The sequence below is a fragment of the Talpa europaea genome (genome assembly GCF_964194135.1).
Source record: "Talpa europaea genome assembly, chromosome: 11".
NCBI classification, from domain to species: domain Eukaryota; kingdom Metazoa; phylum Chordata; class Mammalia; order Eulipotyphla; family Talpidae; genus Talpa; species Talpa europaea.
Genome location: NC_140078.1, coordinates 81,638,450 through 81,773,057, shown reverse-complemented (window position 1 = coordinate 81,773,057; position 134,608 = coordinate 81,638,450). Strand labels below are relative to the sequence as shown.

Genomic DNA, 134,608 nt, shown 5'->3' with positions numbered 1-134,608 from the left:
GGTGCCCATGTACAAAGGGATCATCAGTTTTCCCACTAATTATAATCTAAGAGCCTTTTACTTACATGTGTACTATATTTGTTTATAGACTTTAAATGGATATAATTTAAAAGCTTGATTTAATAAACATTTATTCCCCCTAACCGGTGCTACTGAGTCTTTTTTTCTTTTTGTAATCAGCTTAGTTAATAGTTTTATTTATTTAAGTCAGCTCTTTTTCCCCTGAATCATTTCATATTAAGAATAATAAAAGGTTACCAAAAGAAGGACTTATTCTCTAATCCTACACCTCAAACACGTCTGTTTTCATCTGTCTGTGTTCCTTTTCATTATTTACTGATATTTTTATATAATTGCAATTGTAGGATGGAGATCTTTTCATTCCAACAATCAGTGGACTAATGAACTTGAAATCTCTCTCGCTTCTAGAAAATCCAGGAAAATATAACTGCTGTCCTTTTCTATCCAAGGTTGATATCATAAAAATGTGAGGGAAATCCGCAAGAGCCTGAAACAAATAGGGTCTGAGAGTCAGAATAAGGCTATAAGGCAGGTTGTTCTATGGCCACCAGGGGAGGGGTAGGAATGCCCTCCATTATCTAAAGGTTTCGTTGTAAATCTTATACTGGAACTAGAAGCCCTGAGGACTACACTGAGGGAATAGGGAAAATGGGCTAAGGAGGTCCATGCATAGGTACAAACAAACTGGGCTCCAGGTGGAGAAAAATGTCTCTGCTGAAAAATTGTAATTATGAGGCAAGCAGTATAAACAGGTTAAGGGTTTGAATTTTTATACCCATGAAACCACTAGCAAAATATCATCATAAAAATAATAATGTGAGCTAGTGATGCCAATGGATAATAGGTAGAAGCAAGCTCAAAGACCCTGCAGAAATCCACTCTAGATCCAGGCTAGCCAGTCTTCCCATAATTAAAGCTCCACTGAAAAATGCACTTTAAAAAAGTATAAAATATTTACAAAGGAATATATTGAGTGAAAGGCAACAGAAAATTTTAGATAGAAGAATGTGATGTCCTAGGCTTCAAATAATTAATTGAGCACTATTGGTTTTGCAGGTTATTTTTTAAAATAAAGACATGAGAGGAGGACTAAAGCATTAAGGAGAAAATAATATGAAAAAATCCAACTAGACGTGAAAACAAATATATTAGAACATCTGGAAATTAATTCAAAGCAAGTCATTGGACAATTGGACACAATAAGGAGTCGATGTGACTGAGCTGTAAATGGAATTAGCAAGCTAGAAAATAAATCCATAGATATTAACAGATTAGCAAGGAAAATATTTGAGAATTTAAGAGGTAAGTAGAGGATAGGGCATGAAAATTCAACATACATCTGATAGGAGTTCGGAAGAGGAACAGTGTCAGGTTTTGAAAAACTAAAACCTGGAATTTGTTCAGAATTAAATGCACCAATTTTATGCTATTTTTCATAATAAAGTTCTATTAAAATTTGATCCCATAGTCTAACTTTTTATGACTGCATATAAATTAAGTCAATAGTGAATGTTTTGGGTTTTTTAGGAAAGTAAGTTGTGTAAGGAGTCTTGTTATATTTTATTGAAGGTATGATTAAAGTTATTGAATCTTTGCTTTGAATAGGAGGTATAACACTGTGGCATGAACTGGGTTCTAACTTTTGCCCTGTTGTTTTAGTATCTATTTGGTCAACCCAGCTATAACTCCTCTTTGACATTCGTTCTCATTGGTAAGTGGCAATAATATCTATGCTGTCTGTTTCATAGGATTACAGTAAAGGACAGTGAAAAGCAGAACATCTTATCAACATATTAAAGGAGAAAAATCAGAGAATCAGGCTTGTAGCAGAGACAATGCTGTGTGTTCATTAAATTATTTTTTTCTGAGAAACGTAGTTAAACTACATTTCTTCACCTCCCCAACAAGTGATTGAGTTAAGGAAAAAATGCCACATCCAAGGGTTATGATTTATATGATTCCTCATACTTTCTTCTATGTGCCAACTGGGTATCAAATTTCAGCATGACCTGAAAGCCATATTTTGAAGATGGTAAAATCTCTTCAGCCTGGATACCTTCATATCTATGGAGAAAGTCCACTTCAGACTGTGATAGCTATAAAAAAGAAATCCTTGTTGCATTATACCACTGAGATTTAGGGGTTGTTACAGCAGCTAGTATAACTTACCCTAAGACATTGCTAAAAATATCTCTGAAAAGCTAAGAGATAGACTGTGCAAGGGATTTGAAAGAACTAGCCCTTTGATATACATCATAGTGTTTGTTAGGGTATCCCTTGTTTGGGCACAGGAGGCTGTGTTGGAATGTGGGTATGTATTCCTGTGGGTATGTCTGTGCCTCTCCTCCCTAGGAATAACTCTAGTGGAGTCTAGACTTTATGTATATAATTGTGCTTCCATTTCCAGAGTTAATGCCAGCCAAGTCCCAGGATTTATAATATATGCTTCTTAATAACACCAGAGTGTCATTTAGATGACTTCCTCATTTCAAAAGCTTTTAATTAAAAATGTTACTAAATTTTAGGTAAGTCAGCATACCAGCTGTCATCTTTGAAAAACATGTTTCTGGCGGAAGCTAAAAGGGGTGACTTTTCAGCTCCCTCTAAGAAATTAAGGAATGTAACATCTCTGAGTTTTACACATTGTGAATGAAATAGAGCCATTGGAAAAATACCTTTTCATTGGACTTAATGTAATTTGTCAAGTTGGTGCTATTTGTCTTGTTGCAATGGTAATCTTTTTATGCTATGATGGAAGTTATTTGTGGTTCTTTTTTGTTATAGCTCTTATTTTAAAATAATTTTTGAATGGATAACAGTTACTTAGGTCAAATAATAAAGTCCATTTTGTATATCCCAATTAGCCAGTTAGTTGTTTTTAATGTGCTCTTCTAGAATTTAATTTCACAAAAGCAAATATACATTCTCATTCTCTTCCCCATTTTCTATACAAAATATAACTTAGTATATACTCATTATTCTGCATCCTGCTTTTGTTAACATGTCTTGGTCTTTCATATCAGTTGCTTATTTTTAATAATTGTGTGGTTTTTAAAAATATTTTGAAATAGTTACGAGTCACCGGAAGTTGCAAAGATAGAGCTGAAGGTTCTGTGTCTCCTTCGCCCAATTTCCCTGAATAGGTCAATACCTACTTTTTAAAATTGTAAGTTATTAGTAGCAGAGCACTTTAAGCACTATCATATTGTTGTTCATATTTGATTTTATTTAATCCTTAAAATTTATCATCCACAGGGCCTCCCCAGTAGCGCAGCAGTTGAGCGCTGGGTTGCGAAGCTGCCCCTGGCCTCTGTGGCGCCGGTTCGATCCCCGGCTGCTCCCCAGCCACCAGAGGAGGGTCCCACATGGCGCGCAGACCTCTCCTGCCGCCCACTGCTCCCCTCAGCAGTGTACTTCGATCCTTCTGCCTGCTCTGCTCCCCGCTCTGGCTCTGGTGAATTCTCTCACCCTCCCGCGCTTCTGACTGTACCCAGTGCATGTACAAACAAACAAACAAATAAATAAAAATACATGCCTCTTTAAAAAAATAAAATAAAATAAAAATTATCATCCCCATATTGAGATGGTAAAACTAAAGCACAATCTAAAGAATGTGCCCAAATCAATTACTATCAATTTTAGTAATTGGTAAAATCAGGATTTGAACTCAGACAGTCTAGTTGAGAGTCTGTTCACGTTTAGGCTATATTACCTCTGAGTAATGTCTGCTCACAGTCAAGTGAAATCAAACGATGATTAGAAATATCGAAGGTGGGGCTTCCCTGGTGGCACAAGGGGTTAAGCACAGGACTATGAGAAATCCGCAGCCTCTGCAGCACGAGTTCAATACCAGGCCAGGCAGGGAGCAACCCACATGGAGCAACAGACCTCTCCTGGCTCGCCTGCTGCTCCCCTCAGCAGTGTATTTCAGTGGATCTGCCTTTTCTGTTCCCCACTCTGTCTCTGATGAATCCTCTCACCCCCCACACCTCTGGCCTACACCCCAGTTTTTGTGTGCATAAATAAATGAATCTTAAAAAAAAAAGTCAAAGGTGCAATCATTCTTTCTGCATGCTTGAATACATGTATTAGATTTTAAGACAATACTGTTCTAAAATTTTTCTGTCTACCTAGAAATCTGACTGTGGAATTGAGGCTGCAAGATGGAGAGGGGAAAAGGGAAAACAAAGTGGGAGGTGCACATGGACGATGATGGAGGGTTGAAGGATCCTTAGTGAGAGGTGTGGTGTGACAGGCATCTGAGGAGGTGTGATCCTAAAGCTTTGAGTCAAATATAGTGTTGTAAACCAATGTTATCTCAATTAAAAATATAATTTTCCATCAGAATATTAAACTTTCATAATACATACTGTCTCCTTTAAATGTCCTTTTAAATAATGTATCATATATGAATGTTCCATAATTTATTATGGATGAATATTTAGGTTTTCTGTATTTCTCTTTATATAACAACTATTGCAGGAAACATCTTCACTCTATATGAGCAGAGATACATGAGTCAATCTAGAAAGTAAAATCCCAGAAGTGGAATTGCTGGTTCAATGGCATGTGTGTTTTATATTTTAACAGACACTGCGAAATTAACCTTCTAAAGGATGACTGCAATTTACACTTCTGTTCCCACTCTCTTTTCCTAATTACACCTTTAACCTCTATTAGAGATTCTTTTCTAATTATCAGAGACAAAAACGTGAACCATTATATCCAAGAAATGTGCAATTTTGTACATATCAAGAAACTTAGATATCTACTGATTTCACTGTAAAAAGTAAACTTTTGTCATTCAAAACTAGAATTTTGTTACTAATCATTTTAACAGTTGGTAGTGCTGAAAGTTCATATAGGTATGGAATGGATCATGTAAGTAAGTGACCTGTTTAAAAGGAATGTTGAATTAAGAAACATTCCTTTAAAACCTACTACAAATTCACCATTTAAGTATAACTCCAGAAAACTCTTATTTAAAAAAAAAAAAAGCTAATAGAGCGGCAAGATGCTGTTCTGAGGAAACTCCAGGTTCCAGTGAACCATGAACCTCCTGACCACTAGAGGTCACTCTTTAGGAATGACCCCTTTCCCCAAGCAGTGGGCAACCTGTGAGCAGTGTCTTATATGTGTTTTTTTTTTTTTTTTACTGAAGTGAGGTGACATTGTTTTATAATACTATGTGATTCCTAGATATAGATTCATACCAAAATAGATCATTTTCCCTGTGACTTTTTGTTTAGTTTTTAAAAGGACAACACTTCTTATGAACTAAGCTGTGTTTGTGCTAGGCAGGAGTCCAGTGTCTTAGTTTCATTTTGACTTTAAAACTCAAAAACAACCACAAAACAAGTACAGCAGTTTTACTTTCACCCTGGCCTGTGTCCACTTATGCATCTGATTGGATTGTGTTGCTTTGGAGGTCTTTCTTTTCCTTAATGTTGGACATCAACTTATATCTGTGTGTTAATTTTTTGTCTTCATTCTCATTCTGATGCTGACATTCTGATTTAAAAAAACCACCTGCTTCCTGCTTTATGCTCCCAGGAAAGACATACTTGAGGAAAATACTTCTAAAAGACAGTCTTTGCATACTTAAAAATTTCATTTTCCCAAGGAGAGTGGTAGATATGAAAGAAAAAACCTCTTAGAATCCCAATCTCCCCTCTGGTTTGTCTGCCTGTTATCTTTGGAGATGGTATCATTCTCACACACAGCTTATTTTATGATGAAGCTAATGAAATTTACACTTCAAAACCCTTTCTTGTCTTGTACATGTCCCTTCTGAGACCATGTGACAAACTTCTTCTTAAATTTATAATCTTTTTCTTGAACAGAGTCCCCTCCCCATACACACATGGCAAAAGCTTCTGATCTCCTAAAACAAGTCCACACCTAGTTTCAGGGGTTTGGAGTCAGTTGGGGATTCAAATTTTGGACTCTGTGATTTTGGGCAAGTTACTTAACCTCACCCAAGTTGTCACAAATGACAGGATTTCTTTTTTGTGTCTAATATTCTATTAATTTATCTATTGATGGACACTGCAGCTGTTTGCTTATCTTGGCAATCACGGGCAATGCTAAAATGAACATGGGGTACAGATATGTCTTTGAGATACTGACTTCATTTCCTTTGGACCTATATCCAGAAGTACGATTGCTGGGTCACATGGTGGTTCTGTTTTTCATTTTTTGAGACCCAGCATGCTGTTGTCCATAACAGCTGTACCAATTTACACTCCCACGAACAGTGCATACGGGTTCTCTTTTCACTACATCCTCACTAACACCTGTTATATTTGTCTTCTTGATAATAATCACCCTAACTGGTGTGAGGTGATATCTCACCATGGCTTTGGTTTGCATTTCTCTGATGATTGGTGACGAGAGCACCTTTTCGTGTACCTGTGGGCCCTATTCTCATTTGAGCCTGCAGTCACAAAAGGGTGAAAACCATTAGGCGTCAGTTTAAAAGTCAGCTGGTGCAATGCCCAGAGTAATCACTTGAGGGCAATGCTGCACAAGGGTTGCCAATCAGCAGCATTGATTCAAGAGATGTTCAGTGAGGGAATATAATTGCTAAACCAGTTGTAACTAGGTCCTTGACCTACCTAGCCTGGGAATTCAAAAGAAGCCTTTCCTGAGGAATTTCTCCTGAACCATACATCAAGATGTAGTTGAATTGAACTGGGAAAGAGATATGTCTTCCAAGGAACGGGAACAGCATGTGCCAAGGTCCTGAGGTGACCTAGTGAGAAAGAGACAAGGGACAATGTAATAGGAGCTGAGAATAAAACTGGGATGTGTAGGGATATCAAGGTTTGAGCTAAATTTCAACATTTATTGAGAGGTTACTATGTATTAGGCATTTTCCCTAACTTATTAATTTCAAGACAGGTAGCATTAGTCCTATTTTACAAAGGTACAGAGGCATGGCTACCACCAAGTTTGTTTCAAACCATTTCTCTTTCCCAGAATGTCCTTTGCCCCACTAGCCACAAAGTCTTACTTTCCCTAAATGTGTAGGCCAGTTTTCTCTTCAAGTTAGCTGTGACTCATCTTTTTGTACATCTATCCCATCTTTCTGACTAGACTACCTCCCTGAACCAGAAGGTTTTATTGATACCTCACTGTGTCCCCAGTGTTCAACCCAGAACTGACATTTAAGGGTGCTGTATTCTAATTGGTTCTTATCTAGCACAAACGTTGATAAGCTGGTAGAAAGACAAGGCAATGTGGTAGATTTCCATCGTGGCCCCCATTCTTCACCCTTCCCTTCAGCCCCTCAAATCAGGACTGGAGCTTGTGTCTTGCTTTGCCAATACAATGTGGCAGAAGTTGTGGTGTGCCAGGTCCGTGCAAGAGAGGGACTTGTCAACTTGACGTCCTCTGGTACCTTTGCTCTCTTTGGCCTCATATCTGGGAGGTATTATGAATCATTTTAAACATCTTTATTACAGATAGTAGCTCAAATTAATTTATAGTTAACTACTGATATAGATAACTTTCTATTATATAAACAAAGCCCAATGCGGTTATCCATTTCCCTATTGATGGCATTAGGTTGTCTGGAGTGTCCTACCTATGCAGAAAATAATGGGAAAATATCTCTGTGCAAGCTTCCTGTGTATGTGGGTGAGACGTTCTCACTGGTATGTATAAGCAAGTCATAGGATATACACCTTTCAAAGTTACTAAAATGTTCCTAAATTGCTTTCCAAAGTAAAGACACAGGAGCTTAAGAAGATCCCCAGTTCAATTATATGCCCATTCAAGCTTGAGAAGGTCTCTGCCACAATTTTTTACTCTGTGTCCACATTGAAACCTCCTGGGAGGTTTTTTAAACAATGCAGTTGACCCTACCCACTTTGTGAAGACTCAGATTTCACTGCTGGGTCCCTGATTCCCTAGTTCCACTGAGCTGTCCTAATAAGTTATCTTTCAGGAGTGACCCCAACTTTTTTCTAGAAACTACTTTAACAAAGGAATATTTGTTCTACATGTTATAAGCTGTCAAATCTGCAATTCTGCTCAGCAAAACGAACTGAACAGCTTTTTGAGAAGGACCCATGTGTCCCCTGGCTGAAGAACTGGAGAGGGCCAGTTATACCTCTGCTCTGCGACCACCCCCATAATAGGTGTTCAAGGCTATGCTGACAAAGATGGACTCTGTTCCTAAGAAAACACAGCTGAAGTCCCCAGGAAAGGTATGCTCCCAGGGATGTGCTAGTTTTTATTGGTTCATTTTCAGTATCTAGGCTACAAATTTACTCGTCAAGCAATGACTATTACTTTAGGCAGTATTACCTCAAGATGACTTCTTCCTTGCTCCTGCCAACAGATTAAATATACTAAGAACAAACATTCTGGGTAGACAGCAGGATTGGTCGCTTTTTAAATAACCCCCTGCTGATCTCATCTTTGCTAAGGAAGCTATGGTAGCAACAAGCTGTCAAACTATTTCCCTCCCTTCTCATCTCTCCAAGGATTTCCTTCCATGCACTGACTTCCTGATATATTTATGTCCCTGTCATGTCTTTGGGATCTCATGGTAAGAGCTACAAAAACCACCTCATGGGGTGAGGGGCATAGCCTCCACCTTTCACAAAAGGTTTTACCACTTTCCTGGGGGATTACTACACCTCCTTTTCAAGTGCAATCCTGCCCTCCCTCTGTTTCACATAATGGCACAGCAGTGACCCTGCACGATGGCTGAAGCCATTTTTCTGTGGTAAAGGAAACAGGAGGGAGCGGGAAGGAAGACATGTTTGCTCTGTGCATCCTGCCATTATCCAACTCAGCCCTGCAGAGGCAAGGTCCTTGGAGGCTTCTGTCTACATTATTTCAGCCACCACAGAGTTTGTTCCCCCTTGACTCATTGAAAGGCGTGACCGCACCAAGAATCAAAGGCCCGGAGGTTCCTGAAATCCAAGCCAAAGCAGGGTGCTTACAGGTGTCAGGTAGCTTCTCAGGTTCGCTCCACAGTAGCTGAATCGCTATGCTGTGAACCTGATCTGCTTCTCTCCTGCAGGGCCAAGGAACCCTGCTTTATTTTCCAGACACCAAGTGCTCAATCTCCTGTGTTTGTGCCACTCTCTAATTCCCACTCCCAGGAATGTTCCCTCTTAAAGCAGACTGCTTGAAAGTTTTGAAGCCAGTTGAGAGTTCTCCAAGCTGGTCAATTCAAGGTCTGAGTCTTGGTTTGAGGAAAGGTAGACCTTCCCTGAACCAGCAGTGCAAGGCTCTTTCCATGAGGCCAGTTCTGTATCAGAAGAATCAGACCCACTAGCTCGATGGTGTGGTATCTCAGGCCTGCTGTTGACAGTTACCCCCATTTTTGATCTATGCTAAAGATTTCGGTTTAAATTGCTGGTACACATGGAATATTACTCAGCATTCAAAAAAGATAAACACATGCAATTTGCAGCAACATGGATGGCGCTGGAAGGGATCATGCTCAGCGAAATAAGCCAGAAAGAAAAAGAAAAATTCCGGATGGTCTCACTCATAGCAGGAATCTAGAAAACTTAAATAAGGGACCAGGAGAATGAATATAAGAAAGTGAAAATCAAAATCAACAAAAAACTATGAACCAGAGACACTTTTAGGGGGGCGGGGGCGGGAGGGGTGGGATTGGGGTCAGAATGGGGGGGCTGCAATTGTATGGGGAATATAAAAATAAAATTTATTTTTTTTTTTAAAAAAAATAAATAAATAAAATAAATTGCTGGTACATACACTGCCTCTCTGCTCAGGTTACAGGTCTGCAACTCTGTATGTGTATGTGTGTGAGTGTGCGTGTGCGTGTCCGTTTGTGTAAATAACAGCTTGTCGTTTTCTTTCAGCCAGTCTCCTTGCCTGCTCCTCTATTCTGCCCTTTGAAATTTTGTAAACTGGTTTCATTCTTTTAAATTAGAATACCAATAAATAATTCAGTAACCTGAACCTGATGTCATTGCCTCCTAGAGGTGGGAGCACGTGCACAATGTTTATTGGGGATTCCACAGAGGAGTGTGTTCAGCTATTTGCAACATTTGTTTTTCCTCCAGAACAAGCCAGCTTGTTCCAAGACATCTCTGATGTCCTTTGCAAACCCGCCTGCATGCTCTAGCATGTGCTCTACTGACAAGGACTTGATACAAACATCATTTCTTTCACTTCAGGGCTTGTATCTGCAGAAGATTCTGTGTTCTTGTCACAGAGAGGAGAAGCAACTTCTTTGTTGGTTTCTATTATAGAAACATCATGAACAGCCTCTGTGTGTGTGTGTGTGTGAGAGAGAGAGAGAGAGAGAGAGAGAGAGAAAGAGAGAGAGAGAAAGAGAGAGAGAGAGAGAGGGAGAGAACAGCATCTCACAGATCGATTTCACTGGATCTTTCAACCATTTCTAGGTCTGTCCTTCCCCCTTCCTGGCTCCCCTATACTATGCCACCTTTTTTTCCCCTTCTTGCTTCCTTTTTTTAATTTTTATTTTAGATATTTTACATCATTTTTCATTTTTGTATAATGTATGCATTTTCATCTTGGTTATGGTCCCCATAAATCTTGCTTCTCTTTTTCATTTCTTTTTTTTAATTTTATTTATTTATGCATACAAGAGCTGGGGTACAGGCCAGAGATGTGGGGGGTGGAGGGTGAGAGGATTCACCAGAGTGGGGAGAAGAACAGGCAGATTGACTGAAATACACTGCTGAGGGGAGCAGCAGGGGAGATAGGAGAGGTCTGCTGTGCCATGTGGGTAGCTCCCTGGCCGGCTGGCAATTAAACTCGGGTTGCAGAGGTTGCAAATAGTTTCAAAGTGCTGTTCTTAACACCTTGCACCACCAGGGAGGCCCTCTTTTTTTCATTTCTAACTACCACATCTACTTGCACACACCTGAGCTGACCTTAATACATAACATCATATAGAATTCCAAATTAATTGATCTTACTAAGTTTTAGTGTTTTCATTTATTAAATGGCAGCAGAATAGAATGATTTCTCTTTTCCTTAAAGAAAAGGGAAGGCTGGTAATTAAAATGCTCTCCCTTCTCAGTTTTTTAAAGCTCTATATATGGTTTTTGTTGTCAAAATTTTGATCACTGTATGGTCCCATTTTTTTTTTTACTTTACATTAAATCAAGAGCATTGCCCCAAAATATTAAATAGTATTAGAAAATGTATTTACCCTTGTGTAAAATGCAACTGGTGGCATTTTAGTATTTGTCTTTACAAGTTTAAGATATACAAGATAATTATATTCACTAGAATTATAGGATTTGAAAGTTATGTTTTAAAGGCTCTCAGTAAATATAACCAAGTTGCCTACCAGTCATGTTGGTGGCCCCAACTTACTGCGCATCAAGCTGACAATGAGCAAGATCATGGAAAAATTAAAATCCTGCACATTTAGCAGGTGATATGGAACTTGACATTTTAATTTGCATTTCATTGATTACCACTGAATTGAAACCTCAGTGATAACGATATCTAAAAAAGAAGTTTACTTGCAAGAAACACAAGACACTAGAAGGAGCTGCTCATATGAAAAACACAACAGATCATTAAAACCAAGCACTGCAAACTTACCAAGGTGAGGCATTTGTAGTTAGAATGTTCATGACAGAAACTACCAATTTTCTTACAGGGCTATCATTTCTGCAAGAGCTGAGGCCAGTCTTCAGACAGCAGCCTTTGCAAAAGTCAGGAATTAAGTAGTCAGCAGCTTAGGAAACACTTGGGGTTCCATTATTGGGAGAGGAGGGCAGGGAGGGCTAGACTTACACAGAATTTAAAGTGTTTATTTTCCCCTAACCATGGGACCTATGGAGGCAAAGTGCTGGTCTATGTGTCTATGCTCATACCAGTAGCACACTGTCTTGATTACTGTAGTTTTTTTCTTTTTTAAGCTTTGAAATAGAAAGGTGAGTCCTTTAGCTTAGTTCTTCCTTTTAAAGATTATTTTGATTTTTCTGATTCCCTCCCATATGATTTTTAAGATAAGTTTGTTACTTTCTGTTAAAGGGTTAGCTGGGATTTTGATAGGGAGTGCACTGAATTCACAGATCAATTTGGAGAATATTGTCATCATAGTGATATTAAATCTTTTAAGCCATAGATATGGGATAGCTTTCCATCTACTTAGATTGTCATTAAATTTTTCCAGCAATGTTTTAAGGTTGAGTGTACTAGACTTGCACTTCTTATGTTGAATTGATTCCTAAATTATTTTTTTGAGATTAAGAAAAAAATTCCACTGGGCCTCCCCGGTGGCGCAGCGGTTGAGCGCTGGGTTGCGAAGCTGCCCGCAGCGTCTGCGGAGCCGGTTTGATCCCCGGCTGCTCCCCGGCCACCAGAGGAGGGTCCCACATGGCTCGCAGACCTCTCCTGCTGCCCGCTGCTCCCCTCAGCAGTGTACTTCGGTCCTTCTGCCTGCTCTGCTCCCCGCTCTGGCTCTGGTGAATTCTCTCACCCTCCCGCGCTTCTGACTGTACCCAGTGCATGTATAAACAAAACAAACAAACAAACAAACAAACAAATAAATAAAAGCATGCCTCTATAAAAAAAAAAAGAAAAAAATTCCACTTAAAATAATTTCATTTTCATATTGTTCATTGCTACTGTATAGAAATAGAAGTGGTTTTTATATATTAATTTTCTATCTATAACTTGCTGAACTTATTAGTTCTAAAATTTTTAGTGTATCCTTTATGATCTTATATAAATAAGATCATGTTATTTTCAAATAGACTACATATAGTTTACTTTTTTCCAATCATTTTCTTTGGATTGCAGACTAACTGAATGTTGAATTTAAGTCATGAGGACAAATATTCTTATCTTGTTCCTGATCTTAGGAAAAACATATTCTGTATTCCACCATTAAGAATGAAGTTTGGCTTAGATTTGTTTTTATCAGGCTTTGAAGGGCCCCTTCTAGTTCTACTTTGTTGAGTGTGTTGTTTTTAATCATAAAAGAGTGTTCAGTGCTGTCAAATGTCTTTTCTATATCTGCTGAAATGACTGTTTTTTTCCCCTTTATGCTACAAATATTAATTGATTTTTCTATATTGTCAAACCTGCCTTCTTGGGAAAAATCTGACTTGGTCGTGGTATATAATTCTTCTTACCCTTTGACAGATTATGCTTACTAATATTTTGTTGATGATTTTAAACCCTATATTCATTAAGCCTATATTCATAAGATACTGGTCTATAGTTTTTTGTTATCTCTGGGTTTGGTATGAGGATAATATATGCATCACGGAGGCGTTAGGAAGTATTCCCACCTTGTGTATTTTTGGGAAACATTTGTGAAGAGTTGGTATTCATTCTTCTTCAAATGTTTGGTAGAATTAATCAGGGAAGCCCTCTGAGTCTGGGAATTTCTTATGGGTTTTGTTTATTACTATTAATTCAATCTCTTGTTACAGATCTCTTCATGAGCATTGTTTTTGAATGGTTACACAATACTGTATCAGACAGAGTGCCAGTTCTTTCATTTCTTTTGAGAAGACTGGGAACTTAGAAGAGGGAAAGGGGCTAGATTCACTCACTCAAGCAGGTGTTCTTTCAAAACACTCACTGAGCACCTCTGGTTATGTTCTGTGCTTGGCCCTGAGCTTACTAAGACAAACAGGACAACCACAGGAATGACCCTTAGGAACCTGGAATGGGCAAGCCAATTTCAGGTCTGAGCCTGGGTTGTCGCCTCCTGGGTGCAAGAGGAGACCCAGCTGTGCTCACTTGGAGGAGCTCCAAATCTGACACACAGAGAGACAAGGAGTCAGAGAAATGTTACAGGTCCTGGTTGGGCATGTCTACAAGGTGACATGGGGGCAGAGTGGAGGGAGGCTCAGAAAATGTGACCCGTGCGCTGGGACTGGGAGCAACCTAGCCATTATACCAGGAAGTCACAAAAGCCCTTCAGAAAAAAGGTGACCACATGTCCTCACTTTCTCAGAATAGTCCCCTGTACTTCCATCATCCAAGTTTAAATGCCAAGGGCACCGCCTTACTCTCAAAACAGCTGTTTGATGTTTACATCATTTCAAAATGTCTCCCTGTAAAATTATTATAATCACAAAGGAAAAATAGTAATTTTACAGTGGAGAAATTCCAGGCATCCAGGCTCCCATCTTCACGAACAGGACGAATGAATGCCTGTGCCTCCTGCATGTGCTGGAAGGACATGCAGTTCTTCATGGCGTTCTTGCCAAAATACATGAACTAAATCTAATTATTCAGAAGCATCAGGCAATCCCAACATCAGGGAAAATCTACAAAATAACTAGTTATATTCTTGAAAAATGTCATGGTCACAAAAGACAAGAAGAGACCTTTTTTTTTTTTTTTTTTTTATTGAACTAGATCATGTGTTTTTATTTATTTATTTTTTTCTCTAGGACATTCTCTCTGCTTTTCTTTTTTTTTTTAATATTAAATTTTATTTTCATATTCCCCCATACAATTGCAAATGCCCCATTCTGACCCCAATCCTTCCCCTCCCGCCCCCCACCCCCCAAAAAGTGTCTCTGGTTCATAGTTTTTTGTTGATTTTGATTTTCACTTTCTTATATTCATTTTCCTGGTCCCTTATTTAAGTTTTCTAGATTCCTGCTATGAGTGAGACCATCCGGTATTTTTCTTTTTCTTTTTGGCTTATTTCGCTGAGCATGATCCAAGAAGAGACCTTTTATGCTAGATTAAAGGAGACTAAAAAGAAATGACAACTAAATACAGCACCTGGCATGGGACAAGCTCTTGAGTGTAGGGAAAACACAAGTAGGTCACATGGTGAAATTCAATGAAGTCTACAGATTAGACCACAGCTATTGTTATCAATGTGGAATATCCTGGATATTCAAATGGATGATAAATGACATTGTCTCCTTCCCCAGAACTCAGGGAGAGCCCAGAACTCAGGGAGAGCCCAGCTCTCTCCATTGCCAGCCTGTGGACCTGTTACCATCAACCTTCCCAGCTGGCCACTTAACCTTCCACACTAAGGGGACGTCCAGAACAACAGGGTTGGTGGGCCCCTTGCTAGGACAGTGCCAACCTGGGCATCTCTATACCTATGAGCTGATATTCTGGTAACTTCATTGCCAGCTGCTCAAGGGCTCAGCCAAGGACACCAAACTCTGTTTTGCCAACAGTCAGAGTAAGATTCTCAGGCAAATGAGGGGAAAGGGGAAGGAGAAAAGTCAGCCTTTTTGTGGTCATTGTCATTTCAGCTTCCCTGTTTGGTGGTCTGAGGGGTGCACAGACCCAAGTTTCTGACCAGGTCCTATGTGATATGCAGGCTCTGTGGTGATGGGAGAACATGTTTTTTTTTTCTTCCCAATATGTCCTGTTACCCACTTTACCAATCTCCTCTCGGGGCCAGAATAGATTATAGGAACATTTTGGGCAAGCTAATAGTTTGGCATCCCCTCAAACTGATATTCTTTAAATATTTGCTTAGTAGGAGAGGGAGGAAATGATTTTTTAATCATATACAAGTACAAACAATTCAACTTACTGAATATATCTCTGCTGGCTGGAACCTTGGGCTGAAAAAATATGGGGGTAAAAAAGATTTCCCTGTATCAGAAGTGTCTCTTCAGTTTTCCTTTGGGATTTTCTAAACTAGACAAATATTTTCAATCTCAGTTACAGCTCAGTTACTCCTGTTACTCAGTTGCTCACTTATCACCACCTCTCCTCTAGGCATGCCTCACTCTTGTCCCATACTTCTCCCATGAACACACTATAATGTGCAGAATTTTCTTGGCCACAATTTTCTTGGCCTTGAAAAAATAGAGAATCATTTAATGGACATAGGCATGTGAAGTACATGTAATTGGCAACCCAACTTCATGTGCATCAGAATCACCTGGAAACATGATTCCAGGGTCCTGATCTGCAGGTCTGACCTGAGACCTACACATCTAACAGGGGTCCTGGGGATATTGAGCAGCTGACCCACGGATCACACTCCTGACAGAACTGTTTCCATCTCCCTGTGTTGTCTGAGCTGTTATTCATCGTAGCGCCAAGATCTTGTTGTTCCCAGGTAGGGTGCTTGCAATGAATGTGTGAATGTTCATACCCATTTGCCTTCAGGGCCTGAGAATGACTTTCTCTGGGGCTCAGACCCAGAAATAGGGAATGCTGGGGTATCATTACATACTGCACAGCTGATTTCTAGATTTCTGGTATGCTTGCCCTCAAAGGGCATGAAGCCATACCTATCCTCATATACAGAAGTATGTAAGGATACCATAAACTTCTAGGGAGGCATGAAGCTTTTTTAGTTTAGATATTGATAATAAAAGAGACCTATAAATCCCACCAAAGGAGAAGGAGGCTGGAGAGCAAAGAGAGGAGGTGGCCCAAGAAGCTATGGTGGAGGATTATGGGTACTTTGGTGGTGGGGGACATGTGGTAATACACCTCTAAAGAGGTGTGAACCAGGCCTCTCTGGTGGCGTAAGGGGTTAAGCACTGCACTATGAAGCAAACTGCAGCCTCTGCAGGACGAGTTCAATCCCCAGCCAGCCAGGGAGATTCCCACATGGCGAAGCAGACCTCTCCTGTCTCACCTGCTGCTCCCCTCAGCAGTGTACTTCACTCAGTCTGCCTGTTCTATTTCCCACTCTGTCTCTTATGAATACTCTCACCCCCGCATCTCTGGCCTGTACTCCAATTTGTATGCATAAATAAATAAATCTTTAAAAAAAGAGGTATGAACCTATACTCCTAAATCATATACACTGCTGTAAACCAGTGTCACTTCAATTTAAAAACTAATTTTTAAAAAGGAAATCTGTCAGTTCCTCTAGTGGCAAGCTGAGGTATAATATTTGGTTTCAGAATTCTACCTGATCAACACGGTATGCTCCAAGATTACTGGGTGGAAATAGATCTGTGTGCACACTTGTACACACACAGTGCCCCAGGGCACTGCCTGCATCAACACAAACAGAAACTATTTTTATTTCTGCCCCCATCACTCATAAATTAGCTCCTGGCATAAATCAGAGGCTGGTGGAGTACACAGGCCCCTTGTTGTGGCTCTGATGTCTATTCTGTGAAGCACCTGGAACCAGAAGTTGCTCCCGTCTTGCAAGCAGACCCCTCACTCTCTGCAGTTCAGCCAGAAGCCTCAAGGGCAGACAACCATTGTCTGGGACAATCTGATTTCACTCAGTAGAATTGGCTTTCCTGTTGACACCTGATGCTCTCAACAATGAGCATAAAAATAGAATCTTCCTGACTAATCTGGGGCTTTAAAATTACCAACAAAATAGTTTAGCAGATGCCTTTGCTGCCCTTAGACAATTTTTTTTTTTTAGTTTTATTTTTTGCACCACTTACAAATGAAGGTAAATGGGATGCTATAGGGTTAAATTTTCCGTTCTAGAAGGGATGAGATGGGGGTTAGTGGAGGTGTGGTAATTTGGATAATCCTCCAAGCAGGTATTTGGGTTGATGTACATTCATTATTATAGTTCTTTGAATACATTTATGTCATTATCTTTGAGATGATACAACCAGTATAGTTACATTGAAGTGCCAGGACCCAGTGGAAAAGGTAATCAACTGATTTAGAAAATAGAAAAATTAAGAGACTTCAGAAAAGCAGATACTTGAAAATGTCTAAACTACATATTCATTCAATATCTTTTCATATTTTATTGACAGTCTTTAAATTAGTATGGTATTTTATAGCACACTATTGCTTTGTCCATCACATTTTGCAAAATCAACTATTAATTTCAAAACAAAACCTTAAAAGCCATGCTCATCAGCTCTGTTGCTGACAAATATATGGCATTATCAATACTCAAATGACTTCAGGAGACCAGAATACTGTGCTATAACCCCCCAAAAATGAAAACTGTCACTGCATTTAAGTAAGATATAAATAAGCCCACACAGGTATAGGACAGGTGTCTGTCATACACCTGTCACAAGACAACAGGCTATGTCCCAGTTGTACAAGCAGGCTGTGTCCCCTGTACAAGCAGGACAAGGGAGGCATGACCTGAAAATTAAAGCAGAACCCACTACTCTGCACGTCTGTCTCTTCTAGGGAAGCAGGGGTTGGGTCTCCATGCAGTGCTAGATCCCAGCGCCTGATGGTGCTGAGTGCTCAAAGTATAGTTGATGAAGGATTGAAGAATAACTGTATTCAATGCAGGTGCAGCCTGCCAGAGGAGCATTTAAAATGATGATCCATCTAGACGAGGGTAACTTGAGTGGTATCTCCTGGATATAATTAACTTGGAGACAGAAAGTTTGGGCTAAGTGTGTGGGATGAACGTGATAGTGATCTTGAAATATCCAGAGGGCAGTCGTGGGAAGGAGGAAAATCGTGTGTCTTGGTCCACAGCCCAGAACTGCACTCGTGGGTAAGAAAGAGGCAGGTTCCAGTTTAACGTGACAATGTCTCAGTGATAACTGTATGGCAAAGGAGGACGGACAGCTTTGCAGAACAGCCTGTATTCTCCCACTGAAGAGTTTCAGCAGTGCTTGCCAGCTTTGAGAGGATCCCTCTATTGAGGAAAGAATTTTATCTCCCCCAAAACACCATTTATTATGTTCCCTCAAATACTGAAAAATATGGAGGAAAAAAAAACAAAAACTAGGAAGCTGTCAAAGGTAAAAATTACCACCTTTAAAACTACTAGCACACTGAACCACACCTCCCAAGGTCGGATCCCCTTCCAAGTTTGGCCTTGCCTGGCTCATCAGTCCTAGGGGACAACATCCTTTTATCTTATAGTTACTCTTTTGTCATAGTTCATACTCCTTCATGCCCAACTTCTTTTGTTTAACCCATTGTGTGGTTCTGCCTCCAGACTGAACCCATCCCACTGCACACATGACATTAAAATTCATCCCTGCAATGGGAAAATAGCAAGAAAGAGCAGTTAGGGTATGGACATCTGGTGAAGGACAGAAAAAAGTAACTATCATTTTAAAATAGCTTGAAACGCTCTTGCCAGCCAGTTGTGCTAAGTGCTTGTAACAGCAAGCCATTATTTTTAAAGTAATCTCTTATAGCCTGGATTTAGCCTTAAAGTCATTGGTCTGAAAATGGACAAATCTAAATAACATAAGAAATAGAATGTATCAGGTAGGGATATGTGTGTTTCATATGACAAAATCAAAACCAAGAAAACCAACTTTCTCTCCCAATCCCCAAAACACTCAAACTACTTTAACAATAAATGGACTACATTGACTCATAAACAACACACATTATGAGGTTTTGAAGGAAAGGTCCTCCTTCATCTGTCTTGGCACAGGTGTTGGCACCAATCACGGATTTGGAGTGGATGTGAAGTATTTGTTGACCAAACACAAAAGCTATTGCTGTAGGCAAACCTTATTTCACTGCAGCATTATGTAATCTTCCCTGCTAAAGAGAACGGTGCTCCCTTGGCACCTACATTCAGACGTAGGAAGCTAGGATGAAGGATCTCTTAATGGGCCAGAATATTCATTCTCATGAACAATGTCTATTTGACTAACGTCTTTTCAGGAGTATACCTGGAAAGCCAATGGAGTTAAATTGTGTTCTGCTCATCTGGAAATGCAATTATTGCTCTGCAAAACACATGGTGGGAGAGTAAAGGGCATTTTATTTTACATACCGAGGTCACACATTTTCCATTGAATATATTTCCCAAATTATACTAGATGGGCAACTGCATGTTTACAAACTACAAAAAGAGACAACTTTAATCTACGCTGATAGAGGTTTGGACAGTGCTGACCCAGGGGCAGGGGTGACTGGAGGGGGCTTCTGGAGTCCAGAAAGTGCTTTAGCCCTTGATTTTGGTGCTGCCACACAAATGTGTTTGATGTGAACATTCATCAATGTAAGATGTGCATCTTCTGTGTGTATATTCTTAGCTCAAGAAAAAGTATTTCATTATATTAGAAATGGATGGGAAGGTGGGACAAATATATGCATATTTCATTCAATAGGTCCATTACTAAACTACCCTCAAGACAGAGTGACAGACATGATGGAAGTGAGAGGTGGACACCGGTCTAAAAGTGGTGACTCTCCTCACCCCGCTCCACATTTAGACTCTACATGTTGCCATAGTGGAATGTGGGCTCCATGTGCCAGTCCTTCCAAATGACCAACGGAAGCAAGAAATCCACATCTTCATAAGGAATCACCAAAATTTTAAACAGCAGTAACTCATTTTTTTAATGTTTAAAATCACCATCCAAATGAAACACAGCTGGGAGCCAAAATCCTACCTCCTGACCACTTATTTTATGCTTCTATGGTTAAACAGGTAAGGCAGCACATCGTTTATTGTGAGTTCTGTTTCGCAGTAAACACTGTCATGTCCTCAAAACAGGCCTAATGACTAAATGCCACCTGCTCCCAGTATCCCACAGTGAAGTTGTTAGTCAGGAACAATGGACCTCACCTAACACGGTACATTAGGACTCGTCCCTCTGATGATCTTCTCACTGTGCACAGCAAAAGTGCAGTGGACACTATTGCTGCCCCCGCCAGGTCTTCTTTACCTGGCTGATGCACCCGTTCCCTTGCTGATATTAAATTTGGGCTGCTAAGGTGTACAGCTCCCCACCTTCTCCAGAGAACTGCCCTCAGAGCCACCTACCCCTAGATAGAGCCATTAACAGACTGATGTGGGCGTTTGCCAGTTCAACCTCCCAGCTCCAAACTGGACACTCCCTCTTCAGGAGTCCTGTGAGAGCAGGCTGAGGCTGGGCTTCCACTGACTTCACATCGTCCAAGAGCAACAATCCTTGGCTCTCCCACTTTCCCTCCTCTATGAGTGACATCAAGAATGTTATAATTGGGCCTCCCCTGTTGCACAGCAGTTGAGCGCTGGGTTGCGAAGCTGCCTGCAGCCTCTGCAGTGTGGGTTTGATCCCCTGCCACCGGCGAGGGTCCCACTTGTCGTGCAGACCTCTCCTGCCGCCCGCTGCTCCCCTCAGCAGTGTACTTCGGTCCTTCTACCTGTTCTGCTCCCCACTCTGGCTCTGGTGAATTCTCTCACCCTCCCACGTTTCTGACTGTACCCAGTGCTTGTATAAATAAATAAATAAATCTTTAAAAAAAAAAAAAAAAGAATGTTATAATTTCAGGACCTGTCAAGATTGTGCTTCATTATTGTCTTCAGGATATTTTCCTCTGACACCTATCAAGTTTTGGCATTTCTAGATATTCCTGGACAGGTGAATGAAAGATTTTCAGAGAATCTGGACTCATACTCCTTCAATTGCTTTTTAAATGACTTTTAGTAAAATGTTGAAGGCTAGCAGTTAACCTGATTTAGCCAGGAATTATAGCTAAACTCACAAGTGTGCTGACCATGATATCTACATCAAATTGCCATATGGCCAACAGTAATTTTAAGACACCTCTAGCTGCCTTTCTATTTTCTGAAATATCAAAGTTTAGAAAAAATTGTCTAGCCCAGCATCATATATGTAGTGCTCACGTCTGTGGCCACCAGGTCAACTTCAGGATTTCTTGAATATATTTTTTTATTATAAAGACTCCTTTGACCAACTTTTTCACTCTGTGGTAGTTCCAGTCTATAAAAATACATTGTTGTTATGTTTTCCAGACCCAAAACCACCTGTTTAATAGCAGTAAAGCACACTGTGGAAATACCCGCATTACTATATTATTTGTTTTCTTAGGTTTAGCTAAATGTAACCTCAAGGGTGAAGAAAATGATGTATCAATTAAAAGTATTTCCAAAAGAAATTAAGACACAGTGCCTTTGAGGAACTAATGTGCGGCCTCAGGGGCAGGCTTTTATATTATAGCTAAAATATGGGGGACATAGGTTCTGTGATTGTTTACAGATGCTGCTAATTGCTGTTTAAGCAATACTCCAAAGTATATATGAGGCATTTAAATAGTGCTTTAAGAAAGAAATAGTTATTACCAGTCTCATTACTATTAAGTATAAATGTGTTTGGTCTAGCACTATCTGTTACTCTAATATCTACTTAAACTAGAACAGCAGAGAATTTAAACCATTACATGATATAGCAAAGACCATTATCTATTCTGTTGGTCTTCAGATGTGGACATCTAACCAGGCCTGTTACTTGATGTCATGTTACATGTAAAAATAAAATTTGTTAATAATGCCTTCTACTAGATAACTTGTAGAATAATTGTGTTTGGATATAAAGAATCCAAGGGTTTTTTTGTCTACTTATAGCAAGATTTTCTCAAAATTCTTGGTGTTTCAGAAGAAATGACCTTGCCAATTTCCTGTCTTAGAAACTATACAGTATTTATGGCAGATGTTACCATTAGGAGAACTGGGGGAAGGATACCTAGAAATTGTCTATACTATTTTTTCAATTTCTTTTCAGACTTGTCTTCATTCAGGCTGCTATAACAAAGTACCATCAATTGGGTGGCTTATAAACAACAGAAATTTATTTCACACAATTTAGGAGGCTGAAGTCCAAGATCAGGGTGCTGGCTTCACTGGGTGCTGGTGAGTGCACTCCTCTTGGTTGAATTCTCACATGGCAGACAGAGTGCAAGCTAGCTTTCAGGTCTCTTATGAGGTCACTTATCCCATTCAGGAGGGTTCCACCCTCATGACCTAAACTACCTCCAAATGTCATCATAGAGTATTAGGTTTTAACATGTGAACAAATATTCAGCCCACAGCAAGACTATAATCATTTCAAAACAACAATTAAGAAAGACAAATATGAAGAAAAAATGTAAAAAACACTTCAAGTATTATCTGACTCCATTAGAAAAGGCAATATAATATTAATGGGTATTCCAGAAGGGGAAGAGAGGAGGGACCAGAAATTATTCAAAGAAATAGTAGAGGAAAACTTCCCTTATGCGGAGAAGGAACTAATATACAAGCTCTTGAAGCTAAAAGAACACCTGGTTACTTAAATGTAATGAGACCTATGCCAAGATGCATGCTTCTAAGAGGTCAAGACACTGAAAAACTATTAAGGCTGCCGAAGGGGAAGAAGCAGATAACCTATAAAGATACCTTCATCAAGCTTACATCTGACTCTGAGGAAACCCTACAGGCAAGGAACAAATGGAATGGCATATTCAAAATACTTAGAGACAAAAACTGCCAGCCAAGAGTCTGATATCCTTCAAGACTCCAGATTTGAGGCCTTCTCAGACAGACGGAAGCTGAAGGAGTTCACAAACTCTTGACCTCCCCTAAAAGAATGTTGTGAGGACCTCTCATATACAAATCAAAGAAAATAACATTTACGAAAACGGAACAAGGAATCAGGAAAAAAACAGAAACACAAAAGACAAAATGGCACTAGCAGACCCTCATATCGATAATGACTTTATATGTAAATAGATGGAACTCACCAATCAAAAGGCACAGAGTTACTGGTTGGATCAAAAAACAAAATTCAACTTCCTGTTGTCTTCAGGAAATGCACTGATCTCTGAAAGTAACCCAGACTCAAAGGGTTGGAAAATAACCCTGCAAACAAACTGAACCCAATGAAAGGCAGAGACAGCCATATTTATATCACGTAAAATAGATGTTCAGCTACAGAAAGTTAATAAGAGACAGTGATGGACACTATGTAATGATTAAGGTACAAAACATTCATCAATATATATTCACTAAATGAAGGAGCATCAAAATATAAGGTAATTATCAAATTTGAAAGCAGATACTGGCAGTAACACAAGTCCTCACAGAGTAAATTTCTCTTGAACAGCTAGAAGACTCAAATCACCCAATGAAAATGTTCCTGAATGTTATTCATTATCAGAAGAAAATTTATTCCATTTTCAGTGGTTCTGAGATTTATGTTTTGGGAATAACTCCAGCATGGGAATAAATTTATAAATCAAAACTATTCTTTCTATTACTCTGCTAGAAGTAAACTACATGATATTAAAACTGAATATTAGTATATATTTCCCCAAAGGTTCTGATCTTTTCGTAAAGGATTAGTTATAATTTCATAAAGTATCATTTTTATGTTTTCAAGATCAAAATATATTATTCTTTAGCCACAGGCAAGTCATATCCTATAAATAATTTTATCTTTCCAACATGTGATATTACTGTAAATATTGAAAGACCTTAATATTTGACTGCAGGGTAAATTGCATGTTTTAAACTTGTTTTGCAGCAGCCCATTCTATTAAATCAAAAGATTCTGGGGTCATTCTCTTCCTCCTTTGTTTTCCCCTACCTAGTATTGTTTATAACTCTTATTCACTTTTTCCTCTTCCCATCATATCAACGGCCAATTGCTGATTAATTAGTAAGCTCAAGAACAATTCAGTAAGTACAATGAAATCATTAAGGCTAGGCTTAATCAACATATTTAAATAGGAAATATCAGTGCTTTGATAACTGACTATTAATCCTTTAGTAAACACTCTGAGTATCTACTATATGCCATATCCTGTTCTGGGCATTGAACACAAGGATAAAAAGAAAAAAGGCAGGCCTCCCTTTTGTAGGAAACCCGTGACATCTGTAGAGACACAACAGAACTTTGTGCAACCTGCACTTTAATTAGGGTGACAGGTAACTTACAGTTTTGAAAGTCAGAAGGGACACTACTAATATGACACCTTGATAAGACATATAAACCTAAGACTGTTCCTGGTTCTAATGAAAGTTTATACAATGTATTATTGGATCAAAAACATGCTGGGGAAAAAAAACAACTACTGAAATAAAAATTACCTTTCATTTTAGATCCCCTAGCACTTTCAAGCTAAGTTCTAAAAAAGCTTTAGCAATTAAGTTATTTAACCTATGAAGAACTTTTATTTAACAACCATTATACAAAAAGTCATCTTCAAAAGCAAGTTTGCCCAGCATAATTTTTGAAAGTTGTGTGGACATTTGATTACATGAAGAAGGTTATATAGATGATTTGTTCCTGGAACAAGTAAGCCATAAGTATACTCGGTTAATAACAAAAGTTAATAAACCATCTCTAATGGAGTAATTATTTAAAAGCTCCCATCTAAATCTTTCCTTTTCACCCACTGCTATTCCCAGCACTCTTTAAAACTGCAGTCCCAAGTCTCCCCTGGTGACACAGGCAGTTGAGCACCGAGCTGTGAAGCTGTCTGCAGCCTCTGCAGCGCTGGTTCGATCCTGGCTGGCCGGCAAGGGTCCCGCATGGCGCGGCAGACCTCTCCTGTAGCACCCGCTGCTCCCCCCAGCAGTGTATTTCATCAGTCTGCCTGTTCTGTTCCCCGCTCTGTCTCTGGTGAATCCTCTCACCCTCCCGAGCATCTGGCCTATACTCCAGTTCTTGTATAAAATAAATAAATAAATCTTAAAAAAAAAAAAACTGCAGTTCCAACACAGCAGATAATTATATATGCTTGCCTGGCTTAAGGAGTAAATTAATTTTGCATGTAATTCCCCCCCAAAAAATCTATATGACAGCAATTCTATTTTACACATTTTTCCAGAGTGTCAATAAATAGCACAAGATACTAGTATGAGACCACACCTTGCTATGGCTAAAATGTCAAACTATTTAAAACCTGCTTGCTTAGGTATTTCCAGTCCAAAAAGCAGAAGTTTTCCTAGGGGGACTTAGTTTGAACATTGTAAAATAAATGTTCTGAATGTGTCTTTAAAGCTGTGCTTATTGACAAATATGTTTGTTTTCCCAAGTCAGCTGCAAGGTGGGCTGCACACACTGTATACAGAAGCATTCAGAGGGGGCAAAGTCTTGTTTGCCATCCAAATAGGCCACTCCATCAGGGCAGGCTGGAAATTATACTTGCTGGGCCTCCCCGGTGGCGCGCAGTGGTTGAGCGCTGGGTTGCGAAGCTGCCCACAGCCTCTGCAGCGCCGGTTCGATCCCCGGCTGCTCCCCAGCCACAGGAGGAGGGCCCCACATGGCGTGCAGACCTCTCCTGCCGCCCGCTGCTCCCCTCAGCAGTGTACTTCGGTCCTTCTGCCTGCTCTGCTCCCAGCTTTGGCTCCGGGGAATTCTCTCACCCTCCCGCGCTTCTGACTGTGCCCAGTACATGTATAAATAAATAAAAATAAATCTTTAAAAAAATAAATATTAAAAAAAAGAAATTATACTTGCATGTGTGTTGCAGATACCTGAGCACTAGGTGCATTGTGAAAAAAACACCTGGATACACATTACATAACATTTTCACAAATATGGATTGCCCTGGTTTGGATGCTAGATCCAGGCTGCCATAGGAAAGAGGACTGAGTTTAGGCCTTACCTTTGGGTGCCCAACCATCCATAGTGCTTTTATACCTGTGAGTTGAGAGTTTGGGGTTCCTTATTCTCTAAATCCCCTCCCACTAAGAGAATCCTAGCCCAGTTCACAGCCCTCAGAAAATGCATCATTGGGAGCAGCAGATACAAGTAATTTTCTTTTTAAATGACCTTTCAGGCTTAACTACGTGATGCAACATGCTAAAGGGGACAGAGGGAGGTAACAAAAGAGGAAATGCCATGTGTGCTATTTGGATACAGAAGGCTCTACCTGTGAGTCTGGGTCTGGCCTTTTCTGGAATACTTAAAAGCATAAAGATTTAGGGCCTCCCTGGTGTTGCAAGGGGTTAAGATGCAACCTATGAAGCGATTCCCAGCCAGGGAGTTACCCACAGGGGGCAGCAGACCTCTCCTGACTTGCCCGCTGTTCCCCTCAGCAGTGTATTTCAGTCAATCCACCTGTTCTGTTTCCCACTTTGTCTCTGGTGAATCCTCTCACCCGCCACAACTTTGGCCTGTATCCCAATTCTGGTATGTATAAATAAATATCTTTAAAAAATAAATAAATAAAACATTTTACTTTTTAAAAAAGTATAAAGATCCAGGGTAACAATCTAAGACCTCAAAGTCATCTACAGTACCACATTTCCCAACAAATAATAATGGTTGGGATAATTACTATCCCAAAGTATAATTATTATCACTAGTAATAAACTTTAAGAAGGCAGACCCAGCTTCTGTGGGGTCAGGAGCTTTTGTAGTTTTCAGGACCCTCTTTAAGGAGAAGAATACACCATCATGAATATAAAATTAGATAATAAATGTAAAGCCACTAGCAGGGGAATTCAGAGCCCTTGAAAGGACCTGTGCCATTGTGGGCTTATAGTTTGAGTCTCTGTGCAATCCCTGATCAGTGCAGCCCTGATGCCCTGAAAAAAATGTTCAGTGTCTTTCCACTCAAAGGATGGTGATTCCAGGGATCAGGAGAAAATTCCTACTTACACTCACACTCCCCTCACTGCCATCACCCCCACCCCCAAGCTTAGTTCAGCCCCAGGCCCAGCTGCTAAGAAGCTACTTGACATAATGTAATTTAAAAGGAGATTTATGCATACATATTTTGGTTACTTTGCCCTCCACCACCACAATCAGCCAGTAAATAAACAGATCTTGCTCTGATAATACCAAAGAACTTCATATTCACAATGAGAATTGTTATAGGGCAGAGAGAGGGGCACCCCAGACCCCACAAACCTGCCTGTTCTAAATAGGTTCTGCCATTCGCCAAATCAACACAAAACATATGAGACTTTAATAGGAAGGAACTTTAATACAATTAGAAAACAATACAGGAAAGGCAAAGAATATAGTTTCTAAATCAAGTACCCAAAGTTACCCATCCCCTTGTGGGTAAAATTCCACCCAAGCAGGATTGGCCCAGAGCAAGGCCCCAAAGCCTGCCACAAGTCTAAAGCATCTTCCAGTGGGGACCCACAGAAAAGGATCAGAAACAACCAGACAAGTCTGGAAGGAAAAGAGCAAATCAAGACAAAAACCGTCATTGTCACCTTCCCGCGGGTCTCTCACCCACATCTGTGTCACCCAGTCCACAACCAAAAGGCAAGTGTAGATTCTTCACGTGTCTCTCAGCTCCATGTGCCTCCTCCAGGTCTCCTCCTGGCTCTCCATCCTGCTTCCCTCCTTCCTCAGTCTCCTCTGCAGCTTCTCCTCCCTGCTTAGCTCCACCCTCCTTTTGGGTGGGGCAGGAAACCTGGAACCTCCCCCTTTCCTGGGGACCACCCTGTTACAGAATGACTGGGCCATTAATCCAGAGGGTGTAAAACATTTCCTCGCAGCCCCTGTATCCTTAGGAAAGCTACTTAGTCTCTCTTGAGCCTCTGCAGTTTTCCTACTGTCAGTTTCACCAGGATAACGATGCTGGACTTCCAGATTTGTGTTTGCCCCTCTAGGTGTCTCCATCTTGTCTCTTTCCGCTGTAACCTGGCTGCCCTGAGCGGACTGTCCACTAGGGCCCAAGGGGAACCTTAACAGGGGATGCAGGTGGAGGTGGGAATAAGGTCTGGGTATTTATTCTTCCAGCTTCCTCCTCACAATGTTGACTTGGGCTGGCTGCCTCAGCTTTTGTGAGCAAATAGCTCCTCTTACCCCTCCACACCCACACACAAATAGCCTCTCTTATCACCCTTCCTCCAGGTCTAGGAGCAGTAACACCCCACCTGTATTAACCCTGAGGTCCATCCCCCTGCTGTGTAGTTTCCAACCCTTCACACAGCTCCCTAAAGTGTTCCTTTACTCAGCCTCTTAAGCGGACACACGCTGGGAAAGCCATTTGTTTTCAGTGTGGTCCCTGATTAATGACATATCTTACTAACTAGATGAGAATTAGAAAGGGAATTTGGAAGACTTTTTTTCTCCTACTGGAAGCTAAAGTGAGCCAGCTGGGCCTTGGGTGAAGCGGGGAAAGTTGAGGAAGAGAACAGTTACCACAGGCCCCTGCACTTGTGGCGGGTAAAGAGCCAGGCCATTGAGGAATAGGTTTAGAACTAAAACTGCTAACAAGGACCCCAACTGGAAGACAATAGTATTGATGATTAAACAACTCTGCAAATAACAATTGCATCATAAGTTGAGCGACCAGTTAATTTCCATTACCAATGCAAAAATTTATCTCCTTTATTAGATTAGCAGCCTATTACCTAAAATTAAAAATAACATTTTGAAGTAGGCATATAGTAGATGCTCAAGAAATACTTCACTGTAGTTCTAAACTACTATTTTATTATGTCAGGGATTCCAAGGATCAGGAATTCAGACAGGCCAACCCAGAGCTGACTTAGTGTCTATGAAGACTCGGTAGAATAATCTGATAGCTTTGTCACCTGATTGGCATTGGGACTGAGATGATTCAAAGACTAGGCTTACATAGACCAGTAGGCTTACATAGACCAGAGTATGCGCACATGGCCTCTTCATGTGTAGCTTGAGTTTCTTTACAGTATGGAGGCCTCAAGATAGTTGAGTCCTATCCTACATGACAGCTCAGGTCTTCAAAAGTGAATATTCAGAGGAATAAGGCACAAATTGCCTAGCCTTTTATGATCTAGCTTTAGAAATCATATACACCATTTCTACCTACAGTCAAGGGTGGGTCATAGATTAGGGGGTGCAGAACCCAGACTGATGGAAGAATATTAAAGAATTTACAGTTTTAAAACCATCACCAGTGGAACAAAATTCCATTTTGCTGCAAATGGCAACATTTCACCATTCTTTTTAACTGAACTGTATTCTCTTGTGTATATTTACCATATCTTCTTTATCCAATCATCTATCAGTGGGCATTTTAGTTGCTCAGAGATCATAGCTATATATTGTGAAAATGCTGCCATAAACATGGAGGCAGATACAACTCTATGAGTTGATGATTTCCTATTCTTCAGACAGATACCCAATGACATATTTTCATAGTTCCAGGTGGTTACTTGCTTGAGCCACATTTGGGGAAATGATCAAGGTCCTGGCTCATGTAGCCTTCTCTCTCTCTCTTTCATATATCACCAGTGACTGATTGATAAAGGCCACTGATTTTCAACAGATTTAAGTTCTCTGGTATTGCATTTCAACATCTGCCTCAACACATTTTAGGAAACATGATTCTTTCCCAAGAAAAAAGGAGGGAGTTGGGGAGATTGAAAGGTGACACTGAAAAGTCCAGGGCCAGGGTGATGATGGACATTAGGGGACAGCACAGGCCCTTTCCTGTGAGGCTAATTTTGAGGATAATAAAGCAAAGGGGCCCCTCCCCCAGCAAAGTTTGCCTTGTATAAAAGGACAATTGTTCCACAGTAGCTTTCAATTATTTCCCTCTGATGCTATCTGGCTGAAAGAAAACAAGCCTGCTCCCTGGGCTCGGGAGTGCTTTTCAGGTTAGCTGCTTAGAGGAGGGGCAAAGCATAAACTCAGCAACCCAGAAGGATGAGATCTTGAACGTACTGGTAAATTTCCCTAAGTTGAGACATCAAATCAAAAAGAAAATGGCATTTTACACTGTGGACACCAACATGAGGGATCAGGAAGCCTAAACTCTACACCCCTCCCCCTTCCCCTACCTTCAAAGTATGGCTTGGAGAGAGAACTTCTGATTGGCATCTAAGGGTGTGGTCTGGAATGGATTGAGAATTAGGCAAGTATACAGTTCGTGAATCAATTCATATGAAGACTCAAGTGAAATCTTTAGGGTTATGCTTTTTGCCTGGAGCTATCCATATTTACCATCTTCATTTTTTTTAAGATTTATTTATTTATGCATACAAGAGCTGGGGTACAGGCCAGAGACGTGGGGGTGAGAGAATTCACCAGAGACAGAGTGGGGAACAGAACAAGGAGATTGGCTGAAATACACTGCTGAGGGGAGCAGCAGGTGAGACAGGAGAGGTCTGCTGTGCCATGTGGGTTGCTCCCTGGCTGGCCGGGGATCGAATTTATGCTGCAGAGGCTGCGAATTGCTTCATAGTGCGGTGCTTAACACCTTGCGCCACCAGGGAGGTCCCATATTTACCATCTTTAAACCTAAGTCAAATAGCACAAATAGGATAATTGTTTTCTTGGAATTCATTTCCATCGAGGTGAGTTTTTTTTTTTTTTAAGATTTATTTATTTATACAAGCACTGGGTACAGTCAGAAGCGCGGGAGGGCGAGACAATTCACCAGTCAGAACGGGGAGCAGAACAGGCAGACTGACGAAGAAGTACACTGCTGAGGGGAGCAGCGGGCGGCAAGAGAGGTCTGCATGCCATGTGGGACCCTCACCCGGCGGCCGGGGATCGAACTGGCGCTGCAGAGGCTGCGAGCAGCTTCGCAACCCAGCGCTCAACCGCTGCGCCACTGGGGAGGCCCCCGAGGTGAGATTTTTATGCTCACTCCCTAGGTTTTTTTTGTTTTGGTGGTGAGAGGTGAACAGAGAGAGAAAGTGGAGAGTGTGTAAAGACCCTTAGGGTCATAGTTTCTATTTTTGTTGCCAAGTATTGTCATCTAGGGGGCTCTTTAAAATCCCAATACTCAGGCTATACTTTAGACCAATTAAATCAGAATCACTGGGGATGAGACCTGGTCTCAGTAGTTTTATAAACTCCCCCGGGTGATTCCAATGTGCAACCGAGTTTAAAAACCAAGGACTTCAGGCAGTGCTTCTCACATTCTACCCTACACATGAGGTACCTGGGGGAGCTTGTTAGTTTGTAAATTCTGGTTCAGTGGGTCTGGGGTGGAGACTGAAATTCTGCAATATTAATAAGCCAATATAATAATGCTGATGCTGCTGGTCTGTGGACCATTTTTCAAGTTCCAAGACTTTCAGATGTTACTTTAATGAGAAGAGAATAGAGCCATGGAGCTTTTCAGGACACACAACTTCCTACCTAAACCTTTTCTAAAAGGGCTCCTCTGCTGTTAGGATACACTGCAAACACCTCACACATTGCAGACTCGTTGCTATGGCCTGAAAAGAGAGGCCAGAAGAACTTTCCCCAAAACACTGACACTAGAATTTCATCCCATCCAGACTAATTAAATCATAGTCTCTGGGGTGGGGGTAGAGTTTAATCTTTGATATTTTTTCTTAAGCTCCCCAGGTAATACTACGTTTCAGGACCCTGTACTATGATATCTGACCCCTACTATTACTTTGGCAATGACCCTCTCCCCAAATCCATATGGTTACAGTACACCAGCTATTGCTGACTGAATGAAGGAGCAAGCAGTGGGCTTCAGCTACACTATTGAGTCCCTTCCCTGGGAATTTGGGTGGGAGTCACCAATTCTCGTTTGGTCTGACTGTCCTTATTAATCCAGAAAATATGTAGTGGGAAACTTGGCCACTTTTTTCTTCCAAAATAGACTAGAGACAGAGAAAGCTGGTCTCCTGTAAGAAATGAGAAACACAGTGGTACTTAAAACTTGGAGGGCTCCCAGTCTCCGATCTTGAGGTTATCTGTGAGCAGAGTAAGTGAAAATCTAGGTAACCACTGTCTTCATCTCCAAGAGGTCAGCTTCCACCTTTCGGAAATTTAGGCACCCTGGAAGTTCTCAATAATCAAACCGCTCAGGAAAAAACTCAATCAGGTTAAATGCAGCATTTCTGTGTTATCAGGATTGTACCTCCTTGCCTTTCTATCCTCCACCATTAAAATTCATGAAAAATGAGAAGACACTTTGTAATTTCAAGAATAGGAGTTCTGGGTTCTCACACTGGTTCTAATTGTAGAGGAATCATCAGCCTTGAGTTTCTGCAGCTGTGACTTCTAAATCTGTTGACTTTGGGGGTATAATTGCTTATCTTGTCTGTTTTCTCATCTACAAAATGGAACTAAGAGTACCAATCTGATCAGATTGCTTTGAAGAGTAACTAATAAAAGGGTTATGAATCATGATACAGATGCAGAAATGCCTTTTATGAATGAGTCACCTTCTCCCAAGAAACAGCACTGTAAAATGGTGAAAAAAGAGGTCTTTGAAGAAGATTTGTTGAAATAACTATCCCTCTGGCTACAAGATTTTAGGCAAGTTACTTAACCATTCTAGTCTCAGATTCCTCATTGCAGAGACTGGCTAGCAATGTCTATTTGCAGAACTTCTGTGGGAAGTGAATGAGATAATGTGACAAGATACCAGATATATAGTTTCCTTATCTTCCATGATCTCACTCTTTACCTAAGGTAGAGTACTTAGGATATATTCTTTGTTACAGTGTTACTATAACAAAGACTGTTTTCCCTCCCCAAAGAACAACAATTAAAATCAGATTAAGATTTTCTTTTTTCCCTCAAGTACCAACCTGAGCCCCAGGTATCTAGGCTGATAGGATAATTCTATGGTGTTGGACAGCCAAGTTCTTTCTATCTCATTCTACCATCCTCAACATGTGGCTTCCACCTTTTAGTTTCAGATGATGGTTTCCAGAGAGCAAGAAAGAGAGAGGGGTAGAGGAGAAAGATGCTCTCTTCTTGGAGAGGGGTAATGGAGAAAGAACCATCCCAGGCCAGGCAGATTCCCTGTTGACTCAGATAGACAAAAAGAATTTTGGAGACTTTAGTATCTCTAACATGCCTTTCACTCTGAATCAGAGGACTAGACTCTCAGGCAGACCAGCAGGCTGGGAGGCAGCAACTAAGCCCCCACTAATCTCCTCTTTCACCCCTCCCTTCTTGGCCCAGGTGTCTGTATTTACACATGCACACGCCCCATGCTTGCAGGCTTCTATGCCCAGGTGTCCACAATTATAGATGCATGTGCCCTGTGTTTGAGCTCCCAAGCACCCTCTGCAGCAACATGTTATCATGTGTGGGCAATAAAACCAAAGACCCGAGCCCCCCATGTTCCTTACAGAGGGCGTGGCCTGAAAGTTCAACTCACATGCCTTGGGTTGACTGTGAGCTAGAATTCAAACTCTGGGGTCCCACTCCGTGGAATGAAATTCCAACTCTACCACTTATTATCTGAGTGGTCTTGGCCAAGCACATCTGTAGGGTAAAGCAAATATCAGGCTTTTCTGCCCTTCCGCCATCAGGATAGATGATGGATCCTTGTCCTGAATGCATGCCTGATGGCGGGCACCTGGAATAGGGTGTGGGCATAGGTAGATGGGATTCAGCTGAGCTAAGACTGTGCTTATTAAGGGTGGCGTCACGGGGACGCCAGGAGCAGCAGCAGTAGCAGCAGTAGCAGCCGAAGTGGAAGCGGAGAAGCAGCAGAAAGAACGCCAGAGAGCCCAGATAGAGTGAAGACTTGCTGGGGGCTGGGAGGTCTGCCAGCTTCCCAGCCCCCCAGCCAGCACCCCTGCCTGCCATATGCCTGGTGAACCCCAAATAAAAAACCTGCAAAACTACTGAGGACTCTGACTCCTCCTTTACCCGGTCTGCATGGGATCAGAAAACCTGCACTGTGCCCGGTCCTGCCCCTACAACATCTTTGCATCTCTGTTACTGAATACTCCGTGAAGTTACAGTGTAAATTAAATGAGTTAATATATCTAAAACAATTAGAATAGTTAACCTGGAACATATAAGAGTGCAAGCTATTTTATTTTTTTAGCTACATAACCACACCTAACTGCAAGAGAGGCAGGGAAATGTCCTTAAGTAGATAGCTGTGTCAGCTAAAACTTTAGAGTTCTGTTATTAAAGGAAGAAGAGGGGCTATTCAAAGGCAACTGGAGTCTCAGAGGAGTTGCTAAAAATAACTAAAAAGGCTGCTGATGGGAAGTGGCATCTCTAATTTGGGTTTTAAAATACCTATGTAAACTCCTCCTTGTGTAATGGGGTAAACGGGTTCTATTCCTAGAGATGGAGATAATAAAAATTTTTTAAAAATAGTCTGTTGTAGGGTAAGGAAAAATGTCAGGCTTTTCTGCCCTCCCGCCATCAGGATAGATGATGGATCCTAGTGGTCCTGAATGCATGCCTGATGGCGGGCACCTGGAGTAGGGTGTGGGCATAGGTAGATGGGATTCACCTGGGCTGAGACTGGGCTTTTACGGGCGGCGTCACGGGGACAACAGCAGAAGCGGAAAGAGAAGCCGAGAAAGAAGTAGCAGAAGCAGAGAGAGAAGCAGAGAAGGCTGGAGAGCCCAGATAGAGTAAAGACTTTCTGGGGGCTGGGAGGCCTGCCAGCTTCCCGGCCCCCCAGCACCCTTGCCTGCTGTGTACCGGGTAAATCCCACTAAAAGACCTGCAAAAACCACTGAGGACTCTGACTTTCCTTTACCCGGTCTGCATGGGATCAGAAAACCTGCTCAATGGTCATTCCTGACTACATCTGTACAGCTCTGTGCCAAGCTCTGTCTCAGTTGTCCACATGACCCTTTTTTGTGACCTTTTTTAAAGGTGTCACAATATTCTGGTTTTCTGAAAAGTAGCACATCTTTTACCCCATTCTCTCCCAATCTTTTTTGGGTGCTTATCTTCTGCCCACTAGGCCAGGTGTTCATGGTGAATTCCATTCTCACTGACAGTGCTATAATTTTCTTAAATTTATGAAATATATGAGGCTGTCATAGACAAGGCGGCAGGATCCCCTAGTTTGGAGAGCACAGGCTCCAGGAAAGCAGTCTGCCTGCTCCTTTTCCATGTGCCCCCACCTCTAAGCATGCCAAGAGATCTAACTGGCTTTTCTGGTTAGATTTGCCATACTAAGGCAGGGGAGCAACTGGAGTGCAGTTTGTCATCCAATAATTAGCCTGATGCTAACATGAGTTCAGCTTGTATAACCAAGGCTTTGGGGCAGTCTCCCCAACACTCAACACCAAGCACGTACTATGACCAAAGGAATACTTACGTGTGAGCAAAGCAGATTTGAACATTATAACAAACAAGGGGGGATTCTTGGCATCATAAACAGATAAGCAATAAAATTTCTGGAGTAATCTCCTAATGGAGTTTACCTTTTATTTGCCTGTAACTCTTTAAGAATGTATATTTAAGAATATACATTTATATATTTAAGAATATATTAAGAATATATTTAAGAATATATTAAGAATGTATATTTAAGAATCGGTATTTGTTGGTGCTTCTATGATGACTGATGAAAACCTCTGCCACCTTTACATTCCTCAGCACCATCATCTCTCTTCAAATAGTTAATCATCTATAAACAAGGCCTCCAATTAATTCTTTCTAAAGCAGAAACACTTAGCAAGCAAATATCCACTCCCTAAATTGCTTGCTTAATATGCTCCTCTTGGCGAATCTTCTGATGAGACACATTACGGGTATAATTACTCTGTTTTTCATCTCTGCTGTCCAATTTTTTGGTGTGCATCCATTTTCATTTTGGAAGATTCCTGGTGCTTCTTCAGGTGTCATTAGCTTTGGGAAGACAGGTATTTTCTCATCTGGAGGTGAGAAATTCACACATGGGCGCTTAATTAATGCTAATGAATAAAAGTTGTTGGCATTAGGGCCTTCAAGTTCACCTGTTTCAAATCATTATGCAAGCCTAGAAGTTCTTTTCAGTCCTACAAGTAAAGTCTGTATAGGTTTTGGCCCACAGATCGTGGAGGAGGTGGTATTAACAAGCACAAGATATTTTCAGCAGCTGCAGTCTTCCGACTTCCCACCACTTTATGGATCATCTAAGGCAGCTCATCCAAACTCAGCAGGAATCCTGTCTGAAACACCAGTGTCCATGTTACTTGGGCCTCATCCTTAGATACAGAGCATTATGGGTTTCCGTCTGCTTATGATTTATGCTGTCTGTTTCCTTGTTCGCATGTGAAATAGGTCCCTGCAACACATATTGCAGGAAAACTTGCCCTTCCCTTAACCTGTTGTTTTCCATTCTGCAACCTGGCAGGGGTGTGGGGTGAGGGGTGCAGGGTGCAGTCAACTAAGCTGATTTATGGGAGAAAATTCATTGGTGGCCCTCCCACTTCCCAGTCCTCTTACTGGTATTTGTTTTTGTGGAGACACCATGTTCACCATCAATTAATTTTTCTATTGGCTAGTAAAAAGAATTGCTGAAAAAAGTAAAGTCTGTAGACCAAGAGTCTCAAGTATCTGACCCTAATTTGTTTATCCTTCTAAGAAGACTGTGTATACAGACATTAATACACACACACACACACACACACACACACACACACACACCTGTACCTCTCTGTCTCAAACAGAAGCTGATATGACTGAAACCATTATAAATACTCACTGATGGAATGTCTCTGTATCTTCCCCTTTGCCAAGCCCAGTTTATGAACTGTTTGCTAACCCAAAGGCGTTAAGAACACATCCATTGTTTCCTTCGCTGGAAGGCCAGGTGGGCTGAACTCCTTCTAGTCACATCTCTCAGCAAACACACTGGTCCAGGGCTTCCGGAGGGGAGGGGTTATGTCCCTCCTTCTCAGAATTTCCTCCTTTGTTCCCTTGTTCTTTGCTTAGTGATCTCTGAATGGTCCTTGACAGCTGTTTAAATGTTTACTCCTTGAGGAAACTGCCCTGGGCCCCAGGCCTTGCCACCCTCCCCTATGCAGGGCTGACCCTGGGCCCACCTCTGGCTGGGCAGGGATCCCACCATCATTGGTGTGCAGGTCTCTCTCCCACCCTCTTGATGACAAATTCATTAAGAGAAAGGAGAGTGTCTTTACAGCTGTGAAGTACATCAGTGCATGGCACATCATAGGTATTAAATAAATGTTTCTTGGGCCACTGAATGCATATAAGAAGTTTGGGGACTCCACCCTTCTCACTGTGATTAAGACTCCTAAGAAGACTTAAAAGATCAATAACTTAATAGAATTATTCAAAGGTCAGGCAGTGCTTGACACAAAAACTGACCAATAATAAATTAGTTACTATTTACTCACTATCATTATTACTGTTGTTACATCTTCCAAGAACCCCTACTTCTAAATAAGCTGATTCTTATTAATGTCCCTCTATAATTTTGCAATCTTAAACTTCCTTGTTTTCAGAAAACTCTCTTGGACTCTCAACACATTCTGTTTATTTTACCTTTTTCTTTCCACACTCCTCTATATTCCTTCCAGCTACTTTGCTCTTAGTCAGCCTCTCTATCTAAACTCTGAGTCCTCCCAATCTCTAGGGGGCCTCCGAGGGGAGGTCGAGAGACTGAAGGGGCTGGTGAGGGAGAAGAGGGCGTTCTCCCTTTGCCTAAACCAGAGGGTACCAACTGATCATTTTCAGATATGTTTTGTTCAATCCACAAAGGTGACACAAAAATACTGGATTCTTGTTGCCAATACTGAAAAATCAGGATTTCTAGCAATATTAAACCCAAATTCTTACAAGGTAACAATCAGGTAGAACAGAAACTCAGTTGGGCCCTTTAGAGCTTTGTATTCTTTTTTATTTTATTTTATTTTATTTTTAAATAGAGGCATGTTTTTTTTAAATTTATTTATTTGTTTGTTTGTTTATACATGCACTGGGTACAGTCAGAAGCGCGGGAGGGTGAGAGAATTCACCAGAGCCAGAGCGGGGAGCAGAGCAGGCAGAAGGACCCAAGTACACTGCTGAGGGGAGCAGCGGGCGGCAGGAGAGGTCTGCGCGCCATGTGGGACCCTCCTCTGGTGGCCGGGGAGCAGCCGGGGATCGAACCCGCGCCGCAGAGGCCACGGGCAGCTTCTCAACCCAGCGCTCAACCGCTGCGCCACCGGGGAGGCCCTGTATTCTTATTTATCACAGATCTCACCATTCCCTACAGTCCTCCTCAGCTGAATTTGCATATAGAGTATAGTTTCATTGTATTCACAGATTCCCAAATATTGGGATCCCAGTGTCTCAAAGCAGAAAAAATGAAAATATAACCCAAGAGGTCATCTGTTTCAAGAAGTAATGGAATGAATGTGCTCCTTTGCATGAGTGACAAACTTTCTACAAAGTTAATATTTAGGCCCAACTGTGTATTGTTCAGTAGAATACAATTCAAGGATCGATTCTAAAACAAATCTGAACCAATTCACTAACTTGTCTTACCTTATCTGCCTAACCGCAGAGTACTTAGGACCTCTAGCCAAACTGAAAAGGAGCTTCTTGGAACCCAAATAAATCCCAGACCATGAGGTTCATTGATGAATGGATTTGGGCCCCATTTCTACCTGTTTTCAAATTGAGACAGACCAGACTGATAGCTTTCAGGACTGGAGTGGGAAGTATATTCTTTCTTCTCAGCAAAGCTCCCTTGTTTCCCTAGGAGACAATGTAAATATTAAAAGGAGAGAAGGCAGGCAGTTCTGGAGTGGCTAAACTACAAAATCAAATGTGCTGGGAGAATATGAACTACATTTGGAATTATTTTCAATCAGCCACAAGTCATCATATCCATAACTTTTCTTTTTGAAATAATTTCAGATTAACAAAAATATTCTGCAAAAATTTTCCTTTCAATTTTCACCTGATTCCCCAAATGTTAACATTCTACATAACAATAATACAAGAAACCATAGGACTAACATTGATACAATCTGTTATCTAATATGTAAAATGTATTTAGATCTCAATAAGTACCTCACTAATGTTCTTTGTCTGACCCAGGATCCAATCTAGGATTTCACAATGCATTTAACCTTTGTCTCTTTTAATAAGCACAGTTCCTCAGAGTTTCTTTGTCTTTCATGTCCTTGGCACAATAAAATATCTGTCTATTATTTCCGCGCGATTAATTTTAGGTTATGCATTTTGGCATGAACACCACAAACATGAGATAGCAGTCTTCCAATACATCATATCCAGAAGTACATGCTGTTTGGAGATACTAACTTTGCTGTCTAGTGGTCTCTAACAGGGTTCTCTAGCACAGCGTTATCAATTACAAAGGGAAAATAGTATATTCTTGAGGAGATGCTTTGAAATAACATAAATATCCTTTTTCTTATATTTTCTCACCTACTAGCTCTAACATCCATTGGTGTATTTTTCCTGAAACATGATTAATTTTAAACTAGACTAATGAAGAAAAACATGCAGTAGTCATAGTAGTTGAATCTAAAGTGCTTCTTAATACAAATGAGAATGCTCCTCTATCCTCTTTCTCAGCTGGTGGAAGTCACACGTGTACATACACTGTTTCCTTGAATTATTGATGAGCCGTGGGCCCCTAATGAATGGCCTAGACTCCATAGACCCTTGACAGCACTATGTCATAACTTTTGCTTATTGGGTAACAAGGCCTGTGGAAACCAAATTTCACAGTCTATATAAACCCTCAACCCTACACTCAGTCCATCTCCCATATCCTATATTAACAGAGTTCCTGAGGTCCTTCTGTGTCTATCTGTATCTTGCCTACTTATCTTGCCTCTTGGGGTACCACTTGGGCAGCACCTGTAAGCAGAGGTGATGCCCCACCTATCCACCTTCTCTTCCATTTTTACAAATTATTTCCTCCCCACATGTCTTAGCTCAAACCTCTGTTTTATATGAAGTCTTTCACGGGAGGGTAGGACGTTCTTTTGATATTTTTCTGCACTTAAGAATAAAGTATGGGTCTCAGCATTCATGCAATACCTCCCGAGGCAGGGAGAGACAAAGAAGGGTAATTCTTAGTCTCAAGAAGTGGTAAAAGGAAGTGCATAAAATGTATTAATTCTAAAGCAAAGAACAAGTTTTGTGGAACTCCACAGGAAATCGCAGAAAAGGTGGCACTTGAAATGAGCTTTGAAGAATGTAGATTTTGAGCTGTGGGTGAAGGCAGGATTTCTAAGCTGAGACAAATTAAGGGCATAAAGTGTTCGTACCTACAGGGACACCGAAAAATATATTTGGGGATGGGATAGGAAGCATTCTAGAGCATTTAGGGACAAGAGAAGAAATAATTTTGCACTGCTGTAGAGAGGCTTTCACATTGTACACATGAGATATTAGCCCAGATTTGAGCCTGGGTTTCAGGACAGCAACTCTAGCAAGAAGCTGGCAGGTGGATTGGATAAGGACATCATTGATAACCACTCAGGAGGATTTCAGCAGAAGATGAGCACCTGAACTTAGGCAGCAGTTGGAATGGGGCAGCCAATCTGTCAGAAGCATTGTTTGTATTTTCCCTTCACAATTCTAAAATTGAAAAAGCTGAAAACCAAGAGTTTTTTCAAGTTTGCCCAAAAGTTACCCAATAGAAAACCTGATTTAAACAGACATGCTACTACTTATAATAGTTCTTTATCCTGCTCATGGATTAAAAGATGGCCATAGTTCTTTTCTGTTCTTCCCAGCCATGAACCTAGGCTGCCCTCATCCCTGGGCACTGTCTAATGTTCTTATACAGAAATACCTCTGTGTATTATTCAAGACTAAGCCTAAAGAAACCTGCAGTTTCTGCTTTTGCACCTCCTGCCATGTTCCATCTTGGATGCCAGTTGCTATGGAGAAGCACAATTGAGCCCACCATCCTGTGAGGAAGCCTCAACTTCATGGAAAGAAAGCAGCTTGGTAAAATGGCAATAAAGTGCCAGATTATGAATAAAGTGATGTCCTAGGTCTGCCCAGCCACCACGTAAAAGAGGCTGAGTAAATGATTTCAACCACATGGGGCAAAAGAACCTGCCAGCAACACCTAACTCAAATTTCTAACCCACAGATTCATTGATGTTAAACTACTAAATGTTTGGGAAGCATTTATTGCACGGCAGTAGGTAATCTAAAATAAACTTAGATCATTTATGTAATTTTATTGCAGAAAACTAGACCTCACTGAGGATGTATATGTATGATATATGTACATTTATTTTTCTGAATTAAAACAAAGTCTGAAGTTTAAAATCCATCTGGCCCCAAGGGGTTTTTGAGAAGGAACTGTCCTTTGTATTACAGAAATAGAGTTGTCTGGACTTCCTTCCTGTCTTCCTGCATTCATGTTATGCATGATACTACAGACTCCTCCAGCCATTCCATCTGTATAGCTCTTACTACCCCAACTGCCCTTGCAGTTCTCTTAACAGGTAGCTCTCAAACTTCAGCAAGTACCATCTGAGAGCTAGTTCAGTTTCCTGGGTTCTGCCCTCTGAGTTTCTGATTCATTGGGCTGGAATGGATCTTGAGAATTGCATTTCTTTCTGAATTTCCCAGGAGCAGCTGATGCCACTGGTGCCAGGACTACGAGTTGAGAACTACTGCTCTAGGGAAAAGTGCTGCCTGTTAATTTTTTGTTATATTTACCCACCACCCCAAGATGCTTAGCAGAGGCTCATGGATGACATTTTTCCAAATAGTCATCTTTAGAATGTGCTGGAAGCTTTGACTTTTACTACCTGAGTTCAGTCTTCCAGAGTAGTCCCTAGGCTGAAACTAATTGCTCTTTTTAGTTTGTTTTATTAGATTGTAGTTTTTGCTTTCTTCTGAGCTCAGTTAAGAAGACATTGGGGACAAAATGTCCCTTCTGATCTTTTCAAAACCAGTCTTGGAAGAGAGGGGCTGCCTTAGCATGACACCAAAGCAACTCTCTATTTATAACCATGAATTATTTTTTCCTTACTATGGTTTCCGAATGAAATAGGGTGTTATATGTCTCCCCATCTGTTATCCGACGCAACAAATGGTGAGAGCAAGATCCTGGCCGTTTTTATTGATAGAATAATCATAGAGCATCACCTATCCTTTCACAAAATTGAAGGAGGGACCATCCAGAAGATTCTTTTTGGTGAGAGGCCCATCGATCAAAGCCTGCATTTATTTTTAAAGATTTATTTATTCATGCATACAAGAGCTGGGGTACAGGCCAGAGATGTGGGGGGTGAGAGGATTCACCAGAGACAGAGTGGGGAACAGAACAAGGAGATCGGCTGAAATACACTGCTGAGGGGAGCAGCGGGCAAGTCAGGAGAGGTCTGCCGTGCCATGTGGGTAGCTCCCTGGCTGGCCGGGGATGGAACTCGTGCTGCAAGGGCTGCAGACAGCTTCCTAGGTTGCGTCTTAACCCCTTGCGCCACCAGGGAGGCCCCAAAGCCTGCATTTTACAGATGACGCCGTTGAAACCCCAAGAGGTGGATCCACTCGCTCACGGTCAGACAACTTAGCCCTGCGAGCGCCCCAGCGGGAGCTTAGGTCCAACCTGACCCTGGAACTGGCTGCCTCACTAAATGGGGCGCCCTTATCCGCTCTCCCATCCGGGGTAAGCGCAAGAATTTCACTCTGCACAACTCTCCCTTTTCAGGTTTCCCCCCAAACATTTCCTTCCACGGTTGACGGGACGGTCACCATGATTCATCTTGACCAGGGACCCTAAGTCGCTCCCCGCGCCCCCATGTCCCGCCGGGCGTCGTCACCGAGGCTCCACAGGTCTCCACAGTGTCCCCGCGAGCGCCTGGAAGCGTCTCGCCCTCCAAGCCCAGCGATTAAGTTGGTTCCTCAAATTGTTCCCTGTAGGAGGGGCAGGAAATAGCGCCGGCCTTTGGTGGCGGCCGCGGCGGGAGGGGGGCCGCACGCGCGGGCTCCTGGCAGTCCCCGCGGCCGCGTATCGATCTCGGGTCTAAGGTCCTGCAGGGTCATAATTCCAGCCGCTCTTTCTCCGCTCCAGGTCCCCACCCAGCCGCCCGCCACCCCCCGCCCGGGCCAGAGGCGCCTCCCTGCAGCGGCGGGGCCCCTGCAGGCCGGAGCTCCCCAGGGGCCGGGCGCGCCCGGGGCCCGGCCGCCGCCAGGTGGAGGAGCAGGTCCGCGGGGGCCGCCCGCCCGCGGGAGGCGGAGCCTGGCGGAGGCCCGGGCGCGAGGGGGCGGCGGGCTCCCCGGCTTCCCGCGCCCGGTCCTCCGAGCGGCCTGCCCCGCGCCCCTCCCGGCCGCGCGCTCCCCGCAACAGGTGGGGAGACCGCGGGACCACGGCGCCTCCGCAGGGCGGTCTCTCCGGCGCCCGCCCCTCTCCACAGCCCCTCCCCTGCGCCCGGCCTCCGCCGCCTACCTCGCCCGGCCGGCGGCCTCCCCTCGCCGGGTCTCCTCCTGCTGCGCCCCCGGAGCCCGCGCGCAGAGGCGAGGGGGGCGCTGCGCTCTCGCCGGACTCGCGCAGCGGCAGGTCGGGACCCGGCGGGCGCCCCCCGCCCCCCGCCCGCCGCCCTCCCCGGCACTCGCTGTGTCCCCGGGCGCCGCGCCTCGCGTCCAGCCCGGGGCGCGCTGGGGGGCCCCCCCGGAGCCGCGACGATGGAGGAGACGCAGCGCACCCGCTCGCACACCGTCACCACCACCGCCAGCTCGTTCGCCGAGAACTTCTCCACCGGCAGCAGCAGCTTCGCCTACGACCGGGAGTTCCTGCGCACCCTGCCCGGGGTCCTCATCGTGGCTGAGATCGTGAGTGCCCAGCGGGTTGGGGGGTCGGGGAGGCGGTAGCGGGGGTCGGGAGAACTGGGGAGCCCAGCTCCCGCGCGCTGCTCTTGCTCCTGGGGATGGAGCCCGCTCAGATCTTCTGGCGCATTTGCTAGCCTAGCCTGCCTAAAGTGCAAAACGCGGAGAACCTGTCTCCAAACTAGGAGCAATTGCCGAGGGCTCTCTGGAGGGGGAGAGGTTCGTGATCCTTAAGATATCGATTGCCTGAAAAACTCATTTTGTTCGACCCTCTGGTGGGGTGGCACTTCATGCTGAGGGCCGGATGCTCGGGGCCTTGGAGTTTGTGTTACAGAGGTCAGGAATACCTGGTGCTTCCCCTACCTGGTCTCCACATAGCCTTCCTAAAACCAAGGTTTCCAAAAATAGTCTTCCTTTTATAAATCATCTTCTTGGGTGTTAGCTTGAAGTGAGTCAGGAAAAGCTCACTGAATGAAATAAAAGGGTTTAGATCTCTTTGAGGACCAAAGGAGCTTTTGCCTGGTGCGGTGCACAAGCTGGTTTAGACTCAGGTATGTTCCTGGAGGAGGCGAGACATGTGCTTTCTTCTCTCATTCAGTACATGGAGGCTGAGAAGTCGAGTAATCGCCTCTAAAATCTCAGCCAACCCTTCGTGACTGAGAAGGGACTAGAGCTTTGCTGACAACTAATAGGAGTCATTGTTTATGGAGTCTTCTCTATGTGCCTGGGTCTGATCAAGCCCTTTAGATGCCCTGGTGCCCTCATATAAACCCCACCCTATGAAAGTGGCTTCAATTATTATGTTTCACATGTGAAGAAACTGAGGCATAGAGAAGGGAAGTAAGTCACACCTGTGAGTAATGGCACTGGAATTCAAACCCAAGCCTTTCTTGTCTGGGGCCTTGCTCTTTGCTACTAAGGGGCCTCCCTGCCAACTGCCTTGACAGTGCCCCTTATACCATATCTCACAAACTTCCGTTAAATACAGCGAAACTGAAATCCACCCTACATGAGGGTAGAGAATGGGAGTTGCATGGTGCAAAGGTGACAGAAGTTTTCCTTCCTCTGAGAGTCTTCCCGCAAAACCTGGGTACTTTTTATTTTTTTTTAAGATTTTTTTATTTATTTATACAAGCACACTGGGTTCAGTCAGAAGCATGGGAGAGAATTCACCAGACCCAGAGTGGGGAACAGAACAGGCAGATGGACAGAAATACACTGCTGAGGGGAGCAGTGGGTGCGGCAGGTGAGGTTTGCGTGCCATGTGGGACCCTCGCCATGTGGGACCCTCACCCGTGGCTGGGGATCGAACTGGCACTGAAGAAGCTGCGGGCACCTTCGCAGCCCAGCACTCAACCGCTGCGCCACCAGGGGAGGCCCAAAACCTGGGTACTTTCTATAGCTTATTTTCTCCTCCAGAGTCTCAGACCCTATCCCAGACTTGCTGAATTAACCCTGTTTCCAGTGCACAGAAAGTTTGAGAAGCACTGGCTTAGCCGCCCCCGGCCCCCAGATAAGTCGTTCAGCTGGTACTGAGAACTTTAGGTGACCCAATGAAAAGGTGAAGGTATTGGAATCACCTTGCAGGGCCTGGCTAATAGGAATTCACCAAATATTTGCTGTGTGAATGAAGGTGTTGGCAGGCTCACCTGCCCAGCAGAGCAAACAGAAGCTAAAGTGTCAGAGATGCGTCTCAAGATAGATTTGATCAGGTATAAAGTAAACTGACTCTTGTTTTGTGATTTATGATCATATATGTTCCATACTTTTTCAGAACATAGAAAAGTACAGAAGAAATTGTAAATGGCCTGCAGTTCCATCACTAGAAATAAGCAGTTATTTAATTCCATCATGAAATAACTACTGTTAACTAGTGATCGGAGCTATATGTGCATGTTTTAAAGAATCATAGATCTACTGGGAGAAATATAAATATATCCCACCATCTCTCGAGGTACTCAGAGGGCTTCCAGTCTCTTAGGGCTTTAAGAAACATAATGCTGTATCTTGATTTCTTTTCTCTCCAACTGTTGACATCATCCGCTGACTTCCCACGCCAAAAGTTGAGATTTTAGCTGTCTTGGACTACCTCTTCACTATCCCCATTATATACTGTATATTTCCTGTCTCCCACTATATTTGGGGTTAGAACAATGACCAATATTGACCTTAGGCTACTGTAAACACTATTCACAGCTGAGCCAGAGTAGTCTATGAATGCTCTCCCTTTCCTGCCCAATTTCTTGTTTTGTTTTTTTTTTTTAAAGATTTATTTATTTATACCAGCACTGGGGTACAGGCCAGAGGTGCAGGAGGGTGAGAGAACTCACCAGAGACAGCAGGGAGCAGAACAGGCAGAAGGACCAAAACACACTGCTGAGGGGAGCAATGAGCGGGACAGGAGAGGTCCACCTTTCCATGTGGTAATCTCCCCGCCCGCCAGGAATCAAACTGGCACAGCTCAACCCGCTGCGCCATCGGGGAGGCCCCCAATTTCTTGTTTTCCCTGGAGTTAGTAGTTCTCCTTCCATTCCTTGGTGCTCTAGATAGTTACTAATTTTACCTTAGTTGTCTAAATCTCTTCTCAGGAAATTGGGAGACATCAGATATTCTATGAAGGTCACCCAGGTCATCCTCATTGCAGCCCTATCTGGGAGCCTCTGACTTATTCCCACCTGACCTGCTCACCTGGGTACAGCTATACTGTGGTCTCCTGTATGCCACCCTGGAGAGTCTCTTCCCTTTACTCCTGGCTTGGATCCCCTGCTTCCCATGACCAGTTCCCTCTACCTTGCCTTAATCTCACTGGGGTAGCTCAAATTCTACTGGTTTCCTAAGAAAGGATACATGTGTAAATTGAGTTTTATATTTTTCAAAATGTCTTGATTCAATTGTTGCACATAATTAATAGTTTGACTAGGCAAAGAATGTTAGATTGAAAATTGTTTTTCTGCAAAGTTTGAAACATTTCCTCTGTTGTCCTCTAGCTGTTCAGACATTTAAAAAACATTTATTCTTGATCCTTTTCCCCCTTCTATAAGCCTATGGAATTTTCTTTCTCCCCAGAGGTCTGTGATAGCACAGCTATGTGCCCTCATATGAGATGTTTTCTTCCCCCAGTTCTTCAGGGGAACTGGTATGTTCTCTCACTCAGGAAAATTCATGTATGTTTAAGATTTTTAAAAAAATTTTAATTTAAATTTTATCTTTCCATTTACTCAGATTTTTCCCTGAAACTCCTTTTATACTATTTGCCCCTATGCATTTGTGTTCTGATACTTTTTCTCATGGATTTGTGACCTGCTGTGTTCACTCACTATACCATGAGGATTTCTTAGGATCTACAGTCTCTTACATTGCTACAGTTTTCTGTTGTAATGAAATATCACATCTTATTTCTTTAGTTTCCAATTTTAACATTAAGGTGTTTCTAGCTTTAACTAATACAGCCAGTGCAATGGCAGTCTTCCTTTATCACATTTGCCCAGTGATTATCTTGAGGGAAAGTTTCTTAAAATGCAACTATTCTAGCAAAGGATACACAAATTTTGGGGGTTTGTTACATATTCTCAAGTAATCTTTTCTCTAAATTCTAGTTTAAATGGTCACATGGTGTGAAAAAATTTTTTTTCAAATTAGAAGAACCCTTAAAAATGTTAAGGATCAACTTAAATTATGTATTCTTTTTTCATGTTTTAATGTATGAAACAGGAGTCAGCTTACAATGGATGGTTTCTTGGATGCAATGAAAGATGCCAACACTAATTCATTAATGGGGGTGAGACAGTTCACAGTGTGGCTGACCCAGCTCTGAATTAAGATAGATTCATCCCCAGGAAAAAAATGCTACTTTCTGCCTTGAAAAAACAAAATACTGAGACAAAGAATTACTAAGAACCTGGCTTCCTGCCTTGACCTGGGGAAAATGAAATAGTGGAGAACAAAACACATTGTTTCTCCAAATCAATTGTCAACATCCCTTGCCCTGGCTTTCTCTGTGGTGAATGGTAGTAGCTAAGTCTGTCAAACACTCCAGGCTGTGCTAGTATAACATCATGGTGAAACCAAATGTAGTTGTTTCCTTCCTTTTAAACTTTTATAGCAAGCTAGAAGTAATCCGGTACTTGACCTGTGATTCGTAGGATGCTGTAATCTTATAACCATTACAGGATCTTAAAGAATAAAAGCGATTTGTCAGAAGTAGAGTTAATTACACCCTTCTTGATTTTGGTGACTTCAGAATGAATTACAGCACCTATGTAATAATGTTAGGTCACCTTTCATTTACTTACTGTCATGAGCAAACTTGGTTAGGCAAAGATGAATAGGGTTGAGTGAGAGCTAGAATCTATATCCTCTCCTGTGATTCTTTTTTATTTTATTTTTTTAATTTTATTTTTTTAAAGAGGCATGTATTTTTATTTGTTTGTTTGTTTATACATGCACTGGGTACAGTCAGAAGCGCGGGAGGGTGAGAGGATTCACCAGAGCCAGAGCAGGGAGCAGAGCAGGCAGAAGGACCGAAGTACACTGCTGAAGGGAGCAGTGGGCGGCAGGAGAGGTCTGCGCGCCATGTGGGATCCTCCTCTGGTGGCCGGGGAACAGCCGGGGATCGAACCGGCTCCGCAGAGGCCGCAGGCAGCTTTGCAACCCAGCACTCAACTGCTGTGCCACCGGGGAGGCCCTCCTGTGATTCTTTTTTAAAAATAGTAGTGAACATAGTTTCCATTCATTTCACAACACATTACCTAGTCTTGTAAAAAAGATAGAAAATGCAGGTAAATTGTAGTTGGATAGTGGTGATACTTGTGCAACATAGTGGATATACTATAAACCACTGAATTGTTAAAAAAAAAAAAAAAGAAAAGAAAGAAAATGCAGACAAGAAAAAGCTGTAATTCTAGACCCCACAGTGGTTCCTAACAGTCACGTGCCTGCCATGTCTGGGAGTGAGCAGTGTCTTTTATAAAATTGGTTATTACTGTATAATGCCTGGGATTTCTATTGGTATTTAGTGCCCGGGGGTTGGGGGTGCTAAATTTCCTCAAGTGCATGGGCCTACGCTCAACCATGAAGAATTGCTTCACCAATTGCCAACAGCACCATTGTTGAGGAGCTCTGAATTTTGTTAACACCTTTGAGTAAATCATTCCAGAATTTCATAAGTGGTTATATGTTATTTATGCTTTTTTTAAAATGCAGTCACTTGTAAACAACATTTTGTTTATTTTCATGACCACTTGTGCTGGATCTTCTGTGTTTCCGTTGCATGCACTCTCTACCCATCTCCAGCCTGAACGGTGATTTCATGGATTCTCTCAAGGGCATCTGATGCCCCACTGGATTCATCCAGAGGTGGCACCTGTAAGAGACTGTAGGGTGAGAGGAGAGCAGGTTCTGGGCATGCATTACCTGGGATCCCTCCATGCAGGGTTCACTGTGTCTTCCCAGGGAAGGCAGGTTTCTGACAGTACTGTCACACAGCTATTTTCTCTGCCTCTAATAACTTTACTGCTGCTTACTCTTGCCAGGTACTGCACTATATACTGCACCTGGTTTATTAAACTCTACTCAGATCACCCAATGTGAATGCTCCTGGTTTCCTTCATTTAATATTTTGAGGCACTACTGGACTATTTCTAAAGTGACAGCACTGCTTCACAATTTCACCAGGTACAATGAGTTTCCAATTTTGGTTTGTATTTTCCTAATGACTAATAATGTTGAACATCTCTTTATGTGCTTATTGGTCATTTGTGTCATCTTTGGAGAAATTTCTATTTCTTTCTTTGCCTTTTAAAAAACTGCATTAATTTTCTTTATTGTTGTAAGAGTTCTTTACATATTCTGAATGCAAGTCTCTTATCCAATATATAGTTTGCAAGAATTTTTCTTCCATTCTTGTGGCCTCTCCACTCTTTATTGATGGTGTCCTTTGAAATACAAAGGTTCTTAATTTGTTAAAGTCCAATTTAAATTTTTTTTCTTTTGTCACATGTGCTTTTTTTTAAAAGATTTTATTCATTCATTCATTCATTCATTCATTCATTCATATAAGCACTGGGTACAGTCAGAAGCGCGGGAGGGTGAGAAAATTCACCAGAGCCAGAGCCAGAGCAGGGGGCAGAGTAGGCAGAAGGACTGAAGTACACTGCTGAGGGGAGCAGCGGGCGGCAGGAGAGGTCTGCGCGCCATGTGGGACCCTCCTCCGGTGGCCGGGGAGCAGCTGGGGATCGAACCGGCGCCGCAGAGGCTGAGGGCAGCTTCACAACCCAGCGCTCAACCACTGCGCCACCGGGGAGGCCCACATTGAGTTAATTTTTACTTGTAGTTTGAAGTAGGGGTGTAAGTTCATAATCTTCCATATCAATACCTAATTGACCCAGCACCATTTGTTGAAAAGACTATTTTTCTCCCATTGAATTGTCTTGACACCCTTGTCAAAATTAATGACCATAAATCTAAGTATTCGTTTCTGGATTCTCAGTTCTATTCCATTGATCAATGTCTTTTCTTAGGCCAATACCATACTATTGATTACTGTAGCTTTGCATAAGGTTTTGAACTTTGTTCTTTTTTTCAGATTGTTTTGGGCCTTTTGTAGGTCCATCTGAATTTTTATATTGACCTGTCAATTTCTGCAAAAAAAATTTTAAAAAATGGGAACTGAGATTTCACTGTCTTAAATCTGTAGATAAAATTGGGGAGTATTGCTAGTTGATGAACATGGAGTGTCTTTACATTTTTTAGATCATCTCTAATTTCTTTCAATAATATTTTGTCATTTCCAGTATATTTGTCTTGCACTGCCTTTGCTAAATATTACCTAAGTATTTTATTCTTTTTGATGTTATTGTTTCATCTTCGGATTGTTCATTGCTAGATCATAGAAATCAACTGAATTCTGTCCTTGACCTTGTAGCCTACAACTTCACAACCTTTATTATTTTCTAATACTATTTTTGTGGCTTGGCATAAGTGTTTTGAAAACTTAATATTACTACCAATTTGTACAGAAAGGTTTATATCATTTTGTATTCCCCCTAGTGGTGTTTCACTGTGTAACAGATTTTGTTTCTGCAAACACTGACACTTTCTTTTTAATATTTACCGATTTTATTGGGGTGGAGGATATTTTCTAACTAGTGGGTTTTTATTATTTTGAATAACAGCTATAAACGATACTTAGGGAATCTCTGGACATGTGAAAAAGGAAATTGTATTTGCATTTCTGTGATCATTAAAGGTGAACATTTTAAATGTGTTTGTTAACTATTATTTTTGTAGCTGCCTATCCCACCACCCAGTCACTTAAAAATATGGGACTCTTGTTTTAAAGATAGAAAGGGAGCTGAGGTGAGAAAATGTACTCCTGGAACTAGCATAGTGTTGTAACTAATGTTGCCTCAAAAAGAAGAAAAATAAAAAGATAAAAAAGGGAGAGAAGAACCACTCACAGCAGGAATTTAGGAAACCTAAATAAGGAACCAGGAAAAGACTAATTATAATAAAGTAAAAATCAAAATCAACAAGCAACTATAAGCTGGGAGGAAGTGGGGAGTTGGGGGGAAGGGGGGAGTAGGATCAACACAAGGGGAGTGGGAGTTGTATGGGGACTATAACCAAGATGAAAGTGCATACATTGTACAAAAATGATGTAAAAATACATTTAAAAAAATAAAAAAAAAAAAGAAAAAAGGAGAGAAGACTTTAATGAAAATTATCTCCAGGATAGAAATAAGCTTGGTTTGGGGAATGTGTTTGAATAAGGATGTTTGTTTTTTTAACTCCTTACTTTTTCATATGATTTAAAAATTTTTATGCATTGATGTAGTTAAAGAACCACACAGCAAAGTAATGATTTTATTGTAAAAGTTTTCAAATCATTTATGTAGAGAATAAAAAGTCTGCTAACCTGCCCTCTTTGCTCCATCCCTCATCTACCCACTTCCCTGACGTGCTCATCATTGGCATTTCTCCCAGACTGTTTTCTCTATATGTACAAATACATAAGATGCACACATATACGAAGAAGTGTATAGTATTTATTCTACGACTTTTTCATTCAATAATACTTTAATATTTTTCCATATTCTTTTTTGTTGATTAATAAGTTTCCTCTATATTTTGGGTATTAGTTCTCTCATTTGTCTCTTGTTAATAACATCATTCATGCCATTTTCCATCAAAATAGTGTTCTGATTTGCATGAAATCTTAAATATTCATCTTGCCTTCTGGAGTTTGCTTTGTTTAAACATGACTTCTCTATCCTCAAGACTCTAAGGCTATTTGGTGAAAATGTGAGAGAATTATTTTTGATGTTATGAATATTGGCATTTTAAGCTATAAGTTCATCTTGTGTATATAAGCTAACGTAATTTCACTTTTTTCCCAAAACGGATATCAGCATTAATCATGTTATATTCTCACCATTAATCATTTTATATTTCCATATATATGAAACTATTTTTAACCCTATTCTGTTTTATTTCTGAGTCAACTCCAGGCCCTTTTGATTACTGTAGCTTTATCATGTATTGAAATATCCAACAGAGTAAGTCATGCAAATTTTTCTATTTCTCTGTTGTTCTTACACACTTATACTAACACAGGTGAATTTCAGAGTCTGTTGTATTCCTTAAATCCCATTATAACTTTGAGATTACATTAAATTTATAAACTAATTTGGGAACCTATCATAATATTGACTACCACCTGGGCCTCCCCGGTGGCGCAGCGGTTGAGCGCTGGGTTGCGAAGCTGCCCGCGGCCTCTGCGGCGCCGGTTCGATCCCCGGCTGCTCCCCGGCCACCGGAGGAGGGTCCCACATGGCGCGCAGACTTCTCCTGCTGCCCGCTGCTCCCCTCAGCAGTGTACTTCAGTCCTTCTGCCTGCTCTGCTCCCTACTCTGGCTCTGGTGAATTCTTTCACCCTCCCGCGCTTCTGACTGTACCCAGTGCATGTATAAACAAAACAAACAAACAAATAAATAAATAAATAAACATGCCTCTATTTAAAAAAAAAAAAAAAAATATTGACTACCACCTAGGAATATTTAGGTCACTTTATATTTTTGAAGTTCTAGATTTTTTCAAAATAAATCCTATGTGTTTTTTAAATCTAAATACTTGAAATATTTTCCATTTTTCATAAATAGCATTTGTCAAAAATGAACTGGATCTGTGACTTACAAGAAAGCTGTTAATTTTCTATTTGAGCTATCCTATTTGAGTTATTCTAAAATTTTTATCAATTATTTTTAGAAATAATGAATAAAGATGGTTTTCCCTTTTTATATTTATATTTTTAAAAAAATGGTTGCCTAAGTTTAGTGTTTAATTGTTTGGATATCCTTGGCTAGCTTATAACTTAACTGGGATTTTCTAATATTTTAATGACAGTACAGGTTTACTTGTAGATTCTGGTAGATAGTCTTTATTGAGTAAAAAAGAAAAGTCCAACTGTATCCATTTTTTGAGGAATGATTGTTGAATTCAGAAGATAGGGCTTGGAGGTAATGACGTTTTTATAGAGATGATCATATGATATATATATCTATTGTACAAAGATCTTTACACTAAGCATACATTTTCTTGTATGAGAACATTTAAGATCTCTTGTCTTAGCAACTTTCAAATGTACATTACAATATTGCTAAATATAGTCACTATGCTGTGTGTTCCATCCCCAGAATTTATTAATCTTACAAAGAGAAGTGTTTACCTTTTGTCTACCATCACTCATTTCCTTTCACCCTCAGCCTCCACCTCTGGCAATCCCCAGTCTGTTCTCTCATAATTTCATGAGTTTAGGTAGTTTCTGGGTCAATCTTTCTGTTTTCTCCTTCAAAAACTTTAATCAACCCAGAAGTTTCACAAGACATTAACTCTCTTCACTATGTTTTAACTCTCATGCTTACTTTTCCTTTTCTTTGTTCTTTTGCAGAATTCCAGGGAAATAACACGTCCGGCCCAAATTCAGATTTTCTGTTGCATGTGTTCTGCTCTTTAGCCTTCTCTTGAATTTTCACTTTGGTTTTGATAGTTTAATTTCCCAACAGTGGGTCATTCTTTTACCTTTCTAGTCTGATCGCCTTTTTATTGAATCACTTTATGATCCTTGAATCACTTTATGAATCTTGAGAATAGTTAAGCTTTGTTTACAGAGAGGTCATTTTCTCTGCTTGTTGAGTCCTTTCCTTCTCTTATGGTTGTTTTCCTCAAGCATTTGATTGGGGTCATACGCGATTGTCCATTTGTAATTGTAGATGAGATGGCTGGCAAGTGTTTGCTCAGCTTAAGAAAGAGCCGCTGGCACTGAATACAGGTTTTCATCACATGACCTGCATAGTGGTTTTTTTTTTCCAGGAGGAAAATATTAATGGGATGGGGAAAATGGGGGTAGTGTAATTGCATGCATTTCCTTATGAGGTGTGCAAATAGCTTGTTGACACATATGGCTGTCTTAAAGCTTTATGTTGGACTCTGTTTACAGAAGTAGCTGCTGGCAGGAATAGGGAGCATATGATTGACTTGGTAGCTTCTAAACTTAAATTTACACAAATTAGCAGAATTCCCTAGGCCCCGTCCTATTGCTGCTTTTATTGTTACCTGTAATCTTTGGATATTTCTGAAGATCTGCTCACCTTTATAGATCCTCCATTTTCCTTAGAATTGAAGACTGGAAACCCCATATTGTGCCTCTCGTTGCCCCCATGCTGCTGCTCCTGCTCCTTCCAGCTTGTAAATTATTTGTGGGTTTTTTTTTTTTTTTTTTGTCATCAGTGAGATTTTGGGAGTATGAAGAGGTAAAATCAGGTCTAGTTAACTACCTGAAAAAGAAGCTCAGCCATTTTATTATTCATTTAAAGGTATTTTTAATGTCTATATAGACTATTCACCTTTCTGTGTTGCAACCATTTTTTCTAACTTATCGTGCCTTAATTTTATTTATGGTACATAAAGTCTAAAGTTTATCTTCAAATCTATGAGTCTTATTTTTTCCCCTGTGTTTGGTGCCATGCTTAGAAAGTTCTAGCTTACTAACAAAACTAAATTAATTACACATTAATACTTAACCTGTACTTTTAGCACTTTTTAATCTTTAACCTTAACATTGAAATTTATTCTTAGCATAAGGTATAAAGTTGGGTTTTGACTTTGTTTTCAGATGTCTACTTAGTTCTCTCAAGATGATACATTGATAAATCTACTTTTCGTTCCCTAATTGGCTTGTGTCTGTTTACTTAATTCTTGTATCTGCTTGGGTTTAACTCTACTTTCTATCCTGTACTAGTCACTGTTCCCTTGTTTTAGCTTGTGTAGTTCTGGGGTACATTTTAACATCTATTAGGATAAGTCTTACTTTTTAGAAATGTTTTGAAGTCATTCACCGTGTGTCCCTGTTCACTGTCAACTCTGTTGGGATTTGATTAGACTTTTATATAATGCATAGATTAATTTTTAGGAAAGAAATGTTCATTTCTTTAGTTCTTAAGAGGAAAACTCTTCAACTGTTCTTTTGCTACTGTCATGTCTTAGTATTGACTTTCAAGCTCCTCAAGGTCTTTTTCAGTCTAAAATGCTATGCTGGGGCCTCCCCTGGTGGCGCAGCGGTTGAGCGCTGGGTTGCGAAGCTGCCCGCAGCCTCTGCAGCGCTGGTTCGATCCCCGGCTGCTCCTGGCCACCAGAGGAGGGTCCCACATGGCGCGCAGACCTCTCCTGCCGCCCGCTGCTCCCCTCAGCAGTGTACTTTGGTCCTTCTGCCTGCTCTGCTCCCCGCTCTGGCTCTGGTGAATTCTCTCACCCTCCCGTGCTTCTGACTGTACCCAGTGCATGTATAAACAAACAAACAAGCAAATAAATAAATAAATAAAATACGTGCCTCTTTAAAAAAAAAAATGCTATGCTGTACAGTGTAAATTAATAATGCATGTCTTATTTATTCAGTTATCAAATATGTGTTGAATAGTTATTGTGTACTAGAATTTGTGTTTAGCATTTGGAATACAGTGATATAGCACCTTTCTGTTATCATTTAAATAAATCATCAGGGATAGGATGTAAAACATGACAAGAAAAATATGCTTAGGAAGGCATTAAAGGATAATTTTTAAAAATCTTAAGTTCTCAAATGAAAGCTGAAATTCGAGACATTTATTCCTTATAGTTTTGGGCCTTTATTCAGCTGATTTAAATGTAAAATTTAATTTTACAAAATAATAAATTTGTTTCATATTTTGCCAAGATTTATGACTACAGCTAATCCCTGCAAAGTGGTATTACATGTCCTTAGATGAGCGTTTACCATTAATTTTCATTTTAAATTAAAATATTTGTTCACACTTACTATCTTACTGATATTAAACCAGCTTCAGGTTGAGGGAATCCCTCCTTTTACTTCCATTTGTCCTGGAGCCATGCTGTGAGGAAACAGTTCCTAAATTATACACAGATGAGTCAACTACACCAGTATGGAGTGCCCTGTGAAACAACCCCAACTGATTGCTTCTCCCTCTTCCATATCCACCCATGAAATTCACAGTAAGCAGCCCAGTAGGATCTCCCTTCTAGGGAAAACAGGATAGTCATTGTTTTGGTCAAGGTTCAGTTACAGAACCACACTAGACAACATCCACACTAGCTAGTTGACGCAGCAGGAGATTTAACATACATCATTTGGTAGCTTCCAAAATTTTGGGTAAGGCTGGAGGAGCAGACTCTAGTCTGAACTTCCAGCAGCACCTCCCAAAATCACACCATGCAGCTGAGCCAACAGAAGTAGGAAGACAAAAGAGCAGGAGTTGCTTTCACAACTGCTAGTCCTGGATCTCGGTAGCCTCTGTTGTGACACATGACCCCAAATAGCTGCCCCTACCTTTCCTCTCAACATTATAAAGCTTAGGATTCCAATTACAACTGAAGCCAGAAATCAAATGCTTTCTTAGTTTTGTCTGCTAGTGGGGATGCAGACACAGCCAAAGTATGTCTTCCACCCACGTGAGGTTGTCCTTCTAAGTCCTGGGTGGTGTGTCTGCTGAAGCTATGTCATCAGAAGAACCTGAACTGTGTACTCTGGGCTTTCAACCTTTAATGAGCAGTAGGGCCTACTGCACAGGGAACAGAGGTGAATGAATCCACTGTAGTACTAGATACAGCTGCTTTTGTGACACTCGACCAGTCACACAGGGAAGCCCCCTGTGTCATACTTACAGACCATTCTAGGACTTGTCCTTTTTCAGTCAAGTTGTGCATTTGATTTCTAGCCTTGAACAGATGACCTAATATCTCCTGTACTTCCATCTATACTAATAAGAAGGGACATCACAGGTTAGCAGAAGATAAATTGAACTAAAATACATGTATATTCTGTCCTAGAGGTAAATATTTATTTCTTGAGCAAATGTAGGTTTATTTTTCTTCCTTGTTCCTCAGTAGGTCGAGACTTAGTAGATAATCCCACTGGATAGGACTGCATTTAGAATGGGTGGCCATATATTAGCTTTAATGACCTTTTCATGTACCCACTGATGAATCTGAACATAGAATTTACCTCTATTGTATGTATTAGGAGTAGGATTAGGATCTTTTGAAAGATTCCCTTGGTTTATGTACTGTGTATACTTCATTCAAAGGAGGCTTAAAAAGCCATAGGGTGCATCAGTTTTCCAGAGACCTGAGTAAATAGTTTATTTTGGCAAACATGCTAAGTTGTGACCTTGCCTGTTATCTTGCCTTGACTTGACTTCAAATCTCCAAAATTTATAAGAGGTTCCTCTTTCTGGGGGGAAAATAATTCAAGGACTAAGACATCGTCACTGTCAATTTATAACCTGCCTTGTTTCCAGAAAGGACTTGAGGCAGGAACAAAATCTTTAAATTGAAGGTTTAAGGGATGCAACAAAAATCTGTATCAATCAAGGATTGACAAGCATCAAAGATCACTTTAGAAAAAGAAAAAGAAATGGAAAGCAGTTGTCTTGCCTGACAGTGTGCATGGCCGTCAAGAGGAGAAAATACTGAGGATTTGTCAACTAATCTCCCTTCAGTTTTTGGCTTATAATTTGGATAGGATTGGCTTATACTTTGGAAGTACAGGAAAACTTAGATGTCTAAAGTTTCTCTAACTGGAACATGAGCTTTAACTTGAGCAGGCTTCCTTTTCATTTACATTTCAAATCATGTGCTTATATTTGCACTGCCCTGGGAACCTATTTGGAATGCTTTTACTTTCCTTTATGTGATTAGGTTGAGTTCGTGGAAGACCAGACCAGAGCCCAGTTAACTAGGGCCCTGGCTAACACCAGGCTGACTTGGCTGCTAGCCTGTGGAACAGGAGCACAGATTGGAGCTGATATTTCCTCTCTTTGAGAAACTTGAAAAGGTTGAACTCCCATTGGTCAGTTGCTAATTTGTGTCGTCGAAAAGTAGGTCTTCTGCAGACTTGTATCCTGCCCTCAGAACTAAGATTACTTAAAACTCTACTGTGAAATATCATACAGTGCTAACACCTACGTATACTTGAAAGAATAATAAAACAAATAACCGTATACCAATCACTCAGTTTAAAAAATAGAACTCTGCCAGATCTCAGACGCCCAGTGTGTGCCCTGCCTGTGTCCCCAGTGGGAACCACTGTTCTGGCTTTGTATTTTATAAAGTTGAAAATGTTCCTGCCATTGTTTAGCCCTAGCTCATTTTGAACTCTGCAGATTATAGAATCAGTGGTGCTTTCTTCTTGACTTGCTACTTCCATTCGTCTTTGAATGTTTTCCATTGCAATACATGTAACTCTTGATTATTTTAAAGTTGTACTCCATTATAATTTGTGCTTCTCTATTGATGGCCACCTGCTTGACCGGTTTAGACCGATGAAGTTTTCCATTTTGCATTTCTCATTCTTTTTTCTTCCCCATATTTGTCTGGAAATTATGCCCTGTCCATTCTATTAGTGGAGTCTCTATCTTAACATGCTTACTCTATTATGTACATAAAATTAAGCAGTATTTTTACCCTGCTGCTAAACAGAAACAAAATCCTCAGAACTCTTGAGTCTGATGACTTCCCTCATGATTTATAATATTTTCTAGTCACTTAAGTCTATCCTCTTTTCCACCCACAAGTTAGGAATTAGAGCTGTTATGTATAGTCAGCAATGTAGTTTAAACCACAGCCCACATAGTTGCTTGATATCTTTGTTCATTGTTCCTTCTTACATCTCAGACCTCCCATCTGTTTTTGTTTTCCTGAAAGTCTTTTTCATCCTCATCTTGAAAGATAATTATACAGGTTATAGAATTCTACATTGACAGTTATTTTAGTCTCAGTTCATTGAAGGTATCATTCTTTTTGTCTTATTGGTTTCCATGGTTGCTGTCAAAGTTGACAGTCAAATTGCAAATTGCCGCTCCTTAATTGAGCTGCTTTTGCTTTTAAGATTGTCTTGTCTTTGTATATAGCAATCTTATTATGATCTGTCTACCTGAGGATTTCTTTTTATCCTTGGGTTTAGTTGAGATTCTTATATCCAGGTATTTATCTTTCAACAATATTAGAAACTTCTCAGTCATTATTTCCTGAAATGTTTGAAATATAATCTTTCTCATTTTCTTTCTCAGACTCTTCTATGTAATTTAAATTGATAATTTCCAACTTTATGTGCCTGAACTAAACTGATGTCGTTATTATCATCATTATTATTGTTATATCTTCCATTTTCAAATTCTTTTGCTGGTTGTTTAACTCATACATTCAATTTTTAATTTTGATTCTCTTGGATTTCTAGAAATTCTTTCACTTTTTCAGATCTACTGTGCTCTTTGTGGTCTACATAGACTCAGACCAAACCCAACTGAGAAACTGAATGTAGCTATAAGTAGAAAGACAAACTCTCTCCACTCTTCCCATTGCCAGGATTGAAATAGCTGTTGTCAGAACTATCAGGCAAACTATAAACTGGAGACATTCAGCAGGGGAGGGGGAGGGAGAGGGATCAAAACAGGGGAGGGAAGAGCACGAGAGACTATGGTGCCAGCACATTGGTGCCTTGGGGGTGGAAACTTTATGGGGATGACAGCTGAGAGGAGAAATCAAACACCATACAAAAACGAAAAACAATATAAAATATATGAGTGCAAACTGGTCCAACCACTGTGGAAAGCTGTGTGGAGATTTCTGGACCTACTAAACATAGAGCTTCCGTATGATCCAGCAATTCCACTCCTAGGTATTTACCCAAAGGACACAGAAACGTCAATTCCAAAGAACACCTGCACCCCTATGTTTATAGCAGCACTGTTTACAATAGCTAAGCTTTGGAAACAACCCAAATGCCCAAAAATAGATGACTGGATCAAGAAGATGTGGTACATATATACCATGGAATATTACTCAGCATTCAAAAAAGATAAACACATGCAATTTGCAGCAACATGGATGGCGCTGGAAGGGATCATGCTCAGTGAAATAAGCCAAAAAGAAAAAGATAAATACCGGATGGTCTCACTCATAGCAGGAATCTAGAAAACTTAAATAAGGGACCAGGAAAATGAATATAAGAAAGTGAAAATCAAAATCAACAAAAAAACTATGAACCAGAGACACTTTTAGGGGGGCGGGGGCGGGAGGGGAGGGACTGGGGTCAGAATGGGGGGGATGCAATTGTATGGGGAATATAACAATAAAATTTATAAAAAAAAATATATATGTGTGTATATATGTGTGTGTGTGTGTGTGTGTGTGTGTAAGTAAGTATATAAATGAAAAAAAAGAAATAGCTGTTATGTTGCTGTTCCCTCTGGACAGCAAGTTAGTTTCTTACCTACCCTCACATTAAAGAATTAGCCCTTTAAGGACCCAGCTTTACCTGGGAGTTCCCCATTAGAATTTTTACCTTGGTGGGGTTTTTGGCTTTTAATTATCTCCTATCATCTAGCACCAAGATGGGCAGTTGGAAAAGGATTTGAATAGCAGTTTCTCAGAGAAGTTATGCAAAAGGCCAATAAGCACATGAAGAGATACTCTATATCATTAGTCTTTAGGGAAATGCAAATCAAAACCATAATGAGACACCAGTTCACACCCACCTGAGAGTCCATAATTAAAAAACACGACAATAACAAGTATTGGCAAAGATGTGGAGAATTGGAACTGTCGTGTATTGCTGTGAGGATTGTATAATAGTGTAAAATAGTGAGGATTGGAAAACAATTTGTCAGTTCCTCAAAAGAAAAAAGAGAGGTAGCATATGACCTGGCAATTACGCTCCTAGGTATATGCCCAAGAAAATTTAGTGAAACATATGTTCCTGACCAAAACCACCTGCATGGATGTTTATAGCACCATTATTCATATTAGCAAAAGTCAGAAACAATGCAAAGGTCCTTCAACTCATGAATGTGTAGACATACATGGTATGTCTGTGCAATAAAATATTATTTAGTAATAATAAGGAATAAACTGCTGATCTATTCTAATAAAGTGTTATAGCACAATGACTGTTGAAAACATTATGTGCAGTGAAAGAAGCCAGTCATGAACGGCCACTTATTGTAGGATTCCATTTATCTGAAGTGTCTAGAATATAGGTAACTCCATAAAAACAAAGCAGATTAGTGCTAATCAGAGACTAGACTGAGAGAGAGGCATAGGAAGTGACTGCTAATGGGTGTGGGGTTTCTTTTGAGGGATGATGAAAATATTCTGAAATTATATAGTAGTGATGATTGCACAGCTCTGTGAATATACTATAAATCCCTGAACTGTAAACTTCTTGAAGGTGAATCTTAAGGTATTTGAGTTAGATCTCAAAAAAAAAAAGCTGTTTTGAGAAAAAGATGGAAGTTTCAGGTTCACAGAACTCCCAACATGGAAACTGACTTTGGTTTTCAGCTGCTCCCCAGAATTCCTATTTCATTTTGCTTTTGGTCTCTTAGGATTTCTTCTTTTCATGTCAACTCAGCAGCATGTTTAAAATGTTTTATATGGGCCTCCCCTGCTGGCACAGCAGTTGAGCGCTGGGCTGCAAAGCTGCCCGCAGCTTCTGCAGCGCCAGTTCTATCCTCAGCCACCGGCGAGGGTCCCACATGGCGCGCAGACCTCTCCTGCCTCACCCGCTGCTCCCTTCAGCAGTGTACTTGTCAGTCTACCTGTTCTGTTCCTTGCTCTGGCTCTGGTGAATTCTCTCACCCTCCCGTGCTTCTGACTGTACCCAGTGCTTGTATAAATAAATAAATAAATCTTTAAAAAATGTTTTATATTTTACCCATACTTGTTTTATATTGGAGGATACCTCACTTGTCATAGCTGCAGAAATTAAAGACAGAATTCTTTTAATTTTTCAATTTAAAAAAAGTTCAAGCTGCTAAGGAAAATTGTTAGGTTGGTATAATGAACTTCCTCATCCAGTCAGTGTGATTTCTCAAATGTAAACATACTGTTTCATCATTACTTCCTGTCTGTCTACTTAATAGTTTTGTGGAGTCATTTAAGAATAGATCACAAGCATCATGATCCCCAAATATTTTAGAATGAATCTCCAAAGGACAAGAATTTTCTCCTCCATCACCATAGTACAGCTATCAAGTTCAGCAAATTTATTCTGGATACTAACATAGTCCATACTCAGATTTTATGGATTGTCCCAATAATGTCCTATTTGTGACTCTAACTTGAGTCCCTTGTCTGAAAACCGAATAGGTCATGTTTCTGAAGAGAAAAAACACAGAACTGGAACCAAATCTTGCTTTTAGTCTTGGCCCTGCTACTCTGAGCTCTATGATTATAAATGAAATATTTAACATTTTAAAGTCATCTGTGAAATATAACTAATAATACTTGTTGAGATTATTGGGAAAAATTACAAATTCATATAAGTTGTTTAATGCAGTGTTTCTGACACATGGTATGAATTCATAACTTCTGTTTAGGGGAAAGGGGTCTCTCTGTCCCTTGAGCGCATTGGTGAAATTACTCAGTGTCTCTGTAAGAGGAACACAAAGACCTCCCATTTTCTTCCATTAATTTGCAAAAAAGCCGATATTCTCGGACCTCCCCTGGTGGCCCAGCGTTGAGCGCTGGGTTGCAAAGCTGGCTGCAGCCTCTGCAGCACCGGTTCAATCCCTGGCCACTGGTGAGGGTCCCACATGGCACGCAGACCTCTCCTGCCGCCCGCTGCTCCCCTCAGCAGTGTACTTCGTCAGTCTGCCTGTTCTGCTCCCCACTCTGGCTCTGGTGAATTCTCTCACCCTCCCGTGCTTCTGACTGTACCCAGTGCTTGTATAAATAAATAAATAAATCTTTAAAAAAAAAAAAAAAAGCCAATGTTCTCATGGTCTTCTCTGCCTTCTCTCCCACCTCCTTTACCTTTCACCCATCTCCGATGTTCATAACCAGCCCACTTGGCCCAAAGTTAACTTCCTTTTAGGTATTGGCCAGTAATTGGGGGGAAGAGGGAGAGCAGAGCTTCTAGGCAAATGCAAACTGACCTCCACTCCCTTCTCCTCCCCCTCTTGTTTGTTCTGTCCCCTGCCCTGGTGGAGTACACATCCTTCTCACCTTCAAATCCTTTTCCCTCTCTTATGCAGGGACTCTCCAGCTCCTATTTCCAAATTTGTGTATCTTAACCCAGAGAGAGTACCACAGAACAAAGACTTTGCACCGAACCAGGAACCAGTTCCCTGGAGGGCAGGTGGTGTTATAAATGGGAAATTCTTTTTCTAGAACATGATTGTTTTTATTCTGCTCATAGTGCTACTTGTGCAACAGAAATGCCATGGTATTTCCTTTATCTTTCTATCGGCTTACCAAGATAGCACGTGGTTTCAGCCTGTTTGGGCAATACCCTGATGAAGTCACTGCCCTGCTGGCAATTCAAGTAATTGCTGTGGCTAACCTTGGCCCTTTGCATGGGTGTTTCACCTGAATTCTGGGGAGAAAGACAAGCTCAGCTGAAGTTGTGTCACACCAGATTATGCTTTTGAGCAGTGTTAGCTGGGGCCCTGCACGGAGCCAATTCCATGTGGCTTGTTCTCTGGTAACCTGTCTCATAGGTAGGTCCCACTATGTAACACTGGATCCTGCACCTTCAGTGTCTTATGCCGCCTCCGACTCCCCCAAGGAGTTGTTTGTCTGGGTAGACTTGCTTGGTGAGGCCAGCAGATCTTCCACGTGAAACTGAGGGATGCCTTTTGCCTTCAATTTCTTGCATAAATGGATGACATTTCTATGATACTGTTGTCTATCCCTGTGATAAAAATTCTTTCATCTTGAAAAGATGGGGAAGGGGGAGAAAGAGGCAGTGTTCATCCTGGGGAAGGCTGCAGGCTGGTCTCTAGCGGTCCCCACACAGTGAGACTGCAGGTGAGTCAGACTTCATGGTGGAGGCTTGGGCAGTCAGGTCTCCAGGGGAACAGAGCTTCCTAGACACTATATTTGAGCGTGAGAGAGTTTTCAGGAAGTCTTGTGCTGTCCAGTCTTGCAGGACTCTGAATATCTTGTCACTGTGATGAGCCTAAATTATATTATTTTTTCTTCTTTTTTTTTAATATTTATTTATTTATACATGCACTGGGTACAGTTAGAAGCGCAGGAGGGTGAGAGAATTCACCAGAGCCAGAGCAGGGAGCAGAGCAGGCAGAAGGACCGAAGCACACTGCTGAGGGGAGCAACGGGCGGCAGGAGAGGTCTGCGCCATGTGGGGCCCTCCTCCAGTGGCCGGGGAGCAGCTGGGGATTGAACCAGCGCTGCAGAGGCTGCGGGCAGCTTCGCAACCCAGCGCTCAACCGCTGTGCCACCAGGGAGGCCCCTATATTATTTTTTCTTATGGAAAGTCTTCTTTCAGAGAATCCTAAGGAGTAGAAATGCTGCTTCCAGATCAGTCTTGATGAACTATAGAGTATTGAAAATTGGGGAGGAAAGTCCGTTCTACAACTGTTTGTTTATAGCTATAGCTAAGTGCTGGATGTAGTCGCTCATTGGTCTGGCTTCGGACGTGTAGTCATTCCTGGTCCAGGCAGGGTGGCCAGGGAAATAGAATCCCAGAGCACACTTGGCCATCAGTCTACTCAACTCAAATTACACTGCAGAAAAGGTAGATGCAAGGAGACACTAAAATCAAAAGCTTGGGCTCGTTACATTTAGAGCTACAGTTGTCTCATTTTCTACGTAAGGCAGCTAAAGCCGAAGGAGCCTTGGTTGGCCTGAGATCACCACAGAAGTGGCAGAAGTGGGATTCAAATCTGGTCTTGGTGACTCCAGTGGTAGGCTCTGATTTCACTGCACTCAGCTGTTTCTGGTGTGAATGATACTGGAAAGCCCTTTGTCTGTCTGGAGAACCGCTGTGTATGATGATTAGAATGCGAACTAGCTCACCACCCACCATGGCAGTACTTTGTTTAGAAACACCAATTTCTTTTCTTTTTTTTTTTTATTAGATAATAAATTTTATTGTTATATTCCCCATACAATTGCAGCCCCCCATTCTGACCCCAATCCCTCCCCTCCCGCCCCCGCCCCCCTAAAAGTGTCTCTGGTTCATAGTTTTTTGTTGATTTTGATTTTCACTTTCTTATAGTTATTCATTTTCCTGGTCCCTTATTTAAGTTTTCTAGATTCCTGCTATGAGTGAGACCATCCGGTATTTATCTTTTTCTTTTTGGCTTATTTCGCTGAGCATGATCCCTTCCAGCGCCATCCATGTTGCTGCAAATTGCATGTGTTTATCTTTTTTGAATGCTGAGTAATATTCCATGGTATATATGTACCACATCTTCTTGATCCAGTCATCTATTTTTGGGCATTTGGGTTGTTTCAAAGCTTAGCTATTGTAAACAGTGCTGCTATAAATATAGGGGTGCAGGTGTTCTTTGGAATTGATGTTTCTGTGTCCTTTGGGTAAATACCTAGGAGTGGAATTGCTGGATCATATGGAAGCTCTATGTTTAGTCCATACCACCCTGAACGCGCCCGATCTCGTCTGATCTCGGAAGCTAAGCAGGGTCGGGCCTGGTTAGTACTTGGATGGGAGAAACACCAATTTCATTTCAAGTTCTGTTTTCCCTGGAACACCTCTAATGTCTGTCTATACCTGAAAACATGTCCCTTAGCCATCTCATTTCACACTAAAGAGTGTAGGAGGAGTCAGGGGAAGCCAGATTCTTTTCTCTTGGGACATTATATTTACCTCGCAAATTCTCACTAGAGGCAAATATGCCCACAAGGGACCAAAAACTGGTTCTTGAGGGAAGGGTGAAAAAAATACGAGAATATGATATGGTGGATTCCCTCTTGGGAACCATGACAAATTTCCCCTCAAGGTCACATACGCCTCATTTATCATTTATCACCTTCTCTTGAGTCCCCTGTGCAGCAAAACTTCTTAAAAGTCTTCTATTTCCTGATTAAATAAATAAAACATGCCTCTATTAAAAAAAAAAGTCTTCTATTTCCTGATTAACAATTCTTATCCCATTCTCCCTTAAATCCACTCTAATCTGTCTATCAATACCCAACCCAGCCAGCTGTGGTCACCGGTGGCATCCACTTTGCCAAACCCAGGGTTCAACTTTCAGTCCTCATCTTACTCAAGGTGGGGACGGCATTGACATGTTGACCCACCTTCCTTTAAATACCTTCTTGTCTGGGGGTTGTGGCTACTATCCTAAATTTGTTCTCCTTACCTTGCTGGATGTGCCCCTCATCTCTTCCTGGTACCTCCTCATCTCCCAAGCTCTAGACAAGGGATTGTCAGGGTTCATGCCTCAGAATTTCGCTCATCTGTCCACTGTCTTCCCTTCAGTCATGTCCAGAACCATGGTTTAAAACTCTAATGAATTTAGGCCTCCCTGGTGCCGCAAGGGGTTGAGACACAACCTATGAAGCTATCCGCAGCTACTGCAGCACAAGTTCAAACCCTGGCCAGAGAGCTACCCACATGTTGCAGCAGACTTCTCCTGACTCGCCCACTGGTCCCCTCAGCAGTGTATTTCAGTCAATCTGCCTGTTCTATTCCCCACTCTGTCTCTGGTGAATGCTCTCACCCCCCCACACCTCTGGCTTGTACCCCAGCTCTTGTATGCATAAGTAAATACATCTTTAAAAAAAATCTATGAATTTCACTTTCTGTCTGTAGCCTAGACCTTTCTTCTGAACCTGAGACTATGATACCAACTCACCCCTCTTATATGTTCCACAGTAACTCAATGCTTACTACCAGTTTTCAGGAAATACTGGGGATAAAGACCCCATGAGAATGTAGTCAGCAAAATAAAGACTGTATTGATAGAACAAATAACCCAGTTTCTAAAAAAAATTTTTTTAGAGAATAGAAGGGGAATAATGGAGAAAAAAACCTATGGATTGAGACTTAAGATGTAAGTGTCAGTTGTAATATGGTAATTTTATAGATACCAATATGCAACTTGGTAACCTTACTTATATACTGATTTAAACAAATTAATGGCAAATTATGAGACAGGAATATTTGAACATTGGCTAAGTATTGATATTAGATAATTATTAATTTTTTTCTAGCTGTAATAATGGTGATTTGCTATGAGGAGATTAGGAGGGGAAAGTTTAAAAAGACTAACCAGAATGGGGCCTCCTTGGTGGCCTTGGGGTTAAGCCTCAGCGCTATTACCCCTATGGCCTGAGTTCAATCCCCAGCCAGGGAGCTGACCCACATATGGTGCAGCAGACCTCTCCTCTCTTAACTGCTGCTCCCCTCAGCAGTGTATTTCAGTAAATCCACCTGTTCTGCTCCCCACTCTGTCACCAGGGAATCCTTTTACTCCCACTCGAACCTCTGACCTAAACCCCAGTTCTTCTATGCAAAAAAAAAAAAACACAAAAACTGCCCAGAATGTTATTAGTTCTCACCACCTCCAGTATTACCACTCTCAGCCAATATCCTCTCATTTTATTTTTACCATTGCCTTTTATATATACACACACACACACACATACATATATATTTTAAAGATTTTATTTATACACAAACTGGGGTACAGGTCAGAGGCCTGGGGGGAGGGGTTGAGAAAATTCACTAGAGACAGAGTGGGGAGCAGAACAGGCAGACGGACCAGTGCTGAGGGGAGCAGCAGGTGAGACAGGAGAGGTCTGCCGTGCCATGTGGGTTTCTCCCTGGCCGGCCGGGAATCAAACCCGCACTGCAGAGGCTGCGGACAGCTTCACAGCGTGACACTCAACCCGCTGCGCCACTGGGGAGGCCCACCATTGCCTCTTAACTGATCTTCATGCTTCTACACTGCCAACTGCTGCCCCCAACCCACCCCGCCGCAACCCTTTAGTTGGTTCTCAACACAGCAGTCAGAGAGCTGCTGCTAATGTGTGTCATTACACTACTTCCCATCTTGTTTGGATTAGGAGGTAGACCCCACTTCTACTCCCCTTCTGGGTCAGCCACTGTGGCTTCCTTACCACGGTTAGCCTCCAACTTCAGGCTTTCGCATTCTCTCTACCCACTGCCTAGACCTCACTTTCCCTAGATAACTGCTGTCTCATTTCATCACCTCCTTAGGGTCTCTGAGGCTTTCCCTGACCACTTTTTATAATTAGTAAAACCTCACTCTCACCCTGACACTCTTTGTCCCCCTTAGTCGGCCCTATTTTTCTATATAGCGTTTGTCACCGTCTGATAATCTGACATTTGTATTGTTTTGGGTTTTTTTGGCCTGATACTGCCATTAGAATGTGAACTATATCTGTATTGTTCATTACCATATAACCCCCACACAAATATACACTTACATTCAACACAATAGAAATAAGGAAAAAATCTAGCCTGAGAGGGCAGGAGGAAGTAGGTAAGTGAGCCCAAGGGCTGCAGTGGAGGATCATGTGCAGCCCAAGGCTTCCTGCCACCAGGTGCCCAGGGAAATGAGGGGGCAGGTTCTGTCCCTTCATGACTACTGAACCTTACATAATCAGCCGTAAAATTTTTCCCTTTAGTCATCACATTGTGGTTCTTACTGAAAAATCTAAGTAGCTGATTCTGTCATATCATTTAAAAAGTGGATATAGGGTTTTAGTAGACATTCTAGATAGTTCGTGTTTGCCGCTGCCTCCAGCCCTTGATCGCAGTTCACCGAGGCCATGAGCCATGTCTATTCATCTTTGTGCTCCAGTACCTGGAAGACAGGAGGAACTCAATGAATATTTTATTGAATAACTAAATGGTGTTACAGTTCTCCTTTCTGGAAAAGAAGTCATCAGCACTTGTTTGAGAGAGAACTGTTTTTTCCCCTGCTCTGTTTTGAGAGTTCTCTCAGGTGGGCAGTTACATCAGGAATGGTGAATGGCGTCCTGAATCTTATTCTCAAGACCCCTGGGGAGAAACTTCAGCGGCAGGATTCATGTAGCTTTGCCTTTTAAAGGGGAATGTTGAAGACCTGACACTGAAGCAGATTCACGGAGGAGGGTCTCAGGGCACAGCTGACACATTGGAGGCCGGTACTTTCAGGTCGTCTGGTCTGATCCAATCATGCAACGGAGAGCCCTCAGGAACGTGGAAAACAGTCCCTAAATATTAATATTATTGCTTCTGGCAGCAGTGGGCACATGCTGCAGGTGTTTTGGTTTGAGATTATGTAACATAGTAATAAAAAAGCATAAAATTATACACAAATACCAAAAAAAAGAGAAGAGTGTTTGCAAAAATGGGTAAGACCCTCATAAACTCTGCAGACAGTGAATAGACCCATATCAGTATCCTCACTGATTGTGCCTGTATCAGTGTCATGGTTTTGACAAGTGCTGTAATCTTGTAAGATGCCACTGTTGGAAGAAGCTGAGTGATGGGTACAGGAGACCTTTGTATACTATTTTTGCAACTTCTTACAGATCTATGATTAATTCAAAATAAAAAGTTTTGTAAGAAAAGCAGGAACACTGACCACAAAGCCAGGTTCAGTCCCACACGGTCATTGCTGAGTGGGGACTGTTTTCTCAGAGCTGATCACAATCGGTAATGTTGACCTCCAACAAAAGCAATCAGTTATTCCAACAACAGAATGAGTTTATGTGGAAACAACAGAAAAAAGGCAGATTGGAAAGTAAGTGTCCCTGGTGAGACCCACGTGCACTTCTCTGAATCAGAGGCTAACAACTTACCCTTCTGTAACCTCTGCAAGACGTCAGTTTCATAGGAGGGGGAGACAACATCACTTCAAATAAGAGATGCAAGGCCTGTGGGTCCTGCAGTTTGTGGTTACAGATGTGTGGGCGCTCTCTGGCCTCCTGACTTTATTTAAACAGGGTTTTTGTATATTAATATTCATATTTCCCCCTTTTGGTCTAGATCTTTCTCTGAAAGCATTGCTGATCAATGCTCAGGTATATTCTGAGGTATATTCTGCAATAGTGTCTTGTCCTTTGGTGCCAGGAAGGACTATTCCTGAGTGTTACCGTTCACGTTGGAGGGAGGGTGTGCAGATCAGAGACAAATTGGAGTCCCACTAAAGAAACAAAGAGGGTAGAAGTGAGAGTTCAGATACTGCTTAACTAAAGTCTATCTTAATTGAAGTTGTAGGCTGTGAGTTCCTCTAGAATTGCTGATCCAGCATCATCCCATTAGGCAGTTTCTACAAAGTTATGTAGACAAGTATAGAGTTTAGCAAGTATAGAACAGACAAGATAGAATTGAAACAGTGTGGTAAGTCCATTTCCAGTGGTGCTAAACTAGAAACCAAAACTGCCAAGGAAATTGGCCAAATGCTCAAAAGACCAAGGACCATTTGGTGTGACTTGCTGTAGCTGATGCACTTGTTTCTGAAGGTTGCTGAGATAAACTGTTTGTGGAGTCTGGTTGCTCTCCTACCATTAAAAATTCAAAGAGTTCCCTCTTTTATAATAGGTTGGGAGACGCAGACAAGAGCATTGTCCATCCATGGAAAGGAATGAGAAACTGAGGCAGGAAACAATAGCAGTTAGAGAGAGATACATTTTGGGGAAAGTTATATGTTGCTTACGTTCTTCTCTCCATGCAGTGTTCTGTGAAAGGATTACTCAACCAGAACATGGTTATTTTTAATCAAAGCCACTAGGCCCTTTACTGTATTGAATTATATTTCCTTTAATCAACTGCAGCTCGAAAGAGGCACTGACTGTCCTGTGATTATCTCACATGGTTTTGTGAGTTCCAAAAGACTGGATTCAAGAACTAGAAGGACCAAAAGCAATACTGTTGGCCAAGGCATTTGGAGAGTCCCTACAAACTTTGCCAGTTAAGGGTCAACAGTACTACAAATGCATTTAACTAAACCAGGTAACTGAGGTCGGTAGGCACAGTGAAATGGTTGCAAAACTGACAAACAGCATAAACTTGTTGGTGCACCTAGCCAGTAAAATGAGTTTCTCAATCATCATGAAGTTTAAGAGGAATATCCCAGGTAATATTTTCCAAATATTTTCTAATATTTTCCAAAATAATTTTTGCTATTGAAGAGTCAATACCATTTTTACAAAGAAAAGGCTTAGCCTGGTGAAAAACATACAGACCATAACTAAAACATGTGTCTATCCATGAGATGGGTGTAACTGGGTGAAATCCAACTGCCAAACTCAGAATGGTCATTAGGAAGTTGAATCACCAGAGCACAAAGCAGTCATACACAATATGTAAGTGAATGAAGGTGATTTGTTCCAATGACATCTTATTGGCAAACGCTGAAACCTGAATTTCATGTAGTTTTTCACAGTACAAAGTCTTTTTCTTTATATTTTTTTCCCAGCAATTAAAAAAATATAAAACTGTCATGGGCAACGGCCAGCTCACTGCAGTAGACACTGCCATTTTTGGCAAGCTCATTTTCCATATTGCTGGCCCTGGTCTTTCAAAGAAGTGGTGAAACTGGATTGGCAAAAATTTAATGTCCCCTCTAAATGGGGATCTGTATGATGGTTCTTCTTTGGCCCCGGAGGAAGGCTGCTCCTGTGGCCAAAGCTCACTTGCCTTCAGGACACTTGGTGGGACTGCCTCCATTTCCCAGTAAAGATTTAACTAGAATACTCTCAGCTCCAAGCCCCTTGCTGCGAGTGTCCTCAAGGTGAAAATGTGTGCAGGAAAAGTTAGATTTATACTCAGACCCTGCCTGAATGGCCCTTCTAGCTCAGATCTTGGGCAGGTCACTCAACCCCTCTAAACTCAATTGGCTCCACTTTAAAATTGGAAAGTGAAGTCATATTTGTGTCTGTGCCACACCTAATTTTGAGCTAGCTAATATAGCCATTAAATGACCCTTTCTGCCTAAAGTAGTTAAACTCACCCACTATATTAACAGGTTTCTCTGAGAACTAATACAAAACAATGTATTAAGATACCTAATACTTGGGCCTCCCCGGTGGCTCAGCGGTTGAGCGCTGGGTTGCGAAGCTGCCCGCAGCCTCTGCAGTGCTGGTTCGATCCCCGGCTGCTCCCCGGCCACCGGAGGAGGGTCCCACATGGCGCGCAGACCTCTCCTGCCGCCCGCTGCTCCCCTCAGCTGTGTACTTTGGTCCTTCTGCCTGCTCTGCTCCCCGCTCTGGCTCTGGTGAATTCTCTCACCCTCCCGCACTTCTAACTGTACCCAGTGCATGTATAAACAAAACAAACAAATAAATAAATAAATAATGCCTCTATTAAAAAAAAAAAGATACCTAATACTTAACCACTATTACCTTCTATAATATTTAAGCCTAGATGAGGTAAGAAGGTTCTTGCTGGAATAGAATATGGTTCTAGACACTCAAACATAATCAAGTCTGTCAATTTGAATTTTTCTTCCTTTTTTTGTCTTTAACTGGATTAGCATTACAGTCAAACTTTTTTTCAATACTTCACTTAAACCCCCCAAATATTCTGTTCCTAAATAAATGGGGACCAATGTGATATTGTTTCTGCTCGCAAAATAATGAAATAATTCAGCTATTAACACCATTCAACTATTACAGGGGGAATTATTAGTGTTCAAGATTTAGTGAAAATTAATTGGGTGAAGTCCTTTAGGAAATTTTTATATTTTGTCTTTATGTATGATAGGAACTGCAGGGAGGTGCCATAATGAGGTTATATTACAATTTTAACTTTAAAGAGATAAAGCTTTAGTGGAATATATAAGTGCCTTTTGGGAGTCTTTTAAAGGTTGATTAGAAATCAGAATAAATATCTTAGAAAATTATTCTTTGAATAAAAGCCACATTACTTCATGTGTTCCTCCGAACTTAATGGAAATGGCCAAATTAGAAAGGATGGCAGAAGAGATGTTAGTTTAGACTATGGTTGTGAGTGAAGGAGCTATGAAATGTATCTAGAGTCTATTGCTAGGATTCTAGAGAAAACCATCGGAGAATCTGGAACCTGGAGAAAAAAAAAACACTCATTCCTACTGACCCTCATAAAGATGTAATATTCTGTGCTTAAAATTGGAAGGGGGTGCTCTACCATGACTTTTGAAGAAAAAAAATTATGAAATATTAACTCACATGGTATATGTTATTGACATATTTTATTGCCAGTCATAAAACCAAGGTTCCAGAAGACGATTAAGTCACCTGCCAAATATCACATAGCTTGGATCTGAGCCCAACTCTACAACCTAGCTCCTTTTACAATATCAGTTTGTTTCTCTGAGTCCAAGACTCTGCAAACACAGGGCTGCAAATCATGTATCCTTACCCCCAGGGAACTTAGAATTTAATTGAAATGATTTTCATATATGAGGCTAAATAGAAAATATAGTCATCATTTCTAACTCATATTTTGGGTTTCCAATGGGCTATCTCATTTGAATTTCCTGTACCTGTACAGTAGCTGAGCCTTACCTCATTTTCCTAATGAAGAAAACAGAGAAGGAAAATTAGTTTACCTACTGTTATATTAGCAAGTTATAAAGCCAGAGTCCTGATCTTTTGTCTTGCAGTTTCTTTCACACCAGACATCACAAAATCAACAGAGAGGGGCCAGACGGTAGCATATATGAACAAAACAGGTTGCTTGTAAGAGAGCATAGAGCAGTAGGTTTGTGGTGAACCAGAAGTTGCAACTTTCTTCTAAAAGGTACATTGCTATTTTGTTACAGCTGTTTGTTACCATGGAGGACGACATGATAGCAGTCTTTTGATTTTTTCAAAGAAGTCATAAATCTGATTTTAATATAAAATTTCTAATTGCCTCTTAAAAGTTTCTTAAAGCACTATATTTGTTGGTGGGAATGTAAAATGGTACAGCCACTGTGGAAAACAGCATGGCAATTCTTCAAAAAAATGAAAATAGAATTACCATATGATACAGCATCTTCACTTCTGGGTGTATTCCCCAAAGAATTGAAAGCAGAGTCTTGATATCTGTAAACCCATCTCTTAGTAGTGTTAAACATAGTAGCTAAAATGAGGAACCTAAGTGTCCATTGGCAGATGAATAGATAAGCAAATGTGGCATATATGTACAATGGAATATTGTATAATGTAAAGAAAGAATATTATATAACATAAAAAAGGAAGGAAAGGCTGCGACATAATACAACATGAGTGAACCTTGAAGACATTATGCTAAATGAAATAATCCAGTCACAAAAAGACAAATACTATATGATTCCACTTATATGAGGTAACTGGAGAGGTCACATTCATAGAGACAAAGTAAAATGGTTGCCAGGAGCTAGGGAGAGGGGCACAGGGGGAGTTTTTGTATATAGAGTTTCAGTTTTACAAGATGAATGGTGGTCATGGTTGCACAGCAGCTGAATGTATTTTAATACCTAAAGTGCACACTTAGAAGTGGGTAAGATGGTGATTTTCATGTTATGTGTGTTTAGCCACTATAAAAAATGTTGGGAAAACATTATAATGGCCAATATTATGTATGCTAAGCAGAGTTGGCCACAAGTTTAAGAATGAACTCTATTGTATGGTCAGTGGCCTCTAAGACAAACTCTGATGCCCTTCCCCAAATGAGTAGGAAATCAGAAAGCTTTGGATAACAGTGCAAAGAAGGCTTCCTGGTGAAGGAGGTTTTAGGGTGGAGAATAGAAGAGGGAAGAAGTCCTTTCAGGCCAGGAGGGGTTATACAAGAGGACAGCAAATGTACAATAAATGCTCAGTGCCATGACACAAGACATTAGCCAAAGTAGTACCATCAACACTGATACCAATATTAATAGTGGTATAAGAATAAGGAAGCCAGTCTGAATGCAAAAAATACATAGAGAACCAAACACAAAAATACTCTAGTAAACATTACAAGTAATAATGAAACTTTAGAAGCATATCTCCTGTAATTATTGCAGCACTATTTACAATAGCTAAGATGTGGAAACAACCTAAATGCTCCAAAACAGAAGACTGTATAGGGCCTCCCCTGTGGTGCAGCGGCTGAGCGCTGGGTTGTGAAGCTGCCCGCAGTGCTGGTTCGATCCCGGGCTGCTCCCCGGCCACCAGAGGAGGGTCCCACATGGCGCGCGGACCTCTCCTGCCGCCCGCTGCTCCCCTCAGCAGTGTACTTCGGTCCTTCTGCCTGCTCTGCTCCCCGCTCTGGCTCTGGTGAATTCTCTCACCCTCCTGCGCTTCTGACTGTACCCAGTGCATGTATAAACAAACAAACAAACAAATAAATAAATAAATAAAAATACATGCCTCTTAAAAAAAAAGTTTAAAAAAAAAAAAAACAGAAGACTGTATAAAAAAGATGTAGTATATATACAAGATGGAATACTATTCAGCAGTCAGAAAGATAAACTCATGCCATTTGCAGCAGCATCGATGGAGCTGGAAGGGATTATGCTCAGTGAAATAAGCCAGAAAGAAAAAGAAAAACATTGGAGAACCAAACAAGGGATCAGGTAAGAAACAAAACTAGCAGGCAAAAGATAAATCAGAGACATTCAGCAGGTGAGAGAAGAGAACAAGAGACTATGGTGATGGTTCATAGGTGACATAATGGGAATTCTATGCGGATTTCACCTGAGAGGAACAACAATGTTAAAAAAATACATATATAAATTAAAAAAAAATAAAATAAAGAAGGTGCATAGGATGGTCACTATCACCATTTATATTCATCATAGTACAGGGTGCTGTATAGTAAAAAAAGGAAAAATGCAAAATTTAAGGAATGTAAAGAAAGAAATCACTGTCATTCTTAGTCAATATTATAAGTCTTTGTGAACAACAAAGGAAATTCAAGAAAATCTACAAATGATATGTTCAGCAAGGTTGCCTTGATATGAGATCATAATACAAAATTCAGTTCCATTTCTGCACACGAACAACAGTTTGCAAATGTAATTTTTTAAACTTACAATACATGTAACCTTTATGGAGCAAAAGTATGAAACTTCATGAAAACATAAAAATCTAAATAAATAGAAAGCTATCCCGTGTTTATCAGTGGGAAGCATCAATAATGTAAAGATGTTGGTTCTCTTTCAAATACATTCAATATAATTAAACTACGAATCACAACAGCCTTGTGTGGGTAAGTGTAAAGTGTGTGTAACTTAAGCTGCTACTAAAATGTGAAACAGATAATCTGAGACCAAATCTGGATGATTTTGGTGCCAAAGTACCGAATTTAGACCTGATCTGATATGCTCGTATTTCCTAGGCTGGGGTCTGCCGGGGACCAGTCTCCGACAAAACGTCTTGTCAGGGGTTTCTGAAAGGATGAGACGGCCTAGGCGAAAACGAAAGAACTGAAAACTTAAGGTTTGAGGGGAAGGGAATGAGGTAGAATGAGGAGACACTGACACTTGGTGAGGTGTTAGTATTTTTTGTCGAGAGACTTAGTAGGTTTTTATTTATTTATTATTAGTAATAATAATAAGGAAATATATTATTAAGTGTAAAGTATAAACAATTAGTATATTATGTTTTTTATAGACTATTGGCCCCTGTAGTTTTTAGTTAGTTTTTAGTTAGACGGCAGTTTTTAAGGTTAATAGATAATAAACCAAACCTAATATTAAAGTTATTTATTTTTTTATTTAGACAATTATTTAAAACAGTGAATAATTGTCAGTGTATTTCTATTAGTTAAAGCCTAAGTATTAAAGGACTATTTTATTTACATGACCTTTAGCCGGAGACTAGTTGTAGTTTAGTTATTAGAATTTTTTCTATTTAGAAATTTTTTAATTTAAATAGTTTTATATTAAAAAGTTTTTTAAGAAATTTTAAGAGAAAATAAAATAGAAGGACCTATTATAATTGTTGTGTTGAATTGTTTGTCAGGCATGTACAACAAACCATTTTTTATTGTCAAGTGGGCCAAATTGTTTAATAATTAATTTTTAAACAGACAATTTTTTGTTATTTATTTATAGTATGTTGATATATATAATTTATTGTTTAATATATTTTGTGATAAATTTTTTTTTATGTTTATGAATAAAAAGTAAAGGGATGTTAGATTTTTAGCCCCACGGTGTGAGGCCCTTTTTTTTAGTTGTTTGTCAGTATTTTATTTGGCTGGGGCAACAAGGCCTTTTGTAGTATTTTTTTGTTTTTTGTTTTTGACCATTATTTTTATACTGTTTTTATACTGTTTTTTAATACTGTTTTGTTAATACGGGGCTGTCAACTAAGTTCTCTTAGAGATTAAAAAACAATTTGTATGTATGTGTTATTTTAATGTTTAAGCAAATTTTGGACATTCTAACTTTGCCCGAGGGCTGCCAGGTGACTTCAGGGTACACCTTGTGTTTACAATCACCATGGTGCTGGGTTGTAGCGATTCATCATGGGCTAATCACAAAAGAACAGGCAAACTGATTGTTGTATAAGTATCTGGTTAGACCAATGGTAGTCCGAGGAAGTCCAGGAGGAGGCTGGCAGCAGCTAGAGGAGTGGTTGAAGAATTGTATTGTCACAGAGAGTGTTGGGTGACATGAGCATGGAAAACTCAGAAAGTCTGACATGACTGCTGTCAGAACCAGATTTGACTTGCAAATAGTGGTCTAGTTCCTTCCAATCTTGCTCCCTAAGCACAGTGGGCTATGGTGTAGGACTGTTGGTGTTTTGTTGGTAGTTGTGGTATGGTAACAACACCTGAATGGGGAAAGCCTATATAAAACACAGTGAAGTAGACCAATGTTACCTCAATCATAAAGAAAAAAATTCTTGCGCCCTAGTAATAACTAATGTTGCATTTCATTGGATTTTGGGTTTGGCGTTCCACTTAATTTACAAATTTGGTTTGGCTTTATTAGTGTGGAGGAGCTGTAAGCACATTTAGTTCTAGTTCATACTGATATTACATGACTTAGCCTTCACTGAGGGTTGTTACCAAATTATTCTCACTTTCAAGAGGCCCATATGCTCTTCAGACTGAAATGGGATGAGCAGGACTAGAAAATGATGTAGAGTTTATTTTTGAGGTTTCTTTTCCTCACAGTTTGCAGGACTTATGGGAGGCGGAAGATCAAGATGAGTTTAGGAAAAGAATATCGGCAACGATCATCTGTGGACAAGTTTTTAGGCATTTCACTTCATCTCCCCCTAAAGACTTCATGAGCTGATTTATTCATTTAGTGAGGCTGAGAAAAGCTAAGTGACTTGTCCAAAGCCACATTACAAAGTGAAATGGGTAGGATGTCAATTCAGACTGCATCCCATCCTACCAAACTGTAACTTGAGGGTGGTCAGCTGCATCCTAAGAAAGGAATGAATCCCAAAACCTTCTTTCTTACCTTGTCCCTTTCCCACCTGAGAATTTGAGGTACCCAACACCTGCCTCATGTTAAAGTGAGTCAAACCCATTAAGTCAGCACCGTAAGGCTTGGGTCCCACACCTTGCCTCCTTAAACCTATGCGAATTTATTTTCAGAGGAGGAAGGCTTTGTGACACTCTGTGTATGGGTAGTGGAGTTAGTTTCCTAGCAATTTATTTTGTATTACTCGGTGATTGAACATAGTTGGAAAAATAGGTTAGGTGAGATTCAGTCTACTCTCTAACAATGTATAGCTCTCGCTAGCTTCTGTCCAGATTTACCTCTATCCAGGTTTTGATTTTTAACTCGATGGTCTGGGATGTTTCATTTCTTTCAAAGGAATTATTGGAGGGGGGGAAATGTGAACATTTTTGAGCTTGAGTTTTCATGTGCTAGGAATTCCTGCCTCCCGCCTTCAGCTCCTGTCACCTCGTGGTTGGAGGCAACTAGAAATTAGAGATTTCAAAGAGACCTTGATCTCTTCTTGTGAACATGCCTCATTCTATGGAAGAGAAGACTGAGACTTAGTGACAGGAACACGTTGCAAGTGTCTGGCAGAGTTGAGTGAGACCAAAACCCACGCTTCTGAATTGCAGTCTAGAGCCCTTTCTGTTCCCTGTGCATCACAACGTAGGCTTTCTCTTTGCTTCATTAATTTCCAAACAGGCACACACCAGGCAATATATCTACATGGTTAAAAAGGTAAAATTATAAAAAGCTGCACACAGAAACTCGCCACTCCCCCTCTCTGCCTTATTTCTTATGCAGGACACCTTTGAGTGTCTTGTTACCCTTCTGCACTTTCCTTAGTCCAGTATTTGCCAACTGCAGCACTGTTGGCCTTTGGGTCTGGCTAATCCTTTGCCCTGGGGGCTCTGCATTGTTGTGTGCTTAGAAGCATCCCAGACTTCTGTCCCACCAAATCCAGTAGCATGCTCCCCTGTTAGGACAGTCAAAAATGTCTTCAAATATTGCAAGAGGCTCCCAGGGGGGCAACTTTGGCCTTGGTGGAAAACTACTGCTTTTGAGAAATAGAAGCAAACTTGAACATAAATCTTTATTTCCTACCTCTTTTTTACTTCAATTGCAATTTATATATACAACTCCCCTCACTGCTGTGTGTGTGTGTATGTTTGTAAAACTAAATCTGTATGATTTTCATTTTTTTCTTCATGTACGGAACCTTACAGCCCTCTGGATCATGCATGACATTGTCTGCACTTTGGGAGCTGCCTGGTGCTCCTGGGTCGGGGAGGTGTCCTCACTGACTCAGCCAGGCCCCTCTTGCTGGGCATGTGCTTCCTGTCTGCTGCTGTTAAATCATGCCCTACAGGTCAGCTTATTCATGTGGCTGCTTCCTTGTGCAGGTGTATCTGTGGGCTAGAGCCCCGCAGGCCATGGGGTTGCTAGGTCAGGGGAAACACATCTCATTTTGGTGTCTGTGGCCAGGCTTCCCTCCACAAGGACGGTGCCCTTGGCCACTCCCTGCAGCAGTGATTGAGAGGCCTGTTTCCCAACTGCTTTGCTAAGCGTCTTATGAAGCCTTTGGAGTCTTGCCAGTCCTGTAGGTGAGAAATACCTCGTTTCCTAATTGACCAGCATAGCATTTATTTTAATAGTCTCATTCATCTTGAGCAAGCAGCCTCCTCAGCTCTTCCCTGAGTCGCAAGTGTCCCAGGCTGCTCTGTTTCCCAGTCTTGCCATTGCTGGCATGCTCGTCCTCCTCACTTTCAAAATTTTCACTGTAATTTCTGTCTTCCAAATGTCCTCTCCTCTGAGGAACATTTCCTGATTCCACTGTACCCTCCCACCGTCCAATCCCTCTCCCTTTCCTGTATTCCCAGGGACTGACCACAGCCGCTCCCTGCCGCCTGCAGTCACATAGTTGTCATGTGGCCAGAGACTGGTAGGAATTCTTGCTTTTCCACTTACCATCTGCAGGTCATTGGTCAAACTTCTGACCCTATCTAAACTTCAGTTTCCTCACCTAAAATGGTGACAGTACTTCCCTCAAAGCACAGGAGAAAAGAGCAAATGTGATAAACCACACAAAGGATTCTAGAACAGCTAGGCATTCGCAAGCACCAGCTTTCTGAGGACATATCTAGCCATTTGCTTTCTGCGGCGTCTCTCCTATATCCTGACCCATGGTAAATAGACATTGCGTCTATTCCTTAAAAAACAAAATTTCTATCTGGCTTCCATGTCTGAACAAGAATAAATATTTGGTTTAAAAACAAAACAAAACTTTCTATAAAGTGAATGGTAAATTTATTCAACAAATATCCAAATAGCTATTCTGTTCTAGGCATTGAAATTATGATTTAACAGTGAAAAGAGACAAAATTCCTAACTTTTTAGCCTGTAGTCAATTGTGGTGACACACAATGAGCAGAGTGAGTGAGCAGAGACAGCGAGTCCTCACTCCACCCATAGGCTCTTGTTGCGAGTTTCAGTGAAAAGACATTTAATTTAATGACAGCAGGTCCTTAAATAACCTTGTTTGTTCGATGTAGGCTGAAATTATGGTTTTTTCATCAATATTTTAACACAACTATTTTAAAAGAGATGGTATTCCTGTTATACATCCACTTTACATGATCTATGAACTCTTATAGCACCATTCCTTTATTTTTAATTCATTGCTTTAAAAAAATTGTTTTCCCCTTGTACATTGTAAGTTCTTTGGAGGCAGGCGTAGTGACTATTCTTTGTAGAACCTCCTAGGAGCCTAGTATGATAGAGGAAACCCAAACACAAATCTAATAATGCTGCATCTCATGAATGCCATTGTCAGGGTGTGGTCCACACTCCTTCCTTAGCCTGCACGGTCCTATGTGGCCTGGGGCCCGGCCCCCGGTGCAGCCTCATCTGTCACCTGGTGACTTATCTGTGAACTCTATACCCAGTTCCAAGTTCTAGAATGCACTGAGTTCTCTTGACTTTTTTGCACATGTTGTTTCATCTTCCTGGAATAGTTTACCTGCCTGCCTCACCTGACCAGTATTCTTTTGGTCTCCCTTAGATGTCTCTTCTTTCAGGAAGCCATCCTTGATATCCCCACTCCTTTCTCTGGGTCACGAACACCTGCTTTGTTCCTTAGCAATATCAGAACTCCCTTTTCTTCAGACTTCCACAACCTTATATTGTCACTTTCTTGTTGAAATCTCCCTAAGTGTCAAGCCCCTACAAGGAGGGACATCTCCCCTACCTGATAGTATATCTACAGTGTGGGCGTGACACAATGAGCGATGAAGGGACAGCTGAAGAGACAAGCATAGAAGGGCCATGGAGACATGTTCTGACTTGCCTTCATTGTGTCAGTCCATTTGGAGCCTTTTTTCCTTTGTAGGAATCTGGTTTCCTTTGCCACTCCCTCAATATGAGCTGCATGGTCTGCTTCTGGCCCAGTGACCCTGGAGAGATCACTTACTCTTCTGAGCATTTATTAAGTAACCTACTTTGGCTGAAGGGTTGCTTAACTCTGAGCACTGTCTGGCATTGTCTTCCATGGGAAAGGTGTCCCTAATGTTGCATAATGTGCAGTGTTGCTTCAGAAGTTCCTATTGGATTTGTGATTCAGTGGATGGAGCCATCTGCCTTTCTTAAGTTTTCTCAGTAAGAGCAGCACCAGTTCAATCTTAAGGGGCAGGAGGGACCTAAGTACCTGAGGATGCTCAGCCAGTAGAGGACAACAGAGTAGCCCCCCGGAATGCCCACATTTTCATTTCTTTCACAAGCCATCATGGGGTTACCTTTTCTTTTTTGTGGGACCCTCGCCAGTAGCCGGAGATCAAACTGGTGCTGCAGAGGCTGCGGGCAGCCTCGAAACCCAGCGCTCAACCGCTGCGCCACCAGGGAAGGCCCTGGGGATACCTTTTCAACCACACCCCATGTGTTTGCTCCCAAAAGATAGGGGTTTCCTGGAAGGTTGTGTTCTAGGCACTAAAGAAAGAGAACAAATCCCCCCGTAATGTGATAGTGTTTTTGAAGATGATTTCAGGAGAGTTGCCATCTACTTTTGAAGAGGGATCTCACCATTATTTTACCTCAAATGGACACAATCTGCACAAAAAAAAAGTTATGTAGACCAGTCCCTTCTTTTTTTTTCCTTTCCCCTATATCAGTCTCTTCTATGAACCAACTTTTGTGACTAAAACTCACCCTGTGGATTAAATGATGGCCTCACACAGAGAAAGCCATAGCTGGTGTCGGCTCCGTTGACTGCTGGGGTGGATGTTCTGAGCTGCTTGTCTGTCTGAAATCCTGGTAGGGTCCTCACGGCATCTTGTGCAAAAAGATGGTGGTGAAAAATAACAATTTCTTCTATTGTTCACCAACATTATCTGGAGGAACATTTAATTACCACCTTGTGGTATTTAAGGAAAAATAAAGTTCTTAAATTCAGGGGGATTTGGCAGTTTGAAATAAAGGCCTGCATGCAGCAAAATAAGATCTGTGTGTGGGAAGGATTGGGGGAAAATAGTCTGGATACTAATTTAAGGACTTGAAGTGTTTTTTATGAGGGAGCTCTGAATAGGAATAATATTTAAAGTCTAAGATGATGAGAAACTCAGGTTTGGTTTGTGATCTCCCCTGGATTTCACTGTCATTAGCAATATCCATAACTCCAACAAAATCTCTAATCACCTAATCAAACTTTTCTGTGAATATTGGAAGATCTGAAATACAGAAATGTCGTATATGACTTTTTGCTTCTTGAAATCTTTCTCAAGTTTCAGAATAAGAATTCTCAGTCTATTTCCAAGGAGACTTTAGCTAGGATTTCTCCTTACATCCAACTCTTCTTTTTAAAACAATCCTGATCTCATATTTCATTTGCTCATCTATCATTGCATCCTTCATCAAATTGCTAGTTTATTTTTTATATTCAAAATGGCAGATTTATTATGAAAAAGGAAGAGAAAAAGAGGATGCTTGCACAGACACAAATGGACAGAAAGAGCTGCCCTGAAAGGGACAGCTTTGTTGAAAGAGACACCTGCATGGTCACAGGCGTGTAGTCTTGGGAGGAAAACCTCCTCTGCTGCTTTGCAAAGGGGGGAAGGTTGGTGAACAGAAACACCTGCATGGTCACAGGCAGACAGGAGAGCTGCCCAGAGTGCTAGTTTAAATCCCTCTTGGGTTCATACCTCAGAGTCCTGATATATTTCCACTGAGAACATTTTGGTGTAGCTGATGGATCTGGTGTGAGGTAAGAAAATGTCAGGGCACCATTTTAAAATGTAAATGTGTCTTCCATCTACCACTCCTCTTTGGAAAAGACTTCAAAAGAGAGCATTGGTTTATATCAATGAAAATATTGGCTTAGGATCCCCTATATTTTGCAAACACTGTGATCGGTTTCCCTTACTATGTGAGTCATTGACTCAGTATAAGTCTGTGTAAAAATATAGTAAACTGGAGGAAAAGCATTTTTAAGAATAATTTATCCGGAACTTAGAAATAAGGTAAACAAATAAGAACCTTTCGATACACTACAAGAACATTGCCTAACTAGCCCAGCAAAGATCATCTGATGGTCTAGGGTAGAATTCAGCAATTTTTTTTTTTCTGAAAAAGGCCTAATAGTAAATATTTTAGGCTTTACAGGCCACATGATCTCTGTGATAACTTATCAACTCCTCTGCTGTATTCTGAAATCAACCATAGGTAATACATAAGTAAATGCATACAACAGAATTCTAATAAAATTTTATGTATGAGCATTGACATTTGAATTCTGTATGCTTTTCATGTGCCATGAAATTTTATATTCTTCTTATTTCTTTTCAACCATTTAAAAATATAAAAATCATTCTCCACTCTTGGGTCCTATAAAAACAGATGGCTGATACCAGTAAGTTTCAAATGATTTTTGTCCCGTTAAGATGCAAATGATTTCTCCCAGGTAGAAAAGGACCATCAAAGTTACTGCTTCATGTATGAGGGACATTAATTTATCTTGTATCTAAGTTTCCAATCTATTTCAAATAGCATTTCTTTCTCTGTAGATTTTCCCCTCTTCGGTTCTTGTACCGTTCTCTGAGCTTTGTCCCCCTGCTGATTCCCTCAAAAAGTTAAATAAATCTTTGGCATGTGTTTCTGTATATTTATGTGAGAGTTAGGTGTTTAGATTTTCAAAAATTATGCTTTAACAGTCTCAAAAATAACACGGGACATTTTAAATAACAGTCAATTTTATTCCCATTTTTTTAGATCTTAGAACGTGGTAATCCAATAAATCTATTCAATATAAGAGCAAAAAGTTTATACTTTGTCTTCTGTCCTGCCAGGTGAGAGCAGGAAATGGTCAAGGGAGAGTTAAGGGTGAGGTGGGTGAAGAAGTCTGAGGGGGAGACCTGGGCTCTGTCGAATTGCTATACCAGGCTAAGTGATGTTATTGCACTGGGGATTCTTGACACCAAATACAGTTTTCCCAGAATGTGCTTTTGATAGTATTTTTTTAAATTTATTCATTTATGCATACATACAAGAGCTGGGGCACAGGCCAGAGGTGTAGGGGGTGAGAGAATTCACCAGAGACAGAGTGGGGAACAGAACAGGCAGATTGACCGAAGTACACTGCTGAGGGGAGCGGCGGGGTGAGACAGGAGAGGTCTGCTGCACCATGTGGCTTGCTCTCTGGCCGGCCAGGGATCAAACTCAGGCTACAGAGGCTGCGAATTGCTTCATAGTGCAATGCTTAACCCTTTGTGCCAACAGGGATGCCCTGCTTTTGATACTATTTAAAAGAAAAAGGATTCTTTCCCCCTTTCTTTCTAGCATGTCAGAGAACGATGTCCTGAGTGTCAAGAGGTGCATCTGGTTTTGAGTCTGTGATGAAGTAGCTCTCTGGCATCAGGTAAATAGCTACTTTGGGTTTTGCATGTGTAAAATCAAAAGCTTGGACTCTAAAGTCATTAATATTAACACTCCTTCTGGTGCTGAAAATTTTGTAACAAAAATAGACTCATTCATTCTGGTAGAGTTAAGAATGATCACTGATTCCTATTTTTTCCCCCTAAATAAGAATAACCTTAAAATTTGTGTTAAGAATCTAGATTTCCGGATTTGACTTCTTTATAAGAGATAAACTAATCCTATAATAAAATAATATATAAAAGATAAAAATTAGCACTTTCAAGTTAATTCTCTACATGGTGTAAATGGTAGAAAACTACAAAGTGCAATCATCTCCCTTTGTTTGCTCTTCACTTTATGGTGCTAAGTCCTCTAACAGGATCTCTGTTCCATGTGCCTTAGAGTCACTTGCCTGTTCTATGTTGGTTTTAGGTCTGAGAGCAAGGATGTCTATAGTTAAGGGAGGGAAAGATGAAACAGAGCTCCAAAAAAGGCAGGTTGGTACCCTCACAAGCCAGAACATTGGTGAGAGAGATGAAAATAGAAGATAAGGAATCACAGCCCTTTTGAATTTAAAAGTATACTTGTGGGTACTTGAAATTCTCTGGGTATTTCCATCCAGAGAAAAGATTATAGCAAATCTCAAATGCCCTTAATCTTCTGGGGGCACTCAAGGATCTGGTGAGAACCAAGGAAAGCTAAGGGCCCTTGCCTCGTAAATACATGTGTGAGCGCACACACACACACACACACACACACACACACACACATTTGCTGTAATTTCAGAATCTTGGGTGCCCACAGACAGATTAATTTGCAAAGTTTAAATGAAGGAACAAGGGCATTTGGTGTAGAAATGTGTTGTCTTCAAAGAAGGATCTAGTCTTGGGCCTCCCTGGTGGTGTAGGAGTTGTCTCCATCCAGCCTGATTTCAACCCCGGGCCAGGGAGCTAACTCACCTATGATGCAACAGACCTCTCCTGCCTCGCCCACTGCTCCCCACAGCAGTGTATTTCAGTAAATCCACCTGCTCTGCTGCCCACTCTGTCTCTGGTGAATCCTCTCATCTCCCCCACTGCCCTGGACTGCTGACCTACATCCCAGCTCTTCTATGCATAAATAAATAAATCTTTTTAAATGAAAAAGGATCTAGTCTCAAGTTGTAACATCCAAGTCATCCCACTAAACTATTAAGCTAATTTTGCCCTTTTAAACTGTTATCTTCCAAACAACCACATGCCAATTGTGCAGCTTTCTCCTTTTTTTTTTTTTTTCCTAGCAAAGTGTTCCTGATTGCTATTAGGTGATCTCAAAGCCAAATGTCCAAATGGCACATGTCCAGAATCCAAAGTAAATAAACTTAGATTGTATATAAGTCAGATTTTCTAAAGAAAATCTTCTTTTTCTAAATTATTTGTGGACAGCACTTGCTAGGAAGTGGAAGCCTTTCCTGGCAAGATTTCTCTATATTCTCTTGAGAGTAGTTGTGTTAACAACTTACAAAGATTATTTTAATGTTGTGCTTGGAATTCATTTAGTTATGTATAAATCTTTGAGCCCACTATCATATCAATGAGAAATTAACAGGATTTTTGAGGACTCTGATGTATCAAATCTTCTGATTTCTGCTTATTACTGTAATGACAGAGTCAAAACTTGTTGGACTGGAGTCGGATTTATTTTCTCTTGTGCTCCCTAACACTTGCAGTAGTGATTTAGGTGCCTTCTCTTCAGATTTGAGGGAGAAATAATTCAGTTCTTAATTCTTTCTGTGTGATGGATTTCTGAAGCATCTGCCTTAGTTATTTATTGATAGCACGAGATCTCCACCTAGCTTTCTTTTTTCCCCCGAATTTAATTTTGAAAAATTTCAAATCCCTAGGAAAGCTAAAAGAATGATTCAGATTCCTTCACTTAAATTTTGTACTTTTTCACTCAAATTTGCCAGTTAACGTTTTGTCACATTTACTTTATTTTCCTGTGTGTACATGTGTTAATGGGGCTTACTTTTATTTTTTTTTTTTGTTCAGTCTCTAGAGTTGCAGACAAATCCCTCCTTCCCTAATTCAGTATGTATCTACCAAGAACAAAGATACAGTACTGTTACATATTTGCAATCCCTTCATCACCCTGAAGGAATTTAGCATTGATGCAGTACTTTATAATAGAGTCCGAATTCAAATTTCCCAAATGTTCCGTGGTGTCCATTACTTTTGTTTAAGGTTTCAGTTAGGCAGAATCAACAAAGTACATTAGTTGCCTTTCATCTAAAAAGTCCCCAGCCTTTTCTTATCTTACAACATTCACATTTTAGAAGAAGCCAGGCTATTCTCTTCTAGAATATTCAACAGTCTGGTTTGTCTGTTTCCTTAGAATGAAGTTCAGGTTAAGAAGTTTGGGCAAAAATACACTCCAGATGGCCTCAATATTTTGGTCTTATCACATCAGGAGGCAAAGGACATGGGCTTGTTCACATATTGGTGTTGCTAAGTTTGGTCATTTAGTCAGAGAGGTGTCTCCTAGATCTTCTGAAAAGAGATTCTTTTCTCTTGCATAAGTCTGTGGGCCTATTTTGGGACCATGCTAATGTACTTTTCCCCAACAGCTGTTCACCCACTAATTGTAGCATCCACAGATGTTCTTTTTAGCATTATTTTGATTTTTTTGTTAGAGATGGTATAGGGGAAGGGAAAAGATAAAGGGTCTCCAGCTGGATCTTGGTAGAACCACTGCTATTTCGCCTTTATTTGTATGACTGGAAGAGATAAATGTTTTGAGTGTTCTGTCTTTGCCAAATTGTTACACTCGATCTCTATGAACAAAAGAAGCTCCGTTTGCATCTGTCTCACCACAGAGAGACCTCCAGGGCAAATATTTATCTGGAGTCAGTAGCCTCCAATGATTACTGTGGATCTCAGCGAGGTTATTAAAATGCCTGATGTTTGCCCTGGTGGCACACACAAGACAAATCAGGCAGAATTCTTTTAGCTTGGTTACACATTGGTTTTTCATGTTTTAGTTAATAGTATAGAGCAGGAACGTCTGTTTCAACAGTCCCAGCCAGATAAACAACTTCTGCAGTGTAATAGAGAAAAATCAGCAGCTTGTACTGTCGACTTAAAGAGACAGATTTAAACTTTGTAAATATAAGGTTTGACTGCAGCTTATGAGGAGAAATATTTCTGCATGGACATGAAAACTCAAGTGAATTTTGTATTCCATCATTCCAATGGGGTAATGAACTAAACCATTATTCTTGGGCTAGTGGGTAAGAACCATCTACGAAGGGAAAATGTTAGCAATCTAAATCCTCCTTGAGAAGTATTATATAGAGAATGATATGACAGTAATCTCAACTATTATTTGTTTCAAACATGTTAAATGTTTCTACAGTAACTTCTTAAAATTAGAGCTGTGTGTAGTCCAATACTTGACAGAAATGGTTTTCAAAGAGGGAGTGATTGTGGCCCATGGAAAACACAAGGTAGTTTTGATGCACAGCTGGGAGGGTGCTGTTGGCATCCACTGAGTCCCGACCAGACCAGGCATGCTACTAACCACCCTACAGTGCACAGGGCAGCACATATATGTACACACATGCATGTATACAAAAACACATGCAGACGCATGCATGCATGCACACACACACACACACCACACAACCAACAACAAATACCAGGTCCAAAATGTCAGTACTACCTAGTTTGAAGAGCTCTCTTTTAAGGAATGGTAGAGTTCTATTATTGACAAATGTTTGCAGTGTATGAGGCAGTGGGTATTCCAAGAAAATTCACATTCTCTACTCACAGCACATCTCACTAGGAAAACAGGCTGGCAGGCAATTGCAAAACTGTGGTAAATGCCCTTTCTTATTTTACAATCCACCTTACCTGTCTGAGAGAAGATGGGGCAGCTCACAGGGCTGGAGTTTACGTGATGAGTCGACTTTACTAAGCATTGGATGGGAGACGTCACACTCTGCCTTCAGAAAGTTTTTTCCTTGACCATTATGATGTCTTTCATGATGTCCCATATGCCTCTTTCACTATCTTTGACAACCGTGTTTATTGGTTAAATTTATGGGTAAAACCTTGATTTCTCACATTTTTAAAATAAAATGTGTGTTACCTGCTTGTGGCTATCTGAACACAGTTGCATGTGTGATAGTCATAAGCACTATTGCTTATCTCTACACAGATACCTTTACCCCACCACTAGCTAACAGAAATGCCCTGCAAAGCATAGTGTTGCCATCCCTGGCTTCTGGTGCCACAGCAAGCCCCACCAACTTGAGTTTACACTTAGAAGTGCTCAGGCATGGCTGAGCTGAAATCCAGGACCTAACTCCTCCATGCTGGACTCAGATGCCCACAAAGTATTCCACACTTAAGGCAACTTGCCATCTCTCTTTTCCTCAAAGGCCAGCCAGCAAGAGCTCAGTCACGTTTGCAGTCACTCAGCTGTTCTGTCTGAGCCCTTGGTCATCAGAAATGCCAGGGTGGTTGTTCAAAACCTACTCCAGCTTTGTCTGAGTTCTCTGGGCTTTGTGATTCCCCAAGTCACTGCCGGGAGCCTTGGTTGGCGGCACCCACACACTCCGGCCTCTTTGTGTTTGTTCATTCTCTGGGGTATTTGATGGCTGTGTTCGGTCACCCTTGACCACACTCGGGACAGGATCATTTGAGAGTCTCATAGCCGGTCTTTATTTTCCTAGCCCAGTCTTTAGAAAAGAGGAAGCAAGCTAAGGACATTTCAATGTAGCAAAGACAGTAGAAATTTTTACCACTCTAATTTTTGCCATGGTAGTTACATGTGTAGAAAGGAGATATGAATGAGTCTCAAAATTTTGTGAGTCTTTTTTCAGTAACTCAGATATCACAATGCTAATACCTGGCTTTGAAGGAGTCCTGTCTGGGCTCATCTGTGGGGGGAAAGTTTGGGAGATGACTTCCTTGGAAGAAAGGCCCCTTCAGAACTCCATCCTGGCAGTGGTAAAGCAAAGGCATTTTGCTGGCATTTCAGGCTGCTGCTTGAATTTATAATACAGCTTTGTTTTTACTCCAAGATAAACTGTTCCTGAGCTCTGGACATGCTATCTGGAGGCACTTTCAAATTCTCCTACCTATTAAATAATGTCTTAATAATAAGAGGCCTCGGCCTCCCCGGTGGTGCAGCGGGTTGAGCGCAGCACTGTGAAGCTATCCACAGCCTCTGCAGCGTGGGATCGATTCCTGGCTTGCCAGGGAGAAACCCACATGGCGTGGCAGACCTCTCCTGCCTTGCCCACCACTCCCCTCAGCAGTGTCCTCAGTACGTCTGCTTGTTTTGCTACCCACTCTGTCACTGGTGAATTCTCTCACCCTCCTGCACCTCTGACCTGTATCCCAGTTCTTGTTTAAATAAATAAATCTTAAATAAAAAATAATAGGAGGTCTCATTCTTGCCCATCTCAGGTGCCAAGGAAGAATTGAGTTCCATGTAAACGGGCTTGTTACAAGTAGCCCTTCACTGCTTCCTTCTAGGGTAGGGTTATTTCCATGCAATGTGAGGAGGAAATCATACTGCTGGTGCAGCAGTGCAAAGTGTGTGTGTGTGTGTGTGTGTGTGTGTGTGTGCACGCATGCACATGTGCTCTCCTAGGCCTGAGAGTATCACCACCAGGATTATTATTATAAAGTTAGTAATTTTTGTTTTTGTTTGACCCACAGCATCACCTGTGGGCACAAGCTGCCAGTGATGCCAGGTCTCAGGTGTCCTGTTCAACTATTTAGGAAATACTCTGACTTGTTTCATAGGGTTGCCTTGCATTTTTATGTTATGCAAGTATAAAGAATCACAGAAAGTAAGAAAAAATTATAAGCATTTAGAAATTTAAAAAAGAGAAAAAAATTGAAATTCCTTTGCTAAAATAACTATAATTGCTGCTTTGTATTCTGGATATTTTTTAATGCATATACTTAATATTTGAGCAATGAATAAGTTTGTGATAAAATGTAAACGGTTGAGCCTGTTGATCAACAGGTGAACAAAATAACCTGCTGTGCCATAGCCATGCAGTGGGTTGCTGCTCCTCAATATAACTTTCTGATAGGCACAGCAGGGTGGAGGAGCTCAACATTCTGTTGAATAACAGAAGCCAAACACAAAAGAATATGTTCTGTGTCAGGGGTCAGCAGCCATCCTGTGAGCCCAGCCTGGTTCACTGCCTGTTTTTGGTTGACCCACAGCTAAGAATGACTTCTACATTTTGTAATGGTTGGAGGAAAATTAACCTACGAAAGCTATTTTGGTGCTATACAAAAGCTACCTGGAAATTCAGAGGTCAGTGTCCATGAAGAGAGATTTATAAGAATGCAGCCAATCATCCATGGCTGCTTTTGTGTTCCTTGAGTAGAACTGAGCAGCTGTGAAAGAGTCCATTTCACCTGCCAAAGACTAAAAGAGTTACCCACTGGCCCCTTAGAGCAAAAGTGTGCTGAACATGAGTGGACTTTGGGGGTGATGGAAACATGCTATTTACATGGGTGGGTACATGTGGCAGGACTCGTACTATTCTCTAAATGCCTGCAACTTATTCCATGTTTATTATACTTCAATGAAGTTGTAAAAAAAAAAAAAAAAGTCCTTCGTCATTCATTCAGTGGGTATTCTCATACTGTGGGGACAAATAAAAGTAGCTGAGCCACTATCCTTATTTTTAAAACTTTACCATTCAGGGAAGATGAGGTGAACTTTGATCCTGAAACCATACAAGGTGAAGAAAGTGCCAGAATAGAGATATCATTGGCCATTATTTGCAGAGGCTGCCCTCCTGTGGAGCCCTGCAAGCTTATGTTTATTTTTTTTAAGATTTATTTATGCATACAAGAGCTGGGGTACAGGCCAGAGGTGAGGGTGGGGGTGAAAGGATTCACCAGAGAGAGAGTGAGGAACAGAACAGGCAGATTGACTGAACTACTCTGCTGAGGGGAGCACCGGGCGAGTCAGGAGAGGTCTGCTGCGAGGTTATGTTTAAAATAAAAGGGGACCTGTGGCAGAATATCTTTGGAAAAAGTTGGGACAAGCTTCATTTTATTACTGTGAGACCCTTCAGAGACTTTATTGTGCTACATTCCAAGAGAATCTAGCCTTTCCCAGACGAATTAGGCCATAAACACTATTTTTATGGAGTGCTTCTGTGAACATACTTTGAAAAATGTGACTTATGGAGCAGGGCACATTTTTGGTGGGTTGTGGTGTCAAAGACTCATTTGTAAACGCTCTGGAGATGACCACCTGTGCGTTATTCCTTTTAAGAAAACCAAATGAATTACTTCTATTTTGAGAAACAGTTGGCATCCCTTGAAATAACTAGATGTCCTCTGGGAATGTTGCAAAGGGAAATCACTGAAAGCTAAATTTTTACTTGATAATTTCTGTGACTCCGCCTTTTTTCTTGCTTGGGTCCATCCACTGGGTCAGCAGATTTGATGAGGTTTCAGCCATTGTATTTCTTTAAAAAATTCCTCCGAGATTAACTCAGACATTTCCAGATGCCCAGTGTTTACACACTGGGTCTCGAGCCTTGACAGATGGGCACCTCTTTCAGAGCTGCTTAGGAGAATGTTGACAGGAGGAATTCCAAGAATGAGTCCTTTATTGTTAGAGGCGTGTGGCTGAACATGCAGGGCCTTCTGGAGATGCTGAATCATGTGCTGCATGTTACACCATCTCAATGAGAAACGAAGGCTGATAAGAGTGCCTGTTTGCTAGTTTGGGGATTGTTTGTTTCCAAGACTGCAGTGATTTTAACTCAGACTCAAATTTTATTTGAGGGGAATGTTTAAGGATGTTCAGTTGAGTTGAAAGCTAAATTTTTCAGTGAAGTTTTTCAAGATCACTTGTTTCTAAGACAAGAGAATGCCTCAGGCCTCAGTTTAAATTCTTTTTTTCTAAGTCATAGAACATATGAACTGTTGTGATCTTTTTAATGTGAAACATTTTCCACTTATAAATATCAGGGTTCCACACGCAGATCAAATCCCTGACCATGAACCCAGATGTGAAAGTCCACTAATATCATAGCTAAGAGAAGTAGCTCTGATAAGAAAATGCTTTTGTGTGCAGTTCAGTCCTAAAAATGCAAGAAAAGCCGGTGCTTGAAACACATACTACTACAAGGGAAGTGAATATCAGGAAGTGATGTGGGATCTAAATTTATAGGTTTTCTAACTCTGGAGGGCTGTGCACAAGCCTGCACTAGGGGAAGAGGGTAGGGCACCTCCTACATCAGGGGGTCACTCATCAACTGTGTGACTGGGGTCTGGGCTGCTTTTCTCATACTGAATCAAGATCGATAATAGAATTGACCTCAAAGCCGCCAAGGATTAAATGCATCAAAATACAGAAAGGGCTCACAGCAGCCTTTAGGGGCTGCTCAATAAAATCTTCCCATATTTTCTTAGATAAATGCTTAAAACACAGATTAAACAGGGCCTCCCCCGTGGCACAGCGGTTGAGCGCTGGGTTGCGAAGCTGCCCGCAGCCTCTGCAGCGCCGGTTCGATCCCCGGCTGCTCCCCGGCCACCGGAGGAGGGTCCCACATGGCGCGCAGACCTCTCCTGCCGCCTGCTGCTCCCCTCAGCAGTGTACTTCGGTCCTTCTGCCTGCTCTGCTCCCCGCTCTGACTCTGGTGAATTCTCTCACCCTCCCGCGCTTCTGACTGTACCCAGTGCTTGCATAAATAAATAAATAAATCTTTAAAAAAAAAAAAAAAAAAAACACAGATTAAACAGTAAACATAGACAATTGTGATTGCTTGTCCCAAGTAAATTCTTCCCATCTGACTTGGCCCATCTTGCTTCAAATGGCATTTAGCAGGAAAAGAAATGTTAATGTGGGAAGAAAGATTTATCGCTAAAGGAAGGAGTTAAGACATGGTCATAATTCTGGGTTTCATTTTAAAATTCAAGTATTGTTGGTGGGAAAGTGAATGCAAAACTAACATTTTTGAAGGGCCGTGTAATAATTGCTACCATAATGACAAATGCAGGTGTTCTCTGACTCAGCAGTTACACTTCTGTATAAATGTGCCCTAAGGCAAACCTGGAGCACGTACAAAAGTGATTCTTTGCATCATGGTTTACATTACCAGGAGACTGGAAATGAACAAAATTGTCCAGCAAAGAGAGCTAACAACAAACACACTCTATACTCTGGCATTTAAAGAAAAATAAGGATGCTTTCCAAGTTCTTAGAGAAGATCTCCAACATGTGTTAAGTAAGGACAGCAGTCTGTGGGGGAGTTCATAATAATTTGGAAAGATGCATGAGGAACTAATAGCAGTGTTTACTTCTAGGGGGTAGGGAGAGAAAGCTCTTGCAAGGGACCACCCGTAAGGGGGTTCTGATGAGGAAATTTCTCACTGTCCATATTTTTTTGATTTCTGAATCATGTCTCAATATATCACCTATTTGAAGAATTTAAATAATCAGAGGAATTTCAACCCAGCCTTCCTCCTTTGATAAAGATGTCTACAGCAAATGGACACTCTGTTAACAGTGTTGAGACTCTGGGAAATTCTCTCTGCCTTTATTTCTCAAGAATGTGTGATTTTAGTTTTCTTTTGTTATGAAAAATTTCAAACTGTGCAGAATTAAACTCTTGTCGACCCACTGCCTATCCAATTTCAGTAATAATTTCTGGTTCATATTGTTTCATTGGAATTTTTATCCATTCTTCCTTTCTGTGGAATTTGAAAGTATTTGAAACATTAAGATAGATAATCATGCATGTTGTATGATTCCACTTTATGAAATGTCTACCCTGTTCAAGGAGAGCATTTTAAGATCCTGTTAGAAAATGTGTCACTGACCATTTGACAGAATCACTAACCATTCAATTTTGAGTTTCTAGCCTAATGGTCTACTTTATAGATCCAGCACACACCTGTATTCCCAGCCTCCAGCCAGCCCTGTGCGCTGAAGACTGGCCAGTCCCCACCATCCAAAATGGCTTTAGCCAAAACTTCATAATTGATTCTTAATTTGGAGGTTTTTCTTCCAGTTTGTGTTTAATATAAATTTATATTAAGTCCCATTGCAGGTACTTATGTCCCTAAATGTAACAGTCCAGAAACAATTATACCACCACCTGGATTCTGCTTAGTATATTCTATAATGTCTACTAGCTCGTGTCAATTTATATTTGTTTCAAAAGTTTGAGTGTATGACCAGCCTGTATTTATTTAATGGTAAAACTATGTAATGGTGCTTAATGGTTAATTTAATGGTATTTAATGATAAAATAGAATATCAAGGAAGATAAAACATGAAAACGAATATTATCTTCTGTCTCCAAGCCAAGTATCTAGAATAGTCAAATTTGTCCGGACAGTAGATTAGTTTTTGCTTTAAGGCCAGGAGGGACAGTGGGGGAGGCAGTGGGGAATGCCCGTGGTAAGATGTTTCTCTAAGGGTCATGAAAACGTTCTAAAATTGATGGTGGTGATGGTTGTGCAATTCCAAAGGCACTAAAATCCGTTGAATTCTATGCTTTAAATGGGTGGATTTTATGGTGTGTAAATTATATCTCAAAAGCTGTTCTTTTTAAAAAGTGGTATTTGATTAACTTAAGATGCCCCAAGCTATAGCTGAATCTCTTTCCTTGGACTTGGTGGGTTTTTCCCCTGGGAAAGGGTGCAGTACAATTCTGGGGCTGGGGGTGGGGGAAAAGGTAAGATGAGGGAGGATGGAGAGGTGGCTTCCTTACACCTTTGAGTCTCTGTAAACTTGGTTTCTCTCGCCAAATCACCTGGGAAACAGTAGGAACTTTATTTGATCCTGTGATGTTATTTTATGCCCGGTTCTTCATTTGGGTTATGACAGTCATTTCTTTTGTAGATAATCGCTTCCTTCCTTCCTTTACCACCCTACCCCCTAAACTTGCAACCATCTGCTTTGCAAACCTAAAATACTTACTATCTGGCCCTTTACAGATAAAGTTTGCTTACTTCAATGCTAAATGAGGACATTCCCTGCCTGTGGGAGCCCTGGGAGAGGTTTTTAACTTAACTCGTGGTCTTGGGAGCTTGAGTCTAACATGTGTTTGGGAGGAAGAACCTCAGGTCACAGCTGTGCAGCCAGGGGCTCTGGACCCCAAGGCAGCACGTGGTCCAGTTCAGATCACTGTGACGTGGCACACTGGCTCTGTATTAATCAGATGGTTTGCTTTTGTTTTCTCCTTGGAACAGTAGAAAGACAATGATTTGGTCATCTTTGAAACATTCTTTAGTGGTAGGTTTGTCACTTAGGAGCATTTGGAGTCAATGAAGAGCTGGCATGAAACTAATTTACATTTTGCTTCTAGAGTAAGTTGCATGATGCCAAGTTTAACATTTTTCCCCATGAGGGCTTTAGTCTTCTCAAGAATAAGTAACCCAAATGCTGCACCTCCCCCTGCACCCAAACAGTTTCCAGTCTGGGTCACCTTTCATGCTGCCCTGGTGGTGGGCACCTGTTGAATTCTTTGCTCACAGAGGTTTCTAGGAATTGTCCTCCTTCTATATCTAGTGCCAGTAGGATCAGCCACATTCATTTAATGTGCTGTTTCTTTGCCCCAAGCCTCCTGTCACAGCCATGGCCACAGTTTGGTGTTCAGGAGTGGGCTTCTGACCAAAGCCAATCAGACTGCTCCCCAAAAATGTAGACTTGAGACCTGGTTGCTGTAGTCTCTTCCCTAAGTAGAGTTCAAAAATTGGCAGTATAGGTAGCCTTTTTTCTTTTTTAAGATTTTGTTTATGCATACAAGAGCTGGGGTACAGGCCAGAGATGTGGGGGGTGAGAGGATTCACCAAAGGCAGTGTGGGGAGCAGAACAGGCAGACCAACCGAAATACACTGCTGAAGGGAGCAGCGAGTGAGACAGGAGAGGTCTGCTGTGTCATGTAGGTCACCTCTCTGGCCAGGGATCGAACTTGTGCTGCAGTAGCTGCAGATAGCTTCATAGTGCTATATCTTAACCCATTGCGCCACCAGGAAGGGCCCCTGGGTGGCTGTTTTCTTCCATGTGACTTGGCTACCGAGAACTCCAGAGGCAGAGATAGCAGTGGTGACTTCCTGTGTCCCCCACAGAATCTTGATAAGGATATACTTAGTGCACACACTGTCCATCACTCACTGCACTAAGTCCACTTTGGCTTTCATGGAGAAGTTGATAAATTTGGCATCAACCCAGATATGAAAAGTTGGTCCTAGTTATATGTTCTCTTGGAAGAATAAGCATTAAGGGTGTTCGGTGACTTCTGTTTGCTTGAATGTACTGGGATCTTTCTTTTGGGGTTTTAATCTATCCTTTCCTTTAAACCTCTAGCCTCTAAGACTAAGCATTTGCTCCATGGTCGCATGCCTCCTTTTCTCCTTTTGCTCCCCATGTTCACGCTGCACTCCTGTGAAAGCATTTCCCACCTTCTTGGAAGGTGAAAGCACTTTTCCAGTCTGGAAGGAAGTCAGATCTAGTGCGCTCTGAGAACTTGCTCACATCTAAAAATGCTTATAACTTATCCTCTGCAAAAAATGTTCCGTGGGCCTCTCCTTCCCAAAGAGAATTTGGATTTGTTATCAATATTAGAAAATGATACTGGTTAAAACTTTCTGTCTCCGGCCACTTAGATGCCAATTTAGTGGATTCATCTCAGGTTTATGGGCTTATGATTTGCCTCCTCTTACAGGAGACTACACCTGGCCTCTCTGAGAGGAGGGAGGAAGGTAACAGATGGTCTCATTTGGGGAACTATTACCTTTAAACTCATCTAAGGGGAAAAGAGGCTGGGGTGTCTTGGTACCCTCTTGCTCAGGAAGGAACTCAGTGAATTATTTCAAATATTAGCTCAATTGGAAGCACCATCTTATTCGTTTTAATGGGAGCGCTGATTTAAGACTATTCTCCGGGTCATTACATGCCTATTTAAATTGTGAAAAAGACCAAGGGGTGCTTAGGTGTGACTCAGTTGCAGGAGGGAAAGTGCCAATAATAGAGAGGCATTGTTACTGGCAGACTTACAAAAAGCTTCCTGTGGTCTCAACTGTTGTTCAGAAAAATGCCATGCTGAGCCCTGAATATTGACTTGTTCCTGGAGTAGGGGAGGAGGCTTGTCTTTTTATTGTTGTTTGTTTAACACGTAAATGGAAGGGAAATGTCACAGTAGGTATCTAAATTAATGAATCTTGTTTCTATAAGCCTGGCCTTATGTTTTTTTTTCTTCCAAACAAAATATCTCAAACCTCTGAATGTGAACTTGCTGTCTCAGAATCTGAGAATGAGGTCTAAAGCTGGGGTTTGGGAGGCCCCGGGGGTACAGAGAATGATGTTGTAGTTTTATGTTTGTTTTTAAAATACCTGTGAGTTGTCTTTCCTCTATAGTATTTTGGGTTTGATTTTTAGTGAAAAGGTTTTATCTTAGTTCATTGGGGCTGCTATAACAATACTATAGATAGATTGGGTTATAAGCAACAGAAACTTATCTTTCACACTTCTGGAGGCTGAAAGTGCAAGATCAAGGCCCCAGCAAATTCCATGTCTAGCTGAGTCTGCTTTCTGGTTCATAGGTGATCTACATTTTGCTTTGTCCTCATAGGGTAGAAGTGGGGAGGGAGCTTCCTTGGGTCTCTCTAATAAGGGCACTAATTGCCTTTATGAGGGCTTCATCCTCATAACCTAATCACCCCTGAAAATATCCTTCCAAATATCACATTGAGGATTAGGTTTCAACTAACGAATTTTGGAGGAACAGAAATATCCAGTCCATAGCAGGTACTTATTTATCTGTGCTGATACTTCTTGTCTCCAAATGTCATCTCCAATTTTTTGAATGAAATTGACAAGATAATGTGGTTTTCCAGACTCCAGCAAACCACCAGGTCCCTCTCCTGATGTTAGGGGGAAAAGGATGTCCTGAACTAATTCCATACAGGCTTTGTGGACTCCACCCCCACTCCAGACCAAAGCCATCAGGACATTGGGAAAGACAAATCCCATCACCACCAAAGGGAAGGTGGCTGGGACCTGAGGGTGGAGTTAAGCAGCCAGGTTTGGTATAAAACCAGACATGTGGGCTTTCAGGGGGCCCTTTTGGTTCTCCACCAGCTCTCAGCTCTCGGCCAGCTCTCAGAGTGCCATTATTAGGTTTCTGTTGTGCCCCCAAGGACACACAGCCAATGCAAGAACACAAAGGAGTTTATCACGGGCTCAAGTCCGGCTCACGATGCGCACCGATGCAAGGGCAGAGGTCAAGAGCCCCAAACAGAGGAAGCAGGGGTCTTTTATAGGGTCACAAGCAGGCACGAGTTTTGAAACAAGCTGGCAATTACTCATTGGCTACTACAAAGGCATTTTGGCGCACACGGTTATAGTTTCAAACTGATTGGGCGGTTAGAGACGCTGTCCCATTTATGGACAGGACTGCCCTCATTGGCGGCTGGGGTGGTCTGCTTTTTCGTCACCAAGTGGAGTGAGGGTTGTGACTGCTGAAACTATCTCCGGAATGCGGCTGGACAAGGACTAACATATCAAGATGGAGGATGTACAAAATGGCGAAACCTTGGCTAAGCTTGGTTCCACAGCTTCCAGGTCGGTGGATCGGGTAGGACGCATTTAAGACTTTATTTCCCTATTTTCTCCCTGAGTTGTACATTTCCTCATTTCCCCTTCCCTTGTAGATAAACCTTTTATTAACCTTTTGTGTGTGCCTGCAGTGGAGTTTTAATAAGTCCCTTTTAAGCGGACAGGTAGGGACCCAGAGTCAGGTGACCCATTTTATATTGGGGATGCCCTGTAACACCAATACTATATACTGTGCCTTCTCATCACTCAGCAGTCACAACATAACCCCCAAGTGGCTGATGTTTAAATGCTGGACTGAGCACTTGAACTCACCAGGTAGAGTTGCTCTCCCAGAAGCACAGCATCAACCAGGATGGAGGCACTTAGTGAGACCCTGGAAATTAGCCAACTCAGGACTGAAATGTCCATGCAGCAGGTCTGAATGCAAAAACCCACCAGGAAGCCCACCTGGGAACAGGAATGCGGAAGCCTGCCTAGAGGATTCAGACAATGAACCTTCCCCTCCCTACAAATCCTTTCTCAGACAAAGAAACTCCCCCTGCCCTACAAACTTTTTCCTACCACCGTAGGAACCCAGCATCCCACCTGACCTCTCCTCACCCTATAAAAAGCCTGCCTCCCCCTGACAATGTGCGCCAGCTTCACTGACCCTCACCTTAGGTCCGTGAGGTCTGCCCGGGGCGCAATAAATTTTCCCTTCCTTTGAGAAATTTAGCCTGGCTCTCCTTTTCTTTACCGCGCGGAACCTTTCAAGGACATATAGCTGAAAACCTTCTCTCAGGAATGCAGGTCCGCACCCTAGATGAGAGGCAGCCAAGGGAGGTATCAGGGCCAGCCTGGCAGCTCCCTGTCTGCCAGCTTTCTGGAAACAGATCCTCCCACTGACTGGCCCATACTCAATCCACATGACTGGTTCTCCCCATACAACCATTGCCAAAGGAGGTTTTGAAGATGAACCAACTCTGATACACTGATGCCAAGATACCTGCTTCAAAAAATGCCTCTGTTTCCATCACACCCGCCTGGTGGATAAAATATGGGCTCCTTAACCTGCCATTCCTGCTCTCCATAATGTGGCCCCAACTACCTTCTCTCTCCACATCTCTCTCTACCATCCCAAGTGTTGCTGACTCTCTGGCCTTTTGCCCATGCCCTTTAAGCAGGTAGGTGCCAACTCCTGGCCCCAGGCCCTGCCTAGAGTGTAGCTACTCACATTGAGGTCCTTTCTCAGTCCTCACTGAGCACCCAGAGTCATTTATTGTTCCCCCTGAATGAATCGCTCAGCATTTCTTGACATGACCCCTCTTACTTGTCCTTGCCATTGGCTGGGTTACAGGGTTATTTTTTGTTTGTTTTAAGTCCCTGGCCACCACTGAGCATTCTCCGAGGGGAAAAATGTGTTGTCTGTCTTGTTGCATGCATTGGCCTGACTCTTTGGTTGTCCTGGTGTCAGGTAACCTTGGTGACCCTCATTTGGCTGCTGTAAAATAAAATAAAAAAAAAGAAAAATGGAGTTTACAGATATGCTATAAATATGTACAATCCAAGAAAACTTAAGTTTACATGGAAACTAAATTAATGCATGATTATTTTCCCAAGCTGGATTTTATGCATCCTCTTGTGAATAGTACTTCCTGTGGCTTTTTAAATAAATTTCGATTTACAGCAACTTGATAACATCTTAAAAAAAAAAAAACAGCTCTTAAAATTTGGGGGCTCACTTATATTTAAAACATAGTTGTGGATATGTTTTTTTAAAGTTAGGCGGTGGAGGAATATTAATGACTGCTACATTTCAAAAGAAACTCTTACAATTTCATAATGAAAAGGCATCCCAGGGCCTCCCCTGGTGGCGCAGGTGGTTGAGCGCAGCACTGTGAAGCTGTCTGCAACCTCTGCAGCCCTGGTTCAATCCTGGCCGGCTGGCGAGGGTCCCACATGGCACAGCAGTCCTCTCCTGTCCTGCCCGCTGCTCCCCTCAGCAGTATATTTCGTCAGTCTGCCTGTTCTGTTCCCTGCTCTGTCTCTGGGGAATCCTCTCACCTTCCCGTGAATCTGGCCTGTATCCCGGTTCTTATATAAATAAATAAATATATCTTTTTTTTAAAAAAAGGAAAAGATATTCAATAAAAAATGGGAAAAAGATCTGAGTAAACATCTCTTCAAAGATAAATAAATCACCAGTAAACATACAAGAGGCTCTACATATTTAGCCATCAAAGAAACAGATCAAAACCACAGTGAGCCAGAACTTCACACCCACTAAGATGGCTAGAATCCAAAAGACAGATGTAGAGAAGCTGGAATCTCATATATTGTTAGGAATGTAAAATGGTATAGTGGGAGAGGGAGGGAATAGTGTTTAGGTGAACCATTTCTGTGAATCTGAAGAAAAAAAAAAAACCTGTTGGTTCTAGAAACCATTATCTGCCATGGGGAAATTTACTTTTAAGGAACTTTCTTACTTTGATTGATTGCTTGAAGGTTTTGATTTTTCATTGCTGGGATGAAGTTTGAACTTGAGACTCCCAGGCAAAATTGCTAAAATTATCTCATTGCATTTTTCTTCGATTTGACATATGAGAGGGTTTTGGAGGACAGCTATGGAGGGTTCCATTCCAAACTGCCAAGTTGTAGAAACTGTGCTGCAGCCTCTACTAAGTCTTTAATGTCAGTAGAAATTTTGCTATTTAATATGGCAGGTCAAAAAGTCTGAAATGTGAAATATATGAGAAACTACCTGAACTCTCTTAGTAACATGGCAAATGGGCCTCTCATGGGGATCACGTTCATTCTCAGTAATAGGTGAACTTTTAATCAGTGAATATTAGAACCCATGAATCCATAAAAATAATTTGTGTGCTATAAAAATATGTGACCCTTTACACAGAGCAAGAAAACATAAGCATAAGTTAAATATAAGCTAAAAAGACATCCTATAGAATGAGAGAAAATATTTGTAACAAGTAGCTGACAAGGAGTTAATAGCCATAGGTTGTATAAAGAACTCCTACAACTCACATTTATAACAACAAAAAAATCCAGTTAAAAAATGGGCAAGACTTGAATATACATTTCTCCAAAGAAGATACATAGGGGGCCAACAAGCATATAAGAAGATGCTCAACATTTCTAATCATCAGGGAAGAGCAAATGAAAACCACAGTGAGACATCACCTGACACTCATTATAATAGCCACTATCAAAACCAGAAAATAACCAGTGTTGGTGAGGATATGAGAAAATTGGATTGCAATTTTGCAGTGTTGGCGATAGTCTAAAATGGTGCAGCCACTATGGAGAACAATAATAATAAAAGATTAAAAATAGAATTAGTATAAGACCCAACAGTTCCACTTCTGGGTATATATCCAAAGGAAATGAAAATGGGATGTTATGGGATATTTTGTTCTGCCATATTCACCGCCACATTATTCACAGCAGCCAAGAGATGGAAGCAACCTAAATGTCCATCAACTGAAGATAAATAAAATGTGATGTATTCATACAATGGAAAATTTATTAAGCTTTTTTTTTTAATATTTATTTATATATTTATACAAGCACTGGGTACAGTCAGAAGCACGGGAGGATGAGAGAATTCACCAGAGCCAGAGCGGGCAGCAGAGCAGGCAGAAGGACCGAAGTACACTGCTGAGGGGAGCAGCGGGTGGCAGGAGAGGTCTGCGCGCCATGTGGGACCCTCCTCCGGTGGCCAGGGAGCAGCCGGGGATCGAACCGGCGCTGCAGAGGCTGCGGGCAGCTTCGCAACCCAGTGCTCAACCGCTGCGCCACCAGGGAGGCCCTTATTAAGCTTTTTGAAAGGAAATCTGTCATGTGCTGCAACATGCGTGACTCTTCAGAACATTATGCCAAGTGAAGTAAATCATGCACAAGTGCTGCATGATTGCACATACATGAGGAATCCTAAAATAGTCAAACCCTTAGTAAATGAACTCATGGTTGCTGGAGATTGGGGGTAGGTAGAAAGGGGAAATGAGTGTGACTGTTTCAACAAAACTATGCACACTGAAATTTAAATGTGATCTAATTTTTGCATGTCACAAAATATTCTTGTGATTTCTTTCCCACTATTTGAAAAAATAAAACCATTTGTAGGGCCTCCCCGGTGGCGCAGCGGTTGAGCGCTGGGTTGCAAAGCTGCCTGCGGCCTCTGCGGCGCCGGTTCGATCCCCGGCTGCTCCCCGGCCAGCGGAGGAGGATCCCACATGGTGCGCAGACCTCTCCTGCCACCCGCTGCTCCCCTCAGCAGTGTACTTCGGTCCTTCTGCCTGCTCTGCTCCCCACTCTGGCTCTGGTGAATTCTCTCACCCTCCCGCGCTTCTGACTATACCCAGTGCATGTATAAACAAAACAAACAAACAAATATAATAAATAAATAAATAAAAACATGCCTCTATAAAAAAAAAAAAAAACCATTTGTAATTTGTGGACCAGACAAAAAGAGATAGGGGCCAGCTTTGACCCATCAGTTGCAATTGACTCTTCCCTGGTCACACTCCTTGCTACTCAGCATAGTCTGTGGACCTGCGGCATCAGCAACACCAGGGAATGTGTGAGAACTTGTGAGAAATGCAAACTCAGCCCCCATGGATGGATGGATACCTGCATTTAACAAGACCCTTTGGTGATTTGTGTGCATGTTGATATTTGGAAAGCACTGGGCTGCGTCTCATTTTCTCCTTTCTCGTTTAGTGCTATTTTAAAGACCTGATCATGTTGCTAGATGATCCATAACTCATTGCTTCTAACCACCGTGTAGCATCCCAGCTTCCCTTTTCCACCAAGAAAATGATGAGGAGAAGGCAAAACTGTGGAGTCAAGGAAAAGATCAGTGGTTGCCAGGAGTGTCAAGGAAGGGAGGGAGGGGTAAATAGGTGAAGTTCAGGACTTTTGGTGTGGCGGACTATTCCGTGTGATATTGTAACAGAAAAGCAATGCTGCCCTCATACGTTTATCCAAACCCATAAAATAAACAGCACCAAGAGTAACGACGGACTTTAGTCAATAATACGGTATCTGATAGGATTGTCGGTCGAGACAAATGGGCCATGCTAACCCAGGTTAGTGGGTTGAGAGGTGAATTTAATAGGGGAGTTAATAGGGAAACTGGGGCAGGGAGAGGGAAGGGGAATATGTGGGAACTCTGAACCTTCCAGTCAATTTTTCCACAAACCTTAACACTGCCCTAAAAATAGTCTTCTTTTTTAAAACAAGAGCAAAGGAACATGGTCCAGAGGTCCCCTACTCAGCGCAATTGAAAATAGCTTGTGTTTTTTAAAATATTTCCAAATTCGTATTCACCATGTGAATTGGCTTTAATGTCAGAATCAGATTTTAAATTCCTTCTCACTTAAAGTTCATGTCCCTGTCCCTGATTTTTTTTTTTTTTAAAAAAAGGGAGAAATTTGTGTTTAAAAAAAAAAAGGAGGAAATGTGTGTAAAGTGGATGCTGCAGAAAGAGATGTGGTTGCTAGTCTGTGCCCCGGCCCCCAAGCACTGTCCTAAGCCGACTTGCACCTGACGAACTGAAGGGTCCCTCGGGCTCTCGCTCCCCCAGTTCCTGTCCATCTTGGGAAGGGACACTTAGGGACTGTGTCCCTCCTTACATGCCTGTCCACCCCTGAATAAAAGCACACCTCTGCCAGCCAGGGCATGACGCCTGTCCTCCCAGGGCTTTCCCACGTGAGAGGGAGAGGAGCGAAGGACTGACGTGGTCTCCAGGGACACCATGGCTCTGCCCAGCAGGTGCTGCCTGTGCCCTTGTTCCGCTGCTTTTCTGAGAGAGTCAGGTAGGGCAATGCCCTGTAAATGCCACTCTTTCTGCCTGGAGTGTGCTTGTGCTTCCCTCTTGACAGGTGTAGGCAGAGAAGGACTGTTCAGCGTTTTGGCATCAGGTGCACAAGCTGGCAGGTGGACGGCAGTGTGCTCCGTGAGGTATCCTTTTAGCAGCAGTCAGCTTTTGGGTAAAGGGTGCATGAAAATATGGAGGTCCGGCCCACCTTGATACAGGCTTGCCATTTCTTTCTTTCTTTTTTTTTTTTAATAGAGGCATGTTTTATTTATTTATTTGTTTGTTTGTTTTGTTTATACAAGCACTGTGTACAGTCAGAATCGCGGGAGGGTGAGAGAATTCACCAGAGCCAGAGCGGGGAGCAGAGCAGGCAGAAGGACCGAAGTACACTGCTGAGGGGAGCAGCGGGCGGCAGGAGAGGTCTGCGCGCCATGCGGGACCCTCCTCTGGTGTCCGGGGAGCAGCCGGGGATCGAACTGGCACTGCAGAGGCTGCGGGCAGCTTCGCAACCCAGCGCTCAACCGCTGCGCCACCAGGGAGGCCCCAGGCTTGCCATTTCTAAAGCTGCTTCTCAGGGTGGTCCCTTCCTCCATATCTGCACCTGTCACATCACTGACCACAGCTCCTGAGCCTGGACCAGCTGCTGCCGCTGGGACAGAGCTAATGGGGTGAGACAGAGGTCCTGAGGTTGAGCTGTTGCCTGTCCCCGTGGGTTTCTTGTACTGACTCTGCTACTTAAAAATTTGTGATAACCCAGGAGCCACAGAATAAGGATTAAGGATAGGTGCAAACAGGTTAGGGCCCTTTTTGCACCATGGAAGCAGAGAGTCCTGCAGGCTGAGAGATGAGAGCTCTCACTCAGAGAAGAGTGGTCGATTTCCTGCATTTGGAGGCAGTTCATTGTCCAGAGGACAAGCAGACCCGGGGGAGGACAGGCTCCATAAAACAGCATCTCAGGCAGAGCTAGAGAGCCTCCCGCCCCGGAGGGCAGGGATCCTTTCACACCCGGCAGCTGTGGGGCAAGGGCTAGCCATCTTTGTCTTTATTTCAGTTCTTTTGAGAGTGACATTAAACAGTGGTGGTGCAACTCTCCTGACCTCCACTGCTGGCCGCAGTGCCTGGCCCTTTTTGTCTGTTCTCCTCCCTCCTTGGTGCATAAAGGTAGGAGGACAGAGGTGGAGCTTTCCCAGGCAGGCAAGGTTCACCCTGTGAGCAAGCCCTGCAGGGGACCCGTGATAAAATGGAAGTGGCCACAAATCACAGCTTGTACGTGTAAGATTATTCCTAGACCACAACAGAGCGGTAGCCCTGCAGACAGAGCTGGGAGGGTCGGTAGACCTGACTTTGAGCTATGGCTTCCCCAGAAGGTGATTGGGGACATGGCTTTTGCTGCTCATTGTCTAAATGGAGATTATGGTATCTGCATTTATGGCTCTTGTGTGGCTAAGATGAACAATGTTATTGGTGAGACCTGATATAAATACCTGTGTAGTGGTCAGAGAGAAGACATTTGTTATGAGAGACTGTCCCTCCCCCGTCAAGGTGGAAGATGTCTTTTTATATTGACTTGCCTTCCCCTAGTTTCTTCTCGTCCCCTTCCTATTGTTTCTTTCCTATAACATCTTTAATCTCTATTCTGATCCTGAAAAAGTGTCCTTCCTTCCCTTCTTGCTTTTTATATCCCCATGTGTCCCCATTTGCTGGAGGGAGAGTGGGTGCCTGTTGGTGCACTTATTGGGGGCGTCGGGATCTATCAATAGTACGTGAATGGTAAGCAACGAATAATGTCATCTGAAATGTTGCCAGCATTTAGAAGACTTGTAATGTTGAAAGACAGCCAGACTTGGTTTACTTCCAGGCTTATTAATACTGAAGGGAGAATGCTTTCATTCCTGCAATGGCTGAACTGATCCAGAAGAAGCTACAGGGAGAAGTGGAGAAATATCAGCAGCTACAGAAGGATTTGAACAAATCCATGTCAGGGCGGCAGAAGCTCAAGGCAGAAAATAGTATCGTGGAGGAGGACCTGGCCCTGCTGGGTACGTCCCACGTGGCCTCTGAACTTCTGGGTCCCGTGCTGGTCAGACAGGAGCTGTGTGAGGCCCAGGCCACAGTGGGGAAGAGGCTGGACTTTATCACAGGCTGAAATTAAACAACATTATCTTAAAAAGCTGTTGAAGGATCAACTTTGGCTTTACCTAAACTTAGAAACGGTTCTTTGCAGCTATCCTTTCCTTCCATATACACTTTTTAAAATAAAATATATGTTGGCTCTTACAATGAATAATGTTAACTTTGTATGTACAGAAAGAAAATGGCTGAAAGAAGCAAGCTGGCCCAGAGCCAGCCAGGCTGGCATCTCACCACAAAGAGCCCCTTTCAGGTCTGTGAGGACAGAAGCGCCCTGGGGCATCGCTCTAGGGGTGTTGTTTGTTCATTTTCCTGAAGACTCTGAGCTATTTGGCCAGGACTGGCTGCTGCTTTCCTTATTGGTGAGCCAGGACTGTGAGTCTGATGTTCTGCCCTGATTATGAAGAATTTTGAGATGATGTGTGTCCTTTGTGAGGCCTGAGACGCTCTCTGATCAAGTGATTGTCATCCAAGATCCTTCTTAAATTCCTTGAGCATGGAGCTCTGGGCAGAATGGGGGCAAGGAAAGTGGGAGCTGCAGGGAAGCTTAAAAAAGCCCAATATGGGTCTCCCTGGTGGCACAAGGGATTAAGACGCAACCTATGAAGCTGTCCACAGGAGTTCAATCCCCGGCCAGGGAGCTACCCACATGGCGCAGCAGACCTCTTCTGACTCGCCCACTGCTCCCCTCAGCAGTGAATTTCAGTCAATCTGCCTGTTCTGTTCCCCACTCTGTCTCTGGTGAATCCTCTCACCCCCTCCACCTCTGGCCTGTATCCCAGTTCCTGTATGCATAAATAAATAAATAAATCTTTAAAAAAAAAAAAAAAAAAGCCCAATGTGCAGCTCCTTCCCCCGGGAAGCTGATTCAGCAGTGCTAGGTGGACCCAAGAACCTGCAAATCTCACAAGTTCCTGGCAGCTGCTGACCCTGGTGCTCTGGAACCACACACGTGGAGTAGGTAGGCTCCCAGACAGGGATTGGCAAATGATGGCCCTCCAGCCAACTCCAGCCTGCACCTGTTCTTACAGATAAGGTTTTAGTGCGACAGTCTCTCAGGTCTATTTGCATGTTGTCTATGGCCGCTTTCATGCTACAGTGGCAGGATTGAGTAGTTGTGACAGAGACCATTTGGCCCACAAGCTGAAAAGATTTGCTATTTGGCCCTTTACAGAAAAAGTCTGCCAGCGCCTGCTCTAGCAGTTCCTCAGCACCCAGGCCCATTGGTTCTAATTATGGGTACAGACTCCACTTTCTTTCACTGGCTAAATACTCTAGGACCCTTCCTGCCAAGATGCTAGCTAGGCTAAGCATTAAATCATGTTTTCTAGAAGAAAAATGGGCTTAGTAGTCACTGCCATCTACCTCAACTTTTGCAGATCACAGAGCATCTTCAAGGCACACAGCAATCTGAATGGTGCTGTACCCAGCTTGTGGGGGTACAAACTGAGGCTCAGAGTAGGAGCAGCTTATCTGTGATCACACAGCAAGTTAGTGACAAACCCAGACTGTATGTCCTCTCTACTCACTACACTGCCTCTTGTACACCAGCCAAAACTCAGTGGAACTGGGTATATTGTCATCTATAATTGTGTAGCAAATTATCCCCAAACCTAGCAGATTAAAACTGCAGTAAACATTTATTACTGCTCACCATTTCTGTAGCATAAGAATTCAGGGTCAGCTTGCCCTGGCATTTTGGCTCAGATGTATTCCTGAGGCTTGCTTAGATGTCATCTGGGGCTGCAGGGTCCATTTCCAAGGTGGTCACTTGGCTGGAAAATTGGAGATGCCCAAAGGCAAGGCAGCCAGAAGGGAGCTGTATCCTTTTTATGACAAAGCCTCCTAGTCACCACTTCATTTCTGCCACACTGTTCATAGAGGGATTCATTACCTTCAAGAGGAGTATCAGAGGCTACATAGACATTTAAAAGCCATCCCAGGGGCCTCCCTAGTGGCACAAAGGGTTAATCACAGCACTCTGAGGCTATCCGCAGCCACTGCAGCAAGAGTTCTATCTCCGGCCAGCCAGGGAGCTACCCACATGGCACAGCAGACCTCTCCTGTCTCACCCGCTGCTCCCCTCAGCAATCTACTTCAGTCAATCTGCCTGTTCTGTTCCCTACTCTGTCTCTAATGAATCTTTTCACCCCCCACATCTCTGGCCTATACCCTAGTTCTTGTATGCATAAATAAATAAATCTTTTTTTAAAAAAAAATCTTGTTTAAAATAAATAAATAAATAAAGCCATCCAGATTCCAGATTTCCATTTCCTTGCCTGCAGGGAGTATTGGTGTCCTATGGTTTGCCTCAGTGCAGGCCTTCGACTGACTGGCATGCCCTAAGAAGGTTAAGTCACACACTACTAGCAACACCTAGACCTCAAATTCTGTTTTGCTCCGGAACATCTAGGGGGCTTCTATAGTGGGAGTTGAGACAAGAAGGGCTGGAGGGAGACACCCACCCTCATGCCGTGCCTGAGCCTGGGAGGAGCAGCAAGTGTGTGAAACCCTGGGATAACTCAGATCTGCTTCCCCTGCGTGCTGGTCCCCATTCCCACTTGAGAACTTTTCCAACTCCATCTTCCCAATTTCCCAGCCTGGCCCAAAAAGGCAAAATTCCTTGTTGGAGAAAGCCCCAGCACCCAAGGCCCTTCGGTTGCTCTGCTCCACACTCCCATCTCTCCTGAAGAGTATAGCAGCACTATTTACAATAGCTAAGCTATGGAAACAACCCAAATGCCCAAAAATAGATGACTGGATCAAGAAGATGTGGTACATATACACTATGGAATATTACTCAGCAATCAAAAAAGGTAAACACATGCAATTTGCAGCAACATGGATGCAGCTAGAAGGGATCATGCTCAGCGAAATAAGCAAGAAAGAAAAAGAAAAATACCGGATGGTCTCACTCATAGCAGGAATCTAGAAAACCTAAATAAGGGACCAGGAAAAAGAATATAAGAAAGAAAAATTCAAAGTCAACAAACAACTATGAGCCAGAGACACACTATGGGGAGGCGGGAGGGATTGGGGTCAAAATAAGGGGGTTGCAATTGTATGGGAAATATAAAAATAAAATTTAAAAATATATATTTATTTTAAAAAAAGTTTGCAGGGACACATGGAGGAGACTATGAATTTATGGATTAAATCTGCCCTTTTGGTGTCTGTGTTAATTCATCTTCATCTCAGCCAGCTGACTGTTTCTTCTCAGATCTATTTCTAGACAACGTCTGGTTCTAATGGTCTTAATGGGAAGTTTACTCGTCCACGGCCTGCCACCTGTGTGGAATGTGCTTCAAGCATAGGAACTCATCCAGAAAGATAGTAAACTCAGATTTCTCACCATGGAGCAGCGACTAGGCGGGGAACCACCATTATCTTTCATGCAAAGTGCTTGGCCGCCCTCTAGTGGAGAAACGAGGAGGCTGCCTGCGCACTGAATGATGGAGCCACTAATCTGGAAGGGGTGTGGGGAGCCCCCTGACTTCTGTACATACTCAGCAGGTATAGGGGGGGATACACTCTTCTGTCTGCATTATCTTCTCTGGCTCAGTCAATGTGTCCATTGCCTGCTTTATTTGAAACAATATAGGTAGCAAAAATGAAAGTACATGTGTATATGTGCATGAGTGTCTTTCCTGGTGCACAGAGTATCTGTGGTGGTCAACAGGAATAGCTGCTTTTTTTTCCATAAAGGTTAGATAGTAAATAGGGCTTTGTAGCTAAGAGGCCAAGTATTCTGCTGGTGTAGCATGAAAACAGCCATAGCTGATACATAAATGAAGGAGCATGGCTGTGTGGGTGGACTGTATTGGCCACAGATCAGAGTGGTCAACCCCCACGGTGAAGAGGAAGGAACTGGATTGCATTTGTCTCTCCCACTAGGTGGTAGTTTGCCCAGGGGCAGGACTCCATGCTCTGCTTACCCTTTGGGTCTGGTGGGAAGCAGGTGCTTAGTGTGCTTGCTGACCCCAAATGGCTCAATGTCAACCTCTTTAATATTTCAATCTTCTTTCCAGGGGTTCTTGGCATTCTCTGTGTTTAAAGCAGCACACACTCTGATTTGGATGTTTAATAAACCATTAGAGCTCATGGGACCAGCTGCCATCCCTAATTTTCATGTGTTTCTATGGAAAACAAACCAAGTTGGCACATGAGAAAAGTCCCATTATGACCAGTTTTGACCTCGTTTCTGCACATAGAACTTACCCCAGTTTATAGTTAAAGAACCGTCACCAGGCATGGAGACCATGCCTGCCTTCCCGCATCCTCGTTCCACCAGGGAAAATTAAATGACGTTTTTGAATGAGTGAGTGTCGCCATTATGTGCCATAATAAGCATATGTCAGAAGAGCAGTCGGGCATCTTCTGCATCTCACAGCAGGACACATGAGTATATCTGCCACAGTTGATTTCCTGTGTCACTCATTGCAAGGAATTAAGATGGTAAATGACTTAAAGTTGGGTAGGATATTTCAGAGGTGTACTGAGCTCACACCTCAAACCATGCAGCTCTGCTGGGCAAAGCCACCTGGGAACAGCTGGTCCATTCTCCTAGGATGGCATAGTAAATCATCGAAAGTTGCCTATCTGTCTTCAAGGCTGAAGTGCAGATGCAGCGTGGTGCTCGTGCCACTCAAGCCTGAAGTCAGAAATAGTCAGCCTGTGTGCTGTGTAGCAGGGCAGCCTTTCCTGCCCTCTGAACAGTGCCTTAAGAGACCCTGGCTCATAATAAATGCTCAGTAGGTATTTGGGTAAATGGAACCCATTAACGCCACCACCAGAGCTAATGTGTGACCTGCAGAACAGCTGTAACAAAATAGTCTTCATAGACTTCATGGAGTCTTTTCCTCGGAGTCTAGGCTAAAGAAGTGTATGGGTGAGTATACACACCGAGGGCATAGGAGGACTGTTGAAATCATCTGAGAGCTTCAAGAGATGATGGCGGATCATTTTCACTGTAAAAAAAAATTCTGTTTTCTTCATAGAAAAACACCATTCAGAGCTGGCACCAGAATGATATCATTCAGAGTTGGGGCGAGTTATCTCATTCCCCAACACAAGGCAGTACTTGAACTATTCTGTTCATGATGACCCTGGTTGATCAAAAGGTATAGCTCTATTAGGAATACTGTGCTTAATTTTTAAAAGGAGATACAGGAAATGCATTCAACTGAGCTCCTTATCTGAGTTCACTAAAAAATAGAAATCTTTAGCTTGATAAAGGCTATCTCCATCAGCTCCCAACAAGAGATAGCATACTAATGTAAAACATCAAAGTGAACAGTGAAATAGAATCTAAGAAGGATGGTCACTGTCACATCCCGGAAGATGCTACTGGAGATTCTAATTAACGTAGTAATACCAGAAAAAGAAGCAAATGTTATAAATACTGAAAGTATTGCAGCTACTATTATTGCAGGTGCCTTAGCCAGAAAATTATCAACTGAGGGAATCAACTGAGTGATCTGTAGGGCGGTCAGATACCTGCAGAACCCAAAGGCTTACATCTAACACTTCTTGCTGTTCTGCTTACTCCAGAGGTCTTCCTCCCCGATGCAGCCACCTGAGACTCCTCTGCCTTTACCCATGTCCACAATTACAAATATTTTGTGAGCTGCCATCTTATTCAATTTCACATGCTGAATGCTAACTTCCTGTTACCACCTGTCTTAGCTTGGGCTACCATAATAAAATTAGTTGGTTTAAACAACAGGAATTTATCTCATAGTTCTAACTCATAGAACTAAGATCAAGGTGCCAGCAGAGTTGGTGTTTGGTGAGGCCCTTCTGGGGTTACCTTTTTACTGTCCTCACATGACTTCCTCCATGCATGTGGCGGGGTGGGGGGGGCAGAAGGTGGGGCAGCAATGGATATTGGGAGAAAGGAGGTTCTCTGGTGTCTTATAAGGACACTAATCCCATCATGAACACTCCACCATCTTGACCTCATCTAAACTTAATTACCCCCCCTCCAAAGTTCCATCTCCAAATGCCATCACATTGGAGGTTAGGACATCAACATGTGGATTTTGAGAGACACACCACAGTCCCATAGCACCCATAGCCCCTACTGCCTCCTTCCTCACGATAAATCATTCTTCAGTGTTTTTTATGATCTTTATGCAAATATTGGAGTGTTGGAGTGAATACAACTAAAAACAACTACTGTTTCTTTTTTACTAGGTTTTTACTGGTCAGTAATATATATAATTCTTTTCTTTGCTCAGTTTTCTCTGTAGCTAATTTGTCTCATTCTTCCAGTGACCTCTCAGTAAAATTTCCCACAAAACCAAATCACATTAGAGAATCAGACTTTGAATTTTTGTCTTGGATGGATTTCTCCTCGCTGCCTCACTTCACTCTGGAATTCCCTCTGTCTTTCTGTTGAACTAGATTTCTGGTTGTCCGGATCCTTTCTTTTCTTCTTTCTTGGTTTCCTTCCTCATTTTCATGGAACAAGTTCCCTGATAGCTTCTGCAGGTTAAAAAGAAAGTACAATGCCTGTCTTGTGAGTCACTCTGCTCCCGTCTGGCCTGGCTGGCTCTGTGCCTGGGGCTCTCGTGCTTGGATTTCCCTTCCCCGGCACTCTCCCCTATGTGGTTCTCTTGGTTCATTCCATGTTTCCTTTTTTAAGAGTTTATGTCCTCATTTTGGTGGGTCACATCCTCTTGAAAAAGAATGTGTGGAAGGTTAAAGTTTTAGACATTGTGTTCCTGGGGGGGGGGGGGAAGAATATATTCTCTTGTTCTTTGCTGATAATTGTGTTGGGTAATTTCTAGGTTAGAAATTTTCTGATTTGAAACGTTTGCCTTTTGCTTCTAAAAGCCCATTTGCTTTTACAAAAGGTTAAAAGGCATCCGTGTTTCTGAACCTTTGTGGGTATTTAAAGAAACTTCTAAATGCTTGATGTACCTTCTAAATGCATTCTTCTGGGTACATGGGGAGGGGGTGGGGGTAGAGGGAGCCCATTTATGTGTAAATTCATGTTCTTAAATTATGAGATTTCTCAAGCCATTGTGTGGATTTCTTTCCCTCCATTTCCCCCCATCTCTATTGCTGAGACTTCATTACCAGATGTTTCACCTCCTGCTTCACCTAATTTTCTTACCTTAGCTCTCCTGTTGTTTCATCTTTTTGTTATCTTTTCTAGGCAATTTCTCTGTTTTATCACATAACAATCCTATTGGGTTTTTCCTTCTGCTCTCATATTTTTAATTTTAAAAGCTAATTTTGATTTTGAGAGATTACTTTTGTCCCAGTAACCTCCTTTTTGTTTCATTATTGTAATGTCTTTTCTCTCTGAGGAGAATGATTTTTCTTTTTTGTTTTCCTTTCCCTCTTCAAAGTTACTTTCTGCCAGTTTTGTTTGTTTTGTTTTGTTTTGTTTGGACTCAGCTCTCTGCCCCATTGCACAGGGTTTATTTTTACTGTAGACCTGGTAACCTGGCTTGTCTGCCTGTTTTACGAGTGAAAAACTGTTCAGATGCTCTGAGCACATAGGTCTGGCTTCTCAGCTTTGAACTTCATTGCAGGCTGGACTGGTGGGACTGCGTCTTGGGAAATCCCCAGTCAGTATGTGGGCCTTCTCTTGTGCAGGTTGAAGACCTGGCTGCCAGCTTTCTAAGAACCCAGTAGAGAGGAAATGTTGGGGGCCAACAGGGTGGCAAAGTCTCCTTCAAACACTTAGTCATTTAAGCCTCTTGTTTTCAGTATGATACTCAAAACTTCACCCAGAGCCCCACTATTTTGATTCATCTTCTCTAGAGTGGTCTTGCTCCCAGGAGACATTTGGTAGTTTCTGGAGACATTTTTGATTGGCACTAAAGTGGGGAGGATGAGGCTTACTGCTGGCATCTAGCAGGTGGAGGCCAAGATGCTGCACAGGACAGTCCTCTGCAACCAAGTACTGTTAGCTCAAATGTCAATATGGCTGAGGCTGAGGAATCCTCATCTAGGGAATAAACTTCAGACTATGACCCAGCAGCTTGGAATAGAGTAGAGAGTAAGGACCTGGCTGCTTTCAGCTTCTATGTCTCTATACTTCCGACATTATTCCTCTCCCGGCCCTAGAGCTGCCTGAATCTTTTCAGATTTTGCAGGAGACTTATTTCAGATATTTACTTTACTTCTTTACCAGCTTGGAATTCAGCGTTCTCATATTAACTAAATTGGTTATTCCTCATCCATGTGAGTCCTAAGCTTCAAGAAATCACTTTCATCTCCTTACTTATTCATCTAATCCTCATGATTTTAGAAGGATTTTGAGAAGAAACAAACTCAGATTCATGTTCAGTTTGACATCTTCATGCAGAAGTCTAAGATAGTTGCTAAAGCTACAAGAGTTGGTACTGACACACTAGTCACCTCAGCTGAGTAGAATAAGGATTCCAGAAACTGGCCCAATATATGAAAAGTCACCCATAAGTGATAAATTGATCAATTGACCATCTGCTAGAAGAAAATCAAACTTTTAGTCTTTCCTCAGCCCATAATCTAGTTGAATTAAAGATCCAATCATATATATAGAACTATGAGAAATGATAGAGTATTTTATAATCTTGTATTGAGGAAGACCTTCCTAAACAAACAGGAGCAAAAGACTTAATGACCAGTTATGTATATGAAAATTAAAAACTTTCACATGAGAAAAGACTATGAAATTAAAACCAAATGGGGAAAATATTGCCACATCTTACTTGGTTATTATTCCTCTTGTGCAAAGAGCTCTACAAATTAGTAAGAAAGTATTTTTTTTTTGCTTGTCAGTAAGAAAGAGTGCTAGGTCCTCCCCGGTGGCGCAACAGTTGAGCGCTGGGTTGCGAAGCTGCCCGCAGCCTCTGCGGCTCCGGTTCGATCCCCGGCTGCTCCCCGGCCACCGGAGGAGGGTCCCACATGGCGCACAGACCTCTCCTGCCGCCCGCTGCTCCCCTCAGCAGTGTACTTCGGTCCTTCTGCCTGCTCTGCTCCCAGCTCTGGCTCTGGTGAATTCTCTCACCCTCCCGCGCTTCTGACTGTACCCAGTGCTTGCATGTATGTATGTATCAATCAATCAATCAATAAATAAATCTTTAAAAAAAAAAAAAGAAAGGGCTAAATTTTGAATAAGCATTTGAAAAGATGCTCTACCATTACCAATAATCAGCAAAATGCAAGCTAAAGTAGGAATACCATACTCCTGTGATTCTTAATGGGTAGTCCACAGACCAACAGCATCTGTATAATCTGGGAACCTCTTAAAAATGCCAAACCAAAGCCATAATAAACCCCTGAAATCTGACTGCAAAACTGAGGCAACCAGGGGAGAGGAAGTGGGGGAGGAGAAGGCCCAGTAGAAATGTGGTGAGACACTTGTGGTGGGTGGGATGTGAAAGCATACATTTGTAGAGGTTTGAACCCATACCCACAAAGCAGATGCAGTGATGTAAACCAGCTTTATCTCAATAAATGTAATTGGAAAAAAATGTAAATTCTCAGATCTCATCCTTGACTAGTGGGCTGAAAACTCTGATGCTGGGGCCCATCCACCTGTGTGTCACAAGCCCTTCAGGTGATGCTGGGTCCTGTTTGCGGAAACATGTAGCCAGGAGAATGGGTGAACTACATTTAATGTTATGGATGAATCTCAGTGTTGAGGGAAAGAAGCTGAATAGAAGAGGATATACCATAGGATTCTGTTCTATGAAGTCTGAAAACAAACAACTAATTTAGGGTGATGGGAAAAGAGAGCTATTACCCCTGGAGAGGGAAAAAGTAACTGGAAGCAAGGATGGCGCTTATGGGTACTGGTTATGTTCTGTTTGTTGATGTGAGTGCTGATTACACTGGTTTGCTCAGTGTCAGAAAACTCATCGAGATGTCACTTAGGATTCGTATGCTTTTCTGTGTGCTTTGTTTCAATAAAGCAATGAAAGGCAAAATAGGAGGTCTGGTTTTTCTGATTAGATTTTTATCATTTAAATATGTGAATTAAGTCTGGTGAGGTTGAAAAGGAAGAACATATATACACTAAAGTCAGGGTCGGTGATTTTTTTTAAAGATTTATTTATTTATGCATGCAAGAACTGGGGTAGAGGCCAGAGGTACGGGGCGGGGTTGGGGGGGTGGGGGTGGGGAATGAGAGGACTAACCAGAGACAGAGTGGGGAGCAGAACAGGCAGACTGACTGAGCAGGCAGGCAGACTGAGGGGCTCAGCAGGCAAGACAGGAGAGTTCTGCTGCGCCATGTGTGTCAGCTCCCTGGCTGAGGATCGAACTCATGCTGCAGTGGCTGCCGATAGTTTCATAGTGCTGAGACTTTAACCCCTGCACCACCAGGGAGGCCCAAGGGTAAGTGATTTTTTTTTGATGGGTTTTAATTATCAACATGACAGTACCTTGAAAACTAAAAATATCCCATCTGTTTTAGGAATCTATCCGGGAATTCAGATATGCAAAGGGATGTTTGTGTGTGTGAGTGTGTATAAATTAGTAATGTTCTCAATGTAATTTGCATAAATGAAAAGGAAACAAACTGTAGTTATTCAGTAAAGGACTGGTTACATGAATTATGGAAACTGGGCTTAAAGATTGGCCAGGCCTATAGTGGTATAGAAGGAGGTCCTCCATGGTGTTGGTGACTGAACAAAGCAAATTGTGGGCACTGTGAAGAGTCAGCCATGTTTGTTAGAAAGAAGGAAAAGGGCCTATGGGTAATAGTTTCAAATACAAGGGAAAGAAGTTATAGGGTAGATATAAAATGGATACATGTTGGTTTCTCTTGAGAATATACAGATGTTGGATGGGGAGTGTCATTTCTTTGAATATCTTATATGTACTCTATAGTCTCCTGGTGTTTTTTTTTTTTTTAATACACCTGCATTTATCACTCTCAAAAAATTTTAAAGTCTAGGAGTTATCGTTCAAAAAACTCAACCTAAAAAAAAAAAACCTGCTTATCACTGAAAACACAAACAGTATTTTTGTAGCCATTTACAGTCTAAGCAAATAAAGATCTAGAGTTGGTCTTAAACAATGTGCAGAGGGGGGCAACGAGGGAGGGAAAGCAGCAGTTGAATGCCATTTTTCTAGATTGATTTTCATCAGTATCAGTTACACTGAGAGACAAAGGGTTTGCTTCACTTTCCTAGGAAATTCACTTACGAAGAAAGATGCTTTTCTTGATAGGGACATTTTTTGGGCTATGTTAGCTGGTGAGGTCATGGGTCAAGTATTTGAGCTCTGAGAGATGGCTCAGTTAGCAGCATTGCCCCGGTGTGCAAAGATAACAACTGCAGGCATACTAGACAAAGTGCCTCAGACAGGGGCCCCTGTTTGCATTCATCACGAAACCATTTTCTCATTCAGAGCCAAGAGCTGTTAACTGAGCCTTTTTATATGAACACAAGCTGGTGCTGGAGGCTCTTAAATCCTTGCACCCCCTGGAGAGACACCCTAACCCCATTAGCCAAGTCTCTTCAGTGTGTGCCATGTGGACACAAAGGGCTGTTCTGATGCTTTCAGTTTGAACCAAGATGTCCAAGATTTTGTATGAGACCCTGTCGTGCTAGATTATGTCTTTTACCAGTATGACTGATCCAATGGAATGCACACTGCACCTGCATAGATTACCTGTCACCTGTGATGAATTTGCATCCCAAAAACCCATTACTGTGAGGCTTGGTGCTTTCTGGAATTTTACCACTGTTTGTACATCTTCACTTTTGATCAGTTCTGTTACATGCCACACATGTAAACACAAAAATACATCTCCATTCAGCATTTCTTTGGAATTCATTCACATTAGCAAACAGATAGATGAATGTCAACGACCAGCTGTAAAGAGGGTAAAAAACAACATTTCAGGGCCTCCCCGGTGGCGCAGCGGTTGAGCACTGGGTTGCGAAGCTGCCCGCGGCCTCTATTGCGCCAGTTCGATCCCCGGCTGCTCCCCGGCCAGTGGAGGAGGGTCCCACATGGCGTGCAGACCTCTCCTGCTGCCCGCTGCTCCCCTCAGCAGTGTACTTCGGTCCTTCTGCCTGCTCTGCTCCCCACTCTGGCTCTGGTGAATTCTCTCACCCTCCCGCGCTTCTGACTGTACCCAGTGCTTGCATAAACAAAAAAACAAACAAATAAATAAATAAAACATGCCTCTATTAAAAAAAAGAAAAAAAAAAAACCAACATTTCAAGTCTGTCCGCTGCTCCCAGCACCGGCATCCAAACCGTGACAGAGGTGGGCTTGTCTCCGCCGTTCACACTGTCCCTTGGAGTGTGGAAGGACATCGTGTCAAGAAGCATAACTACTACGACTTCCAGGGCTTTGTCAAAACCTGAGATGTGAGGCCTTCTGGCCAGATAGCTGCGATTCCATCTTTTTGGAATATTCATTGGCTCCAGGGGCTGCAGCTTCTGTAAATGTGCTGTGGCTGAACCAAGACAGAAAGCACACACAGATTTCTACAGAAATGTCTCATTCCGTGAAGGATTTCGAGGAGATGAGGAAGGCTGGTACCTTATAGAATGCAAAGTGATCATGAAACATAAAGGATCTCTTTGCCATGTCTCCCATGGAAGTTTGTCACTGACCCGAGTTCCAGAACTAGGAAACATGAGTTCTTGGGCTAAAGAATAGTTTCTCTTGGTAAATGAACAAATAGTGTAGAACAGTGGGAAAAAAATGTACCTTGGACACCAGTTCAACCCTGAGGGCTGAAAGCGCTCCAGTAAGTCTTTCTTCTTAAGGAGCGCCCCTCTCCTGCAGCCTCCACTTCGGGGCCCTGCCTGGGAGTCGCCAACTGCCTCGCACGGGCAGGCTGAAAACTGAGCTCATGGACTTTTGTTCGGTCAACCTGTGCCTGTTCCGTCTGAAAAAAACATACCCTGATCTACTTCTTAAATCTTTTCTAAGACCTGGGGAGTGGGGGGGTCATTTCACTTGATCCTTTTCCTCCTCCCCTGTATCTAATCTGTTAAAGTCCCGTCAGCCACTCACTTCGTAATATTCACTGCCACCGTATTGGTCTTTGAATGCATCATCTTCTCCGCTTGGAATATGGCAGTGGTCTCCGAATGTGTCTCCTCATACCCAGCCTTCCCCCTCCACGTGTCATTCACCCCATGTCCATTCCCTCTTTGCAGCCCAAGTGCTCTTGGGAAGAGCAAATGAACAAATAGTGTAGAACAGTGGGAAAAAAATGTACCTTGGACACCAGTTCAACCCTGAGGGCTGAAAGCGCTCCAGTAAGTCTTTCTTCTTAAGGAGCGCCCCTCTCCTGCAGCCTCCACTTCCGGGCCCTGCCTGTGAGTCCCCAGCTGCCTTGCACGGGCAGGCTGAAAACTGAGCTCTTGGGAAGAGCACTTCCACACTCCAAGGGACAGTGTGAACGGCGGGGACAACCCACCTCTGTCACAGTTTGGATATCGGTGCTGGGAGCAGTGGACAGATTTGAAATGTTGTTTTTTGCCCTCCTTACAGCTGGTCGTTGACATTCATCTATCTGTTTGCTAATGTGAATGAATTCCAAAGAAATGCTGAATGGAGATGTATTTTTGTGTTTACATGTGTGGCATGTAACAGAATTGATAAAAGAGAAGATGTACAGGGCCTCCCTGGTGGCGCAGGGGGTTAAGCACAGCACTATGAGGCAGTCCTCAGCCTCTGCAGCACGAGTTCTATCCCTGGCCAGCCAGAGAGCAACCCACATGGCAAGGCAGGCCCCTCCTGCTTCACCCACTGCTTCCCTCAGCAGTGTGTTTCAGTCAGTCTGTCTGTTCTGTCTGTTCCCCACTCTGTCTCTGGTGGGTCCTCTCACCTGCTGCATCTCTGGCCTGTGCCCCCCAGCTCTTGTATGCATAAATAAATAAATCTTTAAAAAAAAAAAAAAGTGAAGATGTACAAATAAAAATTCCAGAAAGCACCAAGCCTCACATTAAGCTCTTGCTTAACGTCTTGGTTAAAACCTTCCCACCACCCTTAGGATAAAGTGCACAATCCTTAGACCTCCTGATCTCTCCGAATCTGACCCTCCCCAACTTTCACATCAATGTCCTAACTTACTTCACTTTCTTACTGTTTTAGAAGGCAAAAAGCCCATTCCTGTCCGCCCGCTATTGCCCGTGCTGTGCTCTGTGGGGAATCTTGCTTTCCACTCTGAAGCGTTAGTTCTTACTCAGTCTTCAGGCTGCTCTTCAGCATGACCTACCTTCCCTGATACGTCCCAGTATCAGGTTACCTCTCCCCATTATGGACTCTTTCACACCTTTTATTTTCCTTCACAGCATTTTTCACAATTGTGATTATTCAAATATGCATACCCCCCATACCCATAGACTTTTTTTTTTAAAGATTTATTTATTTATACAAGCACGAACCTCAGAAGCATGGGAGGGTGAGAGAATTCACCAGAGCCAGAGAGGGGAGCAGAACAGGCAGACTGACAAAGCACACTGCTGAGGGGAGCAGCAGACGCGGCAGGAGAGGTCTGCGCGCCATGTGGGGCACTCGCTGGTGGCCGGGGATCGAACCAGTGCTGCAGAGGCTGCAGGCACCTTCGCAGCCCAGCACTCAACCGCTGCGCCACCGGGGAGGCCCACCCATAGACTTTTTTTTTTTAAATAATAAATTTTATTTTTATATTCCCCATACAATTGCAACCCCCCCATTTTGACCCCAATCCCTCCCCTCCCACCCCCCACGGCCCAAAAATTGTCTCTGGTTCATAATTTTTTGTTGATTTTGATTTTCACTTTCTTATAGTTATTCATTTTCCTGGCCCCTTATTTAAGTTTTCTAGATTCCTGCTATGAGTGAGACCATCCGGTATTTTTCTTTTTCTTTCTGGCTTATTTCGCTGAGCATGATCCCTTCCAGCGCCATCCATGTTGCTGCAAATTGCATGTGTTTATCTTTTTTGAATGCTGAGTAATATTCCATGGTATATATGGACCACATCTTCTTGATCCAGTCATCTATTTTTGGGCATTTTGGTTGTTTCCAAAGCTTAGCTATTGTAAACAGTGCAGCTATAAACATAGGGGTGCAGGTGTTCTTTGGAATTGATGTTTCTGTGTCCTTTGCCACCCATAGACTTTTTTAAGTTGTATATGAGCAGGGTCTCAGAGGCTGGATAACAGCACCCTGTTATAGGTGCTCAAGTGTTAAACAAATGAGTGATCTTAGCTTTGTCGTTAGAATTATTTTAGCATTTTGTGCCATTATACTACAAAGAAACTAAAACAGAAATGAAATTTGTCCGAGTCTTGCAGCCAAAACTGGCTTCAGACTCCTGACGCTGTCTCCTGGGGTTATGATTTTAGATACTTTCTCATGGTGTAGGAATAAACTTCTCCTGATCCCTGGAATGTGCTAGAATGTGTGACGCATACTCTGTTCCTGTCTTTTTTTGTTCAGGACTGAAGATGTCCACAAGTTAGATGTTCCTTGTTTCCTAATGAATTTTCTCCTTCAGTTAATGGGTGACATTGATTTGACTTTGGGTTTGGTGTTGCTCACCAGTAGGGGCAAAGACTTGGATGACTGTTGCTGGAATAAATGCACGACTTGTGTTAAAGCACCAAGTGCCTATATCTGGACTGCCTCCTGTGCTTCTCTCTTCTGAAAGCTCTCTCAAACCACTGGATGGTTGCCTTCTGCAAGGAGGGCGGCTGTGGTGGAGGCAGGGGGAATCCCCACAGGTTTAGCCCTTGAGAGCAGATCACTCTCAGGACCACACCGAATGGACACATAGTCTTCTTCCCTTGACAAGTGTCAGCCTAGGAGCAAATTCCAGCCATGCATATGTGCGGTTTTAACCCTTGTGGTATATTAAACTCCTAACAATACTAACATTTAAATATCAAGGTTATCATATCCGAACTTGAATTTCTGTGTTCTCCTGGGGGAGAAAAAAAAAAGGAAGATCTGGCAAAACCAACCCCTGACAACTGGCTGGACCTGGGCAGAGACGATTCTCCTTAAAACAAGGCATAGTTTTTCCTTGTTTGCCATGATCTCTACCTGGCCTGCTGTGTTCATTTATTTTATCTTTCTGGGATTTTTATGCATGGAGTTTGCAATCATTATTATATTTGTAAGTTGCGGAAGGGTATATATTCATGAAAGATGTAATTGACACATTTATTCTCTGTCCCCTCTTCCTTCTTTATTTTTCTTCTTTCCCTTTCCTTTCCCATCCCTCTGCCTCTACCTTTTTCAGGTGCTGGGACTGCTGGTATGGACACTTATCGCTGGAACTGAGTACTTCCGGGTCCCTGCATTTGGCTGGGTCATGTTTGTAGCTGTATTTTACTGGGTCCTCACTGTCTTCTTTCTCATCATCTACATAACAATGACCTACACCAGGATTCCCCAGGTGCCCTGGACAACGGTGGTAAGGAAACCAGGGTGTTCTTTTTGTCTGTTGCCCACTGGTGGGGTGGAAGTCAGTCCTCTTCTAGTCAATTCAAGATTGTCTTTCTGCCAACAAGGCAGGAGACAAAGCCTTGGAGAAGCCAACACAGTAGATAATCTAACATTATACAATTGCCTCGCAGGTGTCTTACACCTGAGTATGACACTGGGCATGTTGGAAGATCCAGAAATTCCTTATAGGCAAAATAGCAAACCAATTCTCAGAAGACACTGAATTCTTAGCTCACTTTTTTAATTATATAGACTCTTATTTTATTAGTTCCCTGTAAACAGTGTCACCTGGAAACAGGTACATCAGGGCCCCGGCCTCTGCAGATCTAAAACCCTGCTGGGACCATGACCTTAACTGTCTACACACCAGAGTTCTTTGATGCTGAGATGCACAGTGTGTGCAAAGAGAATGAAAAATGAAAACTCCTGTTGGGATGAATCAGTGTCCTCACCTGCGGAAGCAAGAGCCTTCAGGGCGTCTTGCTCATGTCCTCTCTGGCTTCTTCATCTACACGCTGCGTAGATGAGTCCCGGGGCTTATGTCGGGGCCACCGTGGCCAGATGCAGCTCTCTTTGAATTCACTCTCATTCATCCAGATCCCCTTGAATAGGGACGTGGACACATATGGGTGCCCCAAAAAGCATGTTCAAGATGTTTATTACAGCAGCGTTTGTAATGTTGGAAAAACAAGGGACATCAAAATGCCATCAACCAAAGGTACTAGTGACAAGCAATAAGGTCAGTCAACTTGGACTGACCCATAGAGATACCCTGGGTGTATTTTAAATGAAAAAAAAAATCAAGTTACACAACTATCTAGCTCCATTTCTATAAAAGTGAGTGTTTGCTTGTACTCTAAGAGAAAGGGGTCCAGGTAGAAAGGGAGATACTGACTTTTTATTCCAGATTGTTCTGTTCAGAGTGGATATTGCTAGGTTATCTTGAACACACATTTTTTTTTAGCATTTTAATGTTTCAAAAGTAGTATGTAGCCAGTTTATTAAAGGCAAGTTTAATCCCCATCTGTATAAAAGAAAAATAAGTTTAACCCCCACCCGTAAAATTATACATAATGAAAACTAAAGTCTCCCACTCCCCAGAAGTAACTGCATGTAACTAACTGCTCCTGCAGTTTAAAAAATGGTGGGGGATCCTTAACTTTGCAGATAGAAAATGTACAAAATTCTAAGGAAATGTGCAATTTTTTTTAAAAGTAAGGCTTTAAGAACTGTCCCGCTGTATTCCTGGACAAAAAGCCAACAGATCAATTTAAAACTACAGCCAGCAAGCAAAAGGAATCATCTGAAAACCATGACTGCTTGGAGACACATTTCTGAAGCAGATGAGCAGCCCAGACAGCCTGAAACCTGGGGCCTGCCCTTATCTTAAAGCGTCATTGTCATAACCCAGGAACCGTGGGAGCAGAGTGGTGGAGGTGGTAGCAAGGATACACAGCCCAGCTCAGAATGCTGGGACCTGCATCCAGAAAGCTCTGTATGCCATTTTTCTTTCTCTCAGAGGAAAGAAAGCTTCCTCCCCTATGCTCTCTGAATTACTGAGGGAGAGATGTTAGGCCTCAGGAGGCCCACTTAACCACCACTCCTACCCACTTCAACCTCACCCACCTCACCCCTCACTCTAGTTCAAGTCAAACTGAGCTTTGTGTGTCTTCAGAGTACGGCTTTCTAGACTGTATTTTTTCCCCTTTTGTTTGCTTATCTCCATAAAGACAAGGGTGGGTGATAGCTGAAGAGAAACTCTCACAGAGGGGAAAAAAAAAACAACCTAAGAGTTTAAATGTAATGGAAAACCAAATACCTATTTAGATTTGTATATCTCTCTTCTCCAAGAATAGGAAAAAATAAGGTGAGGTCAAGGATGAGATTAGTTTCCAGAGGGCTCTATTAATAGGGATAATCTTTTGATTTTTAAGATCTTGTTGCCAAGACTGAGAGCTCATTTAAACACTGCCCTGCTTGGCGCCGGGGGTTGGAACATCAGAGGGGCCTGCTTGGGGACCAGCTCTCCCAGCTCTGAGCCTGGGACTCGCTGGTGTTCCTGCTGCGGGGGTTTGGGCAGGGCAGCTTCTGCTGCCTACCTCCTCAGCCAGCAGGTCAGCAGGCTGAAATCTGGATGACTGAAGGATCAAGAGCAAACTGAGGCACAAAGTGGCTAAAGGGGAAGCCTGCAGCCTGGGGGTCTTGGGGGTTCAGAAGAAGGGTGTCTGTGTCTGACCTGGCTTACAACCTTCCTTCCCTGAGGCACTAAAGAGCTGCTGGCTCACGGATCATCCTCTCTCCCCCAAGTGTCCACATGGGCCCCTTACCACTCCCAGGTGCAGTTTTGGCCCCTTCTGAGCCCTTGGGTCCCTGATTTTCCTGTGCCCTCTAAACACTCCACCCCTCTGTGTCCCAGGGCCTGTGCTTTAATGGCAGTGCTTTCGCCTTATACCTCTCAGCCGCTGTCGTGGATGCATCTTCCGTCTCCCTAGAGGGTGACAGCCACAACTTCAATAGCTGGGCAGCCTCATCAGTAAGTAAGCCCCCTCATCCCTCCCTGGTGCCCCCTCATCCCTCCCTCAGGAAGGTGGCAAAGTTGCCTGCAGGAGAAAAGCACCACCTGCAGTAGTGACGCATCAGCAATTAACTTCTTGGTTTGAAAGTATCAAAAATTGGTGGGGCCTCCTGGTGGCCTGAAGTGCAGAGAGGTTGAAAGACTCTCAATGAAAGCCAAGTGATTGGAACAGAGTGAATATTTGAGGGAGAATAAATGTTTCGAGGCTTTCTGAGAATAATTCTGCAGCCTACAGCTTAAGTGGGGAGAGAATTGCAGAAAGTGACCACATTAGGATTCTATTTGGTTTTCACAAAGCAGAAACGAGAATGTTGGAAGAATTTATATATACCAACAGCGGTCCTTTCCAGGGACTGTGACTGGATGATGTTGCTTTTGTACTGTTTGCATTTTTTGACTGTAACTTCGTATCGTTTCTCTGAAAATTTTTTTAAAGATTTATTTATTTATGCGTACAAGAACTGGGGTGCATGCCAGAGGTAGGGGGGTGAGAGGATTCACCAGAGACACAGTGGGGAACAGAACAGGCAGACTGTCTGAAATACACTGCTGAGGGGAGCAGCGGGTGAGACAGGAGAGGTCTGCTGCACCTTGTGGGTCACCTCCTTGGCTGGGGATCGAACTCATGGTGTAGTGGCTGCGGATAGCTTCATAGTGCTGAGACTTAACCCCTTGTGCCACCAGGGAGGCCCCTGTTTCTCTGATTTTTTTAAAGTCTCTCCAAGATTAGCCTTATATTTCATCCACAGCAGAAAAGGTGATTGATAATATGTGGACGTTGGCTATATACTTTTACTTAATATTTGAAAATATCTGAAGGTAGAAGGCCTAAGTACACACGAGGTGGAAAAACACAAGCTTTGGCAGCATTGGGCTCCAGTTCACACAAGAATCCGGGGAGACTGGGTGGCAGCTGCCCCTAAAGTGAGACCTGCATATTCCTACACACCACACAACATGTGGCTTGATAGCTTCCTCCCGCCCACTCAGCTCTTAACATTAGCTGAGCCTGTGGCATGTTCTTGTTCTTGACTATACTATACTTGTTCTTGACATACTGAATTGGAAAAAAGAACACATGCTTTTCTCAGGGGTACCACCATATTCATTCTTACTGAATGCCTTGAACAAAAACTACAGGCTTTCCAATTACACACACACACACACACACACACACACAACATAGCCAGAAGTTATTTCAGGAGAAAGGTAATTGAACCAATAAAACATTTTAGATGAAAAAGCCTGCAGTCTAGGGATGCCGGGAATGCATGATCAGTGGAGGTGAAATGATAACTTTTGCTAATTAGAATGTACCCTAAACCCTGTTTCTTTTATGCTTTATTTTCTCCAGTTCTTCGCCTTCTTGGTCACCATCTGCTACGCTGGAAACACATATTTCAGTTTTATAGCTTGGAGATCCAGGACCATACAGTGACTTGCCATTTTGAGAGTTAAAAGGAGGAGAAAAAACAGGACAAATACTACTGTAAAGACAGTTGTAGGTATAATGTATATTTCTAGAAAATTGTATTTAACTAATGTTTTATATATTTAGTTAAATTCGCTCAGTGGTTTGTTACAATTAAAATGGATACTCATTTGCAAAGTGCAGTAGCTTATGAACTCTTAAATATCTTGTTGATGTCTTATTTTCTTAGACCATGTATACATAGGTGAATTGCTAATATTAAGAATGTGTCAAGTTTGTAAACCTAACTTTTACAATGCCAGATTCTTTTTTGATTAAATGTTTCAAAATCTCAGGGTAGCATGGTGTCTGATTTAAAAAGGAGACCTGCTAATCCCCAGGCCGGGTATGGTGGAGAGATGGCCATCCTCAGGGCTGCCCAGGCACAGGATTGCCAGGAGACACGGTCCACAGCCAGCAGGCCAGTGTGGTAGGAGAGACCCAGCTCTCCCAGTCTGGGACCATCTTGGCCCAGAAGGAACCTCATGAGCCACTGGCCCTGGAGCAGGGGATGAGCCCACCCTAGTGGTGCTGCTGAGCGCAGTAACTGCACTTAAGTAGTAAGTACATAACCTCTAAGAGGACCAGTACTTGCATGCACTTTCAGATCACCTTGCTGCCCAGATGGTACATGCATCATGCTTTGGGGAGAAGACTAGATGAAAAGGCCTCAAATCTTTGCAGGAAAAAAGAAGAAAAATGTCTTCTACCCTTGTAGGTGCTTTGGCTGCTCTAATAATTAAAACAGCATCAGAAAGAACACACACAGGAGGAAAACACATTTAAGCTTCATAGATGCAGGAGCCCCACAATGACGTAAGGGCTCCCTGAGAGTCAGGCTTCCTGAGTTAGGGACAAGAGCACCTCAAAAAGGCAGATGATCACTTACAGGCACATGTCTAGTGGACAAATGTCGGCCATTGTGCCATGCAGAGGCAAAAGGACAGAGAGAGGAATTGAACAAACAAGCCTGGCTCAGTACCCTTAGGCCACCACGTTTAGCTCATCCTTTGTATCACCAGTTAATTCTGGTGATAGAGGGCCTGAGGCAGATGAGAGGAAGGTGAAGAACAGCATTCCTGCCTCTGCTGGGTCCTGATTGCCTCCAGCTCCAGGCAATCCATATACCAAAGTGGCATATTTGGAGGGCAATCTGTTCTACCCCCCCCCACACACACACACACATCACCAATGTCCACCACTGGTATTATTAGATATTATCAGGTGCTGAGGAGAACCCCAGGCAGCAAGGCACATGTGCACCAAGAGGAAGTGTGTCAAGGCTGGACAATTCTAGCTGGATCACTAGTGTATCTTGGGTGATTTTTCAACACGAGCTGCTTTTGAAAAACAAAAAACCACAGAAACATTTGTGTAGTTGATCACCATGAGGAATTTCAGCTGTCACTCTGGGCTGAGACCCCCGGGGCCTCTGCCTTGTGGTCTTGCTGAGTGGAACTCTTTCTTTCAGTCATTGTTGGTTTATGTGGGTCTCCCTGTTGGTCTAACCCTAATTACTTATCTGAGTACTTTTTGCTCCTATGTAGGAGAGTCGGGAATTCTTCAGTGTCTGACCTTCTCCACTGACTTCTTCAGTGTCTGACCACCACAGACCTTTGAAAGAAACCATGAGCAATTATTCTTGGGTTGTAGAATAAGTCCAAAGAGGTAGCAGGGAGGAGGCACCAAAAATGAGAGGGGGTATAGGGTAGGTGTGTTTGGGGTGGGTGGGTCATCGGGGCACCAGTAGGCCTGAATGTTGAGCTTTAGCGACGCAGACCTGCAGGCGATGAGGCTGAAATCTTGGAGCTGCATCCCCCAGCATCACCGGAATAGCCTCCGACTCCCTGATTCTGCAAGAAGGAACTAGTCAGAGTTCCTGTGCTCTGCTTCTCTGTCCATCTCTCCCTCTCCCACTCACAGAAACATACTCATCCTCTGTGTGGTCTGTGGGTTTTTCAATTACTTTGCATTGCACTCAAGTCTCCATAAAAGGAAAAATAACCCCAATAACCTGTAGAGGTCTGTTTCTAGAAAGTCATAAAGAAAGAAGCTTGCTTGTGTTTTTCTGCTCCATCTCTTGAATTCATTCTCTCTCTCTCTCTCTCTCTCTCTCTCTCTCTCTCTCCCTCCTCCTCCCTCCCCCCCTCGCTGTTTTTGTGTAATTTCTGTAATAATGGGTACATTTATAAAAACTAATTTCTGGAGTAAAAAGTTCCATGAACCATGTTGAAAGTCTCCAAACAGAATACAGTCTTTCTGGACCTGCGACCACCATGAGCTCGGCTTCCAGAAAACAGTGACGTGTTTGTGTCCCTGCATGGATGGACACTTTCTGTCTTTATTTGTGGTTTTTCAGGAGCATGACCCTTGTGTTGCCCTGAGAGTTCACACCCCCCTCCCCCGAAAGAAAAGCATTTATTTTTAACTGAAAGGAAAATATTTCCTCTTTTGAATACTGAGAGACTTTGTTCATGAATGATTTTTAAGTGTGGGCCTTTAGACAACAAAATGATTATTCCAAGGAAGCTGTAAGTTTTGAACTGGCTTTGCTTTAATTTTTCTAAGAAGAAAAAACGAAACGCCACATGCTATACAGTCAGTATCACAAGGAGAATAGAATTCTGGGGTTTGGAAAATATTATTCCAGAGATAGTATACAGTGTGTTTGCCTTCTTCTCTGCCATCTGTGCCCACCATCTGCCTTCACCTCTCAGCCATTCCAAAGCCACCCCATCCTCTTTAATGAGCTGGGTGGGTTTTTAATTTGAGGTATTTACCACTCATGGCAAATCAAATGCTTTAGGCTGTCTCACCATTACTATTTCCAGTGCTCAGCCCCCAAAGATAAATATTTAGCCAATATTTGAAAACTGCGAGAAAATCTAGAGAAATGGATGTTTAATATCATTTATTTTTATACACTTTTAAAATAGTTGCCTTCCTAAGAAAACGCCTCCAGGCTATCAACACACAAAAGATTTTAAGTATATAAAATATCTCTTTGTAGAGCAGAGATCATTTAAAATGCTAACTGAAGATGCAGCCCTGGGTCGAAAATCAATTTAAAGTTTGCATTTTCATCCCCTAGAAAATTATTATTTTAATTGAAAATACAAATTTTCACAGAAAAAAATCATCTGGGCTTACGAGACTAGAGGAGGGCACACACATGCACTGAAAAATGGCAACCTCAGAAGCACTTAACTCCACCTTGGAGACATGTTCTGGCAAAGTTCTGCTGCCAACTTGAATTGTAAGCAGCAGTGAAGGAAGCTGAGGTAACCTCCAGCTGACCTAGACTAATAGGGACGATGAGCATATATACGGCTTGTGTTAGGGAGTAAGTTCCTGTAGGTGTTGTGGGGGGAAGGGGAGAAAGGTTTGGAGGAAAGAGCTCAGCAACATAGAGATGAAGACTTTTCAGAAATTAGGAAGGTGAGTAGCAAGAAAGTTGTTGACTGAGGAGATACTCCATCTGGAAGGTATGTTTTGAGAAAACTTTGTTGTAAATGGCAGATTTTTTCCCCCAGAATACGCAAAACAATCCAGTATATAGCAGACCTTGTCACTGCCTCCCCAACATCCCTTCTCCCTCCTCTTGCTTATATAACTACCATCATTTTTACTCAGTGTGCACATCATCCACCTACAGCCCAGGTACTTCTGGAGCAGCCGACGCTAGGTGTGCGACTCCAGGTGTGGAGCAGGTGACTGGGCCTAAACTAAACATCCTCCGCTGCCGCCCAGGTCACAGTGATGGGTTTAGAAACCAGCATGTGTTGCAGGGCTCGCTGGGAGTTCTGGGACAGGAGCTCTCAGGAAATACGTAGGCAGGAAGTCGTTAAATATTTTGCGACCCCCAGGGGTAGCGAGGCTAGGATAGAGGAAACTCTGGAAGAGCAAACAAAGAAATTTCGTTGTGATTACATCACTGAGCAACTGAATCAATTCAACCCTGAATGCTATCAAATCTGGACATTGCTATTAAATGAGCAGTTATACCAACTTCACTTAAACTAATTTCTGTTGGTTGCAGCAGTACATGTCCTAACCAGTGCATGGCCATCCTGCAAATGGCTTTCAAGCATAAAATCTCCGTTCTGATTTACTTTCAAATAGCAAGGGCCATAAAGGCTGTAAGAGAATGGCAGTAATGATGGGTTACATCAACTTTAGCACCAGGGCTATTTAGCAGTAGAAGGTTAGAAAAAGGAAACTTTAAGGGTACTCAAGCAAGTGGCTCAGTCCGTCCAGAGGCTTTTGTTTAAGGATTGATGATAGCATGGGAAGATCTTAGAGAAACTGCAGAGGATGGTACTCAAAGGCATTTCCATGACCTGTTTTCATTACAATAGGAAAGTCGTATAGAAAGGAGGGAACTCATACAATTTGGCCTCCAACAATTTTAACTTATGAGAGCTCTACCTGATCTCTCAAATAGTCACTCTTAAGAAGTGGCTTCCAGGCCTCCCTGGTGGTGCAAGGAGTAAGACATAATCTACGAAGCTATCCACAGTCACTGCATGAGTTCAGTCCCCCGACTAGGGAGCTACCCACATGGCATAGCAGACCTCTCCTGACTTGCCAGCTGCTCCCCTCAGCCGTGTATTTCAGTCAATCTGCCTGTTCTGTTCCCCACTCTGTCTCTGGTGAATCCTCTCACCCCCCACACCTCTGGCCTGTACCCCAGTTCTTGCATGAATAAATAAATAAATCTTAAGAAAAAAAAAAGTGGCTTCCCTCTCTGGAAGTCGGTTATTAGTGCCAAAGAACATTGACCATATAAATGTGAAGATCAGGGCCTCCCTGGTGGCGCAAGGATTAGAAGACAAAGATGAGGCAAACCAATAAAACCCAATGAAAAAACTGGATCTGCCTAAATTCCTAACTGTAGGAGAAAAGCTAAATAATTAAATCAATTGAATGAGTCGTTAGAAAGTAACCAACCCGCCCCCTCCCAATTTTGTTCAGATTCTGAATTGGTTAGTACCATCATGAATGGCTTAACTTTGTGTTTTTAACAGACACATTTCTCAAGCTGTGCTAACCTGTAGGTGCTAGATTAGTTATTAAATTGAAGATCAATTGTTAAAGAGCTGTCTTTCTAAAAATATATGATGGAGGGCCTCCCCTGGTGGTGCAGCGGTTGAGCGCTGGGTTGTGAGGCTGCCCACAGCCTCTGCAGCGCTGGTTCGATCCCCGGCCACTGGCAAGGAACCCACCAAAAAAAAAAAAAAATGGAGAAAAATAAGCCGTGCATACACACAAAAATCAATGCTACCACTAAAATCTGTTTGAGGAAATTATAATAAGAAATGTTTATGATATTTCTTGGAATTTACAAAAGGCAGAGCAAAGTAAGTTGTAAAAAAAAAAAGTGGGATTTTTGTTTTTCTGAATTTCCTCCCAAATTTCTATAATAAACAGGAAATAACAAATATTTTAAAATGAAAGCTAAGAGGGCAATGAAACATGAAAACCACAAAAAGTAGGGGGTCAGAAAAAAACTCACTATTAGTGGAAAAATTAAGATCTTCAAGTCCCCTTATAAAGATAGACTAGTCGCCAGAACAGTTGCAAGAAAACCGTTAAGGATTATACCCACTGGTGTTGTCGTGCTTTGAAAGAAAGTTTAGCCATCTTTGGCCATCATTTATCTCATTATGAAAGATTTCATGGATAAAGTAGGAGAATGTGCCTCCGTCCCTCTGCTGTCCTCCCTGTCTCTCCCTTGATAACTTCCCAGAAGTGTTACAGGGCGGGGAGAGGGGCACCCCAGACCCTGCAAACCTGCCTGCTCTAAATAGTTTCTGCCATTAATAGAATTAGGAAACAATACAGGAAAGGCAAAGAATATAGTTTCTAAATCAAGCACCCAAAGTTACCTGTCCCCTTGTGGGTAAAAGTCCACCCAGACGGGCTTGACCCAGAGCAAGGCCCCAAAGCCTGCCACAAGTCTAAAGCATCTTCCAGTGGAGACCCACAGAAAAGGATCAG

The 134,608-nt window shown here is 42.1% G+C and overlaps 1 protein-coding gene across 2 annotated transcripts; it reads left to right on the top strand.

Annotated features, from left to right (window-relative positions):
* Positions 1–43,904: 43,904 nt before the first annotated feature.
* On the top strand, positions 43,905–128,575 carry CMTM8 (CKLF like MARVEL transmembrane domain containing 8; the record flags this gene model as incomplete). Of its 2 annotated transcripts, XM_084247504.1 has the most annotated exons (4): positions 43,905–44,051; positions 124,357–124,530; positions 126,979–127,095; positions 128,492–128,575. In XM_084247504.1, 4 exons carry the CDS (start codon positions 43,905–43,907, stop codon positions 128,573–128,575), a joined length of 522 nt encoding a protein of 173 aa, XP_084103630.1. The 2 variants fall into 2 exon arrangements, with proteins under 2 accessions (XP_084103630.1, XP_084103631.1); XM_084247505.1 differs by lacking the exon at positions 124,357–124,530.
* Between the last annotated feature and the right edge of the window lie 6,033 nt (positions 128,576–134,608).